This window comes from Typopeltis vanoorti, chromosome 17 (genome assembly GCF_054136105.1).
Source record: "Typopeltis vanoorti isolate ZY-2024b chromosome 17, IOZ_Tvanoo_1.0, whole genome shotgun sequence".
Taxonomy (NCBI): Eukaryota; Metazoa; Arthropoda; class Arachnida; order Uropygi; family Thelyphonidae; genus Typopeltis; species Typopeltis vanoorti.
In genome coordinates, this window is record NC_143565.1 from 65,576,305 (window position 1) to 65,687,473 (window position 111,169).

Consider the following 111,169-nt stretch of genomic DNA (forward strand, 5'->3'; position numbering starts at 1 on the left):
GAAATCTTTTATGAGCTTATGAGACACCGAATTCAGTTATGCAATGCTCGAGTATTTTTATGTTTCCATAATTATACAATTTTTAAAATTTTTATACATTTATATCTTATCGCTGCACTGCCTATCATAGTTCTGCAATAATTCCAGATCAGACTCGACTACCACTTTACAGCAATAATAAATTCGTTCTTTTTCCCAAATTGCAAAGACAGGATTTTCTTTCTATTTCTAAAAACAGACTTTTGGTTTCTGGAGCTTTAAATCAGTTCTTCAAATCAGTTCTAATATTGAAGACAAGATCGAACTAATGATCGAACTAAGATCGAACTGTTATTTAGATAAATTGGAATATCTTTCAACCATGAGGTGTGATGAGAACTTTATGATTTCGTCTAATAACGATGAGGCCAGAAGAAAAAGAGAAGAAGAAAGTTTATAATGCAGTGATGGTAGAGCATGAGCTGGAAGGGTCAATGTCTTATTAAAATACCGAGTACGATATCAAATATTTCAAATATTTATTTTTCACAGAAACGCTACATACAGTTTTATAACAGACATCGCACATGGTTTTTGGATTTCTCCAAATCATTGACATCCCAAATTTCATAAATGGACTTTTCCCTAGATTCGATGAGCCAAATTAACTTCACGAAATATGGAGCAATAGTGAGGACTCACATTTAATTTCGAAAACTTCTGCATATTTAATGCAGAAGTTTTCGAAATTAAATGTGCTGAATTTTCAGCACATTTAATTGAAAATGTGCTGAATTTTCAACACTAAAATAAATGTTGGAAAGTAACTCCTGTATTGCGCCCTGGTTGACCAAGTGGTTATCATATCTACTCTACAACCATTCGGACTTGTGGTTTCGAAAATTGCCGTGTTGCCGTGGACATGGATGTTTTTGATTCATCCAGAATGGGACCATCTCTCCGCTTATTGGAGCCAGAAATTGTTTGAAAAAAGTTTCTTGTTTGGTCTCTAGAGCAGGGTTTCAGATTATGTAAAAAATAAATTTAAAAAATACAAAAATATATAAAATTAAAATAGAAAAATCCCTAGCCTCCCAATGTACTACAGAACCTTTCGGGAGTGGGAGCCACGTGTGTGTGTGTGTGTGTGTGTGTGTGTGTGTGTGTGTGTGTGTGTGTGTGTGTGTGTGTGTGTGTGTGTGTGTGTGTGTGTGTGTGTGTGTGTGTGTGTGTGTGTGTGTGTGTGTGTGTGTGTGTGTGTGTGTGATACTAATCACCTCACGTGTGGCAGTCAAAATTTAAAATTCGAAAGTTTAAACACTATGCTCTCACTGCCTCTTTATTATTCACAAATGTTCCAGAATTAAATATATGTGTGTGTGGGGGGGGTAATGAATGGTGTGCGGTGTGTTTGTTTGTGTGTATCGGTGTGCATGCGGTTAAGCAACCATTTTCTACGGGAGAAATTGGTTGGATCAATCCCCAAAATCGAAAAACCAATCAAAGAACAATCAGCAGAGACAAAAATAACTAATTATGGGCAAAATAAATAAGCATACAACTAAGTAACGAACTATTTGCTTCATTTAAGAGATAATTGCTTTTGGATAATTCAAACGAAACAAAACCAAATCAAATATGTGGCTATGTGACTGAATTGAATGAAAGATCAAAATGTTTACGAACTCCTCTTACCTGGAAAATCAAAACTGCACGGAGGTGACTTCCACACTAACAGGAGACATCCGAAACGAGAAACTTTGAACGTAAACAGTCCTAAAACATATTCGCAACATTTTTGTGGATATACATTCTGGGGGGGGGGGGGGGCTCGATGCCTCCCATTGGTAGTAAACCGGAAGTTATACAGGGTGCTTGGTTCATCTTTTTCGACCAGATTACTAGACGAGAATTACTTGAGGGCAGTGTATGTAGTCATCTCGTGGCAAAAAATTAGCTAAATTGTTGAACCACCAGTATAGCTTTTAGCATATTTGTCAATTTTAAGCTATTTATAAGGATTTATGTATAGACCCATACGCACATTAAGCGATTGCCGACCATTTTTCCAAATGTATATTTTTCCGAATGTTCAATTCCAAATGACAGAATCTAAAATATTAATAAAAGACATGCTAAAATAGATAAGATCTTTAATAAAATAAACATAGGATACATGAATTTATTGACTCACTAAAAAGTGAAATTGCATCCAATATACCGGAGGTAGTCAAGTCGTCGGCTCTCTTCTTTGTACCTATGATAGGACAATGGTTTTAATCATCTTCTGATCAACCGCCCACTTCTTTTTTGGTGCTGCCTTTACTATTCTACCCATTCTGAACTCACGTATCATTGTTTCAGAGTCAGCTTGTTCTTTTTGTAACTCTGTTATAGCTGAATACAAACTGGGGTGTGCTTTCCAACTACTTGCTGGAAGCGGTTATGAAACCCTTCGCTCAGGTTGTTCGTCCGTTGTTGATTATGAATAGTGGACTCATATTGATTCTACAAAGTACATAGATAACGAGGGGTGTTGAAAACCTTCTTTCCTGTGCTCTTCGGCCAGATATATAATTCAAATCGAAGGAATCGAAAATTGTTAAGATATCATCGCAGACCTCTTCTCTCAATTCCTTGAAGGCATCGACAACGTCATCAACAGGGACAAACGCTAAAGCCAATAGCATATGTAATTCGTCCTTTAGTCGACGATCTTTAGGGTTGTTATACAGTTTTTGTTGCCCCTCAACCTGAATCCTTCTGTACGAAGTGTTCAGATTGGGATTTTTAAGATTGGGATAAGTGGAAAAGATAGCAAGGTACTGTTGAATTTGGGAACACAGCACTTTATGATAGCCAATTCGAAGTCTGGTATTATTCGAGTTGGCTGCGTAACATCAATTGCAAAATCATGGGCTGAAAACAAAATGCTATGCAAAATCTTAGTGTAGCAATTTTGTTCTTTATTTGCTAATGAGGTGTAAATCAATGGAATACATAGTACACTGTCGCCATCTTCTGGATTTACTCCAGGCCTTCTTAGCACTCCCATAACAGTAAACATTGCACAAAAATACTGGGACAGACTTTGAATGTAACATCAAGAAACCACTCTTGACTGCTCATTAAAATCTGTAGATTTTTCTTTAGTTAGTTCCAAACACAATAACCCGGTTTTCATTACTTTCTTCGTCGGTATGGGAATCATACAGAAGAAACTTTTCACCCTGAAGAGTGTATCTGTCTGTAATCTGGAATAACTCCTGAAGTGATGCGGGATTGACTGGTTGATCATGTAATCTTTTCCTTCTAATGGATTTTTTAAAATTTTCTCCTTCAGATAAAAAGCTTAAAATGCCTGACGGCAGCACCCTCTTTCATTTCGCAGTATCTGAGCTGAGCCGGTTGAAGCTCAGGATGTTTTTGGGCAATACGTTTTAAATTTTGTCTTACATTCTCTGCTTCTGCTTCTTCTCTATTTGGTGAATTGGAGTGAGATAATCGATAGTCTTCCTTTTCAACTGTTATAGTTTGACCATCCATAGTTGTAATAGCTCGTGCCGAACATTCTTCAGTTGTAAGTTTTTACACTTCCAATACATTTTATCCTGTGGACCAGATTTACTCTTGTAGTAAATATTTCCATTTAGGAGTGGTTTCAACCCTCCTCGTCCCGACGAAATTATCTTAGGTTCATCTTGCATTTTCTCCATGATTTTAATTAATTTTCTGGCCAACTATTACTTAGCGACGGTGTAACGATGACACATATCAATGATTATCAATCATTTTTCATTCATTCATTCATTTATTTCGCATGGTGATTCAACGGCCGTGAGCCCCTATTATCAATCATGATTTAGTTACTTAGTACCAAGGCTACATTTGATATTAAGAAAGTAAAAACTGTAAATTTTCATAAAAATATACATTCGGAAAAATGTCCATACGGAAAAATGGTCGGGAACGAGATCAAGCGAATGAGTGAATAACTCGTTAGATTGGAATGTTTACACGGGAATGTGAAAATAAAATTTTTCACGAAGGGAGATTTCAACATAATAAAAAAATCTAGAAAAAAAATGTAGGTATTCGCATTTTTTTAATCTTCCGCACTTATGCACTTTGTTAGCTGTAAATTAAGAACACTTTACATTCTGTACTGTACACGCGAAAAGACTCATGGGGATTTCTCGCTCGTTGGCGGAAAACATGGTGTTGGCTTTTGCCATGTGCACTTCAAAACAATACCTGTTTGGAAGATTGGAATTCTAAATTGATTTCCACCTACACCAAATCTTGATATTTGACACTGCTCTGAAGGTTTGGTTATTAAATATTCTGCATTAGTAATCGTAGCGTTCTAATAAACTTTCTCTTTCATAAAGAAATTCATGCCTGGCTAACGCTGGTAGCAAGAGCGGGCGGACAGATAGTAAAGACGGTCTAAAGGACATGCGTGAAAAGACGTATGATCATACTCGGAGCCACAGAGAATACGTAATTACTTAATCTGTCTTCGGAGCAAGGAACTGCTAAATATAGATAAACTGTCATTCCCTGACGTAGTGAAGTTAATAATCGCACAATATAAGAGAATTTATTTAAGTCAGAACATTCTGCAGTGGTGTTCTGTTGAGAAATGCATGGGTTCACTCGTATTGTATTGGTATAGGAATTGGTACAATTCCTATACCAATATTTGAGAGCGAACGACTTTACAAACTTCTTATCCAAAAAATAAAAAATAATACATACTTGTAGATTATGTTATTGTTTAAACATAATCTACAAAATATTGATATCTACGAACCGCTACAGTGAAAGAGATGCAAGAATTTCCCGCATTTCACTGTTTAGCTTTAAAAGACCAACGTATTGGTACATCTAAAACTTGTTCAATGGTGTTCTGAGAGAGAGAGAGAGAGAGAGAGAGAGACAAGCTTCTACTAGCAACAGCAGTAATTCAGAAGGGCTCTTTTGTCATTCTTCTGCTCCAAAGATCAAACATGAAATTTTTCCAAGCCGCTTCGGGGATCTGATAAGCAAGTTGGCGGTATTACACGGGCGACGAAAATCATAAACCATTTAAACTTTCACAAATATCCATGATCATGTTCGAATTGGAATACATATCCTGTTGACGGAAGACGGAAATGCTATCCACTCAGTCAACTAGACCAGATATATGATTATTTCCTGATGTAAAGAATCACAAACTAATAAATAAATAAGCCAATCGTGACATTAACTCTTTTGATATCCTTTTCCTTGCATTGAAAGCAAGAAAAGGATATCTGAAACTCCTCTTTTAAAAATTTATCGACATGAATAAATTTAATATACTATATCTAAAATGTATTGAACTTACTTGTGTGATATTAACATAAATCCCGGTGGCGGTTCAGACTTCAGTATTAGTAAAACGACTGAAAACACCGAAATGAATTTTAATATTCCTTGTTTTCTTAATGCAATTAAAATGATGATTTATATAATTTAAACATTATATTATATTATTGATATAATTAATATAAGAAATAAAATTCAATTAGTATAATTAAATAAGTAATATAAAGAATTTATTTCAAATATTGGTATTATCATAAAACAAAATAATATATAAGTTTTTATTATCTTATAATTCAATTATTTTTGCTTTAATTTCTTGGGGTAGAGTCAAATCTTTCATCTCCATATTCTCTGCTCGTGTTCCCTCATTTCTTTGGTTTGCAATACTTCGCTAAATATACATAATAACGCAGTCCCTCAAGTAGTGAAACTGATATAGGGGAGTTTACTGAAGTCACATCTGAATATTCTGTTACCAGTGTGACCTAAGTTCTATAAACGACATTTAGCGGTTGAAATGCAGTATAATTGTAAGCGAGAAAAAAGCTGCGATCTGATTATAGGAAAAACTATTATAGAAGAATCTTCAAAGGTACTCCAATCATTCAATATAAATAACAATTTCTTAGCAGCTGAAAACAGTAGGGGAAAGAGCTCCAGTAATGTAAAATTTTCAACATGGCGGCTACTCATAAATAAATATATTAAAATCTTGACTGTGCTCATATACAGACTTATCCTCTCTCCATAGCTCTGAATTTCCTGCAGTTTCTTCTTCAAATAAATAATATTCTAATATTCATATTTGCATAATGCACTAAGAATTTACTCCGAAGTTAGAAAATAAAACTTACATTTAATAACACTTTTTTTTTCTTTTCAAATAAAATATGGCTTCCCCTTCCGTACGGTTTACAGAAAATTCCTAGTGTCAAAATATTACATATCACCATATTGTTAGCCTCTCACCGTAACAATATATCAATGAATGACCGTGTTGGCATTTGAACCAAAAAGAAAAAAAAAAATTAAAAATGCCTTAGCAAAAAACAAAACACTTTCTTAAAAAAATCTTCAACACAACACGACGATTCAGAAAGACCACATTCATCAAGAATAGCATTTCAGCAGAATCGTAATAAATATTGAATACTATGTGTCCTTCTTTTGTTATTTTTTGTTCTTTTTTTTACATGGCAACCACATCCGAGATAGAAACTGATTGGAATTACGGTCGAATAAATTGAGGATACGAAACCAGTTTATTTGAAGATCATGCTGCCTACATATGAGACGAGCTAAACCTGATTTTTAGCTAAAAAATCTTCTAAAACCTCTTCACATCCTAGAAAGCATTCCGATCCAGGTCTTTTCAGCCCATTGTATAAATGTCGCTACATCCTCGCGAAAGGTATGGTAACGTACATGTAAGTTTAAATGCCGGTTGATATTATAGATTTAATGCAAATTAGACATAGCATGGATAAATGAAACTGTACGATAGTTTAATTAAACACTTTTATGCCTCTAATATTTTGCCTTGTTCACAGAAGATTAGATATACAATTGTAACATGCACAATGGTAACACAGAAAGTGAAATGGTTAGCATTAAAGCATGAAGATATGGAAAAAGAAGACTGCTCTGCGGATGGTATTCTGTAACCTGTGTACACGCTACTACAGACAGAACTGGAAGCATCAAATTATAGTTTCATTTCATTATTTTCTACTTATCAGTTTCCTTTAAATCAACAACAGGTATACAGCAACCTATAGTACAGGGGTGTAGATAACTTAAGAACGAACACTATTTCTGAAGATTACAACCGCGAATTCCGACGAATCAGCTTGTGCCAATTTGTATAACTGACGATTTCGAGTAGAAAGAGGGTACACATTCAAATTTTGGAATTGCGCGTGGTCACGAGGGGTCAAAAAAGGGGTCACGTGGTGTCACTCAACGGGATAAAAAACAAAGACAGCGCTGAGCGAATTGTGTTTGAACGAAGCTCTTTTTGTGAATAAAGCTGGATGCCTTGTAATGTCTCAAAGACAGCACGAGATCATTTCACGCGGGGAAGAATTATTGGAAAACTTTAAGAAGGCCACAGAATTACTGATATTGTGATACATTCCATTCAAACCAATGGAATGTGTCCAGACGTTTGCTAAGAGGTCGCCCTCGCTCTACCACCGGACATGAAAACAGATTTTTTGTTATAGCAGCAAAACGTAATCGATGCACCATGGCAAGTCAGCTTGCACGTTGGCTCTATTCAGGCACAGGTACATGAATATCTAGACAAACTGTGGCAAGACATCTGCTACAAGTAGGACTATACACCCGGAGGCCTGTAGTCTGCATCCCTTTATCCACAGCTCATCGTAGAGTGCGTTTTCGGTGGTGTTTATCCATAAAACGTTCACAAAACATCAATCGGCTAATGTACTCTTTACAGATGAGAGTAGTTTAGTCTTACCTCCGATTCTAGACGACACTTGATCTGGGGTGAAACTGGTACTGCTTACCATCGCGAGAGTGTTCTTGAAAGGGATAGACAAGGCGGTGCTGAGATCATGGTATTGGGAGAGGAATTATGCTTAATGAATGCACCGAGCTACAAGTGCTGGAAAAAGGGACTATGACTAGCAAACGATATTGAACGAAGTTCTTCAACTTCGTGTTCGATTGTTCCTTGGTGCTGCAGGCGAATAATTCATTTTTATGGCTGACAGTACCACACTACATCGCACACGAGCAGTGGAAATACTTCTGGAGACTGAGGATATTGATCGAATCGTGTGGCCAGCACGCTCCCCAGATCTCAACTCCATAGAACATGGAACGCAATGGAGAGACGCACACTGCTGCTCGAAATTCACCTCCAAAAAACAAACAAAGTCTTACGCTGAAGGAGGAATGAACCAGTTTGGCTGAAGAACTCCTGAATTACTTGGTACTAAGCATGGCACAACAATGAGAGCACATCGCAGTTCGGGATAGATATTATCCATACTGAAATGTCCCTCCGCATAGTTTTCTGTAAGCAATGTACATTAATTCCTTAGCTACGTCCTTAAAAAATTTGTAACCTTTGCCAAAGAGGTATTGCAATTTAATTTGTACGAAATGTATAACACATTTTTGTGTAATATAATTTATTAGTATGCTAGCAATACATTTATGTCCACATTTGGCTGTAATCATGAAATTTTTTTCTATACAGGCAAAAATGTAGTTCGTCCTTAGCTTATGGATACCAGTCCGTTAATTGCGTGTGTTATCTGGAAAGTTTTGGTAGGTTTACGGGATGAAAAATCCTGATACGTCCGTGTGAGATTATTTAACTCATCTTTAAGTTCAAAATCCTTTAAAAGGATAACAAATATTAGCCAAGCTTATTGTGCTGATCATAGAAATGCAAAAAAAGAAATGTAAAAAGAAATGCAATAACTTTAATAATAATTAAACCGATTTAAATTATCACTGTTTTTAATTATTGATAATCTTACATTACGTGTATTTTCTGCAAATCAACACTTTTCGTAGTACTACCATTCAGTGTACTTCTGAGGTTTATTAAGAAGAAAAACATAAATGTGAGCAAAATAGAGTTCACTCTGTGGAGAAAAAATCTTTGAGAATCATCAGATCCTAATGTTGGAAACTTGAATCATACCCAAACGGCAGTCATATATTTCCTTTCAAAATCCACCCATATAACTATTTTGTCCAACATCTATATATTGATAAATTCATTAAATCTACCATATTGGGATATTATGTTTACTGTCCCATTTTCTCAAAAACAGACTGGAAAAATTTTGACTGATCAGGGGTGCATTCAGCACTGACAGATTGGAATAGTCATCTGGTTCTGAGAGCATTTTTTATATTATTGATATGCAGAAGTTGTCTCTGTAAAGGCTTTTAAAACGGACTAATCCACACAGAAAGTGAATTTGGAACTAATGAAGGACGCACAAACTTCGGACACTGCTTTTGAAGATATTGAAATGTTCGCCTGTTTTGGATGGTGAAAGTTTCCAGCGTTTATTCATTTCCAAATCTGTTTACAGAATTTGGAATGGCTAAAAGATTAGAGATAATAGCTTCGGCAAACTGCATCTGAACACAGCATCTCTTTGAAGCCAACGTTCTATGGGTTAGAATCTCAATTAAGTGGATATTCGTGAAACTTTCCAGGTAGTAGTTCATATTCATCGCCATGTGTCAAACTGCTAGAATCTTCCTTACCCTGCAGTGACATGAAAAAAAAAAGTTTGGTCTCTAGAATAAAGTTACCGGAAATTATTACCTACCCCTTATCCCATTTATAGGGAAAATGTACTTCAAGTCTCTAGGCCATTCACGAATGGAATTTCCATGAAATATACTAAATATATAAATAAGATTTGGAGCAGTATATTCGAAAATGGCAGCTAGTTGATATAGCAGAAAAAGTCAAGTACTAATTATTGATCAAGTGTAGTACTTAAAAACTCAATGGAAATTATAAAAAAAATTATGATTCTCATGTACACAATGTTGGAGGTTTAATGGATTTTTTACAACACTCAGAAAGGATTAAAAAGAATTTAATACTTCCTATATTTCGTCCTAGTCACTAGGACATCTACGGGGATTACAAAAATAACTAATGTAACATAACGCAAATATCATACAATACTAAGCCCAACCACGTGGGTGACACTAAAGTCCTACCTAGGTGGAGCGCCCTCTAAGGGCGATTGTAGGTGGCCTGGAATATAAAGTAGGACACCTGGTGATGAGTGTTTCCCAAATTTTCGGAAGCTTAGAGGGCGCTCCACCTAGATAGGACTTTAGCGTCACCCACGTGGTTGGGCTTAGTATTGTATGATATTTGTGTTATGTTACATTAGTTATTTTTGTAATCCCCGTCCTAGTGACTAGGACGAAATATAGGAAGTATTAAATTCTTTTTAATCCTTTCTGAGTGTTGTAAAAAATCCATTAAACCTCCAACATTATATCTTCACAGCACTTAAGCCCCTATACACGGAATCTCATGTACACAAGATTGCAAATCTATCGCGCATATCGTACCGAGTAGATCATCCGGAAACCATACTGTATAGAATAAACATGGAACTCTTTCAATCTACTTCAGGCTTCTGGAGTGGTGGGCTCACAGTGGCTAAAGACTTTCACAAGCAGAGTACAGACGCTAACCATGTGGAAAACCAGAGTGGAAATACATTTAACAAGTTATGTGAATATTAAGCGAACCTCTTATGGAAACCGTCATCCTATCAAACTGTAATAAGAAGTGTAATTAAATTAATTAATATGGACAGATAACTAAAGAATGCCGTGATTAAATTCAGGTTTCGACGATAAACAATGAACGCAGATATGAGTTCATTGTTTATCATTGTATATGATAATGTCCCTACGGCCAATATCACTAAACCTACCAAAGAACACAAGCATCAACAGGAACAGACGCAGGGCTGCTTAACTCTATAGTCTGACCACGGTCATCAAAATTAGCTTTCTAAGAAGCGAAATTACTCGACCATAATAGTTATTTAGCGTAATACATAAAGGAGAATGGTATGTGTTCGAATGGGATGTATACTTTTTATCTGTATGGGATATATATACTCTTTATTAGGTACGCTAACCTAATCGCGATTAGCTCACTCAAAAACAGAGTCAAACTCTCCGGGTAAGAATTTCAAGAAGTGCCGAAAGCTTTCTTACAAGGAAGGTGGTTCCACACAAACTGGATCAAATCCAGAATTTCTTAGCGAAAGGATTGCGGCCAATCCCTAATATAAACAATTCGTTCTACCACACTCGATAGATACCAGTCGGTTAATGCAGTATTCAAAAGCACCCTCTCTTTCGGGACCATAGCAGTGATCTATATTCTATTATGAAGAATTTTGCAGCTGAAAAGCAACCATTAAAAGTCATATGATAAACTGAGAGGATATGTACTGGATTGGTAACATTTGTTGAAGTAGACAGTGACATTTAGTCATTGCTTCACGGCATCAAGCTACCTGACACTTCTTGGAATAAAACACTCCCCAAACTATTGGCGTTTAGGAGTGATTTCATGATAATGCCATCCGACATGATGACTTGAATATTAATTTATGAAGCTGATGCTCTGAGATTGCTATCATCGTGAGAAGAAAAAAGAACTGGAACCAAAGAGCATAGAAAGGACGTACATGTGACCTTCTTTTCACTCATGTATCCGCTGTCAGTGTTCCTGTGACTCGGTACATGGGCCCGCATGTTTTAGCCGACAGGAGATCAAGAAATTATCTACTGCTTAGTGACGGGGTTCGACATGTTATGCTTCCTTTCCGACCACTGTTGAACTGCGCAGCCATTTGAGCAAATGTTTCTGTTTGTCAGACTGCAGGATTGTAAGTATTAATAGCAAAAATGTAGTATGACTGAATATTACCTTAAAATCCAAGACAGCACAAGAACACACACAGACATCTGGATTTCTATAACAAGTTTGCCTGTTCAGTTAAATAAACGGGGGGGGGGGACCACTTTCATCTCAGTTAGTCCTTCACTACTCAAACGTTTCCGTACTAGCTTAGCATCCAACGAAACAGTAAGGACAGAAAATTCTACATTTCAGTGTCTCCCTCCACACATAGATGAAGGAGTAACTCCTGAACATGAACCTTAGATATGTTTCTTTGTAAACAACTAGACAGTTTACAGTTTGCTGAGGGTGTATATGCTTACAAAATGGAAAACATCCATAAGATAGTAAAAGTCAAAGAAATACAATTCCACTTGAAATCTTGAATTTCAGTTTTGACTAAATATCAAATGATTTTACTGGAGAACAGAGAATTAATAATAAAAAACATTTAAATACATATTTTATTATAGTATAAGGTATTTTTTATTCTATTTAATGACATGTAATTTAAACTTCGCCGATATCAAGCAGAATATATATACAGTAGCTTGTTCAAAATTTCAATTAAATCATTTCAAATGGCAGTTTTAAAGGTCATAGAAAATTTTAAATGTCATTTTTAACAAGACGAAGAGAATTGATAAACTCGCACCTCATTCGAATGTCACGAATTTTTCCTTTATTCCATAGGAATCAAGGGAAGCTTTGGAATCTCAGGCCGAGGAAGGAATCAGAAGGGCCGGACCGTCCCGTCCCAGAATACCTCATGGACAGATGCCGGAAATGGTGATCCAGAGTGACTTCCGGAAAGTTAGCGGAATCTCCACAGAAATTTTCCGTCAGATCGAAGCTGTTGAAAATGACTTCGATGCTACAACGGCGGCCCATCTGGAGGCGGCAGAGAAAAGGGGAGAAATGATAATTCACCTGCTCGACCCTTGTACTTTGGGGCGAGCAGGAGCGGAAGCATATCGAAAGTACTTAGCTGCGGCGGACAGTACGCATATCGTGCAATTTGTTGAGATAATCAAAAGACCAGGACAAACGTTAGGGTTGTACATAAGGGAAGGGGACGGGCTGCGGGCGACAGAAGGGGTTTTTATCTCGAGAATTGCTCTCGAGAGTGCGGTATATAACAGCGGAATGCTTAAAGTTGGAGACGAAATTATGGCTGTAAATCTAGTCGATGTTAGGCACATGAGTCTCGATGACGTGGTCATAATCATGTCAATTCCACGTCGGCTGGTGTTAACCATCCGATCACGGATATGTGGCGGAAAGTTACGAGAGCTAGCTGCTAGAAAGAGCGCCGAAGTTCGACCTCCTGTACTTGTATTTAAAAAGGAAGTAAAAGAAGAGATAGAAGAAAGCAACAGCAATAGTGAGAATGGTGTCTTACTTCGCGCCAGGACCAAAGGTCTTCCTGCTGATGTTCCTGCCGTGGCGGTAACCCTCGATGACCGAGAACCGTACGTTCATGAGGACCAATGTCTCTATTACAACTCGCAACCTCGAGCTGCGAAAATGCACGAAACAGTTGCTCGAATGGAAGAAGACGCATGGAAAAGAAAGCCCGAGCGGCACACTCACAGGCCGATGGTAGTGACTAGGCAGCCAAAACCTCAGAGATATCCAAAAACTCTCGAAAGTCTGGCAGAACAGGTTCATACTTTCTATTCGGGACGGCCTAGTGAAACTCGCAGAACACACTACCCATCGCACACGCTTATGTATCCTCGCGCTGAACGAAGTTCAACTTCTCGTCACCGTTACTGGGACGAACACGGGGCCTCCATACGGAGGTCAACGGGCATGTTGCGTGCAGAGAGCGAGCAGCGGATTCCCACCGCCGAAGAAGCCTACGACAGGTACACTTCTAGGAGCTTCCGTCGCAGCTTTCGGGTTCCACCAACTATGCAACATAGAGGTCGACTAAGACGGTATGACGATTCCAGAAATGTCGGTATACTGCGGCGGAGGTCGGTGATCGAGAGTTCCTCCGACACCGAGGTCCAGTCCGGCGGCACCAGAGAGTTCCTGCTCGCCCGCCAGCGGAGTCTGGGCCGCGCGGCCACACCTCGCAGCTACGGCCACGGCCGAAGCAATTCACTGCCACGGGCCCGTACCTCCTACCCTGACCACCGCAGACACCGTCAGTCGGTCCGTTTTGAGAAGACCTCTCTGCCTTACGACTCCCAAGAGGACAGCGACGGAGCCGTATCCGCGCCAGAGCTTCCAGCTACCAGAACAGGAAGAAGAAGTGGAGGTAGGTGAATGTTCTGAAGATATATATACATGTTGAAAGAAAGAATTTTCCATCTGTATGAGGATCATTTAGTTTTCTTGATGGTAGCCTACTAAATGAATTCATAGTTGTGGTCATAAGATTGCCCAGTGTACATTTTTTACACATTTTTATTTCAAAAGTCATTTTTGAAAACAAAATATCAATAAAGTGAATAACAAAAGTAAACTAATAAAAAGTGAAAAGTAAATTCACTATCTAAATGTTCAATACATGTCTCGTTAATAACAACCTGAAACAGTTTTTTTACTCAATAAGATATCATGCTGCAATACTCTTCTAGTAAGTTGTTAAAAAGAACTGTAGATTGAAGGATGCGGCAGACAAATTTTATAGATTTTTCGGATTTCTTCGGGTAGTTTAGAACTCAACTGTAACCTGAGACCTACAAGAAGCATTTCAACATGTTGCCCATCCAAATTCCATAAACTCCTTTGTTCGCAGTTAATGTGCCTTAATTCCCTAAGGTCATTTGAAGTATTATTCACGAGATAGTTTGATTGTTCACCATGCAAATAAATGCAGATCAGTATTATCCACATTAAACTCAATATGTATATACCTCTCAATCTCATCATCTTCGGTGAAGATTCGACAGGCTTTGACTTCTTCCAGTAGGCTGACTGCTGTTGCTCCTTACTGCATCAATTGCACCAAACGACGAGGACCTAAATTCACATCAGCCAAACAGTTTATTTTTTCTCCTTTAAACTTCTTTTGCGAATTTTCATTCTCCATGGTTCTTATTCTGTTTATAATATCAGTTATGTCTACTGAGTGAAAGCAGAACCACTGTATACCAATATCTAAAATAATACGTCACCAACTTCAATATGGATAAGAAATTTGCCAATTTGATCATAATAACACAGACTTGTTTTCTTTTCTTTTGTGGCTTTTTGAAAGAGCTTAAAGATTAGTATCCAACAGCTTGTTATTATTCACATAGGAGAATCAAAGAGTGAGTATGGCACTTAACATCGTACAGTCAAAATATTACGACGAATCCCCACCAGGTTTGCACTCATACCACAGTGAAAGCCAGTATTACTGGAGTAGTACTGGAGGTGTCTGACGTACTGTTCATTCAAAGTTGCTGATCGACATGGGCAAGGAAAGGAACTTCAAAATGACATGACTATAGTGTGTTGGGCGAAGGGTGGCAGCATCCAGAAATTGCCAATTTAGGCTGTTGTCAAAGTGCTATAGTTAAGGTACGTTTTAAGTGCAAAAGGATATTGGCCAGAACAGCAGTCGCTGGGCCAATGATGGATACCCGCGACTTATGGATGATCCTGGGGAATGAAGGTTGTTCCGCCTTGTGGAAAGCTCCACAGGAGAAAACATGTGAACGGCTGACAATATAACTTGACCATTGAAAAAATATTTTCTAGACTACAATCCAACCTATCCTCCTCCTCCGAATGGTCCTCCAAATTAGGTGTTTATTCAAGGGTACACCATGCTTAAGCCTAATCATCAACGACTACGCGCAATTTTATCTGAGAGACGTCAATGGATTATTGAACACTAGAAAAAAGTTACATTTTCAGAAGAATCTCATTTACAGATATACCGTGTGGACAGTGGTGGAGGATTAAGCAAAAACCTAAGGAGAGGAACAGCCGCGATGTAAAGGTCCAGTATAAACAGGCAGGGATCAGCAGCATTATGGTATGGAGATTTTTTGTGGGAACCTTTTGAAGCCCTGATACCTATAAGCTGTTCTATGAATGTTGCAATGTAGCATTCCATTATGGATAATCAGGTACACCCTACCCCGTCATGGTTTTCTCTAATGACACCAGCAGGAGAATATGCTGTGTCACATGAGCGGAATCATTCAAGAGTGGTTCGCCAAACACAAAAGCGACTTTTAGGTGTTACCGTAGCCACAAATCTCCGGATGTGAGATCTGTAGACTCTGTCTGGGATTACTGTGGATCGAGAGATTCGTTTGGATCTTTTCTCTCGAACACTGCAGATCTACTGAACCTGACGATATGGCATTTCCTGCAGCATTCAAGGGTGTTTTAAACAGCTATGCGATGCCGCTTAGCGGCAGTTTGTGACAGCAAGCTGGGGGGCCTTAGTTATAATATAGGGTGATAGTTATATTTTGACTGGACAGTGTACATTCTATATTAGAAGAGAAGAAAACAAGCAGGAAGCTAATTCGTGATTAAATCAATAAAAAATATTCAAATTGCACAGAGAAACTGATGCAATTCATATTTTCCGCCAGAACCGGAGATTTTCTAGTAATCCAGTCTTGATCCATGGATTGGAATATTCCTATTCCAATATCGAATTCAGAAACACAAGCAAACGTTGCGAAGCAAACCATGTGCTAAACTGTTTCCTAGTTAAATTTGCACAGTGTGATACAAAAAATAAACAAATAAAGATAAATATATGGAATGACTTTCGAAAGTAGACATTCTACTGAACTTGATGAAGGCATTGGACCCATTCCATCTCAGAAATGGAAGTTAGTTCTTGCAGCAATGTCTGATGTGTTTCCCTTAATTGGCATTTTAACTCTCGAACGGTGCGTGCTGTATAGGTTTCACATAAGGACAAGTTTGCCTTTGCCTTTCAAACCGTCAACACAGATGTTGCATCTGGTTTCGAGTCCTCTAAGAGACGAATAATTTTGATAGAAGGACATTTCGACCAAAGGTGAAATAGTCGATTTTATATGGTTATCGCATATCGTTTTTCCTCCTGGAAACTCAGGGTTTTTCGTCTTCAGAATAGCAAATTGATCAGAACACGCGCAGTTAACAGACATAATACGTTAACCTCAGAGTCTTAGCTGTTTCAGCCGTAATTCCAAACACTTCCAATTCCTATCCCAATCCCATGACATGGTGCATTATTTTTCCAAGTACTAAAAATCCATTCCAGAAATCGCATCCCCCATACGATAACACTATCACTACACTTAAAAGTGGGACTATACAAGCCGATAAATAGAGTTCTCCTGAAAGCTACCGTACCTAATTCGATGCACTGTATGTTTATATGTGCATTTAATTCGATGAGTATCTATTGCGATACGTATACCGTAGAAATGCTACGATATACTATCTAATTAGGGTGAGTTATGCAATAAGGAAGATGAACCCATCATTGCTTGGGATGATGTTGATTTGCACGCAGCAAATCAACAGCATGTAGATTCCGTAGGCACTAGTTAAAGAATCCACTGCCGTACGGCACTGGGCAATGAATTCTCTTAGCAAGGGTTGTGTGCACAACCTCTTGGTCACCTGATCCCTTTCCTTCAGTTGTGAGTACTCTGCCTGGCTTCTTTATAGTTATTCTTTTCTATTTTTGACCTCTCCATGCCCTAATTATGCTGAATTCCGTTAAACTGATTGATGAGTAATATGGTGGCCCATGATAACAACTCGTTGGAAGATGGTTACCTCTCAACCAATGTTCGTAATTAGACTGATTGAGGGGTAATCATTTAGCCTGTGCCCAGCCTTTTTATTATGCGTTGCTCAGGTGGTTTGTTACGTGTTCACAGAACATTCAAGAAAATAAGTATTGTAGTGTATATATTTGTTCATGTTAATTTCTTAACATCGCAAACATTTAAAAATATTAAAATAAGATTTAAAACGACTGGCAATAATAACTGTCATCAAAGAAAACTAGATTAAGCTAATATTAATGAATGCAAATTTAATGCTTAATACCATTAGTAATGATTTCATTAGTCACGTGTGTATATTTTTAAATGAATTCTCTTTTGCGTACTATTGTTATGAAATTTTGCAACAATTTATTGAAATCATTAATTTCCACAGGAAGCTCTTTGTTTGATCTTGTCTAATCTGCTGTAAATGCTGATATTTTTCTAAGAGTGCTTATATCTAAGCTTAAGTTGGTAAGAGTACAATCTTAAGCCTAAATATAAGACCGTTTCAGAATTCATAACAGCCAAATTAGAGATATTACTAACTTTATGAGAATACCTAGCAATGAATATTATTTCCTGAATAAAATTCACAGAAAATTGTGAATTCGTGCTGCTAATCAAATGTTATCGCCATTGATGATATTTATTCGTTGCTGACGTTTCAATGCCATCAACTGAAGCAGAATTGAAGGATAGGATGAACTAAAATATAGTTATCACGTGTGCAAAGCAACTCGTGTTACTCATATCGAAACTGTGGCACTTTTAATAAAATATTTCTAGTAATATATTAATATATACATAGCATATAACAGTAACGCAAAAATATTCAAAATTGTAAAATCATTAACTATTCTTCTTCTTATTATTATATCGCTCGTTTCTTTCTATATATTTAGATCATTATCTTCCGTCTTTCATTCCCAACATTTGCTCTTTTTTTTTCTCTTTTTTTTATGTTGGGCCCATATACAAGAGGTTGGCTGGTCAATCTATAGTACGTTAGTACCGTATATGGGTGATGGGTTGTGAAAGGAGAGCTCTGAACGCATAAGAGAAATCATGCTTACTGATATTAGCATCTGCATTCTTCATATTCCTGATTTCCTTTAAGTTCCATTTTTGCGTGTATCCAAGCCTTTGTTTTACAAAAGTGCAACTGAAAGTTCAAAAATACATATATAGCATGCTTGACTCGAAACAAAGTTCTTGGTTTCCATATTTGTATATAATGATGCGCGTAATACTTTTAAAAATGTCAACAACAAACACAAATTTGATTTTGAAAAGGCTGAAAGTTCGAGACTTGCCTTGTGTTTTCTCTTTTCTGACTTTCCAATCTTTCTTCATTCATATTATTCTATGCAACATCACTAACTAACAAAATAGAAGATTCCTCTATCAGTAATCAATAATAATCTCTTACTCTGACAAATGCTTCGGAATGAATGCTGTGCTTAACTGTCATCAATGCAATATCAGAAAAACATGCAGCACACAGAAGACTAAAAAAAAAACCTTCTAGTCCGAAAGGTGTCCTGCAGCTATTCTTAAAATTGTGCTCTAAAACTGATTCTTATCATAGGATGAGTTCTTACATTCTCCTACTCCATCATGCTGTCCAAAAAAAAGTAAATATACAAATACTTAATTTCAACTCAATGGTTCCAAAAAAAAATATCCATCAACAGGAACCGCTATGGTTCTGCAAAGTTGTTCCACTTATCTTAACATCTTCGATGTATGCGAGCACTGTGTGGCATACCTAATCAGATACCTATCATTCTATTGTTTTCTTTATGAAATTTTAACTGGATTACAATTTCCTTTCCGGTCATTCACTGTGCATACGATGGGCTATAATTGGAAAGGATGTATTTTATCTCACGCGTCCTCTTTTTTCTTGATGTCTGTGATCTTTCAGTAATTACACATCCGCTCACAACTTTATTGATAATTATACTTTATGCAGATAAATAATCTTCATTTCGGAAACTTTGTAATTTAAGAACAGAAAAGATGTAAATGTAAAGCACATCTGCAACCAATTCTCTAAATACTGATGCCCATGCAACTTTCCATTTGATAAAACGATGACACTCTATAACTTCTATCCTTCTGAACTTAATCCTGCCCAGTTTCTCGCAGAGATATAACTTACCAGATTTTGATTTTGATATCATTGTCCGCAGCAAAATAAAGAGCTTTCTTATAAATTTAAATAATAATAATTTTCACCTTCTTCTGAAATAAACACTACTTCAAAGCTGCGTCGATATCCACAAAGCGAATCATTCCGTTCAGCACAACATGATCTCCTTGAACAACTCCTGATCCACTATAATGTGACATTAATGCTCGAGGAAGTGTGACCAAATCTTCCTTAGAATCTTACTATTTACTATTTGTCAACAGAAACAAACTAGTGACTCTCTCGTGTGGAACAATCTGCAAGAAGTTTACCCTGATTAGTTCAGGTAAACTTCACCAAATCACCCATGAAATAAATAAATCCACTGAAGGCTTTCATTCCTAAAATGGAGTAGGCGAGGAGGAGTTTAGTCCAAACTTTTTGGAAAGTGGGAAAGGGGGGGGGGGCATCCAATCTCTACCCTTACCTAATCATCGCAGATAGCCGACCAATGATTATCAATGATTTTAATTTCCATTCTGGGAAGAGAATTCGAAGACAAAATAATTATTTTCTTTAAAAATTATTGAAAATTAAAAATAATTATAGGTTCTTAACACTGAATTTAAGTCTTAGGAAGAATTTATTCGCAAAGTATACATTAAGGCACGTATCGGTCATCGAACTTATTCCAAAAGAAGGTGACACATCAAACTAGAAATCTACAAAAATATCAATCAGTATACATGTGGATATATCGACTAAAAATAATACCCAAAGTCATCGTCAACAAATTGAGGTCTGTACATGAAAATGTGCATGCCATCCGAGATCTAATAAGCATTACTTTCCCACAACAATGAGTATAACACAGTATCAAGAAAATGCATCCAACCCCACTTGGCAGAGTTTTAGCAATAGTCTGCAGCTTTAGCCCGGGCGTTATTCATGCCATTACTAGTCTTATGTGTGGCTGGATTAAGAAACGTGATAAAATGGTTGTATATCTGCGGTTTAGTTTCAGGTTTAAGACTGATTTATTTTTCAAAACAGGTAACAATAATGTTTCATTCCCAATATTCCCTTTATTGGTCTGCTTTGCAAGAGATCTATCTCTTCTGTCAGTAATGCTGAAGCTTTTGCTAGGTTGTGTGCTATTTCATCACCCTTTGTTCTTATGTGAAATGTTACCCACTGAAATGTGACTGTACTGTGCTGTACTTTCCTTATGCCGATTATTTATATTTATAGTTATGTCGGTATTTATTCGAACTTTTATAGCGGTACTTTATAGCTTGCATAACATAACAGAGTCAGTTATGCGTTAACCCAAACCTACCATGCAGGCTATCGAAACCAGATCCGACGGAATAGAGTGGTGAATCGTTATTTTTGTAATCTTTCTTATCTCTGTAAATTGTATATGTTCTCATGGACGGTTTGCCTGTTTTTCGAGATGAGAAACCTGAGTTTTCGGGACAAAAAACACTGCGCTTCTGTATGGAACAGACTAACACGAACACGCCTTCAATTGAAAAGCTCTGATAAAGGTTCTTTGTCCTACATAGGATTTGAACCCAGGTCTTTCCAATCAAAAACATCGTCGAAACTGACTGAGATAAATTTCTCTAGACCAAATTTGTTTCAATGCAGTACAGCTAGAATAATTACTATTAGATGGGAACTGTAAGGCATATTATTTTTTATTTCTTGCTTCAATTCCGTTTCATGGTTTCCTTGCTAAATATATTCACAACTGCCAAAGTTTCCATTTAGGTCATATTTCGTGAATTAATCATTTCATATTCATTCATTTCCTTGATTTCTATAGACTGTCTATCAGAACCCATATTTCTCGTTCTTTTTATTTGTGCTCATCAATGTTTAAGTTAAGAAATTTTTTCTATCCTTCGTGCCTAAGACGACTTTTTAATTACAGGAAAGGCAGCCATGTATCATACCCAGCTAACGCCGTTTCCCTTCCTGGAGACTTTGATATTTTCATCGCGCAAAGCAGATAAAACAGCCATGGCCTCATAGCCTTGCTTGTTCGGTTGTAACTCAGCGGTTGCTATTCTGGTAATAATTCACTGTTTGTGTGATGTTTTTAAGTCAACACTTTCGGGTTATGTTATTGACGTTCAATGAGGAAACAAGCCACCACTGTAAGTGTGAAATAAAAGAACCTGTCTCCAAAAAGAAAATTACGCAGGTTCTTTACATCCTAGATGAGCTTCGAACCCAGGTTTTTCCAACCAAAATAATTGCTGATACTGACTGAGCTATTGAAGCTCCCGAATGAGAGTAACTGTAATGTGAGGATTTTAGCAATGGTCTTTACGCAAATCTTTCGTAGCACTTCCCCACCCCCAATCGCTCACAACCGCAGAATTTGAACAATAAGCAGGTTCAGCAGAACCAAATCTGTTCTTCAGATAGCTATGCCTGGATCATCCCATTTGAAGAGAGCTTTCCACCGCCAGTAGGACTATGTAAATCCCAGTCACCAAAGGCTGTAAACCGGCATATACCAGATGCTCGTACATGAATACTGTGAGTGGGCTAAAATAATTAAGAAACCTTACTCTGAAGGCTAAACATAGAACCTTTTTAAATCCACATCAAGGCACCAATAAGCGTAAGTGCCTTAATGTGCCACCTATGCATTGGATGAAATAAAATTCATCTACGGCGTTTTTAAAGATATTAAAGTGTTAAATGGATTCGAATCGGCCTATTTGTAGGGAAATAACGAACATGCTATCCATTTTGCTAACCCATAAAGTATGTCTTCTCTTCTCCTGTAATTCGATAAGGACTCAGTGAAAATTAATCTTCAGAAATGCAGAAAAATATATATTATCTTAATTCAGCGATCACCTCACAACAAGCAGCTTTACTCAGAGTTTCCTTATATGAATATTTATCAAACGATGCTGGCATTTATTCAAAATCTATTTGACAAACTTGTTTGGAATTTCCAGTAAACAATAAAGCAATCAGTTCGTTTCCAATATCTGCTGCTCACAGCTGGAAATGTTTGTCCTCAGAAGCTTCATATATCAACTTCATTCACGCACAATAAAAAACTACTAAGTCGTGCGACAATCTGTGCATCACAGTGAAAAATATGATACAACCTCTGAGCAGGGAAGACAGCAAAATACTACTTGTAGGTCCAAAAGCACAAAGAAAAAATTCCTGCTCAGTCAGAAGTGGTTCTGAGTATATAAGCTATAATTATATAATATTAATTATATAATTATATAATTATTAATTATATAATTATATAATCATTAATTATATAATTATTAATTATATAATATATTATATAAAAATATATAATAATTAATTATATAATTATATAAAAGGTATATAAGCTAAAACTTTTATCCTCAAGATTTCCAACTAATACTGCGGTTCAGTTCTTTCATATGTTCTTTTCCTGTGTGTGTGTGTGTGTGTGTGTGTGTGTGTGTGTGTGTGTGTGTGTGTGTGTGTGTGTGTGTGTGTGTGTGTGTGTGTGTGTGTGTGTGTGTGTGTGTGTGTGTGTGTGTGTGTGTGTGTGTGTGTGTGTGTGTGTGATCCTCTCCAGTTGACCAAATCCAAACTACAGTTTTACTATTAGGACACCACACTCCTCTTTCTCATTTGACAAACTCTTCGTTCTACACAAATCAACTGGAAACTTCCAGAATATCTACTTCTACAAACTTATTTGTAAACTATTCTTCATTTGGATTCTGCAGATTTGTTTGCTTCAGAGGAAGATAATCCCCTTTCTCGTCTGGTCTTAATTTTGACAACACTTGGATCTCTTGAAATGTAAGATTTCTATTCTTGAGTCAACTGTAACTTTCAATATTTCTTGGCATTAACGTATTAGATATATTGTCTGCTCTGTATCCAAAATATTCGGTTTTCCTTTTCACTCCAGGCTACACGGCAAGATAATGAAGGAAATATGTTGAGTATATTATCACCTGTTGGAGTGCAGACTATTACAACAATCTACACAATCTACTACTTGATAAGAATCGAAAACAGAATATTTAGAGCTACAGCTGGTACTGATTTATTTCCACGTGCCACCTAGTGACCTGTTTGCCATTCTTGATATCTTGCTTATATGAAAGTTCTGTTTGTACAGGTATATACAATTTGTAAGAAATAACAACAAAAATATCTTTGTCACAGTTTACGCTATGGTAGAAATTGGTAATTCCTAAGATCTTGCACGAATCTTGCGAATACTTATCAACAGGTTGCAACTAAACAGTCTAAGGAAATAACATCTGTAACTTCAGATTATACATTTAGAAAGACTGCCTCATGGAACTAAGTAATATTGCTATTTATTTTAACGTATACCATTAAAAGTTTAATAGACCTGTATGCGTTATAAGGTCTATTAAACACTAAATAATAGACCTGTATACGTTATACAGGTCTATTATTTACTACGTAAGAGCATGTACCATGCTCTCACGTAGTAAATAATTCTAGATAAATGCATTTGATTTTATAATGACTGTAGTGCTTTAATTTATATTTTTCTAGCTACCAGCATGGCTATGGTTCTTGAATATTCCTTCATTAGTCTATTACCATTTTCATTTCTTTATTTATTCGTTATCATTAATATGATAACGGGAACAGAGAGAGAGAGAGAGAGAGAGAGAGAGAGAGAGAGAGAGAGTACGTTTATTATATTTATCGAATTATTGTTCTGTCTATTATTACTTGTACTATTTATACATTACTACTTGTATTACTATAAAACTTGAATTCCTTTTATAAAAAAATTAAAAAAAACTATTAACACAGATCACAAATCAGCCGAACACCGTTGATTATTATTCTCACATATGATGAGGTGGTGTCCTAAGAGTTCACTAAAAATCCTTGATTTTTCAACACAGCAAAAAGTAATTAAGTTGATTAATTATCCATCTCTGACCAATTCATTATTCTTTCTTTCACACCGACATCAGTTTCTGTGGCTTGCATTTTCTGCAAATATTTCCTTAACCACTGTTCATCAGATCTAGTATCGTTAACTTCCCCCCCCCCCCAACCAACCTCTCAATCTATAAAAAAAAGTGAAGCCGGTGTACTTCACAGCTCGACTTTCAATTATGAAAACATTTTTTCCTCGTATTCCTGCATTCCCTCAGCTACTATCTGTAGAATGACCCCCCCCCCCCAATGTTACTTCCAAAAGAATATAAACTGCAAGTCTTCAAATTCAATATTAACAAGTTTCTTCTTTCACTTCAACTTTCTGTTCATCTTTGGTGCTAATATATTACAAATGAACAACATCTACTGTATAGGACTGTATAAAATAAAAACACAGCTTCCGTACCCTTTTCCTCAGTTTACAACGCCATAAAAAGGCACATAAACATACCACAGACATATATTTCTAAAAGTGGTGGGGAGGGAACACTAGATATCCCTCCCTCCCTCTCCACCACTGAGGATAATAACAGACCAGGTGGTACTAATTACCATGTGCACCTAACGCTTTCTGTAGGGATGCCCTTCAGAAGTAGACAAATTTAGATGTTCAACACAGTTAAATCAGTCTCACTTTATGAAATGAATGTTCCACCACAGACAAACAGTTTTGGTGTAAACCTTAGAAGACATACCGTTCTCAAATTCTTAACATGGCGCTAATCAAATCCCTTCCAATTTTGGCATATACGAAGCAACTTGAATAGATTGGCATCATCAAATCTACTTATCAGATGGCCATACCTGTGACCTTCGGCAACCAAGTATAACACGCAATAAAAATAATAACAATCCATGATACTTTAGGTCCTCAAGGTCAATGGCCTATCCAAATCGGATTTCTTAATCAAAATTTTATTTGTATGCAAATTTCGTGTATTCTCCTGGCCAGTTTGCCTAGCTGTGAGATGGAAAACACGAGTTTCCGCAAGGAAAACCCTAGTACCTACGTATGAATCAGCCTTACTCACCTTCAACTGAAGCCATAATAAAGGTTTTGTGTCCTCAAGATTCTTCGTGTGACCCATAGAAGAGTCTAGGAAAAAATAACATTTATAGGACTTTTTAAGGTGAGCTAGTCGGTCTCGTGCATGGATGATAGGAGTTTCCTAACGTAAATTAGGGTTTTTCACCATTTAAAACAGAACACACACAATTTACATACATAATACAATAGCTTCACAGCCTTAGTTGCTTCGGCTGTAAATTCAAAATAACCAACCAACATTCAATCCTAAATAAGATTTGAGCCTAGGTCTTTCCAACCAAACGGGTTCAATGGAATCTACTGAGCTAGGAGGCTCTGGAAGTAGATCATTTAAGGACTATATAATCATTGAAAGCCTTGGAAAGATTCAACTCCTCCGAAATGCAAAAGGTGAACTTAATATTAAATAAACGTCCATAATAAGCAGCTTCATAACGTAATTCTTCACCATCTCAGCAAATAATCTTTTGCCTTACTGTGTTAGAGGCATTAAACCTGATACTGTCATACAATGGAGAATTTGATGGAATGTGCTTAAAACTCCCACAATAGTAGAACAAATTTAATTCAGGCTTATCGGAAAAATTGCATCCTGAGAGTATCATCAGCACATCTCCCTGGATTGTCCAGTTAATAAAGTGATAATTCGTCTCGGTTATAACTGTAACCTTAACGGGGGGATGAAGTATATCTTTACCACATCTACTCACAATCAATCAACAACCAAGTCAGAAACTATCTCTTCATTACTGTGACTTCATTACTTTCATTGAACTCGAGAAAACAGCATTGATACTTTTACTGAGAAAGATGGCTAGCCATCTACTTGACGTCTTTCATTGACACACACACACACACACACACACACACACACACACACACACACACACACACACACACACACACACACACACACATGAAACTACATATATGTGTATTATAAAATTAAATATTGACTATAGTTTCATTAAGAAAGATTCAGCACTTTGCTACGGAAATTGTATCACTCAGGCGTATTATGATGATAATAATAATGCTAATCCCCGGCTCAGCAACTACATGCCTGTAAAGGTCCACAACTTACTCAGACTGGATTTCGTAACCACAGTTCTAAGAAAATGTGGTTATGATTAGTTTTTGTGTGTAAACTGCGTGTGTTCTCCTGGCCTGTTTTAGTTTGTTGGCGCGATGAAAAACCCTGCACCTTCGTATGAGATATTATGATAGCCAGTTATTTTTATTGGTCCATTTGCCATTTCCAACTTTTTACACATTTTTAAAATGATTTCCTTAAGAAAACTCCACATAATGAATACTTCAGTAACATATTTTAGCGAAGAAGCGATTATGCTATCCATAAGTTAAAAAAACTGGATATTTTAAATATATACTTTTATTTAACTACTGTCGTTTGCCCTATTAAAAATTCTGAAAATTCCACTTCATTTGTATTCTCCACTTTGTGTAGATATGTTTCTGATAGCTCACCTTTGTTCTATGTCTATCTGTAGTTGCATAACAGTTGCATTTTATTGCTATATTGCACACAGCCTTATACATCCGGTCACCAAGTGTGTTTACATCAGCAGAATATCGTGCATGGCTAAGTCGAGCGCCCTCTACATCAGCAATATATGAGAGAATCCGACGCGGAAAGAGCCTTCGCCAAGCACAGCACCTGCCTCGAATAGCGCACAGTGCCGAGAGCCTCTTGGATTCTCTTCGACAGGTATGATATTATAACTCAAACGTTTAGATCAAACAGATGAATATTTATCATTTATTTCTGCCTCTAAAGTCTGCATATTTCATTCATTTTAAGAATGAGTGTTAATAAATAAACCTTATGCGTGGATTCTTTCTCGACAGGTATTATATTATAACTCAAACGTTTAGAGAATACAGATAAATATTTAACATTTATTTCCGCCTCTAAGGTCTGCATATTTTATCCATTTTAAGAATGAGCATTAATAAATAAACAACATGCTAATCATAAACAGAATTGTTATGATGTCATCTTCCACAGTTTCTAAATAGTAATATCTAAAGAATGACAAATCCAGTTGCTATTACTTTTACAAATGATTTAACAAGACAAAAAATAATAGATGAACGATCATTACTTTACAGAAGGTAAATAATTCATAGACTTATAAATAATCCCATAGAATCACAATACAGCGATTTGACACGATCACAAAAAATGTGTACATCGTAATGTCATTCTTCGATAGCGACCAATTTATTATCATAGCAATAAACCTAGAGCCGTAATTTGACTTATTACTGCAAACAATATAAGTTTTGTCTAATTTTCGCTAAAATGGTACAAATTAACCCCCCCCCCCCCCAAAAAAGATACCGTAATAAAATTTAATATAGATTTTAAATACTTAAGTTTCAATTAAATCATTTCAATAATTCCTGTAGCTGGATTTCTATCCAGCCAGACCATACCAGAGATGGATCGATAAATTTTTGTAAGTATTCAAAATAACGAGTTACAATACAATTCGGTTAAAAATTGAGTAAGTACTGTATATAAAATTAATTTAATAGTGATATTTTGAGAAATGTATCTGCAAAAAAAAAAGTGTCCTGAGTATGGGTCCGGGAATATAATAAAAAATTAAAAAACAATGTATGATGTTCATTACCGCAAATGAAACAAGCAATAATTTAAACATCGGTTACAAAATGTTGGCTTATTATCGTTTGTAACAAACATTTTTGCAGAATTTCAGATCATTTTATCCCATTTTGTACATCAAATTATTAGGTTTAGAGATCGACTTTGAAGTTTCGACAAATTTGGGATTTTCAACTTTACGAAAATCCGTCGTTCATATTTGTTATATGAATAGAAACAACTTTGCAGAATGAATCAAAGAGATGTACCATTCCCCCCTAGTTTCGTAGTCGTGAAAATATTAATGAATTCATATTGTTACGAAACGCGCTTAAAATAAATTCTAACTATGTTCCCCTAAATCCTATAAAGGATTTACTACTTACTCCTATAAAGTCTATAAAGTATTCGAAAAATATCTAAAAATTAGTCTTCATAAATGGAATTCATTGTATTCTTCATTGACTATCCCAACCTTCGAACTACTTCGACTGCTAATAGTATAAATGTTTGTAAATATTACACTTACCTCTGATTCTACATCTAAATGTATCCTCAAAGTGTTCCTACTCGCGCAAGTATTAATGAATTCATATTTAAATACTTTTAATTAAAAATTCAGTCTGTTTATTCTAAATATTATATACACAAGTATTTTACTTCTTTATTTCTCAGAGTATAGGTCAAAACTTTGCTAGATGATAAACTTTTCTCTTTACCTTGTCATCTAGGAAGTTGTCATCTAACCAAGAGCTATGCCTTTTAATAGTATCTTAGAAAGGTTTAAATACCAAAATGCACAAGCATCGGCAAGCGGGGATTTGGTGGTGAAATAAGAGAAAAAAAATGTTGGTACAGCTTTAAGTTTTGCATCTATGACAGCAACTTTAAAACTCATTCTACTTTTGGAAGTATAACATGCTATTCTTTAAATACTTACAGATACTAGAAAATAGTTCATTTCTAAAATACTCGACTACACTGCAACTTCTCAGTAACTTTAACGCATGCCTATTATTGCAGAAAATTATGTCACATGAAAAGATCAAATTTTTGAAATATATATCTAAACAGACTTTAAAAATAAAGAAAGCTGCTTGCAGTGGCCTATCCCATGTTTTGTGGATCTTTACAAACCGTGTTTATTAGAATAATTTCACTTCAGATTACTCATTTACTGAAACTGTCATTCTAGAAATACTTTCGTCTTCTGTCAATTTGATTATTTTTTTTCTGATTACATAATCCAATATACTGTATATGATTATTTAACTATTATTAATACTTAAGTAACAAAAGCAATTACAACACAAGTTGTAATTAATTTTGTATTTATTTATTGATATAAACATATCAAAGTGAAAATATTTACGTTGTGTGATAAATCAAATTGCAATTTGATTACCAAATAAACACAAAAGCAATTACAACTTGTGTTGTTATGTAATAAAACGACTACTAGCGTATTGCAATGGAATAAGCTAGTTGTTTTAGAGGGATATCTCTGATTCACTCAAACTAAGGAATAACATGATACGGAACATCAAAGATAACAAATACTCCATTTTTTTCGTGCCTGCATTACAGCTCAACTAGTACGCTTAGTGTAGTAAAATAAAAAATATTGCATATTTAATTAGTACAATTAGATATGCACTATAGGCATAATTTTTATTGTTTTACTATAAAAAATACACAGAACATTTTCTCACTTCAAGTGAAAGACAGTTTTTATTTTATACTGAAGTGAAATTAAGATTATATGTAATTTTGTTTTAATCAAACCTAGTATGCAATGAGAAAGTAAATGATATGTTGCTTCTTTTTTCTTTTCTTATTTACAGGAAGAACAGAGATCTGCTTATGGTTCTGAGTTTTTTCACCGACGACCTTTCCTTCATACATCGTCGGATAACTTCCTTTCCCAAACTTATGGACACGATTATCTGAGGCAAGTGCCACATCCTACCCCCGTAAAGCCCTCAGAACGCAGACTACACCTTTTGACTCTTAACCCCAGGGATTTTTTCAAGTATAGACCTGAGAAAGATTCGGAAACTGTTTTACATGGTGGTGGTTTTAGTGGGCTTCTATGGGTCCACTTACTTGCCGGCAGAGGAATGCGCCCTACAAGCCACGGCGACCAATTTCGGGATTTATACTGTGTTATCGAATGTGATCGTGTGCATAAAGCTAGAACTGTGGTTCGAACTGGCGAACAGAATTTCGACTGGGACGAAATATTTGAATTAGATTTGGTCGACAACACTGAAATAGCATTTCTAGTGTACAGCTGGGATCCCCAGTTCAGGCACAAATTATGTTATAAGGGGACCATCCATCTTCTAACCCTACTCCGCGAAAGTCCTGTACACAGTCTCGCCCTAAAACTGGAACCGCGAGGCACCCTCTACCTCAAACTTCGTTATCGTGATCCCCGACAAACCTTCCAGCGACTGCCTGCCCCTACAGACGAGGGATTGTTCGGGGTGGATATGGAAACCGTGATGATTCAAGAGAATTCCGGGTTCACGGTACCACTGATCCTGAAGAGATGCGTAGAAGAGGTAGAGCGGCGGGGTTTAGACATTGTCGGTATCTATCGTCTCTGCGGTTCAGCAGTAAGAAAAAAGATGCTCAGAGAAGAATTTGAGGAAAATTCGTTGCTCGTGGATCTGTCAGCTGAGCACGTGCCAGACATTAATGTTATTACTAGTACGTATGATTGTCTCTTTATTAACTTAATTTTCAGTGAAAATAATTAAATTAAAAACTGCTATGCAGTATTAATTAAAATTATTAATGCGTAACCTGTGCTGCATAAAGAAAAATATCTATTTAATTCTTTATGAATTGGGAGTTTTGACTGTGGTTGAAATTTCAAGATAACTAACAAAGAAAACACCAAAACCAAAGTTTTTTTAATTTTTTTACTTTAGCATACTTACCAGGAGGGTGTGTCTTTAAAAGGATGAGTATAATATATAACATCAATAACACGCATGCCATCGGCTGGAAAAGTCTATGTTAATAATTGACTGATTAAGTCAATTAAGCAAAATGTGTTCATAAATGATAACCAAGCATGGATCGCATTATGCCATATATGGCACTGCTGAGCACTAGTAAAGTAAACAATTAATGAATATACATATTTATGATTTTAGGTGCCTTTTTCGTGGACATAAAAGTAAGCCAATTGTGGAAGTAAGCATTAAGTGATGTGATCTCAGATTTTTTCTAGATATTGCTTATTCATTTCACTGATCTTAATGTTAAGTAACAAGTAGACCACCCACAGTACAAATATATTACAGATTTACTAATAACCTTTCGTGAGTGTAAATGGAAACCACATAAAAAATTAATCCATAGCTGTATTAAACTGTCATTTGTTAAATGTTTATTATTTTTCTTCACTGGGAATTAGTTTCAACTTCAGTCTATTTGAAATCTTTAAATCGTGAATTCACTAATCAGATAAGTGATTACTGAGCAAAAGAAACAATTTTAAAAATTATGTTCCTAAAACAGAAGGACTTATCAATCGAATGTTGCTCTCTGATCTAACATGAAAGCAGCTAATTTACATCAAGAGAACACAAGATTCCGAACACAGAATTTCTTCCGCAGTTCCATGAAGGTCTCAAATTCGAAATTGTGCAATTCTTGTCATACATTTTATTTTACTTTTTTTATTAAGTGTTTAAATGCAATTTGAAATATTTTTTCAAATTCTTTAATTTTAAAGATTCTTGTTTTATCATTAACTAATATTTTCCCCAAGAAATACCAGCATTTTCAAATTGTACATTTGCTTCCTTCATTGCAATCGTAGCTAGTTTCACAAACTAATCTTCCTCTTACGTTATGGTGATGAATGGAACTTTATAAATAGAAATATTACAAGAGAAAGCAAGAAAGTAGTTAAAATAACTAGACAAAATAGTTAAGTAGAGTTAGATCTCTGCTTACCTGTTTTGACAGGTAAAGCCTACGTTGTCCAGTTCATTCCACATAGAGATATTTTCGCATATGTGCGTTTTTTCATGGAATATCATGGAAAACATTAATCTTCTACTGAGGTCTCATGATATATGCAAATACGACCCTTCCGACAGGACAGGACAGAGAAGAACGGTTCTAGTGAAAGTGCTCGTTGCGAAAATCACACAAATTTGCTCTTCGGTTGGAAAGGCCAGGGTTTTAATCACGTCTAGGACACGAAGAACCTGTATATGATTGTTCCTGTCCTTACAAAAAAAAAAAAAAAAAAAGCTTCTACCATCCTGATCTTATTCGGAGTGGAATATTTTTTTTTTCGTCCAGAAAAACAAGAAAACTGGGCAGAATAATACATGTAATTAACAGACATAATATATTGGTCTCATATGGCTTTAGTTTCTTCTGCCTCAATTTATTGCAGCAGAAGATACTAAACACCAGATTGTTCTAGTGTAACTATGTTGTTTAACCGACTGGCTTCGCACGAATCGAAAAGTAGAAAAGTAGAGCTCCTAAACTTTGTAAGGGGGAAGCTTATTACTATTTTTTCTTTCGTGCTGGTCATTATACCGTATAATTATTGTATATTATATTTTGTACAATATAATGACTTGCATCGCGTGTCTATAAATAACGTTAATCAAAAGATGTTAGTGGATTTATTAATATCCCAACTAATATTGCTATTGCTTTTTCTCACCAGCACTTTACATCAATGTGAAAAAATAAAAACCATGTTGCAAGTGATACTTGAAAAAACGCCTGTTGTATAGATCTCATCAGAAAGCTAAAACTGACACGTTTGGGAAAAATGCAAAGAAAAATCTACATATGCTAATATTAAGCTAAATTAATCGCTTTTAATGAAACATATTACTCTTTATGTTCTGTTTCATAATAAGCGGTACACAATAAAAACTAATAACTATTACTTTTCGCAATAAAACAGTTTGTATTATTATACATTATATATAGTATACTTGAGTAATTATTCATTTGTTTCAGTAAACGTTGAGACGATGGAACAAGAGAATAAACAGTATATTTTACAGTAATATTTTACAAAGTATAATATACAGTAAATTACTAAGTTTACTTAGTAATTTACTAACTTTTTATAATAGGCTAACTGCTGAGTTGAATAAAGGAAATGGCTACACGATGATTTTGCTGGATTTTGCTAAGGCATTTGACAGAATACCACATGGAACACTGTTACACAAATTAGAACAAATGGGGGATGGATATAACAGTGGTGAAGTGGATAAGAGGGTGGCTGCTGAACAGATATCAAATAGTGATATGTGGAGGGGCAGAATCAAGGAGAAAACAGGTGACGAGTGGTGTGCCATAAGGTTCCGTGCTCGGACCATTGCTGTTTAATTTGTACATAAAAGATATAGGAAATAACCTGAAAGGAAATATTCAGTTGTTTGCTGATAATGCGAAATTAGGTAGAGTTATAGTTAATCAAGGCAATGTGGGGAGCTTGCAGGACGATTTAAATAGGCTGTCAGTATAGGAAAAAGTTAATGAGTGTTAGCTTAATGTCCAGAAATGTAAAGTTATGCATTTTTGGATAAATAGATTACAAACCGTGTATCATATTGATGGCACTGTACTCCAGGAGATAAATGAAGCTAGAGATTTACGGTTGGTTGGCTAAGGTAGTCCATAAGATTACTTGGCTAGTGAAGAACAGATCAACAAGTAGAGATAAGGAAGTTGTAATTCCTCTTTATAAGGCCTTGATACGCCCACATCTGGATTTCTGTGCTCAAGTCTGGACCCCCTGGGTTTCTTGAGGAAGAAGTGGAGAGGATTCAGAGGCGAGTGACCAAGATGGTGTGTGGCCTATGGAATATTCCCTATGAGGATAGATTGAAGGTGTGTGGATTGCAGAAGTTGGTTGATAGGATAAAAAGAGGGGATATGATAGAAACATTTAAGTTGTTTAAAGAATTTTATAGGATAGATGCAGGGGAAATGTTTCAACACTTGGCAAGAGAGATCAGAACAAGGGGTCATCCCTGGAAGTTGAAGAAAGGTGTGGTCAGTGGGGGGGGGTGAGGACTAGATTTTTTTACTTGGAGAGTGGAATTGGTTGCCAGCTGTAAGTGCTTTATCAGTTAATGAGTTCAAAGAGAAGTATGATAGACTGGGTCTCATGCGATGAGTCTTCGGACTCCATGGAGATGCCAGTATAATAATAATAATAATATTACTTTCTCAAATTTATAAAATAAAACACGTATCCAAACTTTTGCGTTTTTTCTTAATTTTTTTACTTTAGCGTTACTAGGAGGGTGTGTCTTTAAAAGGATGAGTATTATATAACACTTATGCCAATTAAATTCTGCTTCGAAAATACAAAACGTAAAAAATGGAAATTTACCAATAACGTTCAACTGAATAACTCTAACAATTCACGAAAAATGATGATATCCAAAGTGGCTACTTTATAATCTCCTGCTTTTGACCTCCTCTAGCTCAAGATTTTCTTCACCATTTAGTTATATTCATCTGCTCATTTACCCTCCCCAAACTCTCAAAATTACTGACCTCTTCACGTTCCTCTCCACGAAGCTGATTACCTGCAATCCAGCTATCCAAAGAGTGAGGTCATCTTCCTGATTGACTTTAACGTCGGAAATTCCAACTGGCTCCCTTTTTCAACATCATCGACCAAGCTAAACGAGAAGCGGAAGCCTTCTAGTCCAGTCTCTCTATAAGTAATGACCGAAAGCAAATTGAACATCTAATCACCTGAATTCCCGATAACCCTCTTCACTCTGTCAATACTCCCGATCTCTTTTTAATTAGTTCTTCCAGATATACCACAGAGGCCACTTCTCCTCTCTCTCTCTCTCTCTCTCTCTCTCTCTCTCTCTCTCTTTCTCTCTGTAACTCGAAACACAACCTGGTGTAAGTCTCGTCTCTCAGATTACCCTTCTGAAAGCGGTCATCCCACTTTGGCGCTGCAAAGGTACCAAGCGTGATGACCATCGCAAATTTCTACATCTTTCCCATGGTCCGACTATTGCTCCCGCTCTTCTAGCTGACACACTGCTCCGAGAGAGTCACTGAAATTATCCTTCCTGGCATTAAGGCCTTTATTCACAATTTATCCCAAATATTTTGGCCACTTTCCAAGCACCGGTTCAACAAAAAAGTGTACGAAAGCAGTTTAAAAAAAACTCAGCTTATCGAAAGTAATGCAAAATGGTAATCAAATCTGACTTTATAAAGGCCAACAGCAGAAAGCTAGCCTTCTGTCCGAATGGAAGCTTGGCCTTTTGGTACCTTGCAAAGGATACTGTACGCAACTCCCTATCGGCCACGTTTCTATCTTTCATCCACACAGCACTGGTTACAGCATCCCAAGATAAAGCGAACCTCCTGACCTCACAACATTAATGCTATATTTGTTAGGAATCTACATACTGTAATGTAAATTCTTGACAAAATATGATTGTTGTTGTTATTGTTATCTTCCATCGAGTCGTTTTCGACTCCTGGTGATTCTATGAACATAGATTCTCTATTCAGATCTGCCCCTGGCCATAAGAATTTCACCCACCTAATTGTTGGTCTTCCTCTTTTCCTGCTTCCATCAACTTTAGCAAGCATCATCATCATCTTCTCTAGACTATCATTCGATCTTGATGATCATAGCTATTTTCCTTCTTTCATTCTTTCTCAGGGTCCAACTTTCGCATCCGTACATTACCACAGGGAATACCATTGCTTTCACGATTCTGATTTTTGTTGCGAGGCTAATGTCTTTATCTTTAAAGATCTTGCTTAAATTTGGCATTGCTTTCTTTCGGAGTAATAATCTTCTTCTAACTTCTTCAGTTGCCATAACATTTGTCTTTTTGAGGTTACGTTTAAGACCATATTAATTTTCATAATAAGTTCCTCCAAATCTTCTTTGCATCCTGCTAGCAAGGGGGTATCATCTGCATATCTCGAATTATTAATATTTCTTCCATCAATTTTAATTACAATTTTAATTTTTAACAAAATATGATACACTTTTACATATTTAGATAAAAAAAATTCAAAAATACAGTCATCCCTCGACTTACATTCGTTCGAGTTACGTTCTCTCGAAGATACGTCCGTGATCCCATAAGGGAATAAATAGCATTTGCAGCTATACTTTCGAACAAGACGCAAGCGAGCGTAAGGTAAAGTTTGCACAGTGGCAACAGCGCTTTCAGCGGCAACCTCCTTCTGCATTCGGCACGTGTCTTCAACAGTTCAACTGTTGATTGCTTGAGAAATGGGTTATTCGTGTATTTATCGTTACATATTTCGCGATGTTTTGTGCAACATGGTCCCCTACACGCACAATCAAAAAACCCAGTAAAGAATCACAGAAAAAGAAGCCAGCACTTGATCTTGAAACGAAGTTGCAAGTTATAAAGCAACATGAAGCTGGTAAGCCCGTCAATATGATCGCACATGACTTCGAATGGTCTCATTCTACAGTGACGACCCTTTTGAAAAATAAGGATAAAATCGTAGAGGTTGTAAAAGGATCTGCTTCCATTAAATCGACGGTAGTGACGAAGCAACGACGAGGTCCTATTGGTGATATGGAAAGGCTACTTGAATGGATAGAGGACCTCAATCAAAATCTCTTTAACATGTTGAAGGAGAAATGTCTCTGTAATATGTTGAAGGAGAAAGCAGAGTCCCATTATCACTACAAATTCAACGCTTCTTCCGGTTGGTTCATGAGATTCAAGCAGCGATTTGCGCTGCATACTGTGAAAATGTATGGGAATCTGCAAGTGCTGAGAAGGCTGCCAAGGAGTTTGTGGAAAAAGTGGATAAAATTATTACGGAGGAAAATTATTTGCCACAGCAAATATTTAATATGGATGAGACATCTTTGTTGCGGAAAAAAATGCCAGAGCGAACTTTCATCCACAAAAAGCTAAAATCTATACTTAGTTGCAAAGATCTTAATGCCCGTATTACGATTCTGTTACTGGTAATGTGGCTGGATATAAACTGAAACCATTTGTGATATGGCACAGTGAGAATCCAGGAATCTTAAAAAAACATTAGGAAGCATACTCCCAGTTCATTATCGGAGCAATCAAAAGGCGTGGATAATCAAAAATTGTTTGAGGATGCCTTAATCAACTGTTATTCGAGTGAAATAAAAAAACTATTGTGTGAACGAAAATATAGAATTTAAAAGTTTATTAATTCTAGATAATGCTCCAGGTCATCCGTCTTGTCTTATAGCAGTGATCTTCACCACGTTCGAGGTCATTTTTCTCCCTCAGAACACTACTTCATTGATCCAACCGATGCATCAGGGAGTTCTTGCAGTGTTTAAGACTTATTATCTACAGAGAACATTTTTCACAAGCCATTTCTGCTACAGAAGGATATGACCAGACTCTCATGCAATTCTGGAAAACATTCAATATTCATCATGCTATTAAAATTATTGCTGTGGCTTTGGACGAAGTGACTTCACAGTGTATGAGTGGCATATCAAAAAAGACATTAAAAAGGTTTGTGCATGATTTTTGGAAGTTTGTAATAGTGGGCCTAGCAAACAATCTGAATCTCTAAGTGAACGATGACGATATAATTCAATTCATAGAAAGTTCCCCTGAAGTGTTGACCTACGAAGAATCGGTCTGACTGGAGGAACAACTGTTGCAGAAGTGGAAAAACAAAGGAAGGAAGAGGGAAAAGAGAAACAAGAAGAGGTAGTTAAACATATTCAGTGAAGGGTCTTGCAGAAATGTTCTTTGTTTTGTAGTTAGCAATGTTCTCAAAATGGTTGAAGACATGGACCCCAATGTTGAACGCTACTTAATAATAGAAACGAAAGTACATGATGCGTTTGCTTGCTATGAACAAATTTATGATGAAAAGAAGAAGAGGAATAAGCAAAACACATTGAACATTTTCATCAAAAATAACAAAGGTTACATAGGAAGAGCCACAGCCTGATCGTTCACACAGGGAAAGTAATGAAGATGTGATTGTGGAGGAAATTTGGGTGATTATTCTCCTGTTTTATAGGGGCACAGGACAGTTTTATAATAAGGTTTAAAAATTAAAATGCGTGATATCCTGCGGAATGGAACGGAACCCGGACTTAAGTCGAAGGATGACTGTATATACATTCATGTTTTGGAAATATCACGCATTTCCAAGACGATAGAATTTCTAGACTTAATGAGAAGTATAAACGACAGTGATGTGAGTTTATAAAAGGAATGAAACGTAGCTAGGATATATCCGAATACTCGTTTCTGTTTGAGCACATGGTCTTCTTTGTTTTCTTTGGGTTCCTTAATTTTCTTTTACGCATTATGTCAATAAGAGATTGTGTAACTAAACTGCCTAGACACATTTTGTCTGGACAATTTAGTTGTACAGACAAATCTTCAGTTTAGTTATATAATTTAGCTACACAGTGGCGGAAAAGTTTTTCCACCGGTTTTCGTAGTGAAAAGTGAGGAAAACTTTAGAATTATGAGAAACTACTCGGTTAAGCAATAGAGCCATTAATTAAGTTCAATCACTTACAGAAGCAGACCTGAATATCAAAGTAAATGGTCGTACATCTATATGTTCTTTCAAAATGATGTTTTTTTTTCAGGTCTCCTTAAAGACTATTTACGAGAACTGCCAGAACCAGTGTTCACACGAGGTTTGTTTGATATGCTCGTGGACGGTCTCAGCGTTTGTCTCCCGGATGATCCAGAAGGGAATGCCAAACTTATGTTCAGTATACTTGAATGTCTCCCCAAAGTTAACCTGGTAAGGCAGAAGAATGTAAACAAATATGATTTTATAAAGTATTTTTTATAATTAGAATAAATATAGTGGATAAATTTTAATGTATTTTGTCTTGTGCTGTAAAAGGTAGGCAAACCATCTCATGTTCATGTCTTAAGTAGGGCAAACCAAGGCAACTCCTACGCCTAAGGTTAGTTCATAAGCTCTCATGGATTTTTTGAATCTAGCTAAAAATAAAAATGGATATATAAGTTTTATCCTTAATATAAATAACCTTACTTTTGCCAAAATTAAGTTTGGACTCTTTATTTCAGTAGTTAAAAATATGAGTTTCGTAATCTCATTCTTGCAAAGTGAGATAATCAAAAAATTGAAACCTATATATGCTTTATATGCTTTTTTGCACATACACTGCTTAAAGAAGTCAACAGTCACCATAGTGTGAGTAATAAACAGCCATGGTACCCATCGTAATTAGCTGTAGGACTTCTTTTCGCTGCGAAGACTGCAGCAATCCTATGGAGCATACTTTCACAAGCGCACGATAACGATCAATGGGAATTTTGGGCCATTCTTCCTGTAGACATGTAATGAGATCCTAGATTGTTGTGGAGAGGACATCTCTTGACTTCACCTGACGCTCCAGTTCTTCCTACAGACAGTCATTAGGATTGAGATCGAAAAGGGGGGGCTCTGTGGAGGCTAGTCAAGTGTAGTGACGTTCATGTCCACAAACCATGCAGTTACAGCAGCAACAGCCTTATGACACGGTGCAATGTCTTGCTGAAATAGACAATGGTTAGTTTAGCAGAAACGCCACAAAGTAGAAAGCATTGCATTGTCCAGAGTGTCTCAGAGTTCAATATTTGTGTTACCACAAACATTGGTCCGAGGCTAAACCAGAATAAACAAGACCATACCATCTCATCGTCACCTCCGAATTTCATAGTTGGGATTACGCGCTCTGGTAAAAGACGCTCACCTGGCATTTGTCACACCCAAATTCCCGCCTATTTGCTCGGTAGAGGATGTAGCATAATTCGTCTCTCCATAAAACCGCTTTTCAAGCTTCAATGTCCCACTATGCACGCTCTTTGTACCACTAAAGACGATGCTGCATGTTGGTTCGGGTAATGTGGAGCTTATATACTGTGGTCCTACCATGGAAACCCATGTTGTGAGCCTCGGTTCTAAATGTTTTTGTGAATATTCGTGTTCCAATCAATATCCGAACCTTCGCATTCAACGTGTCGGCTGATGAATGGTGGTTTTTACATATTATCCTTCGTACTACCCTACGGTCGCGTTCGGTAAGTTTGGTGGATCGACAACTGCGGGTAGTACATGCAGTTGACTCCCTGCGCTTTCATCTCAGTCTGATATCATTGTTGACCTGGAATGGCCCAATTTGTGTCAACAGTTTGCCCAATTTGTCAACGCCTGCAACATGGCATCCTACCACAATGCCTCTTTCAAACTCTGTCTGTTCCTTTGACAGAGTTTGAAAGTTCGGGGGTTGTTTCGGTTGACTTTTCGAGTGAATGGTAGATGTAATTTTCTTACGATATAGGCATTGAAACAGTAGAATACAACGAAAATATTAAAAGTTTTAAAACGGAATAAAGTGGGAAAAAATTGGTAATCATAATAATTCATGGAAATTACAAGTCCTTTAGACTCATGAACTTTCCCAGATTGGCTTTCTTAGACATAATTTTAGGATAAGGTAGTTATTTTTTTTACCTAAATACACATTCCTGTGTGTAAATTGTGTGTGTTCTGCTGTTCAGTTTTCTGATTTTCTTTGGTGTGGATGACGGCAAACCGTTTCAGGAAGGGAAAATCCCTGCCAACTCAGTATGAGACCGACTAACTTACCTTCAACTGTTAAGCAAGCCCGTTAAGAAGTTGTGATACATCTATAAAATACATCTGCACCAAGAGTGTAGTACACCTGTAAAAAACTGACGATTAAACAAAAGTTATAACACGGTTTTTTTTTTTTTTTTGCTTTTAACGCCAATCCATTTTGGGATTATGTACACTAGATATTTAGTTTTACTTTGCCTAATTTTGCTGCAACAAATGATCCGACTAAAACCAAAAAAATAAGACGATCCAATAAAACTGTAATCACTTTCGGCTGACGCGTTAGACTCAATGCCATGCCACAGCCAGGTAACTGGCTTCATATAAACCTAATTAATGTTTCAACCTGGAGATCAATCCTATCTTCCATATCTTGTCTGCTATGTTTATGAATTGCTGTATTCTCAGGTGGTTTGTCTGTTTTGAAGTAATGACCTAATTTTGCTCTGGATTTTCACATCTTAATAGAATTCGAACGTAGGTCTTTCCGCTCAAAGAGCATCATTGTCCTATTGAGTTCCGGGAGGCTTCTAAATAAATAGAACAAATATTACTAAACATTAGAAGCTCAAAAGCTTTATTCTGGCAAAGTAAGTTATTGGTATAAAGAATATTACACCCTCTGTCCAAAAAAGAGACCGAACTTTTCGAAAATAGAAGAAACTAGTGGAGCCACTTGTTGTATCTTTTTGTTGTCGAAAGCGGCAACCTTCATTAGTGTTTTGTCAGCTGTGTTATGACATTTGTTTCATTAGAAATCGAGTTATAGTGCCAAGAGTGGCAGTGTGTTTCGACGAACGTTCGGAAAATGAGTTTCAAGCAGAGAGCTGCGATTGACTTTTCTGTTAAACTTGGTAAAAGTTTTACCGAAACTCATCAAATACTTCAAAAAGCATACGGTGATGAATGTTTATCCCGTACTCAAGTTTAAGAGTGGTTTAAGCGATTTCAAAGTGGTTATGAGACGCTTGAGGATAACGAAAAGCCGGGCCATCCAAAAACTGGACTGAGCGAAGTTAACATCCAAAAAATCAAAGAAAACCCGAAATCGTCCGCGAGATTGATTGCAGATGAATTGGGGGATTCCAAAATCAACTGTACACAACATTTTGACCGAAAGTTTGGGCCTTCGTAAATTGAATTGGCGATTTGTTCCCCACAAGTTGACCGACGACCAAAAAATGTATCGAATTGAACACTGCAAGGACCTCATTAAAACCGCTCGTAAGGACTCAAACTTCCTTGAAACGATCGTTACTGGTGAAGAAACGTGGTGTTTTGAGTATGAGCCCGAAACAGAGTGCCGAATGGATACCAGAAGAGGGGCATCCGAAAAAAAGTCGCTTCGAGAAGTCAAAAGTAAAGACAATGCTGATTTATTTCTGATTCCAAGGATATTATCCACAAAGAATTCGTTCCGTCTGGCCAAACGGTCAATGGTGAGTTTTATCTCGAAGTTTTGAAGCGATTGATAGCGAGAATTCGTCACGGACTGCATAAATATCGTGATGCAGGGAGCTGGTCACTTTTGCACGATAATGCACCATCTCATCGTTCGAACATTGTGAGACAGTTTTTGAACAAAAACCAAGTTTGTGTGTTGGATCACTCGTCGTATTCACTTGATTTAGCACCCTGTGACTTATTTCTTTTCCCCGGACTTCATTTGCTGATGAAAGGAAAGCGATACAACGTCATTGAAAAGGTTCAAGCGGCAGTAACCATGACCTTCAACAGTATCCCCCCCCCAAAAAAAAACCTGATATAAAAAACTCATTTAACGAATTAATTGACCGTGTCAAACGATGTATCAAAACTGAGGGAGAGTATATTGATTGAAATAAATGATTTGAATAATTATAATTGGCCTGTGTTTTATTTTCTATCAAAGTTCGGTTTTTTGTGGACAGAGGGTGTATATACCCTTTATTATAGTCAGGATTTAACCTCTCTATCCTTTATATAATCACGATACAATGGCAACACAACGTAAGTTCATATTATTACTTTCCCCATCAACAATTTTCGTCCAAATTAATCTTTATTTTCACGTCTTCAATAGTGTCAGATGTCATTCTACTTACGCACCACCTACTGCATCAATCCATCTACACGCCCACCTTTCTTTTCTTTGAATCTTTTTGCTGCCATTCTAGCAGAAAACACCCTGTGTTTTTTTTTTCTAACATTTTTGCCTATTATTTTTCAAGTGACGACACCACTTTTAGATTACCTGTGCTCATACATTCTTGAATGCTAACAATATCAAGTTCTTTCCTAATATCTTCATTTCTAATATGATGCCCCTTCTTTTTTCTCAGAACCCATAATCAAAGCTTAGTGATCACAGATGTGAATCTGTGATCACTAAGCTTTGATTATCTGTTTTATTTCTAACCCATACCTCAGATCCTTAAATCCTTGAGCTACAATTGTTTGGTAACTCTATCATATATAATGTCATTTTAGTGATTTCGCTAATTTCTCCCCTGTTCCATATTCCTCTATTGAACCTAATTTTAAGCCACACCATCTTCCTGAATCTCCTTCAATTCTATCTGCTAACTCACAACTAAGTATAGGCACTGTTCTGTGTAATGTCCCATTTACACTATATATAACTGTAGTTTTGAACAGCTTTTTTTTGGCAGCTTATCATATGCCTTTTTTTTCTCATATCCAAACCGAAATGGAGATCCTTTATATATCCATGATTTCTTAACTAGTTGTCTTAAAGTGAAATAATGTAATCTTGACAGTCATATTTGGCCTCAACCAAGTTTGTTCTCCCCCAAGTTTTTTCCACAATTTAGTCTCTTGTCAGTTATGCTTCCATAAACCTAACAGTCAGTAAGGGAATTCTTCTAATTCTCACATTCACTTTCAGTTCCCTTTTTATAGAATAGACGTGTATCGTGGGAATCCATCTATAAATGCAAAATGAGTTTAATAAAACGAGATCCCATCTATAAAATGATTCTCGTGGTAGCTTCTTACTTGGCCTTCTGAATTATTCAGTAGAGAATATTGCAAAATTTCTTTATTTTTATTCCTTTATATCTTCATATTTGAGTAATTCTGGTTGAATATCATGTTTTAGCTTTCTTTCCACAGCTCATGTTTCTGAAGACATTTTTTCTTGCCTCACCTACCGGTTCTACTCCTAATGGCCTTTGTCTCGAATATTTCAATACCGCACTGTGACTGCTTATCACACTTATCAACTTTTCAAAGTGTTGCTTTTTTATATCTCCATCGAAGAAAGCGTGGGAATTATAGTCCATACTGCGGGCGGGATAAGAATTTTCTAATCTAATTTTATAATTTTGTTCGGCCACTTTTACACAGCAGCTTTCTTACATTTTTATTTGCATCTGACTTACTCTCCCGGAACATTCGATGTTATTTCATCTTTTTCAGGGTTAGGTCTGTTTGGAATTAAAGCTGAAGCAATAAGAAAGGCTATTAGGGGAGTATATTATCTCTGTTGAACGCATGTGTTCTTCTGGCTGGTTAGTCTGTTCTGCAGGATAAAAAAAATACAGTTTTCTGAATAGATAATCCTGGTAAATAAATTTCATTACTTGAATCCACCATGATGCTTGTTGGAGGCCTGAAGTAACGTGAAAAAGTTCCATGTTTGATCTCTAGAGTAAGATATCCGGATTATCTAACCGTTAGCTCGCCGAAATAATAGCAATGTACTGTTACCCAAAAACCTTTCGGTGGAATTCGCAAAAATAAAAATTTCCAATAAGATTTGTATATCTGGTTAAACAATTCACGTCGTCTGAAGATGCCAGTGGATGGTGTTTATTCCACAGCATTAGGCTGTCCGAAGGAAGACCGTTATATGTTCGATTCTAGTCCCTGACTGGGAAAATAGTTACTAGGCATTCTTCGGCTAGTTGTGGTTTTTTCCTCCTAGACTCGAATTTTTAATCCTACATCTCAAAAAATCGATGTATACCCATACTATTACAATAATGTGAACATTAGGATAATGGGGATGAGATGAGAGAAATTGTCTGCCCTACCCTCTCCCCTGATCATAGCTTGAGTTCATTATAAGTCAGGGCTTGAAGTATGGAGATTAGCTTCCCACCAATCTTCAAAATGTTAGTTCAAACTAAAGAGCTCCGCCTACTCTCTTTGGAGGAATAAAGTATTAAAAGATTATTTTCACGTCAGAAAGCTGCTGAATTTTGATTCTTTTTAAAACATTCATTTAGTTACTTCTCGGAATGACACCCATTTTATCCTGATCGAAATACAGCACTGATACCCAGTCTTATTGCGTCCGTTGTGTGTGTGTGTGTGTGTGTGTGTGTGTGTGTGTGTGTGTGTGTGTGTGTGTGTGTGTGTGTGTGTGTGTGTGTGTGTGTGTGTGTGTGTGTGTGTGTGTGTGTGTGTGTGTGTGTGTGTGTGTGTGTGTGTGTGTCTGTCCCGTTCTAAAGTATGCCTACTCACTATTTGTAAATTTGCTACCATTCTTCGTGTTCAGTGTTGAATGCCATTAAACCTCTTTCCTCCCTTCCGTGATTTCCATTAATTGAATATAACATCTTTATCAGTATTATTTTGAATTATCTCATCTGTTTTTGTTTGATTTCTTTGTCTGAATAACATCTATATGGTATTTCTCTACTAATATTCATGCTTCTTATTCCTTTTCATTTTCATTTCTCTACTATGCTTTTTGCCTTTGATGGTGACTATCTTCCATTTTCTTCAGTTGAGATGGTTCCAAGAAGTGACTTTTCGCTATTCGCCCTAGTTCCCCGAAGAAAACTTCGATGACCTTGTTCAATTGCAACACTCTAGCTAGCATGAGATTTGCTGATGTTGTATCATTATCTCTCTCTGTAGTTTACACCAATGCTCAAGCGAATTCAAAACTACCAACCGGTCCATCTTCATTTGTTTCATTATCCGGGTGGATACTTACTAACTGGATGCATCACAAGTGAGAACTGAATGTTTGGCCAGAAGCTCCAGCCGAATTTTTTCATTACTTTCGGACTATGTGGAGGTCTAATTTAAATTACCTGTCTTTAACACTTAAGCCAGCGGTCTTCAACGCAGGGTCCACGGGCCACAGGTGGTCCTCCGGTCATTTTGAAAAAATAACTACTTAACATTAAAACACGATTAAATAAAAAATAATTTCAATGAAGCCCGCGGGCCACTAAGCTATGCTGCGGTATTTAGAATTGTAAGATGCTTTCCAGATTCACAAGGAACGCTGTGCATTTGATACTTTACATAAAATCCTATAAAAATAAATATTAAATAGATATGATTCTTCAGCTCCAAGCGGTACTTAATGCATAATAACCGTTACACGGCCATTTTAGATCATTTTTTTGGGTTCACCTTCCATCACTACGGCGTCTATGAGTAAAAAGCGTAAATCAAGTGATTCTTGTCGGGTTTTTAATGAAAAGTGGAACAATTTGTACTTTTTTGTGCAGATCGACGATAAATCAGTGTGTTTAATTTGTCGTGAGTCAGTGTCAGTATCAAAAGAATACAATATAAAACGACACTATGAGGCAAAGCATGCGTCCAATTTCGATCGCCTTCAAGGGCGGCTTCGTGTGGACAAAGTGAACCGACTCCAAATTGATTTAAAATGCCAGCAAAGTACGGTTGAAAGGCAGAGGGAAGAGAGCGAAGCGTGCGTCAAAGTAAGTTGTGTAATAGCTGAAAAAATTGCTAAAAAATCAAAAGCCTTCTTGGACGGCGAGCTTGTGAAAGAGTGTCTCATCGCTGCTGGGGATATTCTGTGCCCAAATAATAAGGAAGTATTTAAAAAACCGAGTTTGTCTGGGGGTAACTGTAGCACGACGTGTCGAAGAACTTGCCGATGACATTGAAGGAAGTTTAAAAAAACGGCAGTTCGAATTTACGTCATATTCACTTGCTTTAGATGAGATCACAGATGTGAAGGATACAGCACAACTGGCTATCTTTGTCCGTGGCAGTGATCAACAATTCAGTGTGACAGAAGAACTTCTAGCGCTCGTACCTCTGAAGGGAACGAAGAAAGCACTAATATTCTTGAAGCCGCGAAGAAAATGCTGCAACGTTTCGTCCTCAGTTTAACCAACCTCGAAGGTGTGGTAACTGATGGTGCCCCTGCTATGGTGGGAAAGAACGAAGGGGTTGTTGCGCTGCTACGGAAAGAACCGAAACTAGAAGGAAAAGATTTTATCCATTACTACTATTTAATCCACCAGGAGAATTTGGGCACGAAAACTATTGGATTTGAGAATGTCGTGAAAGTTATTGTGACTGTCGTCCACATTATTAGGGCAAGAGGATTGAAGCATTGTCAGTTCCGAGTTTTTGACCCAAGAGTGCAAAGCGGATTACGGCGATGTGGTTTATTATAGTGATGTGCGTTGGTTGAGCAGAGGGAAGGTTCTTAAAAGAGTCTTTGACTTAAGGAGAGAAATATATGAGCAGTTCTTGCAAACCAAGGGGAATCATGCAAACCTTGTAAACTTTGGTTTGCAAGGTTTGCATGATTTGCAAGGTCATGCAAACCAAGGGGAATCCAATTGAGGAATTTAATGATCCGAAGTGGATTGCAGACTTTGCCTTTGTGACGGACATCTCGTTGCATATGAATGACCTAAATATGCGGCTACAATCCAAGGATCAACTGGTGCACACTCTGTTTGATACGATGGGTTTGTTGCGCTGCTACGGAAAGAACCGGAAATAGAAGGAAAAGATTTCGTCAATTATCACTGTTTAATCCACCAGGAGAATTTTTGTGCGAAAACTATTGGATTTGAGAATGTAATGAAAGTTATTGTGACTGTCGTCAACATTATTAGAGCAAGAGAATTGAATCGTCGTCAATTCCAACAATTTTGACCCTAGAGTGCGAAGCGGATCACGGCGATGTGGTTTATTATAGTCATGTGCGTTGGATGAGTAGAGGGAAGGTTCTTAAAAGAATATTTTACTTAAGGAACGAAATACAGCAGTTCATGCAAACCAAGGGGAAATCAGATTGTGGAATTTAACGATCCGAAGTGGATGACAGAATTTGCCTTTGTGACCGACATCTCGTTGCATATGAATGACCTAAATATGCGGCTACAATCCAAAGATCAACTGGTGCACACTCTGTTTGATCACATCAAAGCTTTTCTGGCCAAGCTCAAACTTTGGGAGACACAACTCGCAAAAAAAAAAAGACTTAACTCATTTTCAGCTTCTCGCTGAGTCCAACTGTTCGTCCCTTAATGAATACGCTACAATATTAGCCGTGTTGCGAAGTGAGTTCAAAAAGAGATTTAGTGATTTTCGTAAGCAACAGTCTTCTTTAGATTTATTTTCAATGCCATCAGGGCCAGTCCGAGAGTATCTGATGCTCCTAGGCAAAGAAAATTTAGGCGCCCAAATACATTGTCTCAATATATTTTTTCCGGAACTATGTAGCAAAATCTGGTGCCCCAAAGCTTAGCGCCCTAGGCGATTGTCTACTTCGCCTAATGATAAAACCTGCCCTGAATGCCATTCAGTGTCAATGCTGCCGAAATGCCAGGCTCAGTGCAAATCGAGCTGCTTGAACTCCAAAACAACTCTTCTTTGAGAGAAAAATTATTCAATGTGCCCTTGCTTACATTTTATAAAGACTACATTTCTGAGTACGCATTCCCTAATCTTCGCCGGCATGCTTTGACGATGTGCTTTTTGTTAGGAAGAACATACTCATGTGAGTAGTTCTTCTCCAGAATGAAGCACATGAAGTCCAAGACGAGAACTCAGATTACGGAGCAACATCTCGATAATACTCTGTGCATAGCGACTTCCAATATTGATGCCAATATTGACAAGCTGATCAAGGAAAAACATTTCCAAGTTGCCCATTGACAATGTAAAAAATGAATGTTTTCTTCATTAAATTATCTTTTTTCAAGTATTGATTGTATTTACTTATCATGAACCCGACGCCTATCTACGCTCTTAAAGCTGAGTTTGTTTAGTTTTATAGGATTTTATCGAAAGTATCAAATGCACAGCGTTCCTTGTGAATCTCGAAAGTATCTTACAATTCTAAATACCGCAGTATAGCTTAGTGGCCCCGCGGGCTTCATTGAAATTTTTAATGCGGCCCGCACTGTCTGAGAGGTTGAAGACCCTGTCTTAAGCAATCCCTATAAACTATAATAGGGTACGCTATAAAAAGTTACTGAACAAAACAGGCTGCACATATGCAGTTTGTTATGAAAGTCCTTAACAAGCTTTCATGCTGATTTTATGTTTTGGACAGGGTCTATTTTTCAGACTTGAAAAATTTGAAAATTTAAAGTACAAGAAACAAATCTGATTTTCTGCTCTCAAATTATCTAAGATTAACAAAATACTTCCTACTCAAGAACTTAAAAAATCTCGGATTTTAGTAATTGGCCTGGGGATTCTACATACTATCACCAGATGTACTGACTTGTGCCGGATGCTTGTTTTTTGCCGTTTTTTTTTTTTATAACAGAGGAGTACTACATCTAAAATTACTTAATCTTAATTTCAATCAGAAAATTTTTGTTTTATACATCGTTCTGCTTCTTCAATAAGTTTAATTATATACTTTTATAAATGTTTTCAAAAATATCAAATCTAGCTCTTTTTACCGAACAATTAAAAATCAATAAAAATTAAGATTTCTTATAACTCATGGGAGCAACCTGTAATACAGTAATAAGAATTCCCGGTAATTTTTTTATTAATTGGCAATTTTTAAAATTGTTCAGCAAATCTAATTTTAAGAAATGAAAAACGTATATCTAATTACAAAAACAAAAATATCCATTACAATTTTTTAAAGTTTAATACAAAACATATTATTTTATAAAATACTGAATTTTGAATCTACTACTTCAGTGGCAATTGTGAAAATAACAGTATCAACGATTAAAACTGAATATTAAATAATTTAACAATCTCTTAGGTAATTATGTACATTGCTGGATAGAACTGAAAAAGCTATCAGTTTATAATCAGTTAATATCTTCCAAGCATGTGACCTGACGATAATAATTAATCTGTCCTCAGAGGATAGCCTCGCATTTCATGGAAAATTGGCGCACTGATAGTCTGAACTGTTTCCTCATTTCTTGCTTTATTTTCCAATTAGGTCTAAAAAAACTCTGACGAGCCTCTACTAGAAAGGAAAAAAAATCCGCAAAATGCCTGCACTTTGGATTTCACTGGCCTTCTAGAATAGTCTAGAAGTGCATACCGGTATCTGCAATACCTGCTTAGTTGTCAGTGGAATTAGCAAATCACTGAACTCCTTTATCTCATATAGGGTAGATCTGAGAGGAACGAAATGCAATACTGGAAACTCCTGTTTCTAAAACTTGCAGACTAACTTGACTTTTATTTCCACTAAAGAGATAATAGGATTACTACTAAATAGGTAATCTTTACGGATAACTATGCGAGAGAAGACCTAGAATAGATGTAAATTGTAATCCCTATCAACAGAATAGCAATTTGTTTATCCCTAATAAGGAGTAGCAGATTTTTCCCTATCTGTTAATGATAGGAATAATAATCTGCAGAACATTTTTCCCTGCTGTCTACTTAGAAAAATACTTATTGCTTTACAAAATGTGTTATCTTCTTTTTTTGTCTATCTTTTTATATCTTATTTGGATTTCTTTGATCTTTAATATTAATTTCATTAATAATAGACATAATAATAATTCTGCCTTGGCTCTCAAGTAATGGGAAGATGGATGTCCCCTACAGGGTCTGTGCGTATTAAAAGTTTTGTATTTGGAAAATAATAAAAATAAATAAAAACAAGATTGAAAATAATAATGATGATAATAATAATGAAAATAATAAAAATAATAATGAAAATAATAAAAAGAAAAACAATCATACCTGTTGCTTTCTTAAAAGTGGTCTACACTGTATCCTATCTTCCCCAGCAGCCCATAATCCAAACGTTTAGGGTAAGCACACAGTTACAATACTTACACCAATACAGACTTAAGGAAAGAATGTATGCTAGATGTAAAAATATTTTTTTCTCAATTTATGATTGCTTTGATTTGTTTTAAAGTTCAAATAATCAAATAAAATGACTGGGGAAAAGAGGTTTCTAATAATGATACATACTTTTTTTATTATTATTAAATGAGAATGAAAAGGTCGTCAAACACTAGAATTATAGTCCATTACACATGGGTGTGTGTTATTTACTCGTTTTCTTGTACCATTCTCCATGGAAGGGAACATGAAATTTGACAAGACATTATTACTTCTCTATAACTGCAACCCACTGGCTAACTTCAATTTATGAATGAGTCCTTTGTATCGCTAAACTAAATATGTGTCACCTAGGTTTTCCAAATCTTTTAAACTCTTTTGTCTTTACTTACAGTGTCACAATCACGCCCAGAAGTACTCTTGGGTACTAATTTAACTTCAAAATATTTCAAGTTGATTAGTTCAAAGAAACTATATTTGTACATTTTGCCAACTTCCATTTAAGCTGTGATAATCAGAAATCAAATTGGCTTCTTTGAGGATGCTTGAAGTTATAGAGATTAACTACAATTATTTAGTTAATCGTAAAAAGGTTAATTAAATAATTACTGTTTTCTCCGAGGAGTGATCGTTCTCTTGAGAACAGAGAGAGAGAGAGACTTGTTTTCTCTCTCTCTCTCTCTCTCTCTCTCCTCAAGAGAATAGTCACTCCTCAGAGAAAACAGTAATTATTTAATTAATCTTTTTAGAATTAACTAAATAATTTCTGTCATTAAAATAACACAAATAACTTAAATTTAAACAATATCAGAATAAATTCCTTACTAACTAAGGTCAAAATAACATTTAAATTATAACACAGTACTTTAAATATAACTAATTCACGTAATATAATTGTAAAATCCCAGGAATGCCTCCGTTGAAGAACTGCAGTTTTTTTTTGTTTCTGTTTGTTTGTTTGTTTTCAGCTAAATAAAATGTTCTATTTTTTATTTTAATTCCGTTATATAATCACAGAACGAGTGATGAGTAGCCTGCAATGGGCCCTGCGAGCTAATTTCACAAATGAAAATATAAAAGTATTCATATCCATAAATTCACTGGACATCGGTAGATACAATATGCTCAGTCCGCACTTCGGTGATTTGCTACACTTGTTCTCGCCAGGTGGTCCTTTGTGGTTAAAAAGAATCACAAAGGTCTTTTTTAACATCCAGATTATACACAACGTTGCATGAATATAACTAAAATGTATACAAATACGTAGCGGTTGACTGAGTTAATAAAAGTTCAATATTTCACGATTTAGTTAAAACTTAAGAGTAAGTAAGGTCGTTAATTTTATAATAAAATGTTTCAAACAATATTTCATATTCAGTAGCTGATATTTTTTTTATTTCACAAATCATTGAAACTCGGAAATATGTAGTTCTCGCCCAGATATTTCGACGATTAATCTGTTTTTAAATCTTCGTTATAAATACATAATACGGCTTATTTAAGTTAAAGGATATTACATCCCATATTGTTTCTAATTGAAGCCTTTGGCTCTTCATATAATTAGTAACATAATACAACATTGCTAGCGCCGTGTTAATAGAGCAACAGTGAAGTATGGTGCTATTCATTTTATTTTAGATAAGTACCGCCAACTCAAGCTGTAATTTATTTTATTATACTGGAAGGAGAGTGCGATGTTTACAAATCCCAAATTAAAATGCAAGTAAACATGATTTCATCAACTCATTCGCTGTTTATTACCTCATAACCTGAGCTTGTTTGCAATATGAAGACGGTTACCGGTGACAGCTACTTAAGCATCATGCTAAACTCGTATTCTAAAAGTTTTGTTGTTGCCATTAACATGTACTTTCTATAGTTCTGTTATTATTATTATTAGTAGTAGTAGTAGTAGTGTTAAATTCTTATTTAACATAAAAGACTGCCTAACAACAGATGCGAATGCTCGCACATTTCTCATACAAGTACTTCGGAATCCTTTATTATGAATTTTTTTATATTATTATTATTTGACACCTACAGGGAGTGCAAATACTCATCGAGGGAGGGCACCTACTCTACAACTCTCCACCACGCAACCTCATTCACCCGTCATTCACCAACCACATCATCTACATCAACGCCATCTACTGTCCACCACCACCACTAGCATTTTCACAGACAATCACAAACATCCATGCCCACGGCAGGATTCGAAACCGCAGCCTTTTGGCTGGAAAGCGGATACGCTAACCACTCGGCCAACCAGGCAGGCAGATTTCCTTACTGTAATCAACGAACAAGGTTTACTCTATTCTGAAATTTCAACTAAATTTCGAAAAACGTTCCCTTACCTCGATAATTTATATGAAAATTATCAGCATTTATTTTCAGGGTGCGTATATCATAACCTACATTACCTAATGAACGTCTGAAAGGAAATAGGCCCCAGCAGAAATTAGTTCCCAGAATTCATTAGCAATACCAAGTAGAATTCTTGCAAGTTTAATTTTCACTCATTTTCTAGAACAGCCCAGAATGGAGAAAGCATATCTCTCATATCAAATTTTGGTATCTAACATTTCGAATTATCAATATTGCAAATCGTTCCACTACTCTTTTAATAGGGGAAGGATATCTGTTCGGAGCGAAATATGAAACTGGAATTGCAGCTGTAAGTTACTGAATGATCTCCCCCCCCCAAACCTACTGACTAGCTTCGGAATTTTTAATTAAATCCGAAGTAACAGACATTTCCACATCTATTATCAGTTCCATAATAGTTTCACTAATTTATCACATTATTGACCAGAGCTACTGTACTAATTTCTTAACCTCTTATAAGCGCTGAGCAACGTCTTCTAACGCCTGTGGTAAAATAATACAGTGCTTTAATAATAATAATAATAATAATAATAATAATAATAATAATAATAATAATAATTTGCAAATTGGTGTCTATTTAATGCCACTTGGAAAAAAATATCCTACTTATCTATCTTCAGTTCGGACTATAGCAAATGCAGGGCACAGTTGTGATCATTTCGGTAGGATTCCTAATTTAAGATAATTAAGTATCGGGAATATTATGCTATTCAACAGTATTAAAAATGAAAGATATTTATTGATAATGATAATTTATTTATTTATTTATTTAGAGAGAGAGGGAGAGAGAGAGAGTAGGGTAGACAACTCCTGTGATGTCGGGGTCTTAAAACCTAACACTAGTATTATCTAATAGAAAGGGGGATGGTAAATCCCTTTATGTTTTTATAGCCGGGTACGAAACTCGGATCGAAATCCATAGAGTTTCATGCCGAAAAAACTATCGGCGAGCCCAAGTGAAATGATCACTTGGGCTCGCCGATAGTTTTTCCGGCATGAAACTCGATGGATTTCGATGGATTTCGATCCGAGTTTCGTACCCGGCTATAAAAACATAAAGGGATTTACCATTCCCCTTTCTATTATCATATTCGCCAGTAAAATAGCCTTTCGGTTTATTAAATTAGTAACTAGTATTATCTGTAATGGTTTACGATTCGAATTGAGTTTAATTAAAAGGGATGTTTATCAAAAGTAAACATCCTTTTTTCATATAAAAAACAAAATAAATTCTTCACTTCTTTTGCATTACTCAAAGGTAAGGTCATCAGAACTATAGAATAGCTTGTATGCCACACTAAATAACTTTTTATTATGTAAATATTTCGTCTTATGTTTCATAAGACATTATCAGTACAATGATCGAACAATAGGAATTGAATTAAAAAAAAAAAAACAGTAGCGCGCCTGCTTAAATGGGAATCCCTCTACGTATAGAGTCGCGTGTCCATGGATTAAACCTAATGGGCTGAAATTCAAATTAATTAAATTAAATTGAAATATAACAGATAAATTTATTTAATACAATTAAGAATATAAAGTTCCCAAACTATTGGAACAGTGAGACAGCCGTTCTGATTAAGATTAGGTCTATGAAGTAAGGCTTCCGCACTTTCTTTATATAACTCTTCATGTTTATATTCGCATATGGATCTATGTAATAGCTTAACGTTTTGCCATTGGATCCTGTGGTTAGCATTTTCGATTCCATGTTGTACAAGGCCATATTTGTGAGGTTTGATAAGGGGGATGTGGGCTTCATGTTCAGAGATACGTTCAACATGGAATTGAAAACGTTATGTCAGCCGTAGTGAAAACCTAATGACAGTAAATTGGACTGTCAAACTGTCTGTCTCTTGAAATTGACGAGCCATGCGTCGCACTGCGTTTGTTGTCATTGGGCTTTTATGCAAAGTCTTAAGGCCTCTGTACTCGCCAAGTGCTGCTGCTGCAGCATTTTCCCATTCCTATGGAAACACTTCATAAGCAAGACACGTTCAGACAAAGTGAAATCCATTGGGCAAGTAGAGTGACAGTAGAGCAACGATTAATGATCAACATTTCTGACTTCAAGGGTGAAGCAAAATGATTTTGATACTCCCTGCTATCTGATAGGGAAACAGTGAATGGAAAAATTATGAACCAATTGCTCGTCCTGAGCGAGCTTGGAGATTAAAGATCAAAAGTGGAGTTTAAGATGGCTTTTGATCTTTTATGTTTGAAGAAATACGTTGCTTCGTAATTTGCAGCTAGTTGAACCAGTTTGTTGGGATGTACAGATGCTTTTGAAAAGAACTTTGTTGCTATAGTTTGCAGGAAAGTGTAAATATAGGGGACATCCGTTTCTCAATGGAGTTGCACATTTCTAAAGAACCATGGAGCGTTTAGGATCATAAGTAGACATTTATTTTACACTCGTTGTAATTTGAGAATATTAGTATCAGCAGTATGGCTCCGGGCCGGAGAAGTGTAAGTGAATATAGGACGAACCATCAGTTTGTAGATAAGTAGGTTGATTATGGTGTTTAGTTTACTGTTCCTGTTGATTAGAGGATAAAGTTGAGCAATGGCTTTTGATGCCTTTGCACAGAGAGCCTTGGTATGACAGCTGAAAGTTAGCCAGTAGTACACCAAGGTATTTGACTTCTGTGTGCCACGGGGTTTTTGTGTTAAACAGGAAGATGTCCCCTTTAGGAAGCATCGTCTTCTGGTGAATAGCAGGGCTATGCTCTTCTGGGGGGATTTACTTGCAGTCTCCATTTGAAGAAACCATTTTTCAATCTGTGGTAGCTTTTCTTGTAGTTTTGTGATGGCAAGATGTGGTTGTAGAGATCTGGCTAATATTGCTGTATCATGCGCGTATAGGGCCATGATGGATGACAATGGATTGTGCTGGATATCAGACATGTATATGGAAAACAGAATCGGAGCTAGTAAGGATCCTGATGGGACTCCAGCCAAGATATGTGTCTGGGCTGATACTGTACCTTTGATCTTGATTTGCATACGCCTGTCAAAAAGGTATGATTTAATTAGGTGAACCATTTCCAGTGGTATTCCAGTTAAGATCAATTTATGCAGTAATCCGAAATGCCCTATTTTATCAAATGCATCGGCTATGTCAAAATACAGCCCCAGCGCATTGATGCCAATTGTATCCAATGGAGATGTATTCGACTAGTCTATATATCTGTTGGGTGGTGGTACTATGGAATTGACGAGATCCAGACTGGTCTTTAGGAAGGATGTTTAACTTGTGTATGGAGGTTTCGAGTCTGGTGAACGTTTTCTGCGATTTTACCCAAATTTGATGTGAGGCTGATGGGCCGATAATTTTGAGGCAGGTGCAGGTCTTTTCCGGTCTTATGGATTGGAATTATGTCCGCCATCTTCCAACCGGAAGGGAAATGTTTGCAACGGAGAATGGAATTAATTATGTTGGTCAGATGTACAATAGATATACGAGGAGGCAGCTTAATCACCTTGTGGTGTTGTGGGTGCAATTTGATTGGAGCAGGTTACAGAAGATTTTAATGACATCTGACATGCCGATAAATCTTGTAGATGTGACTGAAGTCTAGATGTTCATATGGTGATTTACATTGATTGTCTAAGTTTTCTGCTATTGTTTCGGCTTTAATGCATCGGTGTGGATGAGGCCTAGGTCTGTTTGGAGAGGGGGAAGAGATTTCTTTTTGTTTTTGATCTTTCTTATTAGATTCCAAATGGAGTGATTGTCAGGAGAGACAGAAGTCAATCTTTCTTCCCAAATTTAACTTCTATGTGCTTTAAGGGCATCTTCCACTGCAGAATTGAGGCCTATTCAGGATTCGTTTGTCTTGTGGTGCCCTGGTATTTATGAAACCTTTTTCTAGCCTTATTTTTCTCTTTGATCAGGTTCATGATATCTTCTGGATCTGCAAGTGTTTGGGCCTGAGGGCAGTTGTGGAAGTAGTGACTGCCGTAAGGGCTGTGTTAATTTGTTGGGTCAGGTCTTTAACAGCTGTTTCAATTTCGTCTTTGGATTTTATTAGCGGAACAGGACCAGTATATTTCGGAAGTACTTTGGACAACCGTTCCCATGATATCAATGAGTGTGTGGGAGGGAGACAGTTTTTCTTAGTTTCCCAACTGCAGCAGTATTAGATTATGGTCAGATGAAAGATCATTTAGTGTCATTAAACTGTGCTGGAGTCTCACATTCTGCAGTATGACTATGTCCAAGACATCAGGCGCTGTATGATAGGTAGGTTCATGTAGGACCTGCCACAACCGCATTGTTGGATCCTGTATAGTTAGCAAGTATATGGCCATTCCTATTGGTCGGGATGCTTAAACGCCAAGCATCCCGACTGTTCCAGGCGCGTAATGATGACAAGGCTCTTTGATGTCCAAGATGGCATCCAAATCCGAGGACAGTAATGATTTTAATGGAGGATTGTATGCTGCATAGATATTTAGTGTACCAACCGAGCTCGTGAGAACCTCTACACATGTAACCTCAAGATTAGTGGTAGGTGGGATGTTTACAGTGTGATGACTAGTATAATTCTTGGTGAAAATTGCAGTGCCGCCGCCTCTGTGAGTCAGCCTGTCAGTTATGTACAGATGATATCCCCTAATTTTGGGGTTCTCCGATGGTCTCATATGCGTTTCACTTATCAAACCTACATCTGGCTGATGTCTTTGGGTGAACTCTTGGAGCTCCAAGACCTTATTTCTGAGGCCGTTCGCGTTCCACGCGATAATCTGCAGAGTCTGGATTTAGTTTATTCCTGTTCGTGAATGTACGCCGTGAGGATGGTTTGTGTATCCTTTAGGAATATTTCAGTAGAGAATGACGTAGGGTTGGATCTTCTTCTAAAGTCTAGTAGCATAGTTGCCAGAGAAGAGGTGATGATAGCTGTCAGGTTTCTGTGGTACTGGCTGATCTGATCCTGTTCATGAGTTATCTGTTTAGAACGGACTACATCTGCATATGTCCTTGTCTGTCATTTTTGAGTTGTTCTTTTAAAGGCCTCTGAGTGCGGCAGATGGGCTTCTGACAATTTTTGCTGGTCATTGAGAGACTTGGAGCTGAGGCTTCTGGATTGCATCTACTGGGGGAGAAAGACTGTCTGTCTCCGATCTTCTATTTTTTAGGTTTTGAATTCATCATGTGTAGTTGGCTGTGTGTGTGTGCCACCGCAGTTGGCACATTTAGCCGGGGTAGTTTTCGGTTTTGTACAGATATTGGTTGGGTGGCTGTTCCCGCATTTTAGACATTTAAACTCTGTCTTACACACTTTCTATGAGTGGCCAAACTTTTGACATCTGTGGCACTGACCTGTTCAAGCCCTTTTCCTTAGGGTTCTGGGCTGATTTTAAGTACACAGACTGACATCAGGTCATAAATCTGTTGTAAGATTGATGGATCTCAACTAATACTAGTGGCATCGGAGTCTTGTCGTTTTTGGTCATTCGGCTGACCTTGATCGGTGGCAGGCCATGATGGCGTAGATAAGCAGTCACTTCTGTGGATACATCTTCAGACACTCCTCTGAGCACCACCTTCAGATTTTTCTATGAGCCGAGCGAGAAGGTGTGATGCTGAATGCCTCTGGCATTTTCCCCCTGTCAGTTTTCGGTTGTCCATCACTGTGGTGAGCTGTATCTTGATGCAGTCGGTGACATTTTTGGCGGTGATATAAGATATCTATAGATTGGACATGGTGGCCCTAAGAGACATCCATCTTTTTTTTTTTTTTGCGGAGTATGATCTGAGGTATCTTTTCTCTAGTGGAGGCAGAGGAGTCCTAAATTGGACAATCTGCTTCCATTCCATCCTCTTGGTGTTTCAGAGGTCGTGGTTTTTCGCTTCTTGCGCGTTCGGACCTCTGTGAAGTCTGAGGGGGCGGAATATATAAAATGTATAAACTTCAATCAGACACAGCGTAAAGTAACACGTCCGATCTCATCAAAAGTCACAATCGTCAAAAACCGTGACAGTAGAGTCAGTCTCGCTCCTACGTTTATACCGCCTTACAGCTCACGTGGTATATATGCAAAATTAGCTATCTTTTTTCACTCACAGCATCATATTTCCCTCCCTATCAGTCATTTTTGAACATTCTTTTTTAATTGTCAAAATCTCTCCCATTAAAGTCGCCCATCAGAAAAATGTGCTGAGGTGGTTGCATTATAAGATTATCATGTTCAATCTCAACAACCCCAGTGGTAAATATATGAAACATACTGCAATAAGAATTTCCATGGCTAAGCAAATAGCAACTGCTTGCCAAGCAGTATTAAGCAGGACATGATGGAAAGGAGCATGATTATCCACTAGGATAGCCATTACACCATGAACAGAACCATTTCCAGTTCTGTCCTTACGAACAAGAGTGAAGGCGGGGTATGCACTGGATTTTAAATATATTTCCTGCAGACAGAAACAGGATGATTTGCATTTCTGTAGCAGGATCTCGATATCATCGATATTCTGGCGAAACCCGTTGAGTTCCTTTGCAAAGATGTTCCTGTTGTTTTGACTTTGCAAACTTGTCTAATTTCCTTGAAGAGGAAGCAAGTTTATGACGTTTGGTCTTTCAAAAATCTGATTATCCCCCCCCCCCCAGTTGTTACATAGTGAAATGTAGGATAAGTGTTATGTTGGAGTTCTGTTCTTGGTACAATGAATATATTTTTATTACGCTGCGTTGGCACACTTGGAGAATAAATGTTTGAATAGTGGTTGGGAATTTGTGATTGAATGATGAATTCCAAATAAGGATTATTTCAGAACAGAAGCAGTAGTCAGCCTATGGCTTTACTTTACTAGGATGGGAGTGAGGTTATGATGTGAATTACTAGGAGAAAAGCTGACATCAATAGTGTATTAGGAAGAAGTGCTCGTTAAGAGACCAAGGGTATTGGCAGGATAATAAGGGCTGTCTGGTATATAGCTAGGTAGGACCATCTCTGTTAGAGCTTTGCTAATGCCTGTGTAGCTCAGTGGAAGTGGCATGTGCCGTCCACGGCACTAGACCCCCAAAGAAAAAACATAAGTTCTATTCTAGTCGCCAACTAGAGGAACTTTTATTAAATATTTTTTCGACCGGTTCCCGAGTTAGTCGATCTCTGGAAGAGGCAAGGGGTTTTTTTCTTCCCGAAATTCGTATATGGATTTTCATCCCAATACCTCAAAAAAATCGACTGTACAGCCCACACTATTTTCACAGTGTACATCTACTGTCTGAAAATAGTGTAGGCTGTCGTGTTAGGATTAGTGACTACGTGATGGCCGCACTTCTCTGCCGCCTCTCTTCACTGGACGCCATGTATAATTACTGATAGTCTTGGGCTAACTATCTCTGATTGGTTACCAGTGGAGATCGAACTCTCCCCTCACTCTCCAAAAGTTAGGGTTAAAACGGCCTCACCTACTCCCTACACGGAATAAAAGGCGTTAGATGATTTTTTAATTTAATCGCTTCCCCGTGATCTGGTTAGGATGCCCACCAAGTTTGAGTGCATTTCGTCTACTTACAGATGCTCTGAATAGAAGTACTTTAATTGGAAACGCCATGTGTGTGTGTGTGTGTGTGTGTGTGTGTGTGTGTGTGTGTGTGTGTGTGTGTGTGTGTGTGTGTGTGTGTGTGTGTGTGTGTGTGTAACGTAAATAGAATGCATGAAATTTATTATTATTGTTGTTGCTGCTGTTGTACAGTATAATTACTGTAAAATGTAATATTAACAGCAATTGTAAACTACGATTATTAGTATTATTATTATTAATTTATACATGTTAATTCTACTTATTGCAAAAAAAAATCGAAATAGTATTCAGCACTGAAATTTGAATTCTGGTGTCATGTGCTTGTTTATCTTTTTGGGTACATATAATTTCTTTGAGAGATAATAAATTATTGTAAATGAAAAACAAAACAAAAAGATGGAGATACCTAATAACTAAAGTTATTAGATGATTGGATGTATTATATCTGGAAAATTTCCATGTTACTCCTCTAAATATAAATATTAATTTTTATAGCTATTTTTGTTTAGAAATACCCCTTTCATAATGTAATTGACTTTTTACTCAAACAGAACATGAAATATCCATAAATTTCCTAAACCTGACATTAATTAGAACAAACAACAAAAATAGCACGAAAATATTCCACAAACCCACATATATCAGAAATGACTTCCACTTTAACTCATACCATCCTCATTCTATCAAAAAATCAGTCATCCGAGCACAATTTATAAGTGCATACAAGCTTTCGAATACACATAATTATCTCAACAATAAAGAAATTAACACAGATTTTTAGAAACCGAAATTACCCAACACAGCTAATAAATTTCTCCAACAAAACAGCGAAAACCCGTCAAAACAACCAAAACAAACTTCCCAGTACAAAAATCACCAAACTACCAAACTCCAGAACACATAAAATTTACAAATATATTTTTAAGCACACTGACTATAAGTTGTGTTCACCACGAAACAAAAATTGGCAACACTTCTAAAACCTACAAAATCTCACATACAAAGAAATACTAGAACACCACAATGTAGTTGACAAATTTCCTTGCCAACAAGACTGTTACGTCACCTACACAAGTTCTGCGATCAGATCTTTATGGGCAAGACTAAAGGAACACTTCCGTGTCTGCAACATACCAATTCCAGAACATTTAAACAATAAGAAACGTAATAACCAAAAGAAAAATAGAATACAAAATACAAGAAACAGAAATAGCAGTCCACGCTCTTGAAAAGAAGCATACCCCACAAATTGATAAGACCATAATAATAGACATACAGGAAAACGAAACAATGCTTAGAATATCGGAAACGATACCCATAAAATCTGACAAAAACTCAATAAACGTTCAAAACTCAATATAACTACGAAAATTGGAAGCTCCAAAACATGAAACTTAGGTCATGACTCCGACCAATAGAAAAGAACACAGACACACCCAAGACAAAAACACGAAGTCGATATAACATAGCCTCCACTTTTCCCACGATCTCCGAAGACCACACAGTTGAAACGGCTCATACCCCGTTACTCCCCATCCCTAATCTTGTTCCATCATATTCTATCCTTCTACTTTCCCCTAAAAGTGTTCTATCTTTCATCTTCTTCCCAAAGAATTCTCAGTCCGCCCTTTAAAAACCCGGGTTTTAAAATTCACATACCTCTTGACCCACCAGCGATCCTACTTCCACCTTTCCTTTCAGTCATACTTCAACAGTAATATAAATGTATATCGCCATACGCCCGGATGCCGCTCAATAAGAAGACAGCCAAGAACATCTTACAAAAGTATGTACAAAATTATTCTTCATGTATCTGTCTAAACATCAGTAATGCTCTAAAAATTGAGTAAAAAGCCAATGACATTATAAAACGGGTACTCCTAAACAAAAATTGGCAAAATAGCCATAAAAATTAATAGTTATTAGATGATATCTCCAGGAGAGACGAGAGAAAGGAGCCACTATGCGCTGTGCAAAACAACATGATAGGCTCCATTTCGGAGTCTATCATGTTGTTTAAAATTTTAGGCCATAAATGTATGGCCTAAAATTTTAAGGCCATACATTTATGACCTTAAAATTTTTGATTTTCATAAGTCTTTAAAAAAAGCTTACTGAACGAATCTCGATAATATGGAACCGGTTTTGCTTTGAATTCGATTTTTTATTTAAAAAAATGTTCTCGCTTGGTTTGCAGATGTCCATCAACTTTGCTAAAACGCGTCTTTCATGCAGTTAAGCCTCAATAATTTCGAAATGAATTTCGCACATTTACTTGCTTCTTCAGTTTCGTCGTGATTTTAGAAATCGGCAGTCATTCAGAAAACGCATCAATTTCAATTCTTCATTTAAACTGACAGCATCGCTCTAAGACTTATGTTTGTCCCACAGCAGCATTTAAATATGTTTCAGTAGCCTCTTCCAATTTTAAACCAGAATTTAATTCAAACACATTATTTCTTTCTTTCAGGTATCACAAAAGTCGTCAAGAAATAAAGCTCGTTTACTTTCATTGGATGAACACTTCTCGTTTCAGAGTACAGGCGCTTAGAACTGATTCCCTTTTTCATTCATTATTTATGCTTACGCGTAGACCCACACTTCGCCGTGCCTGTATTCGAAACCAAATCTGACGGAACAGGATGAATAATCCTTACTGGAATTGATTACGGTAGAATAACACTGGGGAGGGGGTGGGGAGAACTGCATTCGTGAACTGAGGGAACATGTCGTGTATACTGATGAATTCAGGGTTGTTCGTTTTGTCAGCATGACAGAGCAAAAGTGCGCTGAGACATGACGCATTGAATTCTTTATGTCTCATGAACAACTTCAAACTAATGCCGGTATGTTATTGGGTTTGGAACTGTGTGAATAAGTGGTTTTACTTTTCATTCTTGAGGGATGCACCAATAATCGGCTCCAGAACCTAAATCTCCCAGAAGAAATTCCGAACCCTCAGAGATAATTTCATTTTCTCTTCATGATTACGCGCATTTCTTTTTGGAGTGATGCCATTGGCCAGTTTTCATTTGCAATATGCTCTCATGACAGGATGAGGCAAGAAAAAATTATGCAATAAAAGAGGAAAAAGAGGACATTTTAGGTTTCACGTTCTCTGGCAGGAGATTTAGTCTTATGAATGCTCAAGGAATCCTGTAGAGTTCTTTACCGCATTTTCATTATCTCTGAATTCAGATTACACTCATTGTTTTTTGGGTTGGCTGCAGCTGGAGAACTTCATCTGGGATTCAATTTCTGCTTCCACAGCTGAAGAACAGGTGGTGGCGAGTCATCAGGATAACCTTTCCCTTCTCGTGATAACCATGAAATTCAATATCCGTAGCTCTGTTTTTGAATAACCACAAAAAATTATATGCTGAATCTTCCATATAATATATCATGGTTATGGACAGGATACAAGGATAGTTTACAGTACCCATCCTGAAAGCTAATTTATTTTTTCATTTTCTTGAAGAAATTATGGTCACTTGGACTTTACATCTTCTAGAACAACAGGGTATTTGCTTAATTTCTTTTTGATTCCATGTGTTCTGATTAGCTAATAAACTTGCTGTCAGTGGATTGAAAAAGTTCATGCATCGAGCAATGTTACTTGGCTATACATACATCCCGTAGATTTCACCTACACCTTGATCACCTTTAGCTGTATTGTTTTCATAACCTTTATTTTGCTCTATTTTAAAGAATAATGTTAGTTTCTGAAAAGTCATTCTCTCTGTAAGCTTATCTTAAATGCAGAAGTGTCAAAAACGTTATTGTATAACACGACTGATACAAACTATATAATTGAAGCTACCTACATGTAGTATGTGCTGCAAGTAATGATGATTTTAAATGTTGTTGACACGTCTACGTTTTTAAACTCTTGCATAATTCTATTTTTTATATAACGATGCAGAAAAGTTTATTTTTAAAATGTTTTTGTCATTTTTCTAGTGCACAGTGCTATTGCTAATGGATCACTTGAAACTGGTAACCTCGCACAGTGACCGCAACAAAATGAATCCCCAGAGTTTAGCTGTGTCCTTTGGCCCTGTCCTCATGTGTCACACCGAAACCGGAGCTCCCGTAGCCGACTTGCGGAAGCCCATTGAAGTGTTTGCCTTCCTTCTCGAGATCTGGCCGGTCAACAGAGGTATGTTGAGATGTAAGGCCCCTTTTGTTTCTCAAGCTACTAATATATCACTGCCAGTTTTGTATTCTTGCATACGTATTGTTCAGTTTCTGTCTAATCAGAATGTTGTTAGATTAAGATACAGATGAAATTAGTTATAATGTCCTTCTAGCGGTCCTGTTAAACTTGGTCAATCAACGGATCTCTCCTCCTCTGAACATATTCTACTCATCAAGTGCAGTTAGTTTCTTGAATTATTTAATAGGATAGATTGCACTATTAATATAAAATGTTCATTTAATGTGAATATTGAAGAACAAGACTGCTTAAACGAGTTTCCAGGGAAATAAAACTATTACCTTTATATCATGCCAGATAACTGATCTTCAGCTGAAAGTCTTTGTAAAGGTCCTCGCATCCTAGACGGAGTTCGAATCGGATCATTTCAATCAAAAGACAATGCCATTCCACACCGTCTTCAAGTAGTGAAGCAGCCCACCAACAGGTATTAGCTACCTTTGTTGTGTTGATCATTGCATAATTTTCATTCCACAAACCCCTGAATGTGGCGTGTGTAAGAGTTTTTGTTGGGTATAACGAAACACCGAGTGAGTCCTTAGTGAACGAACATCTCAACTGTGCGAGAAAAGAGGAAATGACCTTTTACTGTGGTGGATATGAAAATAAATATCATTACTGGAATATTTTTTCATGTTATGATTCTCCTAATTGCAAGGATAAGAAGTGAGAATATACTGTATCTCAATGTTAAAAAGCTAGAGCTAATTTTATAGTTTTCTCATTACAATTTGAATTTGTTGTAGGAAAAGTCTGTATGTTGTATATGGTAAAGCAGGAAAATGGTGCATGCTTCCATACTTCGTTAGCTTATAGTAAGACTTTTGAGTAAAAATTTCATATAAGCATTGGTCCTGTACTGAACGGTTACTGAGCAATGATTGTTTAAATTTCTATGAGTTGCATAGTAAACAAATTGCTGAGTACATACAAAGTAGTAGTGCCAACCTGGTCAGCCCAGTGGTTAGCCTATCTTCCCTCTCTCCATCCAAAAGAGTGCAGGTTCGAATCTCGCCGTGGGCATGGCTGTTTATGATATCCTTCAATTCATATACATACAAATATACACTCTTCCAACATGGACTGGATCACCATGGGAGAAGTATACCCAACTTTCTCCTTTCGGGGGGGGGGGGGCTGTTCTCAGCAATGAGAGAGATCAGTAGTTAAATGTAATACATACAAAGCGCTCAGGAAATTGCTGTACTGCATACAAGTCAAAAATATTTGCGTTGTATGTAGTAAAAAAATTGCAATGAAATCATCGTGTTCTTTCCAGGATTTCTAATTCGTATTTACAACAAAATTTCAAAAATCGGCTTCATAACTCATGCTGAGCGTCAATGTATAATGCGGTTTCTTAATTGCTCTATGAATATCGACAACGTTGTGTCTGAGCAAATCAAGATATTGAGGCTGAATGAGAAAACAAATACTCCAATGATGCGATAGAGTCCTGGTAAGTATAGAAAGGATTTCCATGTTTTTTGTTCTGTAAACAAAAGAAACGTTCATATAATGAAGCATTTGTCACATCTAGAAGGGTTCTTTCACTCATTCGTTATCTTTCGTTCAGCACGGCAAAACGAAATATAATGTCCAACGGCTAGAAACGTGTAATTAGTTCAATAAAGAATCGCCAATCGCATTGATATATCTTATTCTGTGATGATGCTGAATTTATCAGCTGAGATGTCAGGAACAATTGGTATGCATGATCCAAGACAAATCTTCATGCCACTGCAGAAAATAGTTTTAGCATCGCTTCAGTACAAGTATATGATGTGGCATCCTCTGCGATCATTTCCTAGGTCCCCTTATTTTCAACAGCAGTCTTACAGGTGACTTATCTAAGACTTCTACAAGGCGAAGAACTTTCATAAATCCTTCGATAATGAATCTTTGGTTACACTGCGTCATATGTATCGTTAACAGGATGGAGTTCCATCACTTGTTTTTCTTGCAACGAAAACTATAATCGTTTTCTGACAGGTGAATCGGCCGTTGCAGTTCACAAAATTAACCATCCAGATCTCCTGACCTATTTACATTCTCCAAAATTTTTGATTGTTTCTTCTTAGAGACAAGACGAATAAGAGGAGACTTGAAGTTTATAAAGCTGTTGTGGGAATAAATGTTACAGAGTATAAACATTTTTACATTAAATTAATAAAGGATCACTGATACAGAACTTAAAGAAATATTCTTTTGGTGCAAGAGTAGTTAATAACTGTAACGAACTTCCAGAAAGTATCACTGGGTAGAAATGATTTAATGAAATTCGAGGAAGTCCTAAACAAGAACTGAGAAGTCGTGAATTTGGCATAGCTGGCACTGGTTTTATGCTGTGTAGTTAGGTAGAATACTTTTGTCAGTGTTTTATTTTACTTTGATACAATAGTTTTTTTTATTAATAGTGTATAAAATGGTAAAGAGCATTTTGCTTTCGAGTATTCTATTTGTGTTCTGCTGTCTATGATAGATATATTTTACTTTGTTTCATCAGTTTTAATTTAGCTACAATACATTTTTGTTAGTGATTGCTTTCATTTTCTTTGGTGCATTACTGTTATTATTAATGGTCGTATGATGTCAATGGATACGCTTTCGTCAGTTGTATCGGTTTAGATACGGATCCTAAAATTTATATAGCTGAAAATAGGTTATTTATTCACTGATGAAATCCTTTAAACAATTATAGAATTTACTATCACAGCCTCATAACTATTAACTTAATTGCTATTGCTTAGTCTCATAGTTTCTCATTTTTTTTCGAAATGAGAGTTGAGGTCTTGTTATGCATTTATTGTTTGAAGCTTTATCATTAAAGTTCTATTTTATATAATTTTTAAATTATTAAAATTTAAAATAATATCATGAAAAATCAGACTGTGCCTCATGCGTTCTCATTTCCAAATGGAAAGTTTTTAAATTCTCAAGGGCTTGGAAATTACTTCCTGTTGAACTCTGAACTACTATAATAAATATGCTGTTAAACTTCATTCATGATAAATTATGCGACTTCTTTCTAGACTTAGCTGTAGGTTGAATTAGGTCGATCTCTTAATCCTTTAAACAGTATAGAATTTACTTTGTAGACTTAGCTGTAGGTTGAATTAGGTCGATCTCTTAACTGAATATATGACCAACTTTATATTTACCATTCTAAAAGTCTATTAATATGAGATCTTCGCTTAAGATCCGTATGTCCTTTTAATTTAATAAAAATTTAAATAGGCACACATGATAGGATGGCACTCTTCTATTTGAAAGACTTATGGAAATAATTTATTTGAGGCAATTATACTACTATAATAAAGTAATGGGGAGTATATTTATAAATTGAAGTTCTAGAAGCCAGTCAACTTCTAGGGTGTTACTTATTTTGGAAAAAAATATATCTTATCAGTAAGAATTCTTGTACAATATTACAGTAAAAATTTAAACTGACTATACAAGCAAAGACTGTGCATAGTCAGCTCATGTTAAATTGACTAAACGTTAGTTCTAAACAAGTTTAGGCTATAGACTAAATAAGTGTAGGCTGTGCTTAATAAATTTGTGTAAAACCACCCAAACAGCCATATGGATGAAATACATCAATTATTTTATGCTTAGTATGCACATTTTTTTTTTTTTTCAATGGTAACGAAATAGTGTTTCAGTTTCAATGGGAACTTCGCGTTCATATATTTATTGACGTGTGAACGCGTCAAGGCAGGTAAAGTGGGTAAACAAACAAGGAGGCTTCCTTTTCGTTTCTGGTATCCCAGTTTCAGTGTTTCTCCTATTATTATCATTATCTATTTGGGAGATACAAAACAGAATAATCTGTCATGTTCGATAGCAGAAGGAATCGATTCCAAATTTACAACTTAGTTGTGACTAGTGAAACTGCTTCTGTACATTCGAAATCTTCTATGAAACCATACACGAAAGTTATAGAACTGCGTAAAAATAAAATAAAATAAATGAATCCCGATCTCATTTCGCGCATTAAAGAATACAGGCAACTACATCGGAGGAATTTCAGCTGTTTAGATTTTTTTTTTTTTCAGTTTATTAATGCACTTTTACAAGAGGCACAAACGCTAATTCCCGCTTGCTACTTTGGACCTGTTCAGACATTGTTTATGATAATGTTTTTTTAAAGGGAGTAAACTGCAGTGAGAAGAAACCCAGTACATGTTTACAAAATTTCATCAAAGGCGTGAATACAAGTGAATTAAAATGTAGTCATATGACAAAAATATAAATCTTCAACGGGGATTATATAAATCATCTGTGAAAGAAAATATAACAATCATATTCTAATTACAAATTTTTACGAATACGGAGTCAACATTGTCCTATGCCTTCGAAATAGAAAAAATGTATGATAACAATTTTTTCCAAAATGAAAATGTACGAAATTTTTTTCCACGTATATTTCATATATTATGAAATATACGTGAAAAGATATCGTATGTATATTATGCTTCACCAATTAACAATCCAGCCTCCCGCTGAGGTTGGCATATATCTCTAGCATAGTGATAAACAGGATCGTGAACAAGTGAGAAATGCTTACCAACAATTCATCAAATGTGCCCTTTCATTTTTTTTTCTAGGCATTTTTTCATCCGCTACCTGAGTTAGACGATCATGATTTCGAGAGAGTATGATATTTTCCTCCGGAAACTTAGTTTTCAAGAAAATCGACTGCAGAACTCGCTGTTTCAAACAATAATGTGTAGTGTTAGGGTCAGAAATGTCGACGGTTCTTCCTTGTCGTACGCTCCTCACCGATGCCTACGAAAATCATTGATAGCTTTGAGCCATCTGTCGGTGACACTACTAAGGGTAGACATGTTACTGCTCCTATTCATCTAAAAGTTAGAGCTAAATGGCCTTGCCTACTCTTAGGGGAATAAAAGGCGTTTGCGAATTTTTTTAGCATACCAGTTTTGCTATGCTTACATCATAGCATGTAGAATATTCTGGGACAGCAGAATTTAGAAGTGCTATTTCCACTGTTTAAATTAGTACTGAAATGTCAGTGAAAATTTATTTTTCGAAGAGCTCCACTGTGAGCTGCCACTTTTATTGATCCAAAGTTTATCAAAATATATACGGTTTATGACACTTCGACACTTGTTGTCGAAGTGTCATAAACCGTAATTATAAATAAACCGTAATAAACCGTAATAACTTTATATATATAAATATGACACTTTATATATATAAAGTGTCATATATATATATATATATATATATATATATATAGTCAAGTTTGCGCCTGCAAGTGATGCAAGTCTAGCTGATCCTACAGGTAGTGCAAGACCAGGACAACTCATGGTAGACGTGGAACAAGCTCCGATCACTAATCTTAATATTTTCCCTTAATTCCAAAACACATCTCCAATAAGGGGATGTATGATGTTTTGTATTAAAGGCAAGGGGCCACTACCCAGACCGTTTTCGACCTTTATTGTGGTCTCATCAGTGGGAGCTAGGCTAGAAATACCAAGATTTAGTAATACAGAGCTCGTAAGTATTTTACCAGAACAAGTTGCCATAAGGTGTTTTAACCTTATTAAATAAAAATCTCTGGAGGAGATATAAATGTAGTATTTTACCTTGGGTATAATAAATGTTAAGAATACCAAGCAATTTTTAAAACCTACCACGAGTTTCCCTGGTCTTGCACTACCTGTAGGATCAGCTAGACTTGCATCACTTGCAGGTGCAAACTTGACTTATTTGTCTGTTTGCTTACTTGGGAAATGGAGTAAAACCAGGTTTTAAAAATTGCTTGGTATTCTTAACATTTATTATACCCAAGGTAAAATACTTTCTACATATATATATATATATATATATATATATATATATACGCTGCTTTGAAAAAAGTCAATGGACACCCCCATAGGCAAGGCGCATCTAATATGTAATGAGTCACGTGTTCGTAGCCGTATAAATTGGAAGAATACGGTGCTCCCAAGTCAGTGCAACTGTGTTCGGATGAAATGGCTGCGAGAAGGGAACTGGCGGAATTTGAGGGAAGCACGGTGATAGCATGCCAAGTCGCAGGCCTATGTGTTCGGCAAATTGTTGACAAATTGGGCTATCCCAGGTCAATAGTCAGTGATATCAGACTGAGATGGAGGTGCAGAGATTCTACTGCAAGTACTACCCGCAGTGGACGACCAATCACACTCACCAAAGGTAACCGTAGGGTGCTACGAAGGATGATATGTAAAAAAAAACGTACGATATGTATTAAACGTATGAAACTAGTGATGCAGATCTTCTTGAGTGGTGCAAGAGCGTGTATAGCGGGAGGTAGAAACTTGAAAAGATGTGTTATGGAGCGATGAATCACGCTCCACCCTCTACCGAGCAGATAAACGGGTATGGTGTGGCAGATGCCCGGTGAACGTCTCTTACCAGTGCGTAATCTCAACTATGAAATTCGGAGGTGATGGTGTGATGGTATGGTTTTCCTGGTGTGGCTTCGGACCTCTGTTTGAATTCCAAGCAGTATGCGAACATTCTGGACAATGCAATGCTTCCTACATTATGGCATTTCTACGGAATTGACCATTGTTTCTTTCAGCAAGACAATGAACCGCGTTATAAGGCTGCTATAACTGCTTTGTTTGTGGACATAAAGGTCTCCACACTTGACTGGCCTCTACAGAACCCTGATCTCAACCTACTGAACATCTGTGGGATGAGGTTCAAGGGATCTGTCAATCGGGTCAGGGGATCTGTTCCACAACAGTCGAGGACGCTCATTACATGCCTATAGGAAGTGGTACAAAATAAATTTGATGACTGGGAATGGTGACACTGGTTGGAATTATGACAGAAGAAACTAACTCCATATAATTTGCCTTAATTTAGTGTATTTTTGACAGGTTGTGTTTACCTTGTGTAATGAATATAGCATTTTCTTTCCCAACTCTTTCCAAAAAAAAAATAAGAAGGATTAAGGAATTAAGAAGGATTTCCAAATGAGAGAGGTAGGAAGCTGAACACAGCCTGCAGTTGTGTAGCTTATTGTCTTGCAATTGTAAATCTATCGAAGATGGCTGATTTTTATTGGGGAAAAATGCAGTCTACGAACCTTTAATAGGCTTTCATGATTCCATATGTAACGGCTCTTCTTTTATGTTGCATATTTATACTTCGAAAAACCAAGTCGATAAAATTCACAGTTAAGTTTTCATGCTGCTAAAACTTGTCTTTTTAAATTCTAATATGAAATAAATATCCACATGATACAAGCCTGTAACGATTCTTTATTCCTCCTTACAAATTGCCCTACTATTTTTGTCTAAAGATAAATATGTAATGTTCTATGAAGACACGACGTTTATCCTTACTTATTATGTAAAAGAACATAATGCATTCCTCGTGTTCATTTGGCTATTTTAGTCTATTAAATCATGTTTACTAAAAACGCTATTGCTGAAATAACAGTCCGAATTTTCGCTTTGAAATTATGAAAATTTTAATGATTACTTACTTCTGAAATTCTATACGAAAGATTCCAACATCTCATGTTTGTTCAACTCTATTTTGCTAAGCTATCTAGTTCAAGAAAGATTTTCCACCTTTGAAGAATTACTTTAATAAAACAATAACGCATTTATAATATTGAAATTATTCGGATAGCTTATATATGATAACAGAGAAGCGGTCTGCCTAATGTCATTTACTACGTATAATGTGAAATGAGTTATATATAGCTTGCAACCTAGAATGTTTATTATCATATTAAACCTAGTCCAGCCCAAACAAAATATATATATATATTTATGCAACGGTATGAATTGCATAAATAATACATTGTATTATATATGAATAAACGGTATCATTTTTTTCTGTTTCAGCTTAAATATTTTAGTCTGCTATTAAATAGTTTAATGTTCCATTTTACTTTAGATTAATTATCAGGTTTTATGCCATTTCTGAATGTAATATTTGTAGTCAGTTATTGCTTCTTTCGAATGCATGTTGAGCACCTTTTCTTCTGCATTCCTCATCTGTAATAACAAAATCTTTATCGAAAAAAGCATGCCTTTCTGAATTATAGAAGTTTTAGAACATTCTCATTTATAAGAAAAATTCTCTATAATTCTCATGATTATTCTCCTACTTTATATAGATTTTAAACTAAAGAAATGGACCATTTCTCAGGTACTTTTTTAATTCTTTCTGTAGCTCATTTAAAGAAGAATTAAAAACGCATCTATTAAAGGCTTGAGTGACTATAGACGTAGAATAGATCATCTAGCTCATAGATTTTCATATAACTCAAATTACTAATACTTAGACATTTCTTGAAACTTTAAGTTATCATTATTACGTTTAGAGAATTTTTATTATGATTAATATTTTCACTTTATTAAGCTTTCTGAACGTATTAGCTATTCATTAATTCACTCGTTTTAATTTTGATACCTTCATTCATCTTTTGCTTGTTAAAATATGTTAAAGTTTTGTTTGTATTTCAAATTAACTCCACCAGATTCAGGTGAATTTTATTCATTGTGGTATTTTAAAAGAGCCCAGCTCGACTATATTATCAGAGATAACATTTATTCCACCAAAAAAAAAAAAAAAGTTATATCGTGATTATAAACTATTCCGCATAAAAATTGTATGTAAATATAAGACTATACAATAACATAAACAACGGAGCAGAATAATGATATCTTAATCATTTGCATGAGGATATTAAAACATACAAATTAACGTCGATAAAATAGAGGAAGGAAGAATTTTCATACTGTATTGCACCTCGAAGTTGGAGAATTTCTTCAAGGTGTAAGAACTGAAGTATATTTTTAAGTTCACTCTACCCACTGTACAAGAGATCCTTCCCAGAAATATATCTTCCTGGGTGTAAAAGAATTCATTCCTAGGGAAATATTTGTATTAATTTTATATGATTTTATAGTTTAACTTAAAATTACTTAAATGAGGTGTAGTCGAACAACAGTATCACCACGAAACCGTCCTCGCGGTTAGCCTAGTGGCTTTGCGCTTCACAACCATATGGCTGGGGAAGGAGTGTCCTAGGTTCGATTCTCGTTGACGACGTGAGGAGGTTAAGGATCTTCCTCAACCATAGCCAAGTTAGCCGGTCGTGGGCAGCAGGGTTTTTCCCCAGTTTACCCTGGGGTTTTTCATTCCGCAAGCAGGCAAACACCCGTGAACCCACACGAATACAGTCAGGAATACATAAGACAATTCCTCCAGCCATAGGTCTGAATTGTCAGCTATGCCGGTCTCGAGCCCGGATAAAAATAAGGGGAATTGAGGTGGTGCCGTACCTCCCCGTAAAAGGGCTCACGGCCGTTGAATCACCATACGAAATAAATGAATGAATGAACCACGAAACCGACTATTATATTGCTTCCCTGTAGTCTAATGTTCTTGATTAAAAAATCTGTTGATGCTGGGTAAAATTATCTGCGAGTGTAACAGAATGATTCTATAAAATCATAACACATTTCCTCGGACTGATATATGAATGAAACATATTCTTGATCCTTCATAATCTAGGACAGGGCTGTCCAACCTTAGGTAATCCGATGTCCGCATTACAAAAAATTATTTATCCAAGGTTTTTAGCCGCAACATAATGCGTATCTACAGTAGTAATTTGGTGAGCAGCAGCGACGCAACCTCGATAGCTGAACAAACGAACAACACTAATCGCGCGCTCACGTTCCCAGCGAGCGCCCGGAACATGCGCATTGGAGCAAAACAGTGTAAGAACGTTTCTTTGACACTTCTAATATTTTAAACACACTTCGGTAAAAGTGATGTAAAAACACCAAATAAAATTACCAACATCGAGATTATCGATTAGTGATAGAATTACAATATCTAATACGCATTTGATTCAGAGTATTTTATGAGTATTTTTTCGCTCCTGAAAATCAAAATCGCAACGCGGGTCGCATCCGGCCCACTGGCAGTGCTTTGGATAGCCCTGATCTAGGATAAGTTTTAAAATATAGTTTATAGTTTAAATGCATCTTTATCGATTATAGATGCTAAAATTGATAAAATTACTTCTAGAAAATGTTTTTCTTAAAATGATTTACTATCACGACTGCCTGCAATCAGTGTTTTCTGGTCTGTTTTATTTCAATATCTTGTCATTATTTGACACCGTTGCATTAAATTACTCAAAAGTAATGTATTAAAATGTATAATAATTGTTCAAATTTTGATAAATCCCATAGCAAAAATTCCCAAAGACCTTGTTTATTCCATTTAGTAAACAAATATTTCATCATTATTTCAAATCAAATTAGTTTTTCATTAATCTAGTCTCTAATAATATAGAGACCACATTTCATGCACGGTTATGTGGTTTGATAATATGAAATTTTGGAGATTGAAGCTTGCAATTGTATAGTGTGTGTGTGTGTGTGTGTGTGTGTGTGTGTGTGTGTGTGTGTGTGTGTGTGTGTGTGTGTGTGTGTGTGTGTGTGTGTGTGTGTGTGTGTGTGTGTGTGTGTGTGTGTGTGTGTGTGTGTGTGTGTGTGTGTGTGTGTGTGTGTTGCAAGAAATTTCTATTTCTTACGAAGAGCATTCTTCAGTAGACATTCACATTTTCCTCCAAATAATATCGCATCTATGAAATAAACCTTTTTAAAAAATGAACCTTTTTAAAATCATATCATTCCTTTTTAGGGCTGCTTGAACGGATTTTAGTAGATACTAGTACTAGTAACAAAACTATATTAACTATTAACAATATATGGGAATCGCAGGAATTCTGTAATTCCCATATTTCTAAGATTTCATCAATCTTAGAAATATGTTTACAAAATAAGACTGAGAATAACTTCCTTGCTTATTTGCGCTTACTCGTAGACGAACACTTTATCATGCAGGCGTCCGAGACCAAATCCGATGGAATAAAGTGGTAATTCCCGATCTGTCCATGTCTGTATAGTTGTTGAGTGTATGTTCTTCTAGCCGGTTTGCCTGTTCTGAGGAACGAAAAATCCGAGTTACGAGAGAAAAACCCTTCATCCCGAATGAGACCGACTATCTAAGCATTTGATCGAAAACTCCTGATAAAAATTCCTTACGCTATAAACGGGATTCGACCCTGGGACTTTCCACCCAAAGGGGTAGGTCTAAACTGACTGAGCTAGGGGGACTCGAGAATAATTAATGATGGAATTTATAAAAATACTATTATATACCTTTTTGGAATCAAAAAGCATTTACAAGTCAGATTTTTTTGTCGTGCGGTTTTTGCTGCTGTGAACATTGCACCGCCACTGATGCTGAACAAGAATTTTCTTCCTTATGTGTCACCATATTTCTTGCTTGGTGCATTCAGTTGAATTCAATCATAGCTTTTATTTCATCAGTTATTATCATCGGCTTTCTTCTTCGGTTTTTTTTTTCTTTTCGTATCTTTGGCAAATGAAGAGACTGTGCACTCCTGGAGCTACAGCAAGAAACTGAATAACTAAAACAATATAAAAATAATAATCTAAGGAATTATAAAAACGAAGCGTCTTGTCTAATTTAGTCTGGCTTTATTCATAGAAGAACAATCCCATGAATTTGATTTTAGATAAAGCAATTGATAATGTGCATCCTTCCTGAAAATATGGAATATAAAACTAAATTCTAAAATTAAAGGTATAGTAATTCAATATCAAGAATTAATAGTACCAATATATATACTTTTACCAATATATCCCATACAATTCCTATTTTCTTTCCCTACATGATAGTTTTCTTCCTTTTCTGTAAGTAATTCTTTCTAACGCAGTTCAGTTGAAATGGCATCTGCCATTCCACAGTTAGAAAATTGGGTAGAGACCACCATCATGGCAATGTGCATCCTACTAGAAAACTGGCATGCTAGTTGCAGAAGTCACGAGATAGACCAAGTGATGGGAGTTCACTTACCTCGTGCCATACCCAGTCGAAAGCCTTAAGAGGTATCAAATGCAATCACTTAGGATTCGCAAACTTTTCCACGGTACTTGTCGCTGAGGTGGGTGACATAAGTGAACTGATCCTCTATTGGTCTGCATTATTAGTTGATTACCTTCAAAGTAGCATAAAAGATACAATAAGTGTTGATGGTTTTCTCCATAGGTTTGGAAAGGACAGAGATTAGAGAGATTGTACTTTATTTTGACGGAAAGGATTTTATCGCTCTTCTTAGAAATGGGTTAATTTACAGGTGCAGATACCAGTGGAATTAGAGAGTATAAAAAGTGACAGATAACAGAAGCAACTCTGGAGTACAAATCTTCAGGACAATTGGAGGAATCCCCTCAGGATCAAGGGACTTTTTGGTGTCTAATTTGGATAGGATGAACAGTCATAGGAGCCATTGAGTGGTTGGTGATTGGGATGGTTGGGGAAGATTTACCAAAATCATCTATGCATGCGTTTGAGGAAAAGTATAATGCCAGGAGACTAGCTTTTTCTGTGGACTGTGAACACAGAACCATTTAGTGCAGTAGCGGTGAGAACAGTGTTGGGCAAACGTTATGGCCAGTTGTTTTGTTAAGAGATAGACTAAAAGTCACGACTGCCATTTGGGAACGGTGCAATTATTCCTGCTTTTGGCTCTTTTGAAATCAGTTTTAGATACATTGATGATTTTTTGCAATTATTTCGGGCTTTGGTGTAAGCAGTGAGAAGATGGAGTCCTTTATGGTAGCCAGTTACGGTATGCCCGGCTCTTCATTTGTATAGCCATGGTGCACTTTTGGAGAACCAATGCTTACTTATGAGATTGAAGTTCTACGTGGAATGGGGAATATATGCTTCTGTACAGATGTAGATTACTTCAGTGATAGGTTCGGTACATATATTAGGTCGGAAGGTCGAAGGCTATAATCCAACCAAGAAAATGAGGCATAGACGTCACGGAGGCCATCCAACTCGACATTCGTTTAATGTCAGACGGCTCTTGGTTGGCAATGACTATGTCGGTGATGCTCAGTGGGAGAAGAGATGAGCACAATGTCATGCTTCGAATTACTTGACTTACTCCAACCATTTTTTCACATATGTCCTGTTTTCAATTTATGTCTTATCTGTAGACAGCCTTTGTGTGGAAGAGGTCCAGAGTGTTTGGAAAGTGATTGGTGTTATGTGGTACTGTGGTTGGCATGTGAACAATTTGTGTACAGTCGTTTGCGATAGCAAATGCCTCGATGTCTCTACCTGGTGTGTGTATTTGGAGAAGTAAAATCAGTCGCTATTCTCAACGTTAAATATCCTAGGAAGATAACTTTAGAGTTAAGAAAGCTGGACTGAAGAACATTGACATTTAAGGAGAAAAAGTCGAAAAGTTAAGCGTGGTTGGAGACAGTTGAACTGTTGAATAGCATTACAAGGAATTAGCTATAGAAAGGCAAAAAAGGCCGCGCGCGCGCGCGCGCGTGTGTGTGTGTGTGTGTGTGTGCGTGTGCGTGTGCGTGTGCGTGTGCGTGTGCGTGTGCGTGTGCGTGTGCGTGTGTGTGTGTGTGTGTGTGTGAGAGAGAGAGAGAGAGAGAGAGAGAGTGATATCACTAGTTTGTTGAACTGTCTACTCCAGGAGCGAAGAGAACAGTACCATCAGGTAGAACGGATTTTACAAGTGAAATCTGTCATTCCTGGCAGTGTTTACAGAACGCAATTCTGTACCAGCACGTACAGGATTGAGTTCTGGATGCATCGCTATTAACTATCCTAACCTATTGAAAAAGTGAATTGGAAATCATTATTATTATTATATTCATGTCTGATAATATTAATTACCAAATTGAAATCATTTACCTCCGTTTTTCACATACATTTAATTCTGAAAAAATGGATAATCCGGTGATATTTTCTTTCACTCTGTATGTTTTAGAGGAATTGAACATAAACTCAAAGCGGAATATAATAACATATGAAATACGCGTACGATAGATTGCTTACCGAAAAAAGTAATTTATATAATTTATAATACCTCAAACATATTTAAAGAAAGGATATATAAATATCAATTCCTTTTTTTTTCTCGAATATATTATGGACTTCTGGAATTTGTCCAGAAGTCCGTACATTCGTATTTTATTAGTACGTTTGTTTAAGGTTTCACTGTTAAATTATTTTGAACTATTTGGTTTTTCGAATTGTTTGAGTAAAGTCCGTCGTCATTGAAGTAATGAAATACTTAAGCAACTCCAGAGTCAAGGATTATACTCTCAATGGCTATTGTCGTTTTGACTTTTATAATTTCAATATATTTGGCCAAAAAACGGAATGGGTGTTTAATATTCTTAAAATAACATCATTTAGCAAAGCCTTTTAAGCTGTTGTGAATTTTTGTAGCTCTTAAACAAATTTAATAAAGTCTTCTAAAATATGGCATAAAACTAAACTTGATAACACAAAGATAATGAAAATGAGAGGATAAGAGAGTTTTAAGAATCAGTCGATTGTTGATGTCGATCTGATGTCAGTTATTCTCACAAACGAGAGGTTGCATACCTATAGCATATCATTGACGTGTGTGGACAAGTGGTTCGGAAGAAAGAAGAAATTTGTTCATATATTTCTTGAAAAGCTGAAGATTATAGTCCGTGCGGAAAACAGTGTGAGAAAGGTTGTTCCAGAGAACACAGGTAGATGGTTGCCGTTGCTGTTGTTTGGAATTACAAGGTAGCATATTATATCTGTAAATTCTGCTTTCTTCTCATCGGTCTGTCTGGTTCTGCTGGATTTAACATTCCAGTTGTGGGAAGAGAAACCCTGTCAACTCCGAGACCAGCTAACTCATCTTAAGCGTGGAAAGAAAGAAAAATAAAAAAAATACTTTTAATGGTTACTCGCACATCTTGGATGGGATTTGAAATCATGTCCCTTCAACCGAAAGGAGAGATAGATGAAATGAAAGAAAATTTTTTAGGTTTTTGGCAAGTTTGAATTTGGACTGTATGTGATGACCAACAAGTTTATGTTTCTATAGGCTTAAAGGTGGAAAAATAAAAGTGGTCCTTTGGGCGAAACAATGCCCAGAATAAACCTATGGAAGAATTTCAAGGGTGATCTTTTAGAAAGAAATTGGAGTGAGTCCGTGAAAATCACTTCATTACCCTCTTATGAAGTAATCATATTTAAGGAGGTTTTAGGTGTCCCATCCCAGATGTGATAGTAGTGTTCTAAAGTTGGGAAGGTTTCGAATTTATATAGTCTTAGCAGTTGTACAAGTGTCCGCGTGGTTAGCCTAGTGGCTTTGCGCCTCGTAACCATATGACTAGGGAAGGAGTGTCCTAGGCTCGATTCCCGTCTACGACGTGAGGAGCTGAAGGAGCTTCCTCAGCCATAGCCAAGTTAGCTGGTCTTCGGCGTGGACAGCAGGATTTTTTCCGACAGTTTATCTGGCGTTTTTCATCCCGCAAGCAGACAAACCAGCCAGTGAACATACACAGGGATACAGCCAGAATACCTCGAGGCATAGGGGGTGACCATTCTATCCTCGTATTTCGGTTACGAAAATCCAAGCATGCTTGGAGGGTTGTGGGCCTTAAAGGCCTGTTAAAGCCATTGAGAGAGAGAGAGAGAGAGAGAGAGAGAGAGAGAGACTTGTACAAGTATGGGCAGCCATGCCTTGAACGGAAAAGGACATAAATGTTTTAAATGCCTTAGGGACTATAAGTGCAATGTGCTTTGCGAGGAAAAGCTTACGGTATATGAATCAGCTCAAGAAAGGAAATCTAATCTTGCTTGGAAATCTGAGTATTGACAAAATTAAAGGAAATCAAACTAAGATATTTCTTGTAAGAGAGGATTGGATTCATCGCATATTAATCTAATAAATAATTTCTTTCAGTACAACGTGAGAAATTTCAATGGAGTCCTCTAACTGGTAAGGTGTACCAAGAGAAACCGAGAGAGAGAGAGAGAGTAACATTGAGGAGGGGTGCAAGCAATGAACAGAATTTCAAAAATATAGAAGGTTAATGCGAAACACGAAGAACAATAAAACCTTATAATGCATTGATTTTACCAGTGGTGGTCGTAAAATAGATTAGAATATTGAATTAATTATGAAAAACTATGAAGCAAGGAAATTTCGTCTCATGAAGATGGTAACGCCTCATGAAGATGGTAAAGAAAGTAAAAGCTGGAATGAAAGTAAAACAGAAAAAAATAAAATAAAATCGATCGGAAATAAATTACACTGGCACTATCACAGAAAAGTAAACAGAAAGTAACTATAATGTTCATGACATTTTTCTGGGCGGAAGAGTGGAAGAAAAGAGCAGTCACTAAGAAGAGAGGCCCGTGAAAGAAACAGAAGGAAAATACTATGGGTTGTTTATAGTATACTAGCAAAGAACTAATAGCATAGTGACCCATTTGGCTAACGAGAGACATTAAATATCCCTTGAGAGCATTTTCTTCTTTTGTATCCAAATTTTTTTTCAATATATTTTGTATTTCTAAATGTCTTACTGTCTTCATTTTTTTAAATTCTAAATTAAGCCTCTCTATAATTCTCTAACATACTCGTAGATTTTTTTATTCACTTGCTTAGAAGTAAATGAATTCTGTGATCGGTAACTATTTTAAATATCATATTATTATAATTAATTTAAAATCATCCTTCGTTTAACGCATTTTTATGAAACTTCTTTTAATTTTCTTTGTCCATTATTTTGGTACAGAAGGGCCGTTGCGACGAAACTCTTTTTTTAGAAAGATTATATGCAAAACTCAGATTGCCATACTGAATTTTACGATAGAGTAGAATTTTGAATACTGGCAGAGTGTTCTAAAACTTTCATGGAACTAGATGGTACAGAAAGAGATAAAATTTTATTTATTTGGAATCTTATAATTTATAGTAATAGCAATATAATAGTAATAATACTATTAAATTTGGCGCAATCAATTGATGAAGCAGGATAAGAATCTGAAGATAAATATCATTAGAGGAAGTTAACATACAGTATGCTGACATTGAACTTTTGGCGAAAAGTATGTAGAAAGCGTGAATAGCGTTTCGAAGACGTTTTCTTCGCATATTTATAGGCTAAATAAAGTCATTAAATGAAAGTAAATAACTACCATAAAAGTTATGTTATTCTTTTGCATGTTTTTGGAAACCCTCTCTTACAACTGATCAGCTATTAATTAATAAAAATTCCGAAAGAGAAGGCTTCCAGAATCTGTACAGTTATCGTGTATGGATTAGCTACTTGCATATAAATCAAATATTGAAAACAACCTTCTTAACACGTGATAGGCACACTTAGAGGTTGCTGGGTTTTAGCTTTCTTTTCTCTTCGGTTTCTTCTTTTTCGTTTTCTCTTCCTTCAAGTTTGTGTGGTTGATAAACCACACAAACTTGAAGGAAGCGTTATACCTAATCAGATCATATATATTATAGGCAATAATCAGATCATATAAATATATATGATTGTAAATCATACGATAATTTAAGAAGGATACACTTCCTTATTTGCTCCTCATTCCTTCTTCCTCCTCCAGTTAAGGTGAAAGATCAGTTATAATTAACAAGGTGTATTTCATGTATGCACTAGTTTTTTTGTGTTATAGATTATTTTAAAATGTGTATCATGTTTATAATAAGGCAATGCCTGCGCTGGAGAGACACAAGCAGATGATTGTGAGTAGTTCTAAGTTAATATAAGTAACTGGGTACAAACATTAAATTGAATGCAATATTACTGGAAGGATAAGTTAGGTTACAACGGTCGTAAGATTGTTAAGCACAATTGAGCAGTTCAGTCTCCACAAGTAGTCATTTAGAGTTAGCTAATCCAAGACTGTCACTAATTTTAAGTGGTATCCTGTGAAGGGTCGGCAAACTATGAAAGCAATAAAGAGGATTCATTGTAGACATACAAATATTCTTGAGTTAGGATTATTTTGCTTTAGTAATTATCAACCATTAAGATAAAAATAAATATAACGAGATTTTAATCTGCTAGTAGGGATTGGCTGCTGCTGTGTTCCTTGGGTGTATGTAAATAAATGCAGTTTTTCACTTTGTAGTACTATGCAAAATTGTTTCGACTGCTGATAAAGTTTCAATGTATAGAACTTGACCTTTGGGTGTGTCATAACTCTGTAGACATTTCTGTTTTTCATACCTAATACGATTACAATCGTCATCACAGACAGTTTCTTAAAATTTAATTTAAAATTGTAATGCTTAAACGTGAAAAGTGTACTGCTTGGATGCAAGAAATAAGGCGATGTTTTTAGTGTGTATGTATAAAGGCTTAACCTTTGTTTAGTCGTGTCCCTTCATGCATTTAAGAAGACTTTGCTTTGAAGGAAGCGAAGCACTAATACGTTTGGCTGCGATGATATCATTAGTTATCATTAGTATGATGATAACTCTTGGTAGTGGATATGGACTACTAATGATTAATACCATGTACCGGCATAAGGATGTGTATATAAATTTATATAGAGAGAATAAACACACTGTAAATAATATAAAGTGATTATTGATAGTGATATCGCTATACAGTTAGGAAGAACAACACATACATTGGTTTTGGACAAGTAATCACAATTGCGAAGAATCTATACGATAAAATCATAAAGGTGGGAAAATTTTCTGTAGGCTATTGAAAAAAAAAGTTATAAATTGCAGGACCACAACATACTGTAATTTAGATTATAAAGATGACGAGGGAAAAAAGCACAATATTCTGAATGTCTGGAGTAATTACTTGAGACATTTGGAACTTTATTAAATGAAGTAAGCAGACAGGCGAGGTGGTAGAAAACATCCAGGAGGCGGTTATAAGTGCATTTTAGTACTGGAGGTAGTAAAACTCAACAATCCGAAGTATTGAAAGACAGCTGCGGTAGATGATATTTAAACCAGGAATGCCCATTCAGATAAAAAAGATATAAAATTCTAGTGGGTTTAACAGAATCAGACTACCTAGTTAATAAACAAAATTACAGATGCTTAATGATTAGCTCGTGGTGCTCATAATAAATAATTAAATAATAGAGATAGAGGTACAGGTCTACAGTCTGCTCACCGGATGTATTTGACTGTCGGCTGTCGCATTTGACTTTCCCCTCAAGCTAAACGTTAAATAGGACTAAAACGGCCTTGCCTATTTCCTATGAGAATAACAGGCATTAGTGGATTTTTTCTTTTTTTTTTTTAGAACGTTAGAACTACAAAGGAATTCCTATTAGTACAGTGTATTCCATATAAGGTTAATATTAGCACACTTGAGATTCTAAGAAAAAAAATGTCTGGAAAAAAATGCTCAAGGAACGAACGGGATTCAGGCCAAAATGGTTGTTAGGAGCAGATTTTCATTTTAACTTCTTTCAACTTTCATTTTAACAGATTTTCATTTTCATTTTAACGATATTTACTTTATGAAATAAAGTGACATTATGCAGATCCACTACAAATATTTATGGCTATAAACTGAATAACTGCAAGAAAATATTGTTATGGAAATAAGCAATACAAAACAATAAACTGTAAAATAGGGAGGAACATGAAAAACTTCCACTAACTGATATCTGGTATGGTGTAGACCCGTTGAATAAATATATATGAAATAAGAGAGTAGCTAAAATAGCAAATTAGTAGCATATAAAACAGTGATCAAAACAATTTGAGTTATGAATCTGAAAGTCGGGTTAAAAATAAATCATTTGATGGAAATGAGAAACCACATATATGTGAATTGAATAAAATTAGGAGAATAAAAACATGGTATGAGTGGCATAATCATACTAAAAATGAAGTTTATTGTGAATGAATTTGGCATTATTAGCATTCGAGAATGCAGAGCCAATAATAGGATAGAATGGTCGCATAAAACAAAATGGGAGAAGATAGGTCAACAAAACTGATAGGTGTTTCAGAATGTTGGAAATTATTTCAAAATTACAGTTTTGGACTGTAATTTTACAGAGACGATAACTCTGCAAAGTTATCGTCTCTCTTCATGATAATCTTTATTTCTGAATCTCGATTTTCATTATTATGCAGACTTACTAATATAATTTGTCTAATATAATTGGAATCGGTTGATTATAGTTTGTAATAGTTTTTTACTTTTTAGTGCCTGACATCAGTTATGTACCCTGAAGATGCCAAAAGCCTTAGTTGGTGAAACTAGTTGGTATAAATAGTTGTTTATTATATGTACTTGATCAATATAGTTCCATTAGAAGTCATTCCAGACTTCCTTTCGGTTGAACAGTGATTGTTGTTTGCTTTTTATTGCAAATTGATTTTTAGTCTTAAATTTGGATTCTTCAGAATAGACGCAAAGTGTTTGTTAATATTAATATGGTAAATCCTCTTCAACCAGAATTTTTCCATTATATATTTTCGGCAAACTGCAAACTTACGTATTTATTTCTTTTAATTTTAATATTTCATATTATTATTAATATTTGACACCTCCAGGGAGTCTAAAGAAATATCTTATTCCATATTATCAAATTTAATGTGATTGTTTCTGTTGTAATTGGATTCTGTCTTCTTGAATAGTGTTACCATCTAGTCTGCAAGAAATTAGCTTTTCCATAAGAATACATCCATTGCTTCTCTCTGGCATTCATCTGTTCTAACACCAACCAGGCGGTCCAATTCCGCGATTCTTGTTCCATAAGCTGTATTTTAATTATATTTTTGTTTGTTTGTTTCCCTTTGATTTTGATTCCTTCGCCTGGATTAATGCAAATAGGCATTTAACTTTTATTTTTTCTGTTTCATTTAGGCCAGTTTATTGGTGCCTATCTTTATACAATTTTTGGACTTGCAGTTTTCTGCTTCTTATTTTTCTAACTTTCTTTGCATTTCCGGTTTTCTATTGTTTCGTTTACCGCTTTTATTAAACATTACTTAGTAATATAGTCTCTTTAACAAGTTTTTGAAGAGGATTATATTTTCTTCGCTAAAGTTGTCATATTTAAGTAGATTTAAGTCGAGTCACCATGAAAGAACGAGTTTTGAGTTATCACGATTTTAATTTGAACTTATGGATAATGGAAGAATAAGAGTAGTAGCATCGAATATGCTTTCTATATATATACGTAATGTAGATTCTTCAGTCTTTTACCCGAGAACTCGTTTTTGTCTGCAGTCTGCTTTAACGAAATGCGGCAGATATTTAATTCCTGATTTTCAATCTGTCCGTCGTAGATTGACTTTAACTGCTTTCCCCATTTAATTTTTACCCGTAATATATCTTCTTTTAATAAGCCTTCCAAAATTTCTAAGCTTATCTTTTTTGGGTACTTAAATGTTAATAAACGAAACTGGTTTCTCTTCTCTAGTTCCATTGACCTGCTTCTAATATCCATCTAACTATCAGAATATAAAACAAACTTCTGGTCTTTTATTAATTTTGGTTACTTCTTCTTCCAGGTATCATTCCTGGAAGGAGAACTTACAGAACGGACCTTTTTATACCTTGACTTCTTGCAAAATCCAATACGAAACATCTTCTATGATGTGCTCGATGACGTTCACTTGGATTTGAAGAGAAACGTGGTTCACGCATGACGGAGCTTCACCACACTTCATTCGAGGCCCAAAGTGATCTTGATTGAAAGTATGTTGACAAATCGATTGGTAAATGTGGATCAATTAATGCCACCTTGGTCAACTGAATACAGTGGATTTTTATTTGGGGAGACATTTAAAATCATTGATATACTATACACCAGTGGGGAATATTAATAAACGAACTACAGGAATGTATTGAACATTCATCAACCACCGTAGACACTTCCCACGAACTAACTTTCAAGGACGTGAGGGCGTTAGTGGTGAGACGTTTCAATAGAAGTCATTTTGAACAATTTCAATAAAGTAAGTCATCTTACAGTGTTTCTTGGGCATAAGCATAATAAACGTTTATGCTAGAAATAAGCATATATCCCAGTTAACTAGGGATTCATGCTTATTTATTTACATTTTGCCTTCGATTTGCATTGCAGATTGTCAGTGTTCATGCTGTCACTAAAGGCTGTGTCATGGAAATTGGAGGTTTCCTTACGAGGTTTATCGAGACCTTTTCGTTAGTGTTAATGTGTAGTAAACGCCTTTAAAGTTTATTAGAAGATTGTGTACTCATTCTTTATTTAAGAGTAAGGTTATGGAGGTATTGTGCTAGTTATGGAGGATGCGTCTATTGTATTTTGTATTTTCAGACATTGTCCTTGTCCTTGCCTAACCATAATTTAATGATTTATAATGATATTGCAGTTAAAGTTAGCGATATTGCGCTTGATGTTCATCGTGATATCATTGCTTCAAGATTATTAAAATTTTGTGAAAACCTTTAGTAATTATGCTGATACTATGACTTTGAAACGATTTGAATGAATTTGGCATGTAAGGAAGAAGAAGAGCCAAAATTTCAGCCGCATTGTCAAATGTAACTTTTATACTTAGGAACTAAGAATGTAAATGCATTGGATGCCACTCTACCCAAAAAGGCTAAGGTAATGATTATTGAGACAATGGCAGCTGGAAAGTTAATATTCAGGGGACGTGCTGGAAAAGTCACGAAGACGGCACAAAAATGCCGCTCTTACTATTGCGTAATATTACTATTATGTCGGCTGTATAGGGCATCGATTAGGCTGAACTACTGTGCACATACACATATCTGATTGTCTATACTGAGGGCAGCAAGCCTTAGAAAACGTTCGGAAGGCAGTAAAGAAAGTAATATTGAAATATAATTTGCGCATCTTGGTAAATAGGAGACAGAAAGGATGATATGATGGTATACAAAATTGTAGAGTAGTTTACCGGAGAGAGAGAGAGATACCTAGATGGTCTCTTATTCTTCCCCCCCCCCCCACTATCTTTAACCCGTCGAAGAGCATGGAACCATCGCCAATAAATTGTGGGAAGGTGTGTAAGCAACTGAGTTAGAAAATTTATTTTTTGGACATTGGGGTAGAATGTGTTGTTGGCTGAAGGTGATGACAGCGTAGATCTCAGAGATTTGAAGATACAGAACAAAGGGATTAGATTTACATTCATCTCGTGATTATATCTCACTAATGAATCTTGGACTACAAGTAGGTGTCTCTAATTGACAATGAATTGGATTATAACAACGAATATATAAAATTGCATAATATTATTAAATTTCAATAAAGTAAACAGCTGAATGGATCATTTTTAAAATGATAGTTTAGTATCGGGATGTCGAGTCTCAGTTCATTCATTACAAGGATGGTCATAGTCCAAATTAGATCTGTTATCACTCCGATTCTAAGTACTGTGATTCAACTGGTACAAAATTCCGAGTTTTAGGTTATGAGAAATAAAAAAATAAAATAAAACTTTCACATTTGTCTGATACTGGCTAATTCGCCAGCTGCAATGCGTAGTTTAAAAGAGGCTACATGCTCAGCATTGTTTAATCACAGAAAGTAAATGTAAATTCTTCTGTTAAATTTTTATAAACTATAAGCGAAACAAACTGTACCAAAAAAAAACATCAGAGAGTAGTAGCTAATTTCTTGCTTTCTGAAAGGATAACATATAAAAAAGGATATATATTTTTAATACATAAGAAATTTTTCTTATGAGATTTTTTAGTTAAACGGTACAGTTACATTTTAATGCAGCACAGAATGATGAGTACCTGCATTTTTAAAGTATCTTTAAAGCCAATGTTTTTTTTATATGAAGATGGCTAAAAGTGTAATTAATATGCATAATGCTTATAAATTCAGAATAATAAAAGTGAGTAACAAATAACAATTTGAATCATTCACGAGATATGTTCTTGCAACAGAATATTAGATTTATGATTGTTTCCCAAGATCAAGACATCATTTAATTTTTTTTAAAAATGCAACCTACATTTAAGTAATTATTTTAAATACTTATTAAACATTTTAATAAAGTATACAGCATTCAGTAAATACTGTATATACAGTCATCCCTCTACTTACGTCCGGTTTCCGTTCTTCCATTCAGCAGGACGTAAGTCGATACATTAAAACAACTTAGTTATAGGAGTTAGGGATTATGACAGAATAAATATACTGTCATTTTAATTTTTAAACCTTATTATAAAACTGTACTGTGTGTTACTGCCACTATAAAACAGGAGAATAATCACCCAAACTTCCTCCACAATCACATCTTCATTACTTTCCCTGTGTGAACGATCAGGCTGTGGCTCTTCTGGTGTAACCTTTAATTTTTTTTGATGAAAATTTCCAATGTGCTTTACTTATTGCTCTTCTTCTTTTCATCATAAATTTGTTCAAAGCAAGCAAACTCATCATGTACTTTCGTTTCTATTATTAAGTAGCGTTCAACATTGGGGTCCATGTCTTCAGCCAGTTTGAGAACATCGCTAACTGCAAAGAACATTTCTCAAGACCCTTCACTGTAAATTGTTTAACTACCTCTTCCTATTTCTCTTTTCCCTGTTCTTTCTTTTATTTTTCATCTTCTGCAACAGTTGTTTCTCCAGTCCGACCAATTCTTCGTTAGTCAACTATTCAGGGGAACTTTCTATGAATTGAATTATGTCGTCATCATTCACTTCGAGATTCAGATTGTTTGCTAGGCCCACTATTACAAACTTCCAAAATCATGCACAAACCTTTTTAATGTATTTTTCGATATGCCACTCATACACTGAGAGGTCACTTCATCCCAAGCCACAGCAATTTTTTAATAGCATCATAAATATTGAATGTTTTCCAGAATTGCATGAGAGTCTGGTCATTTCCTTCTGTAGCAGAAATGGCTTTTGAAAAAAGTTCTCTGTAGATAATAAGTCTTAAATACTGCAAGAACTCTCTGATGCATCGGATGGATCAATGAAGTAGTGTTTGGAGGGAGAAAAATGATCTCAAACTTGGTGAAGATCACTGCTATAAGACGTATAAGACCGATGACCTGGAGCATTATCTAGAATTAATAAAATTTTAAATTTTAAATTCCACATTTTCTTTCACACAATAGCTTTTTATTTCACTCGCATAACAGTTGATTAAGGCATCCTCAAACAATTTTTGATCATCCACGCCTTCTTATTGCTCCGATAATGAACTGGGAGTATGCTTCCTAATGTTTTTGAAGATTCGTGGATTCTCACTGTGCCATATCACAAATGGTTTCGGTTTATATCCAGCCACATTACCCGTAACATAATCGTAATACGGGCATTAAGATCTTTGAAACTAGGTATAGATTTTTGCTTTTTGTGGATGAAAGTCCGCTCGGGCCTTTTTTTCTGAAACAAGGATATCTCATCCATATTAAATGTTTGCTGTAGCAAATAATTTTCCTCCGTAATAATTTTATCCAGTTTTTCCACAAACCCCTTGGCAAACCTCTCAGGACTTGCAGATTCCCATACATTATCACAGTATGCAGCGAAAAACGCTGCTTGAACTTACCGAAAGAAGCGTTGAATTCGTAGTCATAATCGGGTTCTGTTTTCTCCTTCAACATGTTGAAGAGACTTAGTGCCTTAGCGGTTATGGTCACAGTTATAAGGAATATGCGCTTTTGGTTCAGGTCCTCTATCCATGATGCAAGGTAGCGTTTTCCTATCACCGATAGGACCTTGTCGTTGCTTCGTCACTATCGTCTATTTAATGGAAGCAGATCCTTTCACAGCCTCTACGATTTTATCCTTATTTTTCAAAATAGTCGTCACTGTATAATGAGACCATCTGAAGTCATGTGAGATCATATTGACGGGCTTACCAGCTTCATGTTGCTTTATAACTTGCAACTTCATTTCAAGATCAATTGCTGGCCTCTTTTTCTGTGATTCTTCACTAGGTTTATTTTTATTATTCGTGTAGGGACCATGTTTCACAAAACATCTCGAAATATTTAACGATAAATACACAAATAATCCATTTCTCAAAGATAAAATCAACAGCGGAACTGTTGAAGGCGTGCTGAATGTCGAGGGAGGTTGCCGCTGAAAGCGCTGTTGCCACTGTGCATACTTTACCTTACGCTCGCTTGCGTCTTGTTCGAAAGTATAGCCGCAAAAGCTATTTATTTCCTTATGGAATCACGGACGTATCTTCGAGAGGACGTAACTCAAACGGACGTATGTCAAGGGTTGACTGTATTTTAATATCTCGTGTAGCATCTTGATATATTCGTTTTTAAATATTACATAATTTTTGTAGTATATGATTTTGCAGGTAAAATAGCCTTTGAGGCAAGTCAGTAGTGGTTCAGTAGTATGAAGCACAATTATTACCTCTTGATTGAAGGTGACATAAAGTCCTTGTTAGGGCTGCATAGAATGTTAATTTTTTTATATTTTTTTTTATAATATCACGAAAGCTAATAGGGACGAGTTTGCCTAGTTGTTTTCGCATGTGGATTGTTCTATGCTCAGATAATGTTGTTCCTGATTTGTTAGAAAGTAGTCTTCCTGGTATAATTTAGTATTTTAAGGTTTACTCTAGTAAATATTCAATTGTTGGTAATTATTCTTGAATGCTAGATAATGATATTCAAGTTGGGTTGCAAAGGAGTGCTGTTTGAGGATTCTAGAATTACTGTGACCATTCCGTTTTGTTGCACTTAAAAATATCGGTAGCATATTTTTAAGTGCAACATGAATCTTTTAATAGAGTTTCAAGCATGATGAAGCAAGATTTCTTAATGTTTAATATAATAGTTATTTAGAAGCTAATTTGAGATTAGGTTAAATTCTCTCTGTAAATAATATAAGGCTAAACTATTTTGTCTTTTATATCGGTATGGATGCTGTCATTCTTCATCCTGATAGATTTGAATGACTGTATATTGGTTCGTCAGGTTGTTTACGAAATTGTTCTATAAGCATGATTTATCACCGTGCTGCTTATGAGTTGCTGCTATATGTTTCATTTATTTTTGAAGCCAGAGAAACAGATATGCAGTTACCTTCTTATGCTAGCTTCTTCAATGTTCTTTAAGAGAAGCGCAAGGGTGTAAAGACGAACTATGATTTATTCAGAGCTCACTACTTTAAGTCATACGGACTATCTCATGGGATTCTAATTTCTGGTTTTATTGAAGTCCTTATTGTTCTTTGGATATTACAGAAACGTTTGCTAGATATACGGATATTTTGTCACTGACAATCTTCTCATTGTTTTATCAGTATATACTCTATATATTTACCTGTTAATAATAAATTACTTCTATTCTAAATGATTTCTCATAAATCATGAGAAATATTTATCATAAATATCACTAAATATTCACTATTATATGTTTATTCCGTGTGAAATATATTCATTTCATCATTCATTTATATGCTGAATTTTTTTCCTTAGATAATAATTTTAGAACGAACTTCATCAGAGATTGTAAATATAATTTCTTCTCTTCTGTCGAGTTTCGTTTTTAATAGGGATATTCTGATAATGGGATATCCTATTTTCTTCATTTTTTATCCGACCAAGAAAATGTTTTCAAAATGAAAATTAGTTCGTTATTTTGTTTTAAAATAAGCTCTTCTGTAATGTGCTATCATTTGTACTATGGCAAAATAATGCATTCCTTTATACTGATTTTTTTCTTGTTAAATTAGATTATATGAGCTTTTAATAAGTTCTTATTAATGAATAAAAGAATTAGTGACTTTTAGATACATGATTCTCATTAAAAGGTTTGTCTCGAGTTAAATATCTATTAAATAATAAATAATACGTAATATGATTATTATGATTATGAATCGGTAATTTAATGATATATATACACATCAATAGAGAATGTGTGAGTGGAATGTACATAAAACCATTGCTAATATACTCGTACATTGTTGGAATATATTAGGCTGCATTGTATTTATGACAAACCTAAATTGCACAAACCTCATTATGCATAGGTCTTACTTTGGTCCTAGTCACATTTTCTGCCTTTCTAGGCATACTTTCTACCAGTTTGTAATGAGCTAGATAACTTGGATCATCAACACAGTCAATAGTTCATGTGCATGTCGTATATTTGTGGGAATTCGCTTTTGATCTTATACGAAGCAATTAATCCCAAAGAGTTCTATTTAGTTGAAATCGGGAACCTGTGCAGAGCTGTCAAGTGCGTTTGTTTTTAATTATTTTATTTTTAATTAACCCTGTCGCAATATTACCTGCAGTATGACTTGCGAATTTTGGGATTGAAAGACGCAGTATTATGCTTCCTAAAACTACCACAGTGTATTGCATTAGTAGGAATTGTTTCATATTCGTCAGCATTCACATTTCTAGTCACCAAAACTTCGAGTCCATAGCAAGAGTCATAGTTGCAAACCATTAAATCTCTTCCTCCAGAAAATTTCACATTTACGATGATGACCAGAGACATAAAACGTTTCCCAGAAATCTTCTACATCCGCACTTACCCATTCAGTCGGAAAAGGATGTGGCGTGGTTCCTATCTCCATAGAACCGAGTTCTGACTCTTTGCACCACTTTTCTCCATACCTGTAATCAGCACTTTTGAGTAATGTGGTTGATTCAGTTATACATAGCTGTCCTTCCATAGAAAGAGAGACTGTGCAGTCCTTCACATAATTTCCTACCCCTTTTTAGCCTATTTGAACCTCAGACTGCAAAGATTTCAGTAGCATTTTTGTATCCCTTGATGAGTCATTCTTGATGAGCTTCCTGAGTCATTCAACAGTTTCTTATCTAATAAGGGTGCACTCACATTTCCGACGGATTATAACATTGCCTAGAGTTGACCGTGCGATACAATCTTTTTCAATATCACGAACGGATACGTCGGTAATATTGCATTCTATGATAAGTCAGTTGTCGAAGTACGAAACTCTGCACCTGCATTTAATAGTATATAGATATACAGTTAACTCGGGTCTATCTCTTTGCACACATCTAATTACGTATGCTGCGTTCGTATATCAGTATGTACACAACAGTGCAAATGTATAATCGACTCTAGGAATAAATCTGCGAATTGCAACAAGTATCAAGTATATGGACTGACAACAAGTGCCGGTCTGGTTGGCCGAGTGGTTAGCGCATCCGCTCTCCAGCCAAAAGGCTGAGGGCTCGAATCCCGCCGTGGGCATGGATGCTTGTGATTGTCTGTGAAAGCACTAGTGGTGGTAGTCGGCGGTAGATGATGTTAGATGAAGGTTGGTGGAGTAGTGAGACAAAGAGTTGCAGAGTTCATGCCCTCCTTCGATGAGTCTTTGGACTCCATGGAGGTGTGATATAATAATAATAATAATAATGTTGAAGAAAGAATGATACGCAATATCTGCCTCTATACTTATTTCAACACTATACTTTCAAAGCAGAAATAGTTTTCATATCCATTCCAAAATGCAGCTAGCATTTTAAGTTGTCATTTACTCTCTGCAGTGCATCGACAACCTTTGAATGTAATGATCGCCATTCGATCGAACACATAAAGAACATTTATAAGAACTCTTCGTAGAGTGCGAGTTGACCCATTCATGAAGGAAGAATACATGTCTTTTCCTTGCGGAAACGCGAGTGTTCCTCCTTTCAAAACAGACAAACGCCAAGGGACAGACGTATTTACAAACATAACAGACTATATATATATATATATATATATATATATATATATATATATATATATATATATATATATATATATATATATATATATATATATAGTTAGGATTGACTTACTTGTTATTGACAAACTTATTTGACTATTTCAGACCATTATACTTAATGCGGAGAAAACAACGGAGAGGAGTACAACGAGCACTTATTCCTTTATATTTTCATATGCAATTCGTTAAAACCATCATCATCACTTCCATTTTCCTGAACTGCGTCATATTATTAGCAAACAAACATATCCTTTCTATTGTCTTTGGAATTCAATAGATCACAAGCTCTACGGTTTCTTTAAGGCACTCCATCAACATTATATACATCCTGCAATCTTTTCAGTCTAAAAGCCAAAACCTTATATTTGTAACTTTAAAGCCTCATGCATTCTTCTCCTCATCCAATCCCCTAATCTATTGAAGTCATTCTCCAGTTGTGCTATTCCATACCAATTATTTTCCGCTATTACTAACTTTACATCATCACTAATTGACTATATTTCTCTCCTACAGTGAGGTATTCTGTTAAATGTGTGTAATGTCAAATAATATCATCAGGTAGTAGCTGTTTTTAAATCGTTGCCTGTACTCAGTCATTACTATTATAAAATGTAAGTGGATTACTACGAGATCTCACTCTATTAACCCATGTTATCCCTCAATGAAATTTCATACCGCGCTTTATTCACTCCTGAATTCTGATCTTAATGGTTTTTTCCGAGACTTTAGCAATCATTCCAGAATTACAAACTCACCTGTAATTTGCTGCATCCGTTTCGACCTCACCCTTGTGTAGTTGTACTATCCTATCCTCTTTTCATTCACTTGGCATTGTACCAGATTCAAGACTCAAAGCAAACTGCTACGTCAGATATAGTATAAATTCTTTCTCACATTCCTTCAACACATGCAGTCCAGTTCAACTGCTGTTTATGTTAAAAAAAAGTATCGATTTGAAAATTGATATGTATTAAGTATTATGGAAGAAGTATTACAAGAGATAATATAAATATAATATAATAGTGATGCAACACAAACATTATAGCAATACAAGTAATGAAGATAGTAACTGTAATACTACAAATATAATACACGGTTCAAGGGATTATATCAAAACGTAAAAATAAAAACATTACAATTTAAAAAAAATAGATTGAAGGTACTGTATAATGTAACCAAGGACAAAAGCCATAGTAGCTACTCGAAAAATAAAAATATAGCCCCCACAGTCGCTGTAAAGCAAATGACTGTGTGTGATCAAAAGATCAGCACAGGCAACATGGATACTGTAACATACCGAGACATAACATATAACAATTCTGGTATAGTATGTTATAATAAACATTTAAAATAAATTTCGTCCCATGAAGTAATCACTCATTCTATTTATAAATGCATATTCTGAGCTTACAGAGTTTAATTTTCATTCGACAGTTTATTGTAGCTGCTTATTGCTAAGTGTTGAAAAGATTTCTTTGCTTGCTTGGAACTAGCAGGACGTTCCTGAAATGGTGCAAACCATAATCTACATCATATACAGAAAAAATTGCAATGGTATTTCTTACAAACAGTATACAAACATAGGGATTGTTTCTGTATAGGCATAATGCAGTATTAAGAATGGCAAAAACACTAGTGGAATAGGTTGTTATAATGATCTCTGCCCCAAAAGATTATTGCAATGAAGAATGTATCCTTAAATAGTATAAGCATTTTAAAAATGCTGCACTGACAATTTTTTTAACATTCTATTAATTGCGAACTTCAGCTTGCTTTTTAAAATAAGATATGGAATTTTAGTTCGGTCCAAATGCTTTATCGGCTTTGTTTTTTCGTATAGCTACAGTTTTGGATACCAAAGCACTCATTTCAACATGTCATGGATGATCCTATGTTCTAAATTCTCAAAAGTCACCCCAGTATTTATTAATGCCGTGTTATCAGAGAACGATATCATCTTGACAAATAGCTTGCATTCACACAGATCATTAACATATATTAAAAATAAGACGGGTCATGCTAATGAACATTGTGGGACTCCGTATTTTATATTTTTGTTGCGCTATTCATGTTATCGCAGCTGATATATTGTTTATTGTTATTTAAATAGGATTTGAACCAACTATTATTAATACTTCTAGACATATCTAAACATTCTCAGAATACGCAAATCATGATGTGCACACTCGAATGCTTTAAAAGATATATCAAGATTTTGCAAGTTTAATATCCTCACAAGACTCTACAGCTCAATCGGATTCGACTAATCCCTGGGTTCCAATCCCTATGTAGGACGCGAAGAAACTTTACCAGGTTTTGTCACTGAGGTGGCAGAGTTTTCTTCTCCTGGAAACGCAGTTTTTTATCGGGAGTGAAAACTTCAACAGGAGAATAAATACAATCACTTTATGCACAAGAATATTTAGGCACATAACATAAAGCATAAGATCTTGTCCTAAAATTCAGGTTACGAAATAAAATCCAGGTAAGTCGTGGGGCTTAAGGGCCTATGTCACGGGAAAAAATATAATTTCCTTGTTGGAATTGAACACGTCCTCTGCTAAGGTGTAAAAAAATTTCACTTGCCTGACTACCATCCGTGTCACAACATTCTCTCCAACTGTAGATAGAATGGCCACCACATTTAGTCACATAGCCCGATGGTATCACCGTATCCAATGCTCTTAATCTCCACATCCCACTTTTATATGTTATCAAAGATAATTGTTCCTCATCAGGTTTATCAACTCCATGCGTTTCCTTCCACATATTGTTTCTTCCTTCTTTCCTTCCAGACTAGAGACGCGGCATAGCTAACTCGCATAATTACTTGCTTGCTTGGTGACTACTGAATTAATTTCCAGATAAATTCCTGTTGGGCTTCCTTTGTACCTGCAGACCTGTAACAGCATCCTACTATACCTTTTGTTGTGTTTGCCTCTATACGTCATACTAAAGAATAAACTTAAATCAAATGCCGTTTTCTCGAATCTCTACATTTTTATAATCTGCTTTTCGTAAATAAAAGAATAATAATAGATAAAATAAAAAAAGTTGAATAGCAACGTCTGCTATTACATCACACTCTCTCACACACACACACACACACACACACACACACACACACACACACACACACACACACACACACTATAACAAAGACTGCAGCACAAAAAAGGGGGGGAAGGCCGATACCTCGATTCAAAACAAAATATAGGTGCAAGATTACTTTTGCTGAGAGTGAAGAGATGATTTTTCAATAAAATTATTTAGACAATTAAAAAAAAAAAGCATCTGAGTATTTAATACTGTCCAAAGTTCTTCACCAAGTACGAGAGTGGTCTGAAAAGTTCTCGACCTCGACCATAGATAACAACACTATCAGCAAGATTTTTTTTAAGTTGGTACATCTGTCATGAGCATCCATGTGAAACTGCAAGTCATTCTATCAAGCATTTTGTTTTATACAGCTGTCTGAAGCAAAAGTGTTGTCTGTATCCCTTGAAATGGATAAAATTCAGTAACGTGCGGTTATAAAATTCTTTGTAAAAGAAGGTTTAACGCCAAAAGAAATTCATTTGAAGCTCATAAAAGTTTATGGGCATTCTTCTCCTTCGTTTTCGACAATTAAGAAATGGGCTGCCGAGTTTAAACGTGGCCTTACCAGCCTTGAAGATGATCCACGTGAAGGAAGTCCAAAAAGTGTAAACCTCAATAAAGGTCGAAACCGGTATGGGGTAGTGACCTCTCCTCATAATGTAAAACAGTCATACATCTCCTAGGAGCTGCGTTTTACATTATGAGAAAATATTAAGGATAGTGATGGAGCTTGCTCCACCTTTTCTCTGAGTTGCCCTAGTGTTGTACTACCCAGGTGTTGACTTATGCTTGGACTCGCCGATAGTTCTTCGGCATGAAACTCTTAGATTTCGATCTCCGAGTTTCGTATCCGGCTTTAAAATAATGAAGGATTTATTATCCCCTTAACTTAATTAACACCAAAAATCATTGATCAAGTGCACCAAATGGGATCGGATGACCGGCGAGTCAAAGTGCGTGAAATTGCTGAGACGAGGCATTTCAAAAGAACGTGTAGGATATATTTTGCATGAAGAATTACAAATGAAAAAGCTTTGCGCAAGATGGGTGCCGCGCTTGCTCACAGCAGATCAAAAACGCACACGCATGAAAATCTCTGAACAGTGCTTGGAACGTTTTAACAAGAATAAAACTGATTTTGTGCGTCGATTTATTACTATGGATGAGACTTGGATTCGCCATTACACACCACAATCCAAACAGCAGTCAAAACAGTGGACAGAAGCCGGGTGTTCAGCGCCAAAGTCGGTTCCATCAGCAGGAAAGGTAATGGCATCGGTGTTTTGGGATGATAAAGGCATTTTGTTTATAATTATCTTGAAAAGGGTAAAACAATAACCTGGGAATATTACTCTGATCTTTTATCAAGACTAGACGAAAACATTCGTGAGAAAAGACCCAGTTTGCAGAATAAAAAAATCAACTTTCATCATGATAATGCACCTGCCCACAAGGTATTTTGGAAATGGGAAAATTAAGGGATATGCACTATAAATTGCTGGAACATCCACCGTATTCCACAGATTTGGCTCCCTCTGACTTCTGTCTCCTCCGAGAACTAAAACTCTTCCTCGCTGGTCAGTGTTTTTTTTTCGAATCAAGAGGTGATTGCAGCTGTAGAGGGGTATTTTGCTGATTTTACTCAGAACTACAATAGGGACGGGATAATGGAGCTGGAGCATCGCTGGAGTGAATGTATTAGTCTTTAGGAAGATTATGTTGAAAAATAAAAACAATTTTGAAATTATAAATTCGTTTGTTTATTGTTGGGCCGAGAACTTGTCAGACCACCCTCGTATATTGCTTATTAACCATCTACCAAATTATTAGATAACATCAAAATCCTAATATACACAATCCACCTATTTGGCTTAGTGGACAGTATACCGCTCTTTAACCAACAGGTTGTGGGTTCCAATCCCACCTCTGGCATGGATGTTTGTAAAATCCTGTTCTAGACTAGAGTATTATATAAGCATCCACGATAGCTCTTTGAGTTTAGGGCTTTTCTTAATTGTAAAATAATAAGGAAAGAAAACCAGGACGTCCTCTTAAACGATGACGTCTAAGGCCGGAACAGGCCACGCTAGGCCTAAATCCTTGAAACGCATGATGATGATAAAAAAAGAAGACAAATAGGCGTCCAGTATGCATTGCTGTTGAGGGTTCGGCTGGGTTGTTCTGAATCACCGCCGAGCAGCTATGGATAGAATATAAGTATTATTATTATTATTATTATTATTATTATTATTATTAACTCTGTGTGTTCTTCTGGCAGGTTTACTTATTTCGTGGATTAAAAATTCCAAGTTTCTGAGCAAAAAATCCTGGAACATCTTATAAGATTGGTTAAGTCGCCTTTAGTTGAAAAGCTCTTATAAAGGTTCTTCCAATCCTAAATTATAACATATTTTATAACATATATATATATATATATATATATATATATATATATATATATATATATATATATATATATATATATATATATATATATATATATATATATATTGTCGTTTACAGCTTTTTAAATTCGTAAATATGTGTTCTTCTACCATCTGAGCAGATACATATACTATTCTTTTATTTAGTTTTTTAGATATTAAAGAATTCTTTGTTTTGCCTCGAGATCAGTCGGTATTGACGATTCCCTTCTTGCTGGTTTACCGATTTCATTTAGTTGGAGAGACCAGAGGTTCTTCCAACTAAATGAAAGCTTAATAGGTTCAAATTCCGCTTTGATAAAAGTGGAATTTGAAAAGTGGGAAGCTTTGATAAAAAAAAAAAAATTTCAACTTTCAAGGTTGTGTTAGCCGATCAGATCCTTAGATGGCACAGTTTTGTTCCTGGACCTTCCAGAGAATACACGCAGGCATAGTACACTACCTGAATAAGGCTAACTAGCACATTGTGTAGGATTTTGGTTTGAAAGTCGCATGACACGGATAGACCTACGTGCTAGCGTAAACAGATAAGAATTGTGGAAAGCAGCAACTATTATATATGTTCATATTTTTTACTGACTGAATTCCGAGAATGAGGCAAACAAGTAATTTTTTTTAACACACGACGTTTCCTCGGAAAGCCGACTTCTTCAGGCGTGAGAACATTGGAAGCAAACATAAAAAACACCACAAAGATACATTGTACCACTACAAAATCGACTATAAACTACAGATAAGTTTGAACAGAAGCTACAGTTCAAACTTATCGGCTAAAGTTCTATTGTTAGGCATCTGCGAGCGTGTGACTTCACGAGTGCGCCAGTATCTGATAGCAGAGCTAAATGAGCCCGGTAAATTATAACCAAGGTTACTGTTTATGTGATGAGAGTCAAGGACAATTTCTTTAGACTCAACTATGCGGCGTTCTACCTCGTCGTGGCATATATGAAGGTTTGATGTTGTGGTCCAGTTTATCTCATGTTCCCGGCCGTCACTATTTGTGTTCACTGAGAACAGGGCATGGCTTGAGAGGGCGCTTGCTCTGATTCTGTTGTAAGCAATGTCCCTTTGATGTTCCTCGAGACGTAGGAGGATGGACTTCTCAGTTTGGCCATAATATGGTTTCCCGCAGTCACATGTGATTTTATACATCCCTGGAAACTGAAGATGGTTGTGCGTCTCTTTTGGTTTGCTTAGAATTGATCTGAGTTTAGGAAGAGTAGAAAAGCACATTTTTATGTTAAAATTTTTCAAAATTCTTCTTAGTTTCTGGGAGAGCCAGCTGATGTAACCTTGGGAGTTGTCCTGTGTTTCCACGTTGTTTTGATGACGGTGGTATAGTTGTTTATTAATAGTTTTTGAAGAGTAGCCATTATTTGCGAAGGTTCTTTTTAGTTCATTTTTCAGCTCTTCCTCATCAGGAAGAGCTAAAAAATATTTTTTGAGCTCTTCCTTTCATTCTTTCCTCTTCCTTCCGACGAAACTTTCATGTTTAGTCGGCTTTCCGACGAAACATGTTGTGTGTTAAATATAAATTAATTGTTTGTCTAATTCTCGGAATGCAGTCAGTAAAAAATATGAACATATCTTCATACCGAGTAAATACAACGGATAATCATATATATATATATATATATATATTTATATATATATATATATATTTATATATATATATTTATATATATATATATATATATATATATATTTATATATAGGGATTCTTGTATATAATTATATATTTAGTAGCTGCATAGATGCAAACCTGCACCAAAACTAGAAACACATTTTTAATTATAAGGAATGCTTAATTACTGTTTATATTTAATGCAAATAGAAAAGTTGTGGTAAGTAAACACAAATAAAAAACAAAACTTGTACTAAGATTGTTCAGTTTTTGTAGTGTGTCATAAAGAAGAATTGATGGGGCACTTGTGCCATATTTTGAATAGAATCTGAAATCCCTGAGCTAACGAATACATGCAAGTTCTTGTCCTTTTCCATTCTAAATTTTGATTTAGTTTTCAATATTTTCCATTACGACTTGTAATTTTCGAGAAAAATAGTATCTGTGCACCAGTAATATTCGATAAATTATTACAAGTAATAGTAATGAACGAGTTAAGAATTAATAAAAGATAATAGAATTAAGCAAGTGAAATTAATAAAAGCGGCAATATAACAACAATATTCATATACTACTAATGAATCTATTATATTTATATGTATATATCATTATTAGTGAATATTTAAACTTTACTCATTCTAGGAACGTTAGGCAGCGGAAGCAGTGAATCAAGTACAAACGGACAAGAACCTCCTGGATCCGCGATGGAAGGCGGGCTGAAAAAGTCTGTGACGTGGGTCGGTCAGCGAATTCTTCCAGAGTCCTCCTGTTAATGATGTGCCATACTCTCGTTACTGGGTTGTTAGTCCATTTCACCAGCAGACGGCGTTCCAAGCAAGAAGAAACACGTTGTTCTAACGTTATTTGTTACCTCCCGGGTACTTTACTCTGTAGCAGACCGTGTAACTGTTTGATATAATAAAATGTATCAGTCATGTTGAACATTTTTCGTTTCTGAATCTTGATATAATAATGAAAGATATCACGCAATCAATCATCCGTATACATTAACATTTTTTCCCCCCTGAGAAACCAAATTGTTAATTCAGCTTCATTTTAAAGTATTAGTATTCCTGCGTGGATGTGTGGAATCTCCTCTTCATCATGCCGGAGTCGCTATCTAAGTATGGTCTTAAAAGTACTACTTCCGAGAAGTAATAGTAAGAAGTAAGATTTTAATGTTGCTGTAACTATTTCCAGAAGTACTGCTTCTAGAAGTTAAGCCTCAAGCTTAGATTTCACGTTTACTTTCCGGAAAATGTAAAACCATGAGGTTTCATATCACTTCTTTGCAAACTGCATGCAAATATTTTGACATATTTGTGAAGAAGAAAAAAAGTAAAGAGCAAAAAGGCATCTTCAAGTGTGAATTTGTAGCATGTCGATTTACGTTTTTTTTTTTTTTTTGCAAAAGTGGCTGACTAGAGATTAAAATTATTTGAAAGAGTCAGTTAGAGATCATTAATTCGTCTGAAAAAAAAAAGGAGGCCAATTCCTCACATGGAATCAACCAACCAATTACAGACATCTGGACAGAGATACGATCTTAAACATGGTATTTATCTTCATCTACATTTTTTGTTCTCTGCACTAGTTTAGTTATACTATCTTAATGATTTGTTTGCAGATTGATTCCATTAACTTAACAATGAATTCCAAATTGAACCTTCTTTTGAATCCTGACCTCGCGGAAAACAGATAAAAAACCGAGAATATATATATAAACCTATTTGCGCCAGTTTGACTATGGAATTGGCTGAAAAAAGGCATAGTTTTTCAGTGATATTATCGAACTTATGATTCTTGCTTCGGCAAAGTTTTTCTTCAACGAAGTCTTTCTTGCATGAATAAAGAGTTCCTTTCTTTATTGATATATTCAACACGAGTCTACATAAGCACCCGATTTTGAAGCCAGGAAATTTTATTGGATTTTTTTTCTCTGTTTCAAGTAAATTTAGTTTTTAGTAAATAATGCATGTTTTTGGATTACCTACAAATAATAATTTTATTATTCGATTATTTAAATTTTATCATTACCCAACTCTAATTCTATATTACCTTTACTATTATTAATTCTACCCTAAGGAATTACTAAAATGATCACAAGAAGACCACTTTAAATCATATAATACTTACATAAATTAGTTCATCTTCATTTGCGCTCTCCATTATTCCCTCAAACGATTCAGCTTATTTTTCACTTGACTGAAATCCAAAATTACTTATTTTACAAAATATAACTCAAGAAACAGTTTTATGAGGGAGGAACGCACAGGGGCATTCATGTTTCTCAAAATAAAATTCGTGATTTCAAAATAATCGCTAGCTGTAAAACACATCAAACCACAATAAGAACCCCTCAAAGTGCATGGTTAAATACTTTCCAGAACCATTAATTTCTTAATTTATTCATCAAAATTAAGAGAAACTACGATATATTTCAAATTTCAACGCTGAGAATATGTAATTAAAATAAAATGAAACTTCACTTATTTTATTAAACTAGATCCTCCAGCTTACTATTCGCAATATCGCTATCTCTTTGTGAAGCTCACATCCCACTAAACCGCAAATTTTCACATCTCCTGTCTCGTATTCTTGACAACGTAATTTCCTTAAACAGCATCATTTATTGAAGATTTCATTCGGACAATATAAGCAACAGGCACCGATTACTGTGCGCACGCATAATCTCTTGTTGCCATGGAAACATATCACACTTGTTTAAGTCGACGTACATACAGTACACACAGAGAATTAAAAATGTGTAATGATAAAAAAATAGGACATTGCGTTTGCGTTTTTCTTATGTGGATAAATAGAAATGTCTCTCAGAATGATTCATATTTCAGAAACTTAAAACAGTACTTCAATCATTTTTTGGATTTTTATGTTAACGATTTTCCGCCATTCATCGATAATCGAAGTATGCTTCGTATAATTCCAAATTCTAAGTCCGAAATAACCATACTTCTTCAAGGAGAAATTATTCTACCTTTTAATTATGGTATTCAACTTGGTAAAACATAACCTTCATTTTTTAATAATTCCTCTCCGAAAGGCTTTAATCTAAGGTATTGTTAGTGAAGGGTTAGATAATACAGAAATTGTACTCTGTAGACAAATTAGAAAAGTTTTAAGCCATTTCAGGCATTCAGTTAGCAGAGGACCTGAAATAAGTACAACCGCAGAATATTTATATATATATATATATATTTAAAAAAACGTATTACAAATTTAAAGAAATAAAATACAAAGCGGGAAGAAGCAAATAAAAATTAAGCGGCAGCTTCTCAGCTCTGTGATAAAATTCACGTCGTCTTTTCAAATTTAGAGCAGGTACCACTTGGTTTTCGTCTTCGTTGGAATACAGTTCCTCCTTCCCTATAATGTCAGTAATATTCAAGGTGGTGCGTACAGTGTAATTTATTCGTAAGCACCACATGAGAGGTTGTTCTGGCTAACAATGAATCTAAAATTATGTGGCTACAGGTGCTAGAGGTAATACCTAAGGCAAACGCAATAATCTCTTTGTTTACAGAACAATCACATACGTGTGTTCCAAAGTTCCTAGTACCTGCAGAAGATCTGCTGTTCTGAATCGAAATTTATAGCTGTTAGTTGATATTCTGTTACAAATTCATCTGTATTTTTGCATGTTCTCTATTTTTTTTTTATTTTATTGTTTGTTTGTTTGTTTGTTTGTTATTGCTGAATGGAATTCACTTTTACGGTTTCTGCAATGAGGGAATGCCATGCTGATATTTTTCAAAAGTGCAATCTTGGCGATCTCTATTAAAAACTCTTCCAAATAAGTGCTTTCCATAATATAAATAAATAATAATGAGAAGAAAAAAAAAACGCATTTTCCCGAGACGCAGTCTTGGCAGCGGCATTAGTTGACGAAGTCTTCTTCCTTCTGTCTTTTTCGGATACCGTATTCATTTGTGAAAGCAGTGTTTTTAGGCTCCGACAAGATTTTATCTTTAGCGGCTATATTAGCATATGAATCTATTTTCAGTGACTTGTTGGCTGTTTGCAGTAGCCTTCATCTTTCTCTGTGTAAAGTGGCCGGGGTCTCTATTTTCTTCTTCTGAAGTAGAGAGAACGGTCCGGTTGCTATGGTCACTAATCTGTTGCAGAGAGACAAGTAGAGCACGTGTCTAGCAAAATATACACGGATAAGCAATGAAATTAGAAGAAAGGATTACTAATAGTTAATATAAAACTATCTGAAGTATATTTGCTGCACGCACACACAAGCTCGCGCTTTCGTGTGCGCTTCTTCGGATTTCATGAAAGATAGCTCAAAGAGATGATCCGGTCTGCATAAGAACAGAGGTACTTCTATTCAGATAAACTTATAAAAAACAAAACAGAGATAGTTTCAATTGATATATGCACGCCCGACATCGTTGATCACATATTAACAGCGTAACTATTTCCATAGCATCTCCAGACAAAAAACTCACATGTTTAATTCTAGTTACCGAATAATGGATTTTTTAGCCATTTTCCCTGCAGTTCCAGAATTAGCCGAGCTTTCACGCATAAGCTTTTGTTTTGTTTTTTTTTTACACGAAGAACCTTAGATTTTTAACCTCGCAACAACTCAACAAAAGCAAGCGTAGAACACAAAATATACAAGCAGATGCAGATAAATATTAGTTAAGAATATGGAACGCCTACTCTTATCGAGTACATTCTGGGAACTCACTCAAACGAGATCGTGAAATAGGAGACCAACTACCTACTCCGCTCAAAAAGTTAAAGCTAAAAACAAAAGAGTGCCACTGAGCAGTGAAAATCATGTTTCCGGGATTTATTTATTTCGTAATAAGTAAAAATAAACATGACAATGAGAAGTGTCATTCAGAATTTGATCCGTCTCTAACGAGTGCCGTGGGAAAATAAAGTGGTTGTCAAGAAGATAATGATGGTAATAAAGCACATGGTTTCATCTTCTGCTTGAGAGGAACAGTTAGAAAGTTGGCTTCTTCAGTGAGCGTGCTATGTTGTTCTTTATCTCGTGTGTAAAGGAAGAGCTCGTCTGAGCTAATAAAAGCTGCAGACGAAAAGTTTTCCAAAAAAAAACTAATAGCTTCATAAAACATATACAGTAAGTACTGACTATGAATTTAAAGAAATGAAGTCCATGTGTGTGCAGAGAACAGTGAATCAGAAGCTCAAAGAGTAAAATACATCCTGTAATCCTGTAATGCCACTTTATTCCACAGAAGTAGGTAGAACTACTTCAACCCTGAACAATTTTGGAAATCGGTGGACATCTATTCTTCTGTAGTCATCATGTTTGAGTTCATAGCCCTTCATGATTTTAACGTCATCGATGAGATAGTATGGCTCATAGTTGTCGCTAGTTTAGTGATCCTAAACACTAACGCGTGTTGTTGTCTAAAACACTGTGAGTTCTTAAGTAAAGCACCTGAGTTTTTTTTAAAAAAAAAACTACTTTCCTATGCCAGTGATTGACCAACTCGATAACCTAAAAAGTACCTCTAATCTGCGACGATCCTTCTAGTAGTGTTCGACCATTATGTAACCAGAAACGTTGCGTAAGGTAACGCAGGCAGAAGATATATATCATTACATTTATATATTTTTATTGATTTAATTCTCCATTTGCGTTTCTTGAATGCATCATATCCTCTCTCTCTCTCTCTCTTTCTCTCTCCCACTCAGCGGGAAAGAAAGAGAGAGAGAGAGAGAGAGAGAGAGAGAGAGAGAGAGATGTGCTGCAAGGGATGTGGCAGTAAGACGTAGGAGATTTATTTTAGGGGAGCAGGCTGGTGAACAAATAGAGGACCACCTTTGAGGAAGCAGTAGTGCGTCGGGTGAAGACGATCAGATTTATCACTGACACTCTGTGCCCAAACATTTCTGTCTGTTATTCATTATTTAGTAGCAGATTACTGATGTCCAGGAGAACAGTATATGTAACTGCGTGAGAAAAGTGAACCAGTTAAAAAACCTTTAATTTTCTTGACCAAAAAGCTCTGGAAAGACTTTTAATGGGATTATATTGATCAAGTGCATATAATAAACAACTAAGTTATACCAACTAGTTTCACCAACTAAGGCTGTTGGCATCTTCAGGGTACATAACTGATGTAAGGCACTAAAAAGTAAAAAACTATTACAAACTATAATCAACCAATTCCAATTATATTAAACAAAGAACAGAGCGCGTACAATACATTCATAGAGCGTGGATGATATCACTTGTTGTTATTTAGGAACGTTCTATAGTTGGCATTATAATTCAGTTCTGGCGAGTTGAAGGATCTGATAAGGGTCTTCCAGATCACGGGCAAGATTAGTCCTTGGTTCCTGTTAAGGTTTTAAGGAGGCCACAACAGTTGCCCGCTGTATACAAAACCTTAACAGGAACCAAGGACTAATCTTGCCCGTGATTTGGAAGACCTTATCAGATTATGTACCCTGAAGATGCCAACATCCTTAGCTGGTGAAGCTAGTTGGTATAACTTAGTTGTTTATTATATGCACTTGATCAATATAATCCCATTAAAAGTCTTTCCAAAGTGGACCAGTTTTGTATATTTTTAAAAATAGGGAAGTATATTAGATATTCCATGAGAGTCTATTAATGATGTTTGGCTAGTGCAAAATTTACAGAAATGACTTCTTTTATCTGCAGAGAGAGAGAGAGAGAGAGAGAGAGTGAGAGGAATGAGTGTTTTCGTCAAGGACAGAAATGAGATAGTTACTGTTAACGATCAAACCAAGGCAATGACAGGAATTAGATGCCACTTGGTAGGATATGATAATAAATTAGACCAAATATAGGGTAAGATATAATATGAATTCAGGTGATTGGTGGAGATCATTTGTTGCCACTCTAGATAGACTTATGCCTTCTAGTAGAGGGCTGAAAATAATAATCCGCTTCGTACGTAGGTTGCAAAATTTTCCACCCTGAAATTCGAGTTTTTAATCCTGCCAAAGAGGCAGATCATTTGGAGAACACACTCTGTTAACTTTTATTAGCAATTAATCGACGGTTATCAAAATATAAATACATTATAATTATAAACGCATTCTCATTCTGCTAACGCATTTTATTTCCTGAAGGGAGTGAGCAAGGCCGTTCTAGCCCTATCTAATTTTTTTAATACTAAGGGAGAGTGCAATCTCCATCGGTGGCCAATCAGAGAATAGCTAGACCACGACTGTCAATAAATAAAAACGAAACCAGGTGGAGAGAGAAACCAGTGACGCCATCTCGTCGTCCTTAACCACAACGCATAAATATTATTCGCCTGAAATAGTAGAGGTCCTATAGATCTAAAACCATAGGTTCTACAGTTTTAAACTCGCTTAACTGAGTCAGGAACCGTTCGAAGAAAGGGATAGAAAAAATTCTTCTAGTCGGCGATTAGATTCCAAAGGAGAACGCTTTCTTCGGACTAACGCTATGGCGCAAACGCCACTCCCGTTTTATGTATAAATAATATTCATTGTAGCTGCACAGTTATACTAAAGTATAATTAGGTATTGTACAAGGTACAGTACCAACTATTTCTGATTGGCTACTACTCCTATTAGGGAATAAAAGGCGTTAGTTGACTTTTTTCAAATAATATACATCAATTTTACATAATGAAATATGTTTATTTTTAATCCTAAACTAATCTTATAAAAATAATATATAATAATATATAAAATAATAATACATAATAATAATGAAGACTAATATATATCTCCACTAACGTGGCCAGTGTCACGTTTGATCTTCGTACATATCAAAATTCAAAATGGTCAGATGTTCTTTATGGTATAGAAAGTATGAAGACATTTAGAATGATAGTGAATATGAATAACATATTAATAAGTAATGGATCAAGAGAGTGTGCGCGGAGGAAGTAATGCCGAAACTCATCTTCATAAATTCCTTAACGATTTACAAAATAATATGAAATATGAACAGAGACAAAAGCAAGCAGGCAAATGAGCGAAATGGGTGTGGAGAATAAAAGATAGAAAAAGATGTAGCACTGTATGAAGATTCTATAATTAGGGGTGTGAAAGATGGTAGAGTTATTAAAGCAGGTTATCCATGAACAAAGATTGAACAAAGATTAAGGTTATAACTGAGGCTGCGAAGTTGCAGAGGGATAAAGTAAAAAATATATATATATATCGTTGTGGTGGGAACGAATGATCTAAGTAGCGAGAGATTTATGTGAAATGGGATATGAAAGATTTGAAGACGGTAGTGAATGCAGTGAGAGTGAGAGTAGAAAGATCACGATTGTGTTACCCAGCAGAGAGAGTGATGAATTAAACAGCAGAGCGATTATAGCAAATGTTATGATGTCGAGTTTGCGCAAGAACGTTTTTTAAAAAATGAAACTGAATATTCAATTTATGAATGTTTGGGATGAGTTTGATAAAAGGAAGGAATTTATTAACAGCGATGGTTTGCACTTAAAGGGTCTGGGAGTTTGGCATTTAGAACATCTACTGATGAAGGATAGAGTAGGTGTTCAGAAACAATGAAATGGGATTGGTTATCGGAACAGGCTTGCTATCAATAATCTCTACATGTTTGCGATTTAGTGTTGTCAGAAAAGAAATTAGTACACAGGGCGTTGTCTAAAACAGGATAAAAATGGAATTCACTCGAGTTTTTAACTTTTGTGAGCCAGTTTACACACATGGAGTTTGTAGGGGGAGGTACAGTTTATATATACTAGTGCCAGAATAAGGTGAGCAGTTTCTGGCATTGGTTAGTAGCCAAAAATTATAGGCATTAGTCATAGGGCTAGAATTCAAGGGCTACAGTGTTTTCAGAGGACAGAATGGAAGAGGGGTGTGCTAATTACAGCTGAAGAATTTATACCAACAAGAGTAGAATTGCATCAGGAGGACATTGATGTAGATGGCGCTTCATTTGAGGCTGTCTGATGTGTGAGTGAAAGAGAGAGAGAGAGAGAGAGAGAGAGAAATCAACATGATGGATTATATAATGGCTTGCTGTTGTAATCCAGGAAGTATAAGAGACAATGCAGATGGCATACGCTGGCAAATGAGAACAATGAGCTCAAGTCGAATAATTATAATGGGGTATTTTAACTATAGTGACATTGGCTGGTGAAAGAACGGTCAGAGAAAGGTAGGAAACGGAATTTATACACTTACTAAGAGATAATTACCTGAGACATCATGCAATAGCGTTGTTAAAATATTCGAGAATGTCGGACCTGGTCATTGTATCCGAAAACTTAACAGTGATCAATCAGGCTG

At 35.9% G+C, this 111,169-nt stretch overlaps 1 protein-coding gene across 1 annotated transcript; it reads left to right on the forward strand.

Annotated features, from left to right (window-relative positions):
- Positions 1-12,556: 12,556 nt before the first annotated feature.
- On the forward strand, positions 12,557-102,826 carry LOC150097450 (rho GTPase-activating protein 100F-like). The gene is made up of 7 exons (XM_090406921.1): positions 12,557-14,048; positions 27,212-27,392; positions 29,708-29,726; positions 30,138-31,008; positions 38,942-39,102; positions 64,853-65,051; positions 102,527-102,826. The coding sequence occupies exons 1-7, from the start codon at positions 12,557-12,559 to the stop codon at positions 102,655-102,657; spliced, it is 3,054 nt and encodes a 1,017-aa protein (XP_090263047.1). The 3' UTR covers positions 102,658-102,826.
- Positions 102,827-111,169: the final 8,343 nt, after the last annotated feature.

Bases quoted from the DNA above. Each gene is read 5' to 3' on its own strand.
- LOC150097450 (XM_090406921.1), top strand. From the start codon at position 12,557: ATGCCGGAAATGGTGATCCAGAGTGACTTCCGGAAAGTTAGCGGAATC. The intron at 31,009-38,941 runs GTACGTATGATT...TTTTTTTTTCAG, and splicing joins AGACATTAATGTTATTACTA to GTCTCCTTAAAGACTATTTA. The intron at 65,052-102,526 runs GTATGTTGAGAT...TACTCATTCTAG, and splicing joins GATCTGGCCGGTCAACAGAG to GAACGTTAGGCAGCGGAAGC.